The sequence below is a fragment of the Cavia porcellus genome, unplaced genomic scaffold (assembly GCF_034190915.1).
Source record: "Cavia porcellus strain 051 isolate PalLab524CR breed Dunkin Hartley unplaced genomic scaffold, mCavPor4.1 scaffold_31, whole genome shotgun sequence".
Classification (NCBI taxonomy): domain Eukaryota; kingdom Metazoa; phylum Chordata; class Mammalia; order Rodentia; family Caviidae; genus Cavia; species Cavia porcellus.
The window spans coordinates 39,703,689-39,847,867 of NW_026947514.1; the positions used below are offsets into that span (position 1 = coordinate 39,703,689).

Consider the following 144,179-nt stretch of genomic DNA (forward strand, 5'->3'; position numbering starts at 1 on the left):
CGCCACAGATAAGTTGCATAGAGGTCAGGAAAATGACCTGAAGGTAAACGTCCCTTGGTCCCGCCTCCCACTGCTGTAATGTCCTATCTAGGGCAAAATCCTTTCAGAGGGACAAGGTACCCCCTTCCAGGATCCATCCCCATTAAGCTACTTCCGCTGATGAGCCTCACTTCACATTCCCACTGCGTCCCAACAGTGCTACCAGCTAGAGACAACGCCTTGGACAGAAGGAGCTATGCCAGAGCCAAGTTGTCACAGTGACAACTCATTTGAACCAACCACTAACTGAACCATGTGGGGAACTTAAGTTGTCAATTAAAAAAAATTGAGTTCATGAATCTGTCACTGTAGTAAAAACTCCTTAAAAACAAGAAAGTTTCTCTTACTAGACTGGCCCTCGGGTAGTGTTTAGGAGCAGGGCTGGTACAGTTGCCTACGCTAATATAAAGCTGTCCCTAAAAAACTAAACCTGGCTACATGACACCATCTGGAACCGATGATGCACTATGCAAGGCAGAGCCAGCCAGCATTCAGACTCAACTCATTTAAAGTAAGATTTTCTTACTGTTTACAGAGATTTTCGCATTTTATTGCTTACAGTCGAAAGTACCCCCTCCATTTCTGTTTCTATTGGCTGATCTTAGAAGACTCTGAAATTATAGGCTGAATTTGGGGTTTACATCCCACACACTTTTTCATTGTGACTGAGGCCACTCAGCACCCCATGAAGTTTCTTCTGTGCACAAATGATATGACATCATGCATTCTGTGATTTTATGGAAATCAGACTTTTACTTCAGTTAGCCATGTAATATTCGTCAGAGCTACTGATCAGCCAAGTTCTAGTCAGTAACCTGGTATATGAGAGGCCACCAGCAGATCCACACCTCAGTGCCCATCCTAGAATGCTTTAATTCCAGAAATCCCACCCATTGTCCACATTATGCAAACTGCCCCTTCTCATACCAGACACACAGGAAGTAAATTAAGGGAAACTGCTTTTAGTAGCCAATGTGATAATGTGAACTTTAGTAAATCAAAGTTTATGTAGGTCACCATTAGTATTTTGATCTGAAAAGATTATATATGTAAGCCAGAATACACTTTACTCCTAGGGCATTTGCAGATTTTCTTATTACTCAGGGGTTGTGAGAACATTAAAGTCAGGACATGGAGTTTATATTTTATGATGGTCACCCAGAGTTAACACAGGAAAGTGCAGGAAATCTATCCACAACACTAAAGACATAGAATATTTAGCCAAGGGCCCGATCCTACAGCAATGTCCTGCATGAGTCCAGATGAAGACCCAGAGCTCATGACAATGCCTTCCAGGAGTCCCAAGTGGAGGTCTAGAGCCCACAAGACGGACTCACGCCAGTCTGTTTTATGGATCCATGCTGGGCAGGCCCAAAGGTCAGTGGCAGAAGCTAGAAAGTCTATGCCAGCAGGGTGAAGGAGCTATGCTGGTAGGTTGAGAGTTCTACACTGAAGCCAAGAAGTCATTCTCATAATGAAGACCAGGACTGTCCTGAAAAGCACCACAGCCATCCTCAGCAGCACAGAGGCTGCAAGCTCCTCCAATGACAAGTACAGTCAAATACATGCCAGGAAGCCAGCATGACAAGTTCATACTGGAGACCAAGCGGCACACGTCTTCCCCTCCAGAGCCAGGGAGCAATGCTCGATGTGAAGATCAGAGCTTCTCCAGGAGAACCAATGGCTCAAACAGCAACATACAGGAGAACCTACAATGCCTCAACACCTCAATACAATAGCTTCTACTTCTCCATGTCTCCATGCTGGCACCTTTCCTCAGGTGGAACATCTATGTTCAGCACGCCGCTGATGTAATCCAGCTGGCACTGTTGACCATCATTCTTAATCTGTAACACTCAGCCCACACTTTAAATGTTGGGAAAGCACAAAAAGTGTAACCAACTATAAGACAGGGCTATGGTTAAGATCAATAATGACCCCCAAACTCTTCCACACTCAGGAGGCTTCAGGAGGTGACTGGATCATGGGCCGCCTGCAGCTCACTTGTTAGGGGGTGGGTCACTGGGCCATGACCTGGAAGGGCGCATCTTCTTCCCCCAACTCCCCTGTCCTCAGTCTGCTCTTGGGCTGCTGTGATGTCGGCAGCTTTTCCTCTGCCCAGGCCCTGCCACTGTGAACTGTAACTGTGAGCCAAGATAAACCTCCTTCCTCCAACTGCAGGGGTCGGGTACTGCGGCTCGGTAACGAGAAGCGGCTAGGACAGGCTGAGCCATGCACACGCCATGCAGACAGTACGCCACAAAGTTCCTGACAATGCAAGTTTCACATATTTAAAAAACAAATCAGGCAGAATTTTTATTGCACTTAACCAACCAATGCACAAAATAGTAAATATTCATGATATGCAAATCCATTACCAGATTATAGATACAAAGCCATTTACATGCAATAAATATTACTTTCAAGAAAAGATTTTAAATAGAAGCACCAATATTATCAGCACTGTATTTAGACAATATCACAAAAAAGTATGGAAAACAGTAATAATCTGCAAATAGCAAGATTATTTCTATCACATTTTAAGTGTAATTATCTCCATTTATGAAGACTTTACAAAAGAAAATTTTAAAAATTAAACTTCACAGTAAATTCTTCCTCTCCTTAATTGTACTAAAGTATTCTCATTTCAAAGAAATAACTTTCAGTCTTTCTGAAGAACTATTTTTAATACTGGCAGTCTTCCTGTTCAGTTCGCAAAACAGAAATCTTTTCTTCTGTCAGCTTGAAGTTTAAAGCTCCACATCAAGATCTTTGTTCAGCATTTTCTTTTCCTTTTGGGTTCAGTGAACTCTGAATTAAACATAAAATTAAGAAGTTAGTGCTAAAAAATATTGACTCTTAAATGATTATACCGAGTTGATAATATGCATTAAACCATACATTCAACCTGCTATATAACACAAGAAGCTCTCTCAATGAAAATCCAAAACTCCTAGACTTGACATGCACATTATTTTTTCCTACAAAATGATACTGTGTTGGAGACCACTACCCAGCAGCTCTGAGCCGGAATAAAAATTAACTAATTGGCTATGTGTATCTGTAAGTCTGTCTTAAGCCTAGGCCCCTTGCCTGGTAACAGAAGCTGATTCATAGTAAGTGAACCTCTATGCATCACTAGTCCTGGCTGAGGCCTGTAGTGACCTGTGAGGTCAGAGAACCTCAAAGGGGATCCTAAGGCCACACCTGCGGACACTCTGGCTCCAACCCCAATTAACAAGCTAGAGCCTGAGCTGCAGAAATTACTTCTACAGTCTTACTTCTATCATGTCTTCATGATAAGACAGGGCTACTAAACTGCCAATTCATTACTTGGAGATGTCCTTGAAGTGACTCCCAAGGTCCTGCTCATTGCCTACACTTTCCTCAGTCCCCCCGCCCCGAACCACTCCCCCCACCCCTTGTTGTTGGACCTATTAAAAGTGGGTGGTTCAGAGAAGTCTTTGTCTTAATCCTTGGAGTCTCGGGCTCAGCTAAAGGGTTTTGACCCTCCTGGAGCCCTAAAATCATTATCACTTGTCTCATTTTATTTAAACCTCTGCCGTACACTCATTTAGGAGATTGGGGATCTAAGGCAGGACCCAATAATACTGCACTTTAGAACTATCTCCATGGAAAGAGTAGGCTCTAAATCACATTGAGGTAACAATCAACTGATGTAGTAGCCCTTCGTCCCCCTACACCCCACAATGATTGTAAGTTACTCTTAAGTGGTTTCACGGGACAGCCCTCCTCGTGATTGGCATGGTCCCAGTGTGCCGGATCTGAAAGCTGTCTAGGCCAGTGCCAGGGGAGGTGGTGACCAATAGTTCAACTCCACTCCAAGGAAACCTGAAGCGCAGCCCCAAACACTAGCCCCATCCACCCGTTTGTTCCACCCACCCAGCCTACCACTGGCGCTAAGCACCACTGAAGTATCCACCTTTAACAGAAGACACAAAAACATGAAAAGTAGGAAAAGTAGGAGATGAAAACAAATATTCCCCATCAAAGAATAACACAAAGGGGATGCAAAGGAGAGAAAAAAGAAAGATAGAAAGCAAGCAAGCAAGCAGATTCTCAGAAGAAAGGCAGCCAGCGAGAGAGCACAGCAGGCCGAGAGAAGCCCATCCAGGGGACAGCGAGTCAGAGGTTCCAGGAGAGGTCGGTGGCAGAGCACCCGGGGACCCGCAGTGCCGTGACATCATCTTCAGCTTAGGCGCTGGGGTTAGCCGTACACTCCTAAAACTCAGCAGAGCCAGCGGCAAAGGATCAGAGGAAGAACATGCAGTGGACCATAGTGCTTTCAAGGGCTGTAACTCCAGGCTCTAAGAGCACCCTTTCTCTCATTGGCCTGAGGACATTTCACCTGTACCTGTGTCATTAAAATTGTCATTTCCTTCTTCCTCTTCTGTAATTACAGGCATACTCAAACTTAAAGGTTTTTCTTCCTTCTGGATTTTCCGTACATTACCTGGAAATATTTGAAAAACAATTTTAAATGAAATGAAAATATTAATCATTTAAGAACTTTATATGTCATATGAACAACATAAAAACTTTAAAAACTGAAATAACACAGCAAATAAAAGTATGCATTATAAATATCTATTTTGAAGTACTAACATATTTGTGCCAATGGTGTGAATAGTCTCAAAAGTTTTCCACAAAAAAAAAAATGAAGAAAAAGAGAAACAAAATTAACCAAACATGGGAGCCTTATTCTGTATTTACCACACACAATATAGAGTGTATCTGAAGACATCGGGGAATAATTATGTGGGTTACGTCAACTTTAGCAAATTAACTACAAATGTAATTTTCAAGTTGATTCCACATTGAAGACTTGGCTATAATACAATCCTTGATGTGTTTTTCTAGCATTAATAATGGTTAACTCAACACATTCTTTAGTCACCAACCAAAACAGACCTTTAGCCAGGTATGGTGGTATGTGCCTATAATCCCAGCACTCAGGAGGCTGAGGCAGGCCGGCCTGGGCTACCGTGAGTTCAAGGACAGCCTGAACTACATGGCTGTCTCAAAACAAACTGGACCTCTCTATACCTTGCAGAGTCCTTATCTTTTCTCATGACAGTCCTGGATTTTTTCTAGTTTTTTAATAATGGCAATGTATTCCTTTGTATGTATGAATAATTTTACTTATACAATTTGTTGTACATTTGAATTGCTACAAGTTTACCATTTAGAATAACCCTGCAATAGATATGCTTATGCTTTCTGTCATTTGGACAAAAAAATTTCTAGAAATGGGACTATTAATGAGTGCACAGATTTACACTGCTTTACTTATTTTTGCTTTTTTGAGACAGAGTCCCGCTACGTAGTTCAGACTGGTCTTGAACTCATTATTATAGTCCAGGCTGCCTTCAAACTCGTGGAAATCCTTCTGCCTCAGTCTCTGGAGTACTGGGATTATAGGTGTGCAATATCACGCCCAGTTCAGATTTAAATTTTAGTGGATTAATTCCAAATTCCTTTTGAAAGAGGACTGCCAATTTACTCTCCTACTTAAATTCAAAGATGTTTACCTCCTCACACTTTCCCTATCAGTGACGAGTCAGTTACCTATGATCTTTGTTGATCTAGTAAATGTTAAAATTGTGTTTTTAAGCCAGGCATGGTGGCACACACCTGAAAGCCCTGCACTCAGGAAGCTGGGGCCAGAGGATTGTGGAGTTTGAGATGAGCCTGAACTACAAAGTGACACCCTGTCTCAAAACAAAACAAAAAACTTTTAATTTGTAGTTCTTTATTATTAATAAAGTTAAATTTTTCTTCATATATGCAAGAGTTTTTTGCATTTTGTTTGTGAACTGCCTATCTACAACTTAAGCATTTTTCTCCTGGGTTATGCCTTTTTCTTATGGATCTTAAAAGCAGTTCTAAAAGAAATTTTCACAGTATCAGATGTGCTGCAAGTGATTTTTCAAGATCTTCTGCCTTTTAAGGAACATAAGGTTCCTCTCTTTGAAGAAACCATGAAATAAAAACTATTTTTTCCGCTTTAAGGAAGTGAGCTTTTGACAACAGAAACCATGAAGTACAGTGATGCCTCAGTTCATGAACTTAATTGGTTTCACTACTCTGTAAAAGACAGCCATGTTCGTGCTGGTATGGAAAGATGGCTGTGGCTGTCTGTCACTCAGTGTAGAGTTTACAAACAAAAAACAAAAGTTTGCCAGACACTTCTGCTTGTGATCCAAACTGCAAACAAAAGCATTCATGAATAACCGTATTTGATGTTTTTTTTTTCTTTTTTTCCGGTACTGGGGATTGAACTCACAACCGCCTGCTTGCAGGGCAGGTGCTTATGCTGCTGAGCCCCCTATTTGATCTTTATTTAGGTAATTGCTGCTCTATGTCACAGTATTTATAGTACTTGATGAGCTACAAGGCTACTTGATGAGTTAGAACAGTTACGATGGAAGATATGAATTCAGATCATATTTAATTATAATCTTTCATGTGGGTTAAATTTTCCCTAACTCCCTAGGTAAATTTACTATATTATGTAATATGATATGGCCAGTTCAGGAAGTAGTGTTTGTAAATTATACCTGTCAGACATTTAAGAGAGAACAAATTTTCATTTAACTCCTTTCCTTTCCTATCTTGTTCCTCAACCTCAAACACCTTGTTCCTAGGTGTTTGAAAAAACACTTTTACCAGCTTGCCTCCCTACTGTGCTTGTACTAAGGCTGATTCTAATCAAAACTGCTGGGGTGGGGGTGGGATATAGCTCAGCAGTGCAGCACCTGCCTGGCAAGCGAGACGTCATGAGTCCAATTCCCCGCCCCAAGCCCCCCCCAAAACTGCTGTGTAGGTTTCCACAAGGGGTGATAAAAATACAGTGAATGCCTGATTATTTTTATTTTTATTACTACAGTAAAAGACATATTACCCACAATACCTCCCTTTGCTTCAAACATACTTGCCCTATCGTTCTGGCCACTTTCTGGAGCAGCACTGGGCATCCTCTCTTATGGAGGTGAGATTAAAAATACACTGAGGGCCACTGCCCTGCTTCCCAACAGAAAAGCAGGCTGGTGAAAACGCTAACTGTGCCTCCATCCGCCTTATTCACCAGATCCAGCACCCAGTGAATTCCGTTCTTCTCCAAGGCCAAAGTGACCATGAAAGGCAAACACTCTGAATCAATGCAGGACATCGACACAAAAGTGCCACAAAAGTGCAACTAAAAACACAAGCAAGGACTGACTGCCAGAGCTGCTTCAGAAAGTGGGAAGAATCACAGGGTTTGAATTGAAAAGTGTTTTGGAGGGATTCATGGCAGTGTGTCTTTAGTTATAATTTTTATTTAAACACATGCAGTATTTTTTATCGCACCTTATACATTTCAGTATCTTTAGAAAAATTATTTTAACCACCAGATGTTCATTTTTCAAATACAATGAAGTACAAAACTCTTTTCCTCCCCTCTGGCTTTGTTTTCATTGTTGATCAAGTTTACCAAAGTATTACCATACAGTAAAATACACTTCTAGGGGCCTGCATAAATGTATAGCTGTGTAAGCACTAGGGCAATCAAAACACACACATCATCTCTCCAACGGTTTTCCTGGGCTCTTCTGTCACCACCACCTTCCCCAGTCTCCTCAGTCTCTGGCAACCACTGCTCTATTTTTTGTCCTCTAAGATCTACCTTTTCCAGAGTATCACATAAATAGAATTGTCACAGGTAGACTGTTTGTTGGGGAGTCATGGCTTAGCTTTTACTCAGCAAATGCCTGCATGGCCCATCTATGTTGTAACATGTTTCAGTGGACCCTGTGCTGCTGGATAGTATCTCACTGTACAGTCATACCACAGTTTATCCAATCACCAGCTAATAGGCAGTTTTTACAATTATAAATAGAACCACTTCTACATACCAATTTTTGTATAAATGTTCATTCCAATTGGGTAAGTACCAAAGAACAGGACTTCTGGGTCTTTCAGCAAGTATAGGTTTATATCTCTATTAAAAACTACCAGTTTTCCAAAGTCACTATCCCATTCTGGCTTCTTACCAGGAACATACACAGGTTACATTTATTCAGAATCCTAACCCGTTCTTGTTATTGCAATTTTTGGTTTTATGTTTTGGTTGTTTTTTAGGTCATTCAGAGTTAAAAGAATGTTGCTGTGCTCTAGGTTTATGTTTTTCCAATAACTAAAGACGCTGAGCATCTTTTCATATACTTATGTATCACTCATATTTTCTTTGGCAAAATATTTCATCCACTTTTCAGTTGGGTTAGTTGTTATTATTGAACTGTTAAGAAGTCTCTATGTATTCCGTATACAAGATCTTTATCAGAGTTCCGTATGACAAACACAGTATTTTCCCCTAGCTAATAATGGCTTTTTAAATTTTCTTTTTTTTTTTTTTATTTAAAGAAAAGGAAACGAAAAAAAAAATACATGGAGATTAAAGAAAAAAAGGGTAGAAAAATAATACTAAATTACAGACAAACAAAAGGTAAGAAATTGCCAGTTGATAAGTTACAAATTGTCTTCTTCGAAATGGCTGTTTAGGTTATAGAATTAAAGTATTTAGAATGACATTCAAAAAAGTGACCCTACAAACCATTCTGCTCTATGGCCGAACAAAAGCTCCGTAATATGATTATCAGTCCCACCTATTTGTTTTACATCTCTAAGAGGATAAGGTTAACCATATCAAAACAGAACAGAACATTTAAAAAAAAATAAAAAACAATTTAAAGAAATACAGATTTCAAAGCAAGTCCACTGGAGATCTACCTTATCTAACTGTCTCTAGCTTCTTACAGATAGTTGTCCCTAACTTCACCCACTTTCTATACTTATTACATATTATAGAACTAATCAAATCATTACAGGATGATGGAGTCTTTTTAGGTCCTCAAGTTCCAAATTAGGGAAGACATTTCCAACTACCATCGCATCTCTCATTCTCTTTGTGATAGCCGTCCCCATCTCTGCATATGCTGAAGTTGAGCTGAAGAAACCAGTCCAGAGTCATTTTAATCAGCAAGCAATAGATTGCTAGAATTTATATTATAATGCTACAAAATAAGCCTCGGGTTTTTCAGGTCTCTTCCTCAGAGTATTTGTTCCTATCCTCTCTGTATTATAGGGAAAACCAAGTCATAACAAGACAGCGAAACAATTTCCTAGATAAACATGCAATGGATAAGACTTACAAAACTATAATATAAATGATCTTCCGTAGCTACTATGTTTTCTCTTGTTATTTTCAATAGATTTGTTGACAACACTGGCTTATTATAGTTAAATATACTATCACCTATTTTTATAAAAACTTATCTTTGACTGCATTGTAGTATTTGAGAGCTGTTACTGATTCATACCAGTATGGATATCCTTTACATCCTGTCATGCTCAGAGTAGTTTCCTCTACTTTTAGGGTTGATTCTAACAAGCATACGGATTTCAAATAGGATCAGTCAAGGCCAACCAATAGTCTTATGATTCAGATACAATTAAGATCAGTCATAGTAAGACAATGTAAGTAATACAGGATTTCAGCTTAAGTCAATAGGAAAGTAAGGATGGTTACCATGGTATAACCTGCTATTTTTGGTTCTAGAGGTCTGTGTCCTCAAATCTGATATGAGTGGACAGACCAGAACAAATTTAATTCAATCTAAATATGGCACTAGGACTACTGTGTCTTTTAAATCGTTATACACCATTAGCAATGACCTCTGCTTTTTTTTTTTTTTTTTAAAATATAGTTTCAGAGCTGTCTCTACCAAAGACTAGCTTACCGTCTCTGCCTCCTGTCTGCTACTCCACTTTTCTGCTATAATTTGTCCACCTTATTCCCTCATTCCATGGTCTGCCCCGTACACTGAGGCCTCTCTGCCACTGTAGCTGTAATCCTGATATTTCTTCCTCTCTTTCTCTGTAATGTCCTTCAGCGCTCTCTGTAGGGTTGGATTGGTGGCCACGAACTCCCACAGTTCCTCCTTGTCTTGAAAGTATCTTATTTCTTCATTAATTTTTAGAGAGAGTTTTGATGGATATATGAACTTAGGTTGCATATTTTTTTCCTTCAGGACTTGGAATATTTCTCCCCACTCCCTTCTTGACTTAAGAGTTTGTGTTGATAAGTCTGCCGTTATTTTGATAGATTTCCCGTTATAGGTAACCTGCATCTTTTCTCTGGCTGCTTTTAATATTCTGTTTTTTTGGTGGATTTCTGGGATCTCGATTATTATATGCCTAGGCGTAGATCTGTTTTGGTTGTAGGTAGCTGGCGTTCTGTATGCTTCTTTTATCGGGATATCATTTCTTTTTGCTATACATGGGAAATTTTGCTTTAATATCTCTGTGAATATTTTTTGTATTTCATTTTTGGATGTTCCTGCTTCCTCACTCACATTCTTTATTCTTAGGTTATGCATCTTTTTATCATCTTCCAGTTTTAGAATTGCTTCTTTCTGGTTCCTTGTTATTTTTAAGAGGCTTTTTCTTTCACGTTCATAAGCCCTAAATCTCTCTTCAAGTTTCAGAAGGTTGTCTTTAGTTTCTGTCAAGGCATTTTGCCAATATTCAATGGAGTTTTTAGTTTCCTGATTTTCTCTTTGGATCTGTTTCATGTATTCTAAGTTATGCTTAAATTCTTCAGATGCTTCTCTTTCTTTTCTGATTTCCTCAGTTCTTCCATCTGTGTTCTCTTGGGCAGGGCTTGTCATTTCTTTAATTAATCTCTTTATATCTTGCCTCACTTGGATCAGGAGTACATCTTTAAATTCCTCTATGAGATCATGTAAATATTTTTTAATTTCGGCTGATGCTGAGTCGAGCAATGGATGGTTACTGTGCTTGTTCTCTTCAGTGTTTAGTTCTCTTGGGTTTAATTTCTCCTGTTGAACAGCTGGAGATTTTTTTTAATTTTTATCTCTTGTCATGTTTCTGGTTTCTTTCAGACTGTCCTGGAGTTCTCTGGCCCTCTCCAAATTGCTTAGGGCCTTTCAGAAGCGTGCTGGCTTGAGTTTTTGCTGTCCTCCCCAATTTGCTGTTATCTGGGGTAGGCTGGGATGCAGGGGCGGTACAGTCTAGTCTCTAGCCTCTGTGTCAGTTAGTTCATAAATTAGGCTGTACTTTCTAGTTGTCACTGAGTTGTGACCATTCTGCATCCGCCCATTGGGCCCCAAGCAGAGGCCTGATCTAGCCCCAACAGCTCCTGCCAGTTCTCCCTGAATCAGAAGCAGCTGGGTAATGGCACAGGATTCTGCCCAGGTCCCAGCCGTTCTCTTCCAAACCTCTCTGTGATAGGAGCTCTAGAAAAGCAGATCTGCCCAAAACCAAGATGGCTCCCACTAAGTTCTCCGTGCGGAGCTGAAGCCAGCAAGCAATCAGACTCTGCCAGGACTCAAGATGTCTTCCACCAGCCCTCCCTACAGGGGGTCCTGGTGATGTCACCAAGCTGCGATTTCTGCCGCCAGGCTAATATGTCTGCACCAGATTCTGTGTTATTGATTTCCCCGTGGTGGCGGGCCAGCTGTTCTCTGGCCAAACCCAGCCGCCGCGGGGTTTTCTATACTCACCAGAGTCCGGTGCAAGTCCCCGCTCCGGGACCGCCACACACCAAGCCGTCCACTTTTCCCCACCTCGCGGCTCAGCGCTGACTGGTCAGATTTCTGTGCACCGTTTAGATTCGAAACGCCAGAGCTCTGTACATCTGCGCTGGTGCAGCGGTGCAGAACTGGCTGCCGCCTGGAGTCTCAATCTGGGTCTCAGTTTCCGCAGTCCCCAAAAGCAACTCAGCTTTTCGTGTTGGGTCCACGAGTCTGTTCGTTGATTTAAGGGCGTGGGATTTGCAGCCTCCGGTCTCAGCACGACTTTAAATCCTCCAGCTGTACTGTCTTGGTTGATAAGGATCGCTATGGATTTGTCTGGTCCTCTCCATGCTGTCTTTTTTTTTTTTTTTTTTTAGCTTTGAGTTTGAATTCTCTGGAGAGATTCTTCGCTCGATCCCCTAGCACGCCGCCATTTTCTCTCCTCCAGTCTGTCGGCTTTTTAAATTTTCTTAACAGTGTCTTCCAAAGACAAGAATTTTAGTTTTGAGAAAGTCCAATTTATCAATATGTTATTTTTTGGTTTATGCTTATGTCATTATAAAAAAAAACTGAACCTTGGGGGCTGGGGATTTAGCTCAGTGGCATAAGCGCCTTCCTTGTAAGAAGGCAGTCGTGAGTTCGATCCCTGGTACCGATAAAAATGAAAAAGACAAAAAAAAAATCATAAAAAAAAAAAAAAAAAACTGAACCTAAAATGAGAACCCATTTTTCTCTTATGTTTTCTTCCATAAGTTTTATAATTTTAGGTTTTACATTTAGAATCACGATTCATTTTGAATTACCTTTGATACATGAGATATGGTCAAGAATTTTTTTGGATGAGTGTAAAACTGAATCAGCAACATTTATTGAAGATGATCCTTTCTCTATTGAACAACCTCTGGGCTACTGTTGAAAACAAAACTGATCAGACAACGCATGGAACCATTTTTCCATCTTGTCTGTCCCACTGATTTAACCATCCATCTCACAGATGGAAAGGAGCCCTGATTTCTGAAGACCATCTATTAGTTTTCAAAACTGTTCTGGCTAATCCAGTTTCTTTTCAATATAAACTTAAAATCAGCTTGTTAATTTATATAGAGTAAGTACACTGGAATTTTTTATTGAGACTTTACAGACTCAATAGAAGAATTTGGAATTAATAGACTCTTAATATCAGGACTTCTAACCCATGAAGACCATAATCTCTGCATTTTTTTAGGTCTTACTGACTTTTCACCATTATTTTGGAATTTTTAGCATACAGGTTCTGCATTTATTTCTGCACCTATGCAATTTATACTTCCAGTATTATTCTACTATGTCAAAATTTTGCATTTCCTAATTACTGGTTTTTAATAAAAAATATTAACACTGTACCTTGTAAAGTTGCTAAATTGAACTATTAGGGGCTAAGAGTATAGCTCAATGGCAGAACACGACTTTTTTTGTGAAAACGGGCCCAATATTTCTTTCTTTCTAGTCTAAATGTCCATTGTTTCATTTTCTTATCTTACTACACTAGCTAGGGCTTCGGTATTCTTGTTTTATGCTACACTTTAGGAAAAAAAGCATAGTTTTACCATTACATAAAATGGTGACCAGTTTTCCACAGAAGTCATTTATTAGAATAAGTAAATTTCCTTCTAATTCCAATTTCAAAGGACTTTATTTACTCATTTTGGTACTGGAGATGGAACTCAGGGATCCTCTATAAAGGGTTCCCAGCCCTTCATCCTGTCACAAGGTCTTGCTAGTCAGGCTGACCTTGAACTTGCAACTCTTCTGCCTCAGTCTCCCAAGTGGCTGGGATTACAGGTGTGCACTATCGCACCCAGCAGCTCAGAATTTCCATCATGGCTAAATACTGGATTTTGTCAAATAATTTGTGTACATCCACTGACATTATTACTCTCTTTTATCAGCTATTAGATGAATTCACTAACTTACCTCTTAATGTTAAACTAACCTTACATCCTGTGATAAACCCCAGTTGCTAATAACAGACTATCTTTTTAATTTATTTTTGGATTTGATTTGCTAATACTTGTTAGGGATTTTTGCATGTATGCTCACAAGGGATATCAATCTTTAGGGTTTCCTTTCTTGTAATGCCAGTAATCCCTTTTGTATTTTCTGAAAGACACTATATAGAATACTATTTCTTTTAACTTTAATTTTATTTGAATAAAATTAATAATATTGCTAGAGCCAGGGATTTAGCTCAGCAGCGTATGAGTTTGATCCCTGGTACACCCCCCCCCACCCCACAAAAATCTTTTTTTGCTTAACCTTTTCATTTCTGGGAGGTCTACAGAAATATTTCTTATCTTACTAAACTTTTTGCTTCTAATTTTTTTCACATAATTCTCTTTAGGGTAATATTAGGCATACCATCCATCATTTCACAGTCCTGGTCTTTAGTCTCAACATTTTATTGAGGAACCTCAAAAACTCAAATTTGCTCAGTTTTACTTGAGATCTTCATCCACAGCCTTTTAGTCCTTCAGGTTTTCAGCACCTTATGAAATCACACTGCTACCCACCCACTGGGTCACCCCAAGCCTGAAGTCCCATCAGTGAGCGTGAGACTGTTACAGCATTTCTCGTCCGCCTGTCTCTCCCGTCGCCCTCCTCCAGCCCAGACCCTAAACTGCTGGCAGAATGATCTTTCCAATCAACACACACCCCACGGCCCTTGCTGTGCTTGCTGCTAACAGAAGTGCAGCTGGAGGAAGGGCGCACGCAGGGCTTCCTTGTCACATCTCCAAACATTTAAGAGGAACAGGTAGAACAAACAATTGAATAAAACTAATTATATCCTCCTATCTTAAAAATACTTTATAATGAGGCAAAATATTGCAAAACTTTGTTTTACATAATTGTTTGGCAAACTGTCAAAGATAACTGAGTGAATTACTACTGCTAAGCCTAAATTTTCTGATGTTTGCATATGAAATAAATGTATACATAATTTGGTAAAGAAAACATGAAATAAAATCTGTCATTCACAAGCCATGAAAATGTTAAGGCCTCTCCTGATATTAGGTCTCATTTCACTCTTTTGTCTATATCAATTAGCTCTTTAAGTACAATGACAAAACTGCTATTTCCAGCATATTACTATTAAATGTGAAGTGCCTTATGGTCTAACATATACACACAAACTTTAAAAATTATAGATTAAAGAAATAACTTTCTGTTTCTTTTATCTAGGACCAGAGTTGATGAGCAGTGGCCTCTGGACCAACTCCGGCCCATTACCTGCTTTTATAATACTTTTCCTGGAACACAGTCATACCCACTTGCTTTCCTTTGTTTTGTTTTTTGGTTTTTTGAAACAGGGACTTGCTATAAAGCGCAAGATGGCTTCTAACTTGCAGCAGTCCTCCTGCCTCAGCCTCCCAAGTGTTGGGATTATAGGGCTGCCCCACCACACTGGGCTCATCTGCTTTTGTATTGTCACAGCAGCTGAGTAGTTGTAACACAAACTATATGATTCACAAAGCCTAACATATTCACACATTTGTTTCTAGACCCTTTCAAAACCAGTCTGCAGAGGAACTAGAGGATCTTTTTGAACGAATCAAATGTCTTCATTAGTAACTATTAGAATGAACTCCATGCCCCTCTCTGTCTTTTTACGTAAGTTCTGTTACGAGATTCTGATGAATTGCACCATGCTTGCTCCCGAGATCAGTGCACGCAGGCACAGCTTTTTATATCCTAGATTCTCCTCACGATACATATAATTTAAGATTTTTTCCTAATATTTATAGTGACTTCAGTGTAACAATGTTCACACCATTGACTAGTTTTGTAAAAAGTAGAAATTTTTCCTATTGAGGTATTTTTTAATTACCCTTAACAAACGTGGTATCTCCTCTGAACTTTCAGTAAGCTTTATGCAACTACCACTGCACTTAATCATACCTAAAGTATATTAAAAGTAGATAACACTATCCATTTCTCTATCATCTCAGTACACAGGGGAAATATGTTAAAAGGCTGAAAATTATCTTTACACACTCCTGAGGTTTGTAAAGAATTCCTAATTTCACTAGGAAAGGGTTTGGTTTTAAACATTAAATGTTTACTAATGATTCTAATATTGTTTCTTCCCAAGCCTGGTAATTGAATCCTAATTTTATGTATGGTGAATATTATTCATGTAATTTTTTTAAAAAGCCAGAGTATTAAAATAGTCATCTGAGAACCAAACAGCAAAGCTAATTTTACCAATAGGTTGTTTCAAAGAAAAGCAGCAGCAGCCTAATTAATATAACCAAAGGGAAATATGGTTTATAGAATACTTTAACTTACCACTAGCTTATTCCACACAAAAAGTTTGATTCACACACAAAAATTACTAACAAAGTATCCACTGGATAGTCTAGAGTAATTCTAGATCTATCTATCTTATAATGCTTCTGACAAGTCATTTAATCTGTAGAGGCCTAAACTCATCTATGAAATGATAAATGTGATTTAACTCCTAGGGTCCCTTTAAGCAATAAGACCCCCCAAATTTAAGAAATTAACTTATTTTTAATATTAAATCTCACAATGTTCTCAGGTGAGCATAATCCTTCCCACTAGAGAAACCTGTAAATAAGCTCTGTTCTCCCTTGCCAGTCTTGGTAAGACCCTGAATACCTCTGCTCCTGGCAGACGCCTTTCTTCCTGCTGGCTTCGGGGCTGGCTTGGCTCTTTTCTTCCTGGCTGCTTTGGTCTGTCCATGACCGGATGCAGAGTCTGAGTCAGAAGAGTCAAGCTTGACTTGACGATGCCGTCTTGACTTGGATGCCTTAAGAGGTAGAAATCCAACTAATCACAAAGAATTACAAAGGAAATCCAACCAAAAGATAATGTAGAGAAAAAACACATGAAGATGGGGAAAGATTTATAAAAACAACTGTCATGCAAGACTTCTTCCATCAGCTTTCTTTATATCATTACTTGAGCCGTGTACATAGGCTTTTACCTTTCCTTTACAGCAGTTTCCTGAAGCTGTTATTACTACTGACCCACTCTGGGTGCAGGAGCTGGGATGGCTGGGACGTGAAAGGATACAGGCCTATATACTGTTGTAATTCTACTCCCATCAACCTATTACTCATTACTGTAAAGATAACTTTATTTTCCTCAGTATCGCCATGTGTTCTGAAAGGATCTATCGCACATGTGGGTCCAAGTCTAGGCAGGAGGCGCAGATGTGAACAAAGTCAGTTTCATGTCCCCCGACCCCTGATTTGTTCAGCGATGGGCACGAGATCTTTGCCATAGCTGATGGAACTCTATTTTAGAGCTGTTGAACCCTGAGGAAGGGGAAATGTGCTCTTTCCTTTGAACTAGAAGGTAGAAATACACAAGGATAAAACTGTCACAAACAGTGCTTAAAAACAGGAGAAAGACATCAAGAGTGACAAAGGGAGGGTGCAGCCTAACATCACCTGTGGCTGAAGCCACACAGGCAAGGGTTCTCCAGTTAGATCTGTCAAACAAGTCTTGTCTGCTTACGTGAAGGGTTTTCAGTTAATGTCACACATGCAGTAACAGGTACTAACAATTCTTACAAAGCAATCACATATTGTAGACCAAATGTACCTCAAAAAGGTGGAAAACCACAACCATGCAATCACACGTCCAAAAGTTTATGGGAAACATAATTTGTTTAATGATTAAAAGAGTATTTGATAAGTTTCTTCAGCTACAAATTAAACATCAATAAGCAATTATATAAAAGAGTTCATCTTAAAAAGAATTACAGATAATTTACTGTCCTCAGGACTATCATTCAGTAGTAGAGCAGTACTTCAATTCACAGACTCCGTTCTCTCCAAGATTCTAGTCACAAACTCAACTGGACAAGAACCAAATCAAATTTCCCCATAACGTCAACATTGAACTTAACCACTGAATTTGGTCCAGTTCTTGTCCAACTCAGTTTGCGACCACAATCATGGAAAGAATCAAGTTGGAGGAAAAAAAAAAAAAAAAGAATCAAGTTCATGAATCAAGGTACCACTGTATTCACCACTTAATTTAGGGCTGGAGATATAGCTCAGCAACACAAGTGCGGACATGGAAAGCACAAGGTCTGGAGTTCAATTCCCAGTACAAAATAAATAAATAAATAAACAAACGAACAAACAATTTATTGTGACATAGCAAATTTATAACACTTAACTAATCTAGACTCAATTTTTTATTACTTCTTTATTTCTAAAACTAAGGAATGGTAGTACTTTTCCATGAAGTAAACATATTCTTAGATTCATGAAAAAAAGTCCAGACAAAAAAAAATCTGCAATTAAACAAATGAATTTCTCAATACTCTGTTCTGAAACTCCACTAAAATGTCAAGGAAAGAATAAAAATGCATTCTGCATATTTTCCCAGAAAAATGGATAATATTATGCCATAGCAATATACGTGCATCATTTGTAATAGCTAAATTGTAGTAGCACAATTTGTAATAGCTAAATCTTGGAAACAACCAAAATCCCCAACAATCACAGGATGGATGAAAAAGATGTGGTATTTTTATACAATGGAGTATTACTATAAAAAAGTATAGCTATAAAAAAAGGATGATTTTGAGGATGATTTTATAGTATAGCGATAAAAAAGGATGATTTTGAGGCTTTTATAGGTAAATGGAGGCAACTTGAGACTACCCTCATAAGTGAAACAAGTCAGACTCACATGTGTAAATACGATGTTGTCTCTCTAGTATAAAAAATAACAAAAACTGTTAAGAGTAATGAGTTCCAAAATGTACAATAGATATTGTAATAATGAAAGGGAAAGTGATCAAAAGAATAACTTGTAGGTATACACATATAACTGTATGTATGTTTGTGTTAAAGATAGATAACCATACTACTAATTGTTAGTTCATCAAAAAAGTTTGTGCTGCCATTGTTTGTTCATTTTTTATGCTTAGATTTTGTAACTTGAGCAACTATTTCTAAGATAACAATGTTTAATATATTAACTAATGTTGATTTCTTACTTTTTTTGAAATTCTGTATTATTTCTACCCTTTTTTCTGTTTTGCTTTTTAAAAATAAAAAACCAATTGCATTTGAGACAACAAGAAAGAATAAAAATTCATGAAAACAGAAGTAACAAGACATAAAACCGAGGAGATGGAAAACAGAAGAGCAAGCAAAGGCTGACTTGAAGAAATGAAAAAGACCTAACAACCCGCATGGGGCAGCCGGTGTAAAGCAGGCACCAGGAGCGGGAATCTGGAGAAGGCAGCGGAAACCATAGCCAGCATCACAAGTGTCCCACTTCCCACTCTCCAAGGAAGGTGACCGTCCCTCTGGGAGAAAAGAGGGCGTCTGCTCTGCAGAGAGATCAACCCAGCAGGCCACTGGCAAGGCTGCCGTGTCGCTGAGGGGAGGGAGGAGCCCGTGCAGAGCAGGAGGACGTGGAGGAGCAGAGAACGGGCTGCTGGGTGACGGGCCCACAGGCCCTGCTCATGTCTCACCCTCTCCCTACACAAGGGAGAACACTGTTCTTCATTAGAAGTAACTAGACACAGGAAAAAGAAAAGTAGGGGTCTCCTGTTGGCCACTCTTAAATATGTGCAGACATCGGAAGTTCTTCAGTTTTTTGGGGTACAGAAAGAAAAATAAGTAAAAATGAAAGAAAGATATCAAGATAAGCAGGAAATAATCAAAAACTATAGCTATACTTCAAGAGAAGAAGATATTTCATCCTATGAAGGAAAATAAATCTCTTAAAAGATTTAGAAAATAAGAAAAATCCTTCATATAAAAAAAGTCAGCAGAAATTTTTTAAAAATCAAGTTAAAAGCTGAGTGTAAAGGCACCACCTATAATCTCAGCACTCAGGAGGCTAAGGCAGGAGGATCACTGTGAGTTCAAGGCCAGCCTAAACCATAGTGAGACCCTACTTCACAAAACCCAAAAAAAGGACAGGGGATATAGTTCAGCAGCACAGCACCTGCCTGGCAAGTGCAAGGTTCTGAGTTTGATCCCAGTACCTCCCCCTGACCCCCAAAAAAAGAGTAATATCAAAGAAACAAAAAAATTCCTCAGAGCCAAAGGGTGGCAGACTGACAGGTTGGCCACCAGGAGCATCAAGAGCAGTATGTGAAAAGACCCACACCAAGACACATTATCACAGAATTACCAAACTCTGAGGACAAAGAGAAAACTCGAAAAGTTCCCAAGATCAGGACTATCGGAAACTGGAAGATGATTAAGAAAATGAAACAAAAAAGTCCAGGAAAAGGCCAGAAGAACCAGCTGACACAGAAGCAGCAGCTCAAAGAGAAAAGCTCCAGGCAGCCACCTCTCAGGAGCAGGAGCACAGAGGCGGGAATGCGGGGCCAGGACACACGGCTGGCTGCTGACACAAGGGCTGATATTCGGCTTTTAAACTGCATACAGTGTTTGTGTGACCTTGATGAGAAATTAAAGTGGGATTTAAAAAGCATCGCATTTCCACATTACCTTATGAAAAAAGTAACTTACCTGAACAACAACTGAAAAGGCTTTTGATTTTATTTTTGCTAATGATTCAGCTCTTTCACATCTCTGAGATAAAAATAAAGAAGGAAAAACAGAGTTAAAACTCACAGACACCAGGTGAAATCATCAACTGCATGTCTGTTACCATGAATAACAGACAGAAGGCTGCGTAGCAAAAGGAAACCCAACAGGGAGGAGGGAGCGCAGATCCCCCCGTGAGCAGACACAGCTGAGGCCCTGCTGCCTAAAGCCCAAGCGACCAGACCGGGGCGGAAGCCCTGCTGACAGACTAGGCCTTGAGCACCATGACTTCCTTGGCCACTCTGGCCCAAAGACAGCGTAAGTCTCACCCTCGAGGATGAATAAAAACTCTGCAGGCAGCAAACAGTGGATTGTAGCCTGGGCCGCACCCTGGCTGAAAGGCTGGCACCTAAGAACCGTGGGCCCTCTCCACCAGCTTTCTTTCCCCATTAAACCTGGTCACAGCTCACGCCCACTCATGCCTCACACGGCCCTGCACAAGGCTCCAGGACTGATCGGACCAGTGTCACAAGCACTCGGGATTCAAAACTTTTTCTCATAGTTATTCTGCTGCAGACTAACGATCATGATGCTCTATATACACAAACATGGCCACAAAAAGATGCAAAGAACCTAAGTGAACTGCTGCCCCGCAAGGGATCACAGAGCTGTGGTCTGACCTGTGATTCTCGTGTATCTCCTTCTCTCTGTTCTTCTTCATCTTTAAGATTTGATTTTAAGGATGGATTCTGAAACAGAGACTTTATTTAGGTACACTATTATGCATGCATTTATAATTCCACCAAATAGAATCAATTTTACAACACTGAGAATCAAGTTATCATTTCATATAATTATAGCATGATCCACCATCTGAGAATAAGATCACATTTTGGTTTCAGAATACTTGTAAAGTTCATCAACAGAATATCTAAAGCCTTCTAAGTAATGAAAGATAGCATACACTTCCTGTATCATTAAGAAAACTAGTATATTCTCCCTCCCTTCCTTCAGGTTTCCTGAGGTCTTATTATGGACCTTTAGGTCCCCCCAGCAGGAGTGCAGAGACTGAACCCATAGACTTTGCACCTAGCCACATTACCAGCCCTTTTTATTCTGAGACAGGGTCTTGCTAAATTGTCTAGGCTGGACATAAATTTGCAATCCTTCCGCCTCGGTCCCCCACAATGCTAAGATTACATGACACCTGGCTTAGTATTGCTCATTTAAGTGAGTTTATCTTTTAAAAGAATACAAAGCCGGGTGTGGGGGTGCCTGCCTGTAATTCTAGCACTCGGGAGAGGCAAGAAGATCGTTGCAAATTCGAGACCATCTTGAGCTACAAAGTGAGCTCAAGGCCAGCTTCAATTGCTCAGTGAGACCATGTCTCAAAAAATCCAAATAATAATAATAATATTACTAAAAGGACACAGACTGATTTATTAAATTCATGTAGGCTATTTGTGACTTAAAGTATTCAAATATTCTAAAACTAGCTAACCTCTTTAAAATAAATAATTAATGTCTTCCTCCCAAAACTAGCATCTCATCTCTGTCCTTGTTTATCTTTTCTGTAACTCAGTTTTGAGTCCATTTACTTTGTATTGTGGAAATCCAAAATCAGCTACAAACCTTTCTAGGAGACAGTCTATGGATCAATATACCTACCTAGCACATGTGAATACACTGATGCAGGACCAGATCTACAGTAATTAACCAGAAATGGCTTATTTTAAACTTTTTCCTAGATACATTTACTAAAATGAAATGAGATAGTAGTTTAAAAGATAAATTTAGCAATAGTGGCATTCAGATTTCCAGAGAAAAAAACCAGTTTCTCTAGCTGAAAGGTTAATGTGACCAGTTCTAATATCAATACCTTTGGGTCAGAAAACTAAATTGGAAATCTGTGCTGACAAAATGTGCAGATAGACAAGCCATATCAGGTACAGTATACAGTAGACAGAAAGACATACCCTATGTACTGTAGGTAATTAATTCAAAATTTAAAAACAATGTTGGGATCAATGCTTTGGCAAAGAGACATCTTTGAGCCAGATCTGGTCTAAAGATTTAGCAATCTACACTCTATGGAAATGCCAAGTATGAAGATTATAAATCAATTTACGATATAAAATATACATATATACACACACGTTACATTAAAAAATCCATTTGAGAAGTTAACAACATGACATAGCTACTGAATAACAAAGCTAAAACCAGAGAGGTAAAACCCTTCAAATCTCAGCGCCACAGGAAGGCAGCCACAAGCCAGGCGCCTCAGCACTCTCAACTCTCTCACACAGTGGAAGGCAGAGGAGCCAGCCCACGGCTTACCTGTCTGTCTCTGTGCCACTGCTGATGTTCCAAAACTATGTTCTTAATGTTATCAAAAAAGTCATCCTTTATCAAGCTGAGCGTTTTGTCTGGTTTGGACTTATCAGTCGAAATTATACGTTTCATGTTCTGATAATGCTCATGAACATTCAGCATTTCCTGAAAGTAAAAAAGTGTGTTTGATTTTCATTTTTGAGAAGAAACTAAAGGCAAAATTAACATAACATAAAATCACCTTCTAAGTGATTGTCAGTTAACAGGAAATAATGTGCAGCAGAACCATGAAAATAATCATGCAAAATACGACAGCTTTATTAACAAAGCAATTACTTTTGGAGGTACAAATTAATTGAATTCATCACAGCAAACAAAGACTAAGACACTGTAATAGGGAAACAACAGGAAAAGACTAATTCAGAAATACAGAATTGCATCCCCAAGCATAGCAAAATTATTGCATTATAACATATCATTAAATTTTTCTGCTGAAAACTAAGAACATATTTTTATATCATATTGTCACATCAAGGACATTTACAGGGCTGAATATGTGGCTCAGTAGAATGCTCGTTTAATAGATACAAGGCCCCACGTTTCATTACCACAGTCAAAAAAGTAAAATAAAACAAAATAAAATAATGCTTCTATAGTTATTTATGCTTTTCTTGAAATTCCCACGTAACACCTTTTAGTCGACCCTCTACAGGATCTCAAAACCTATGTGCCCTTTATTATACCACTGTGACATTGTTAACCAGCTTCCTACCCTGAAACTTTCATTCAAATGGGCAGGTCTGTGGGCTAAGAAGAGAAGCTACACATCTGACGTAAAAAAAACTGTGTATCTCCTGGCACAGGGACTAGTGTCTCAGATCATCAGAGAACTAGTGACATGTCCGTTACAAGCAGCTACTGTGAGATATCTGAGCAGCCCCAAGTCTGCCGATTCAGTCATTTCTGGTAAATTCTGGTACAACTGACGACTGGCCAAGAAATCAGAAACTGCTTGGCAGCAGTGAATGCACACATACATAGAACTGACAAAGAGATAACAGTCTCCAGATACTAAATCTAACTACTAAAACTTTCAGTGAGTCCCTCTTCTCCAAAAAAACAGGAAACATAAACTCCTCCCCACAGACAGAGTACTTTTCTCTCATGTACTTTCATGCATCTCTTTCTCACTTGCCTCTTGTTACACTTCAGACTGCCAGATTTGCTCAAAGATAAATCTGTGACCCCACTCCCAACTCGGGTCCAACACACAGGTGCTGCAGCCATTCAGAAACACGAGTGAACTCAACTCCACTGTGCCCTGTTGTCTCTGTTCCTGGGTTAACTTCACTTACTTTCTTATCTAACTCTACTTTAACACAGGGATGAGAATGTCTACTATAAAATACAATTTCAAACCATTACAAACATCTGTTTTGCAGGAACACGGCAGAAGATGGTCTGCTATGCATTCTGCATAGCTCCTGTGTTATACTATATCTTCAGATATCTGGTAAACATGTCATTGTGTTAACTTTTTTAGAGGCATAAATACCTTAGAGAAGCTGAAGATACTAACTTAGACCTCACTCTAAGTATCCAGACATACAACATCGATTTTTCATACATTTTAATGAGGGGTGGCCCAGATTAAAATTATCTTCAAAAATAAAGTCACCATATGGCATAAAGCTAGAGTGCTTTCAAATCAATTTTCTCCCAGAATTAGAAACACAGCTGCAACCCAGCTGACAGATGTCTCAGAGTATCTGAACACGTAAGCAAATCAAAGGTCTGATCCCCCTTCTCACTGAGGATTTAGACAGAGTGAACAGAGCTGGGAAAAACAGAAGCAACACTTATTCCAGGACCATTAGGTGCTATAAGCTGCACTCAGCACTGTTTGGACTTCACCTCATTATAAGTCTCACAACTGGACAGAACACAGATTGCGGTTACAGTCAGGCTCAGTGGAGATGCCTGTATTTCCAACCACCCAGAAGGCTGAGGCAGGACAATCCTTTGAGACCAGCAGTGAGAAGCCTCTAGGAAAACACAGCAAGACTTTGTCTTAAAAAAAAAAAAAAGACTGAGATCCTAGCATTAATGAGAAGGAACCTAAGGTTCCAAGAGATGATAAATACGTGCCCAAGGAATCCCCATCAACTGTCTCCTGTCTATATTCTTTTGAAACGTCATGGATTAGAAGGTTGCATGTAACCTAGTACTGGTTAAGATATTTTTCTATGCAGGTAGAAGTCTGTAAGTACCACTGCTCAGCCATGACAAAAAAACAAAACATTTTTCTTCAATGATGCCCATCCAATCACCCTCCAATTACACAAATGTTGTTAAAGGGAATTTAAGAAAGTAAGAAAGTACTATAAAAAAAGGAACTTAGGAAATAAATGCCTATTGTTAATAGATCAATAAAGTCACTCTAAACTCTTTATAATCTATGTAAAGTCAAACACATGTGGTAGTTTTAAGCTATATAAACTTAGAAATGTTCAATCTAAGTTTTCTACATCTATTTCTCTTTATGTTTCAACATTTATGTTGGGTGTTTTATTTTTGTTGCTTTACAGAAAGCAGAGCATTTTGATTTGCTAAAATCACTAAAAATATTGTCCATAACTCACTAGAATTATAACCACGATATCTAATCAACAATAATTTTTGTTGTTGTTTTTACATTTTAATGCATAAAAGCTAATTTACCTCTAATACATCAGAAGTGATAAGCTTCATTACACGATCACTTGTGTCCTTAAATTCTTCTGTAACTTCGGCTCGCTGAATTTTTTTCTTCATTCTATATGAAAGCTACATTATAAAATGTCTTTAAAAGGGATGTCTATTAAAAGATATTTGGAAAGTACTTGACAAGTCAGCAATAAAAATTATCAATAAATATGAATAAAACAAAAACAATTTTACATTTGTATTTATTAAATATCTATTTTCCAAAGACCATAAACTTGGACTATCCCCTTAGATGCCAAGCCACATTCTTACAAATTCAAATGAGATTCAGAAGTCAGTAATTTGCCAGATAACGGCACAATCAGAATCTCTTTGATTTCTTATCTGAATTGTCACAAAACTGAACAAATTAATAGTTTAATAGAAATTCTACCTTTTCACCAACTGACATATTAAAATTCCTTGGTCCTCTTTGAGTAACTCCTCTGACATTCATATTAAAGAATGTACAAGCACAGGAAGTTGCTAAATTTCATTTCCTCTCCCAAAAATTTGCTTATATAAGGCCTCCAGAAACATACTGCATTCAAAAGAAGAGGCTGAACTTTGTTGCAAGACAAAAGTAAACAGAAAACATTTTCTATTTTAAGAAAGCTACACCTCTTGAAAACTACTATTAGTATTTCCATTTTTCTGGAGATTGAGGTGCTTTCTGAAAAATAAAGTATAACTGCTCATTTTGAAAAAGACAATTACTTAAGGCAACATACCAATTTAGGCATTGCTGTGAAGTGAAATGCTCTGTCGAGTCGTAGCTTCCTAAAAATATAAGCTGCATCAAAATGCTGTGCATTTATCAAATCTTGCTGAAATTTTAGAACTTCATCCCAATCCTTCAGTGCAACTCTGATCTGCAACAAAGAGTAAACAAATTATACAAAATGCAAACCTTTATTATACATGTGCTACAATTTTAAAACACCCTAATTATTTAAGTCAGAATAGGGTAGAATAGGGTACCTGTTTCACATTGCTACTGGAGGGAAACCACTCACAGATATTACCTTTTGCTTCGGTTGGCACAACTGGGTGTTATACAATCCATATAACAGATACAAAGCACCAACTCTGATCTGGAAAGTGTACGGAGGCAAAAAATATCTCCAAGCCAAAGCTAAGGCTTCTTTTGTAAATGTGTTTTTTTCTAAATTTCTCATTTTGCCACTGTAAAACAAAAAAAAAATATAGATTATGATTCATTAACTAAAGAAACAACAAAGAAAGGCAGAACAAGTATATACTTATTTAAAAGCAGCTGCCAATAATGGTATGAGGATTTCCAGCAGGATCTTTTCCCAGATGCAAGCACAGAAAGCTACTTTTCTGCTGTGTTTCTGACACAGCCACACAAGCTTAGGCAAGCACAACTTACAGCCTTCAAAACCATCAACTTTACTTGCTAAACTGATCAGAGAGTATCTGAAACTGCCAAATTAATCAAAACTTTTTTTAAAAAGCACCAAGATCATAATAAATAAAAAAACCAAAAAGATCATAATAAAGTCAATATTCTCCTTTTTACAACTTCAGACCCAATTTGAGCACATTACAGATCATTTTTTACATGACACCTGAAGAGTATTTTTAATACACACAGCTAAAATAAATGTCTCAAAGTGTATTATTTAATAGATACAAGTAATTGATACACTTTACTATAGAAGCTGTTTTAATGCAGAGAAAATTTTAAAACTTAAATTTGTAATACTAAATATATTTCTAACACTGTACAAAAGATGAGATTGGGAGATACAGCTGTTCCCATAGTTAGAAAACCACAAACTTGATGAGTCTTCACACTCCAGGTGCCAACTGCAAGTGTAGCTCAGCCAGAAAGAAATGTTTCTCTCACTTCCAAGTCCCAGAGAGTTATCACTGCAAGGACATCTCTGCCTAGTCTCAGATAATGACGGTTTCTTCTCTACTTTGGAGGACAGCAGCCTCATTTTGGTGCTGTTTCTATAAGAGTAAATTCTGCCTAACAATCAATGACAAAGTCATGTGTAACCATATAATATTATGTTATGTGTTTTCTGTACTTCCTTTTAGAAACACAGACAAACGATTGAAAAACTCCAGTCGGTGCTGATGACATGGAACTAAGCCCACTAGCATGTAACAAAGCCGTCTTCCAAAGTCCCTCTGGCGCTGTGTCTCCATTTGTTCTGGTCCTGAATCATTACAAATTTAAATATGTTGACATTTTCACTTAATAACAATTCTGCAGCTAGGAAGCAGCAACTTTTTTGACTGTGTCTGATTACAAGGAAGGAGAGGAACATGATGCCCCTTTCAAAATTATTTCCCTATTATGTAAAAATTAGGGTAACCCTACAACCTGAAAGAGCTTGAGTTTTACAAACTGGCAATAAAAGCTCCAACATGTGCTCTACCACTTTCTAAGTACAATCTGGGAAAAATCAACCTCCTTAAGCTTCAATTTCTCTTATCAACAACGACAATTACATCCATTTTTCATAGTTGTTCTATGGATTGAACAAATTAAGCTATGAGTGCATTATTAGTAGCTGGTTCTCCTTTCATTAGCTGTACAATAAATAGCTTCTCAGGCTCCATCCCCTGTAATTTACAAACTATGAAATTAGTTTATATTAGCACAGAGAAAAAAAGAAAACTTTTAGATTTTATTCAGCAAAAACAGTTTTAACCCTAAGATCTCAATTTACACTTTTCAATGTTGTCAATCATGATTCTTAAGCTTAGTTTTGTGGAAGACAAATTAAAAGGGAATAATATACACAAACATGCACTGGTACTTGAAACACTTAAGGCATACATCAGCTTACTTAATCCTCACAGCCACTGTACCAGGTATTATCCTCTCTACAATATTTTACAGTTAAGAAAGCTCAAGCAAGTATCTTGCCCCAAATCCTAGTCAGGGAACCTGCATTCATCTGGGCACAGAGGTGGGTGAAAACTTAAGTGGGCAAAGAGCAGAGACGAGGCTCCAGGCTTCGCAAAAGCCTGTGAAGGTTCCAAAGGCAACTGCTGGAGCAATAGGAGGAGGCTGGAAGATAGGTAGAGACGTCACAAGGGGGTGCCAGCCATGTTAGAGAATTTGAGTTTTATCCCAAACGCAACGGGAACTATTGAAGGGAGGCGAGAAGGTAAGTGATACCGAATTTGAACTTCAGAAAGCCAATGTTGGTTGCTGCACGGAAAAACTAACGCAATCGCACAGGACGTTGCTTTTGCTCGGATACTGGTCTGTTTTTAAACCTGGGATTCTAGGAGGACGAGACAGTCACAGCCGGGAGGATTAACCGCATAGTGACAGTGCGGTGCGCGCCCAGGCCTCCCCACACTCCACGGCCGCGAGCACGGGAAGTGGCAGACGCTCACCAGAAGATGGTTCCAAATTTCATCTTCCTCCAGAGCTCCGTGAAGTCTTCGAAGCGCACACTGTCCATCTCCTGAAAGCGGCTAAGCAGCAACTCGCAGTCGGTCTGCAAGCCGGAAGAAGTCTCCATGCCTACGCCTTCTAACTGATAAGAATCAGCCGCGGGAACTGCCGCCGTCGCCGAGGGAACCAACCAGACGACCCGCCCCGTGCGTCGTGACGCGCGCGCTGTGACGTACAGTCCGGCACCTTTAGCTCCGCCCTCATCCGGTCCGAGCCTGCTGTCCTGGTGCTTTCTGCAAGTAACCCTCAGTGCTATGGCGTTTGCAAGCCAAAATTTGTTTTCTTTTGTCTTTTTTTTCCCTTCTTTTTTGGTAACGGGAATCGAAGAGCTGGAATTTCTTTAAAGGCAAAAGGTTAGTCCTTTTAATTGCCGAGGAGAGGTTTGTATACAAGACTACTATTAAGCACCAAAAGGGTTTCAGGTCATTTTCCCCTAACGTGTTTAAGTTGGCTTTACGGCTACTAGGACTCTTTTAAAGAGAACCTTACAGGGAGTGGAGTCAGCGACCACCAACCCTGCCTCACCTCGAAGGATCGAAAAAGAGAGCTTCCTGCAAAATGGACTCGACTCATTCACCTTCTGGTCCCCAGACCCTTTGCGGTTTATGCCTTCTTAATGCAGTCCTTAAAATGTGGCTGTCGCCTGTACTCCTAGTGGTCTGGAGACCTTGAGAAGGCGAGCTGTATTTTGGACCCTGTTGCAAACTGACCTCCTATGCTACAAGCAAGCACAGTGCTTGGTAGAGATTGCCTACTTGATGAGTCTTTATTTGGCTAAATTGACTCTCAGTAGCCTACTTCTTAGCTTCTAGGAGCTAGCAGGGGAGTACTTTAGACCATTTTTGTGACTGCGAGGCATCTATTGCAGTGCTGTATTTTAGATGTGTCCTAATATATTAGAAAAGTATTGGGCTGCCTACAGATGGAAGGGCAACACATTTAACCTTGCTGATTACTGTTCTTTTTTAATAATTTTATATAAACAAAAAACTTACATGATGTGTGAGATTAGAAGCACAACAGTGAAATGAACACCTGTCTTCCTGTTTAGGAATCAGCCTATTTCCAACCTGTCATATCAATCTAAATCATCCCAATTTTGCCCTACCTTAGTAACACCCACCTTGACTTTTACTTATTTTGCTTGTACCGCTTTATCACATCTGCATATTCAAGCATATCTTACTTGTAGTTTTTGAGTTTTGTAGAAATGGTATTGCAGTTTATAATATATATGTTTGAATTTGTTATGGTTTATGTCTAGGTATACTCCCAAAGTCTCATCTAGATGAGCTCATGGAAATGGGCTTCTAGAGTTTGTCATGGTATAATGCTGGGATTATGGGTGTGAATGCTACACCTGCCTTAGGATGGGTAGCTTGCATACAATATAAGGGACTAAAAAAGGCTTGTCTCTCTCTCTCTCTCTCTGTATCTCGATCTCTCTTCCTTCTGCCTCTCCCCTGCCTCTACCCCTCCGTCTCTTGTTGCTTTTGGTGTCTTCTGCTGCTGTGAAGGTTGCCCCTCTGCCATATCACCCTGCCTTTGTGACAGCTAATTATGGACTGAAACCTCTACAAACTGTGAGCTAAATAAACTTTTCCTTCCTTTAACTTTGGATGTTGAGTATTTTGTCTCAGCAGTGAGAGAAGAGTAAAATAGAATTGCTTGTTAAACTTAACATTTCTTAAGAGTTACTGTTATTCATAGCTGTAATTCATTTTCAATATGGCCTAATATTCTGTTGCTAACTTACAGTTTATCAATTGTTTCCTCTGAAAATCTAGGTGGATTCCAGACTTTGCTATTATAAACAGTGCTGCTTGACAGGCCTGGTGACACACACCTGTAATCACAGCACTGGGAGGGTTGAGGCAGGAGGGTCACCATGAGTTTGAGGCCAACCTGGGCTACACAGTGATTTCAAGGCCAACTTAAACTATATATAAGACTCTGTCTCAAAAACTCAAAATAAAATAAACAAACAGTGCTACTGTTTGCTGCTACTGTTTTGTATCTTATTTGTAGGAATAAAGTAGAAGAGAATCAATTAAATTTGAATTTCAGATCAATTAAAGACAAAAGGTATACCTGTTTTCCTTAATTTCAATTTGGGCATATGTAGTAGCTTTACTTCTCTGTAACAAAATACATGAGATAGTCAACTTGAACAGTGAGAGGATTTTTCAGCCCACAGTTAGTTGGCTCTTGGTTTTGGGCGTGTGGCAAGGCAGTACATGATGGTGGGAACATGGTAGACAGCCATGCACCTCATGGCAGCAAAGAAACAAAAGGAAAAGAAAGTGGAAGAGAGCCCAGTGTCTGCTTCAAATGCATGTTTCCAATCACCTAATTTCTTCTGGGCCCCACCTCCAAAAGGTCTACCTACCTTCTAATAGCACCATGGTGTGGGGACCAGGCTTTTAACACCTGAGCCGTTAGATATAAGGACATAGATATTTCTGGGATTGGAGATATAAACCATAGTCTCATACTGTGTTTGTTTGCTAATTATATCAACTCTATATGTTGCAGGAGTCTAGAATATATATTTCTATGTTCAAGGAATTTTTGGGTGACAAGAGTTACAAATGTTCAACTTTACTAGATATTTTCAAATTGTATGAGAGTTCTTGCTTAAGCCCTATCAGAAACTTAGTGTCTAAATATCTTATTAATATCCATTTATCTGATTACGAAGGTGGTATGCGGTTTTTGAAATTCTATTTTCTATTAATATTTCCTGTGCTGTGAAATGCCCACGTTTATATTTTGTTTATTTCTCAATTGGATTATATGACTTTTTCATATTAAGTTTTAGGAATTCTGAATATTCTGAATAATAATTTGATGTTTTATGTGTATGATAACTTATTCAATGTGATACTTTCTTTCTTTACTGTCTTTAATTTGTTTTGTTTTGTTGGTGCTGGAGAGTATATCCTAAACCTTATACATGCTGGGCAAGTGCTGTAATTTATTGTGCTTCTAATTTATAAAAAAATGTTAATTTTGTCATTGTCCATCTTCATCTTTTCTGATAGGGACTTTTGTGTCTTAAGGTTAATATATTTTCCCTGTATTTCATCATAAGTCAAGCTAATACTAGTATATAACTGTAAACCTTTAGTAATTTGTGGCTTAAAACTACTGAAGTTTATTCTTGCATATGAAGTTCAATTCGCAATAGGATACAGTGGAAGAATTCTGCAAGCAATCCCTTGGTGCCCCAGAACATGAAGCCTCTGTCATTTTCACCCATTGGTGTCTAAGGACACTCTGTTCCAGACATGTGCCCTGTAAAAAACAGGGAAAGAGAATGTGCAAGATTATGTGAGCGATTTTTCATGGGCCAGGCCTGGAAGTGGAGTGCATTCAAAGGGAGATCTGCAGGTCCCTGCCAGTGTGCAAGTGGCTGATGAGCTGTCTGTCTCATGTATAGAAGTGAGAAGAGAGTGGTAGGGCCCCTCCCAACGTATCAGGGTGGGAACTTTTTACAAAATAGTGATGTCAACCTGGACTGGTGTTGTTCTGATGTAACACTCTGTAACATAAATCATACCCAATCAGACTGTAGAATGTTTTTGTTGTTGTTTTATTGGTACAAGGGATCAAACTCACGACTCTGCACTTGCAAGGTAGGCGCTTATGCCACTGAGCTAAATCCCCAGCCCCTGTAGAATGTTAATGTATGCCCATATAAGAGAAATAAGGACCCAAAAATTATATAAAAGGGTGCAGTTGTGCCATGTTTGGCACTCGGGTTTTGGATAGAAATCCACAGAATCCATGCCAGCATGAATGAAGCTGCTTCCAGCTTGTGGCAGTATTCAGAGATGGTATATTTCCATCTCCTTTGTCACTGGAGTCTGAACCTCATAGCTCTGGAAGATGGGACCTTGCCTGGCACCAGCAGACCATTTGACCTCTAAGGAAGGTTGGGTCCTTTCAATGTGCAAGGGTGAGATCTCCAGATGCACAAAAGAATGGGAAGTCCAGGAACCAGTTCAGGGATCAGTGCCCACCAGATTTTATAAAAACCAGGTTCCATTTAAAGAGGCAGAAGGGGAGACTGATCACCTCCCAGAGTTGCCCAAGTAAGTTTCACTGAACTGAAACCACAACTCTCAGGAACTGGGCTGGGAGCTGGAATACCAGGGTTGTCTAAGCAGTTCCGAAAGAAATTAAACAGCCTCAAAGCAGTGGGCACTGAACAGCAGGTTAGAATCCTTGTGTGTTCATGTGTGAAGGAGATGGACAGCAGAAAGGTGATCTGACCATAGAGCCTAAGGGAGTGTTAAGTCCTGATCCATGGTTCCATGTTGACTTTCATATGGCTAAGGATGAGGATAGGCCCTGGAAGCTCCACAGATGCTAGGAGGAGCCTGAAGTGTCTCCACAAGGAGAGCGGCCAGAGACAGGCACAGTGAGCATGTGCCCCTTCCAATAAAACTGTTTCCCGTTGCTTTGCCTTTTCTCATGTGTGAAAATTGTCTGTGGGGGAAATCAGTGGAAAGCAGAGTAAACCAAATCCCCTAGAGTGTATGTTAAAGTATTTTTTAAAAGGATATTTTGGTGACTCTGGTGTTAAGCTGACTCCAGAAAGCTCTGAACTTTCTGTGAAATTGGTTGGCTGTTGTTTGGGGTGGGATGGTCTATTGAGGACTCACTTGATAAGGAGATAATTAACCAAGTGTTCAAGGTTAAAGGGACCCAGCCACTCTCAATTTCCTTACATTAACTGTTGGCACCAACTTGGCTGAAATTTTGTATTGAGGAGAACTGTAGAGTGATGATGGCTAGGATAACAATGTCAGCCAAATGTCAGCCAAAGTCAAACCAATTCTATCCAGGGAATCAGAAGTCCCACCTCCATATGTCTTACAGTATCCATCACTGCCACCACCACCTGTGACCCCCAGTACAGAGGCTGAGCCAGAGCCAGCCAGCCCCCAGGGTTGCCTCTCTCCCACCATTATCTGAGACCTCTCTGATGATGGTCTCTGCTGAGTCACCCATTCTGACTCCCCACATGACTGTGGGAACCCATTGAGAAAACCCCTCTAGCAGCCTAACTCTCAGGCCCTGTTGAGGTATCATACAGATGCCACTTAGAGACACTTAAGGACCCATTTACTATTACCCACAGGGCCAGAATCAAGGGGGGGGAATGAGTGTTAGTGTATCAATCCTACACCTGGTTGTTGCAAACCCTTTCTCTCTCTCGGTCCTCATCCCTGCCAAAGCAACCTTCTTTACACATCTAGAACTCAAACATGCTGTCTTAGTTACTTTTCTCTTGTTGCTGAGACAAAATATCTGATGTCCAAAGTTAAAGGAGAAAAGGTTTCTTAGCTCACAGTTTGTAAAGGTTTCAGTTCATAATCAGCTGGTTCCAAGGCAGGGTAGCTTGGCAGAAAGGCAACAGTTCATGGCAGATAATGTATATGATCAAATATGAGGGGATACTATGTGAGAACCCACACACAGAAGTAGCTTGGATCCTGAATCTAGCAATTCTGCCTGTTAGGCCGGCCAGACCATAACTGCATTGAGGTCATAAATGAGGTATTTACCAATCAACCTGACTTGAGGGATTATCCCCTCAAGGACCCTGACACTAAGTATTTTACTGATGATGGCAGTTTTATGAAAAGAAGGAGCACATCTTACAGGGTCCTCTGTGGAAACCGTGAATTCCATTATTAAGGAAAAGTCTCTGTCAAAAGGGACCTCAGCACTGAAAGTGGAACCTTTTGCACTAACCCGAGTGCTTTATTGGCAGCAGGAACATGTGGCAACAAACACACAGACTCTTAAGTATGCCTTCACCACCTTTCACGTTCATGGGGCTCTATACAAAGAAAAAGGCCTGATAAACTTAGAGGTAAATAACAAAATATGGCAGGGAAACCCTTGAACTCTTGAATGGTGTATGGGGCCCTAAGAGGGTGGCAGATGTGTACAATTGGGGACATTAAAGGAGAGACACTACAGCTGCTCTGGGAAACTGTAAGCTAAGATGGCAGCCACCAGGGGAACAGCAGAGTCACCGACTCTGGCCACCTTGCCATTTTCCAGTCCATTAACAAAATGGAACCCTGATTCCTCAAAACATGAGATTGCTTAGTTTAAGTTACCTCCCAGGTGGATGGTGGACAGTTGGGTAGCAATCCTCCCAAGGCTCTGGGTCCAGTTTTTGTCAGGAAGTTTCATCAGGATACCCATAGGAGAGGGATAGCTCTTGAGATCACCGAGTTGAGATCTCTACGACTCAGCTCTGCAGCATAGCCTGGGTGGTGCATGAACAATGTGGCACGTGTGCCTGCGGTAACCCATGTCCAGGGCCTAGCGCTGCTCCTGGGGTATAAAGCATCAGAGATTTGAAAATGTGGTTGTGGATTTTACTGAGCTTCTCAACTCTGATCCAGGGATTTGCTAGTTTTTGTGTATGCCACCTCTACCACCACCACCACGACCACCTCACATGGGAAAGGTATCTGAGGTGGCCTGAACCCTACTGAGAGATATCATCCCATTTGGAATCCTCATTACCGTAAGGTCAGACAAGGGGCTGGCATTCATTGCTGACGTGGTACAGCTGGTGGCCAAGGGACTAAAGATTACTTGGAGACTGCATAAAGCGTGCTGTCCAAAGAGCTCAGAGAAAGCGGAGCAAAGAAATAGACTCTAAAGCTACAGCTGAGCAAATTGCGCCAGGAAACTCGCCTTCTAAACTTCTCCCAAGCTGATTAGAGACTTGTGTATTAGGGATGATCCCCTCATCTTTCATTTATTTATTTATTTTTATTTTTTGGTGGGCACCAGTAATTGAACTCAGGACCTCATGCTTGCCAGACAGGTGCTATGCCACTGAATTATATCACGGGAGAACATCCGGGAGTTCAAGTGTATGGGGACAGTGGTGCCCATAGAAAAGGACATACCCTGCAAACTAGCAGCTGAAAAGATAACAAATAGCCCCTAAACACATAATTCAGTATTGTAGTCCTGTCACCTGGTACCAGCATGAATAAAGCTGGGAAAAAGGACTCAGGGTCCCATCTCTCTACAAGCAAATCCTGCAGCAATCTTTTTATATAGTACTTTGACAGAGTAATTTCTTGTTCATTGAGTCTCCTAATAAGGAAAGGTTTAAATTTGAAATTACATTTTAAATTTCTTTTTTCTAGTAATTTATTTATTTATTTATTATTTAATTTAATTTTTTTTTTTTTTGTTTGTTCCAGGATCAAACTCATGATCTTGCACTTACCAGGCAGATATTTATGCAACTGAGCTAAATCCCCGGCCCTTTAGTAATTTATTTTTATTGTAGTTCACAGGAGTGTCAGTCCATGATAGATTTGGGGAAATAGCCTATTACGCAGGGTAGTTTGAAAAGCACTGATATACACCATTTCAGTCCACATTCCATTGATGAAAACTTAATCACAAGGACCCATTCATGAAAAGGGGGATGAGAAATGTACTCCAAAACTGGGCCACCTTATCCCAGCAACGGCTCTGATTCATGGGAGAGATACACAAGCTTTGTTGGAGCACAATTTTTTTTTACCATAATTTTGTTCCAAAAGTCTTAAACTATTTAAAATATTTACTTTTAATCCACCATAATCAAGTCGTGCCAGCCACAGGGCTTCCTGGAAAAGTTATCACCTCCCAGAAACAGCCATGCTGGGACTGGGAAGATCAAGCAAGAAGCCAACCAGCCAGCCTTTCTGGTAAGCTGTGCAAGCCACGTGGCTTGCAGAAAGAGAAAAGTGAGTGCTTCCCATGAGTCTACTGGTGTGTGGGCTGAGAATCAAGCGACCCCCCCCCCTCTTTCCATAGCAACCCACTGGCTTGGAGGACAGGCTGTGTTGATAGCAACTAAGGTATATAAAGCAACTAAATGCTTGTATTGTCTGGTTGATTTTGCAGGCCTGGGGCCAGCAGTCTCAGTATCTCTTGGGAGGACAACAGTATGCAATATAGCAAATATGGGGGATTTCTTTCTATCTTGTCTTTGAAGTCCAAAATTGTTCTCACTGTTTTGCTTTGTTCTGATTGTTTTGCTTTATTCAGTATTCTGTTTTGATTGGTTTTATTTTGTTTTGTTTTTGGTTTGATTTTGCTATACCTGATGGAATGGACAACTTCGTGAAAATAACAAGATATACTATGGTAGCTATTGTTGTTTTCCTAGTATCTTGCTTTGAAGTTCTGTACCAACTTTGTGCTTTGTTTCGATTGGCTTTGTTCTGTTTTGTTTTGTTGGATTTTACTATCTTTAAAAGAAATCCACCATCATCTATCTAAAAATGATTCTTAAGTATAATATGGGTTAAGGATCCAATTTCATTTTTTTCATATACACAACTTTATGTAATATATAGCATATAATCACAAAATACAGTGAATATTTAATTTTTTAAAATGTTATTAATGTCAAAAATACTTTTTCATTATCCCCTTGTCCCTCAAAAAGGATTTCCCCTTGCTGCAAACACACCCCACTGTCCTTGGCTCTTTGTGAAGCAGTCTTGAAATCCTACGGTCTTCAGTTGCGCTGCTGTGACTGCCTCAATTCCCTGAATCAATTCAAAACATTTACCTTTCACGGTCATTTTGACTTCAGGGATAAGCCAGAAGCCGTACAGTGCTAGATCCAGTGAGTAAAGGTCACACCATCTTGACAGAAATTGCTATAAATGTTTTGAATTGATTTAGTGCATTGAGGCGGCCATGACCACACAACTAAAGACTCTGAAGAGGATTCCAGAACTGCTTCACAGACCAGCATGAACAACTGATTTAAGTGTGTTTGAAGCAAAGGGAAGTTGTACGAGGAGGTATATTGTCAATTTGTCTTTTACTGAATCATTTTTCAAATTTAAGTCACATTTAAAAATTTTTATTTTATCAAAAATAAAACTTCCATAACCAAATAAGGGAAACACAATAGTTATTATGCTGTATGAACAGTCTCTGTGTTGTTACACATTGTATATGTATTATTTGTGTGTTAAATATTCTAGCACCTGTTTCTGAATAGTCCCTGGAAGCCTCCCCAACTCTAAAGTAACTTGTGTCAAATATTAACTGTGAGTCTTTAATCACAACCAGTGTAAAGCTCAGTGGCTCTGTATCTGTTGTTATTGTAACCATTTCCATTACTGTAGAGCCTATCTAATACTCTGAGCCTCCTCACCACTATCTAATACCCTGAGCCTCCTCGCCTCCTGCACCCCACCACTTGGGCCACCAGTACCTCTACTTGAAATACTCCCCACAGTTCAAAAACCAATGGCTAAGCCTGGAAAGGAAGAGGTCCCTAATACCCCCAGAACTCAGCTTCTGGCTGATTCTAGGGCTTCTTATGTAACTCTAAGGCCCTATTTAAATTCCGTGCCAGTACCATACTCTTAACTGATACAGCTTTTTAAAAATGTATTTTTAAATACTTTTCAAGAGTCTCTTGATGGTTCTCAGACTTTTGCGTTTCATAGAAATCTTAAATATGCCTTGCAAGCTAAGCATAGTGGCACACACCTTTAATCCCAGTGCTTTGAAGGTGGGGGAGGAAAATTGCTGCAAGTTCGAGGCCAGCCTAGGCTACTTAGTGAATTCAAAGTCAGCCAGGAATAGTAAGACGTTGTCTCAGAAAACAAAAAAAAAAACAAAACAAAAAGTTGACTTATTAAATTTATTTAACGTTGCGTTATTTTGCAGTGGAATGGGCCAATGTAATCCAGGCTCTTGGTACAACAAGGGAAGAATTGCCATTATACATCTAGTAAGAAGTACATCTAGTAAGAAGCAAGCAACTGCATTTACTGAAGATCATAAAAAGTTCTCACAGCAAGTCTGTACCAACAAAAGATACAGCACAGACAAAGAAAGGTACCAGGGTGACAGAAAGCACTGCACAAAGGTCAAGGTACATAAAAGTAGAAAAGTAACAGAACAAATAAGAGCATGACTAAGTCAGGTTTACCCTGAGGGCAGCATGTTTGTTTATGAACTGACCATCCCAAGCACACAGAGGCAGGTGCCATTTCAACCAGTTGATTCTCATACTGAAAAAATTTGATAAAATTGCCACTTTTATGTTATATGCTATATTACCTTATAAAACCCCCCAAATATGCAACTTTTGGTCATCCTGTATTCAATTGATCTGCTAAGTGGTAAAAGGCCAGGAACCTCAATTTAGGTGCCTCTCCCTGACTCCAGATGTGATTGACAGGAATGCTTGCCAGGAATGATGACTCAAGGAGCTGTCCCAGAATTCACTTTGATCTTATTTATGACACGTAGTGCATATTTATGAACCTGTAATAAGGTAGGAGGAGGGTAAAGGTGACTGAAAGGCCAGGTAAGGAGATCCAACATGCATGTGCTCTTGCCTAGAGCATCAGAGACCTTGTGGGTTTTTATTTGCTACCCCTTTTAGGATAACGGAAGCGGAATAATTGTAGATTATTCTTTAGGACTTCCTCATCTCCATTGTTTCTAACTTTACTATTATGGTTTATATTTGGATGTCCCCTGAAGCCCCTTCCACTCATAGACGAAGCTTTTGGGAGTGACTGAACCATAGGTGTTTGGATTAAGGGTATGTGGTAAGTTATTTATTCTTCTGGGTGTGGGTAGAACCAACCAATACACTCATAGCCTGAATTGAATAAAAAGAAAGGAAAGGCTTGCTGCTCAGTGTTTCCTGCCTCCCTACCACAGACTTTGTCCTCTGCCATGCCTCCCACCTTGGAGCCAGCCAAATGTGCACTGAAACCGCTATAAACTGTGAGCTGTAATAAACCCTTCAACCTTTTAACTTGTAGGTACTGGGTATTTTGTCACAGCAATGAGAAAGCAACTAAGACAGATTTTGGAACCATAAGTGGAGTCATTTTTGTGATACTACCTGACTGAATGGATTCAGAAGCCTTTGGAACTGTTTGGAAATGCTGGCTGAAGAAGCAGTCCTGGAATGCTATATGCTGAGCTTGATAGGAGATTCTGCTGAGAGTTCAGAAGACCGTCATGCTGATAGAAATGCAGCCAGTAAAGACCAGGCTTTGGAGGTTTCAGTTGGAAACAAGGATGGTATTGGCAGCTGGACTCCAGCCCATGGGTGTTATGTTTGGGCAGAAATTCTGTCTGCATATCTGTTGTGTCTAGAGGTTTTGCAGGACACTACAATTAAGTGTAGTAGGAGAAAATCTGGCAGAAGAAACTTCAAGGCAGTCCAGTGTTGAGGCAGTGGCATCGCCACTGTTGGAGGCTGTTACCCAGATCTATTTTTGAATCAAGAGCAAAAAGCCGAACAGAATAGTATTAAAATTTTTTGAGTTTGGCCAAAAGAAAGCTCCAGTCAAGCTGCAGTCTGCAAAGTTGGAACAGAGGAGAACTTGGCTGCTGAAAAGATTAACAATAAAAAGCTAGTATTTCAAAATATGATAATAAAAAAGATGGCCTAATGCAACGTAAGAGTCAGAAGAACTCTACACTTTGCAGCCTCAAAATTTCAAAGGTAAAAAACTTGGTTTTGAGAAGACAGCCCCAGAGCAACATGTCCCAGAATGTGGCAACTTAGAGAATTTGTTCCTTGGTATTGGGTTCACAGTGCTTAGTCATCCAGGCACTTCGCCCCTATACACAAGAGAGAAGAAAGCCTGGCTATTGCTCATGCTGGTGGCAGATCTTGGCATTATCCATATGGTGCTGGTTTTATGAGTATTCAGATTATCAGAGTTGTTGAGTCAGGAAGGCTTCCACCCAAATTTCAGAAAATGGTCTGGGAGGACAGGTAGTGTGCCTCCTGAGAGGGTAGGGTGTGAAGCTATGAGTGTAAAGCCAGAAATGCAAGTGGAGGCCCCATAAAGTTGACACAGTCAGGAACAGGGATCATTTGAGGAAAGTTGCAAGGAGTGAGCAAAGCCAGCCCAAGAAAGAAGCCCTGAGGGCTGCAACCACCAGCAGCATCACAGAGGCAGAGCCACCTGCACCCCCTGGAGTTCTCATTTGTCATGAGTGCCCCAGGTGCTAGACACAGAACTATGTGATTTGATGCTGCCCGCCTGGATTTGGATCTTGTTTGTTTGGCCCCATTCCTTTCTATTTGTACCTTTTGGAATGGGATTGTATGTTGGAAGTGTTTTAATTTCTTTTCATCTTTATAGGAGTTTGAACTAAGAGTTTGGTCTGGCACTTTTCAGCAATGCTGAAATGGTTAGGAATTTGGCAACTCTTACTAAATGCATTTTGCATAAAAGGATGTGCATGAATCTTTTGGGGGCCAAGAATGGAATATTATGGTTTATATCATCTATGTTTCCTCAAGCCTCATGCATTCATAGGTGGGAAATGGGTAGATCATTGATACGTGATACTGGATTAAGGGTATGGTAATTTATTAGTCTATAGATCTAGCATAGTTCTGGGTGTGAATAATAGGAAGACCCACTTTGGGTGGGGGTGTCACCAACCAATAGGCTTGTAGCCTGAATAGAATAAAAGGAAAAGGAAGGCTTGCTGCTCAATGCTTTCTGCTTGCCCCTTCCTGGACTGTTTATCTTCTGCTAAGCCCCTGTGCATGCTTCCCTGTCATGGAGCCAACTGTGTATACACTGAAATATCTACAAACTGTGATCTGAAATAAACTTCTCTTCCTTGAACTTGTAGATGTCTGGTACTTTGTCCCAGCAATGAGAAATGAACTAAGATGCAGTGCTACTGGAATATTAGTAGGATTACATTAAATCAATAGATCAATTGGGAAATGAATAACATTTTTATTATACTAAGTCTTTTTATTTATAAACATTTCTTTAAGCCACTTTTACCATCTATAATATAACATTTTCCCCATGAGCTTGCCTTTGGTTGGATATTTTCATGTATCTTTGTTTTTGCTGGCTATTGTATTTGGTACTGTTCACACTTTCCAATTGCTTAATTCTACTATGTAAAACATAATTGAAGGGGTTTTTTTTGGTTGTTGTTGTTGTTGTTTTTTGTCTTTTTCCTTTTTATCGGTACCTGGGATTGAACTCACGACTGCCTGCTTGCAAGGCAGGCACTTAGGCCGCTGAGCTAAATCCCCAGCCCCATGTTAGTTTGAGACAGGGTCTCACTTTGTGGTACGGGTTGACCTTGAACTCACTATGTAGCCCAGTTGGGCTTGAGCTCCGGGCAATCCTCCTGCCTTAGCCTCTTGAGTGCTGGGATTACAGGTGTGTGCCACCATGCCCAGCTACAATTGAATTTTATACATTGGTCTAATATCCAGACTTCTTGTTAAACTCTTGCTAATTTTTCTAAGTCTTCTGCAGAGACAGTATCAGTAACTATGAAAAAATAATAGTTTTAGTTTTATTTAGTTTGTTTTTTTCTTTTCAAATATTCCACTATTAATTTCATTTTCTCCTCTTATTTCACTTATCTGCCTAATACCTCCTTCTATATTATGTTAAATATAAATATGGGAGCATGAGTGTGTGTCTGTTAGCTATTAAACCACTAACACTAAAAGTGGTTGGCACCTAGCAGTTGTTCAGTGAAGAGTCTAGTGACTTTGTAATTTAAATTATTTCATTTTCAATTGTAGGATTTCTTTCTGATTCTTTTAAAATAATTTCTATCTACTTTTATTTTGTATTTGATAAGTCATTGTCATCATACATACTTTTAGGTCTTTATGATATTCTTTTACATCTTTAAGTATGGTATTCTTTTAATATATGTTTGAAGTCTTTGTTAAGCATCTGACATGTAATTTCTACCTGTGTATGAATCAAAATTTTCTATTTCATGTCTCATAAGTATTAAATATTAAACATCTTAAAGATTAAAATGACAAATAACTATCCAGAATTCCCCCAGATTCCCCAAGCTTATATTGTATTGGTCAGCTTTCCCATTGCTAGGACAAACCATGACATCCACAACTTAAAGAAGGAGAATCTTATTTTGGTCATGATTTTAGAAGTTCATTCCACATGCACCTGGCTCCATAGAAAAAACATCATCATGGAAAGGCATGGTGTAGCAAAGGTGCTCAGTTCATGATGGCCAGGAAGCAAAGCAGAGGAACAGTGCCAGAGAAGAAAGCTCCAACTCCATGATCCATCCACACACATAAAGATTACTATATTAATCTCATAGGTGGCTCTTAAGCTAATCAAGTTGATAGTCCAGCTCAACTATCATATACCTTGGGCCAGCGATTTAGTTCAGTATAGTGCAGTACATGCCTGGCAAGTGTGAGGTCATGAGTTCAATTCCAACACTTGTCAACTTGACAGCAAAATACATCTCCTCAAAACATGCTTAATCTCCAAATAAAAACAAGTTCATAATTCCAACTAACATGATATAACTGTTCCATGTACAACAAAAAACACAATAATCCCTTTCCCAATGCCTCAATAGTTCCAAAATTATTCAAAAGTTCAAGTCTAAGGTCTCCTCTATAACCCAAGATAAACATATTAGCTGTAAGCCTTTGAATATTCAACCTGTGTAACCTCTGAAAAGCATGTTACATATTTCTGATATACACATTTACAGGATAGCTCCTTGCCCCCTGGACCTGGGATGGCCACAGATCAATGGCTGCCCCTCTGCCTTACTCCCTGGACTGGGACTGCCATGGATCACTGGCTGTCCCTCCCCCTCGTCTTGACCTAGGACAGCTGCAGATCGTTGGCTGCCCCTCCTACTGATGCCCGATCTAGGGCAGCCTTGATCCTTAGCTGCCTCTCCTCCTTGTGCCCTGGACCTGGAATGGCTATGGATCATCAGCTGGCCTGCTCCTTGCCCCTCGGACCTAGGACAGCAGCAGATTATATGTCACCCTCCCCCCAATCCAAAGGCTATAGCACCCCACTGACAATCAGTAACACTTTCCACCACTGCAGAACCTTGCTGGGCTGATGGGACACTTAGCAACCCCTCCTCCACACAAAGGACCTCAGTGGGCCTGTGGCAGTGTGGACAGTGTGGTGAGTTTTCCCCTAAACAGAGGACCTTAGTGGGTAAACAGGAGCAGTAGCAAAGTCCCTCCCCACAGTGTAGGACCCTGGCAAGATTGTGGGTGAGTCCTTCCCCCATACAGAGTGGGTTAAGGAGACTGCCGATAAAGCCTCCCCAAACCAGAGGAAATCAAAAGGGCTACAAGACACCTACTGACACAGTAGGGAACCAGCTGAAGTGAACACTATAGCCAAGTAGATCTGGCAGTCTGGAACAACCTGAAGACAATGGTAACAGAAACTAAGCATTGATTTACATCAATACTCCTAGACTAGTCAGCCTAGGAAGAACATAGGACACACCCAACAGGTCCTGTAGGATGAATTCAGGTAACTGGCCCCTCCCCTTCATTATGGGACCCAGCAATTGGATAAACATTAACTACACAGGAAGGCCCTAAGACACACACTACCAACATGGGACTCATGAGATTAAAAGAGCAAATATTAACTCAAGAGGTGAAAATGACAAAATGAAAAAGCAAAATGCAATCTCAAAACATCCAGTCCATCAGGAACAAGTACAGGAGATAATGAAATAAAGGACATTAAAAGTCATACACCTGAAATTTCTGAAAAGATAGCAAGTGAAATTAAAAAAAATAAATTCATGAGGCCATAGAGGAAGTCAGATTAGAAATAATTTCTCATATAAAGAAGGAAATGATAACCTTAATAAAGGAATTGCTCAGCATGGCTAGAGAAGACATAGATAAAGTCCAGGAGCATGGAAAAATGATGGAAACTCTGAATGAACAACATAGAAAAGAAGTAGAATACATGAAATAAATTCAAAGAAATATCCAAGAAATTAAAAATTCTATTGAAAGGTGGCAAAACAGTTTGAATGAAGCTGAGGATATAATTTCAGACCTTGAGGACAAGATCACAGCTCATCATCATGAAAGGAAAGAACTTCCAAAAATGACAAGGCAGCATGAAATGGCAATTCAACAGCTTCAGAATGATGTGACGAGAAACAATATAAGACACAGGCATCAATGAAGATGCATGGGTCAATGCAAATGACAGAAAAACTATTTGAAGATGTAATAGTGGAAAATTTCCCAAACATGGGAAAAGAATCTGACATACAAATAAGTGAGGCATAATAGAATGCCAAACAGTCATAACCAAAATAAATCTATACCCAGACATACAATAATTAAGATCCCAGACATAGCATGAAAACAGGATACTAAAAGCTGTCAGAGAAAAGACACAATTCACCTATCAAGGAAAGCCCTTTAGAATCAGGACAGACTTTTCACAGCACAAACTCTCAAGTTAAGATGAGTTTGGAGTGAAGTATTTCAAGCCCTGAAAGAAAACAGCTTTCAACCCAGATTGATACGCCCTGCAAAACTTTCTTTGAATTTAATGGACAAATCAGATACTTCACCATGACAAAGAACAGCTGAAGAAATTCATGTCCACCAAACTAACCCTAGAAAGAGTACTGAAAGACATATTAGAGAGAGATAAAAATGACTACAATTCCCAGGACAACAACAGAAAGAAACCATCAGATATGGCAAGCAATTAAACAAGGGGGAAAAGCAGAAAACCAACAACAGGAAAATAACATGACAAAGTTGAGCCAGTATATATCAGTTATATCCATCAATGTAAATGGCTTCAATTCACCTATTACAAGAAATAGGCTGGGCTGGGGATTTGGCTCAGCATTATAAACACCTACCTGACAAGTGTGAGATTAAGAATTCGATCCTTGGTACCTGTTATAAATTAAAAACTGGTGGTCAGATTAATGCCAGTGGAATTAAATCACCATGGTGCTGAGCTTAGATGTTTCACTTGAGGAAAGTTGCCAGCATAACTAGAGACAGTGGAGAAGGAGAAGGGAGGCACTGAGGTGGTGTTGTGGGTTTCAATGAGTGTTGCTGTTTGAGCTGTTGGTTCTCCAGGAGAAGCTCTGGTCTTCACATCAAGCATTGCTTCCTGGCTCTGGAGGGGAAGATGTGTGCCACCTAGTCTCCAGTATGAACTCGTCGTGCTGGCTTCCTGGCATGTACTTGACTGTGCTTGTCAGAGGAGCTCGGGGCCTCCATGTCAATGAGGATGGCTATGGTACTTTTCAGGACAGCCCTGGTCTTTGGTTTGAGCATGGCTTCTTGACTCCAACATAGACACAACCTATCAGCACAGCAACTTCACCCTGCTGGCATAGACTTTGTAACTTCCACCACTGACCTTTCAGCCTTCCCCGCGTGGATCTGTAAAACAGAGTGGCGTGAGTCCTTCTTGTGGGCTCTAGACCTCCAGTTGGACTCAGGGGAAGCACTGTCATTGGCTCTAGGTTTTTATCTGGACTAATGCAGGACAGTGCTGTGTAATCCAGGCCCTTGGCCAAATATTCTGGGTCTTCAGTGTGGTGCATAGATTTCCTGCACTTTGTTGTGTTTACTCTGGGTGACTATCATAAAATAGTAGTATAAATTCCATGTTCTGATTCTAACTGTTCTGTGTACAACCCCTGACTACAACAGTACCTAAAAGAAATAAGCTGATAGACTGGATAAAAAAAATACACCTGAGGATCAATGGAACAGATTAGTAGATACAAACACAACTACAAACACACTCAGCCACTTTATATTTAACAAAGGGGCAAAGCATGTTCACTGGAAGATACCTTTTTAATAAATGGTGCTGGAAAAATTGGCTTTCTACATGCTGAAGACTGAAATTAGGCCCATATATATCACCATGCACTAAACTAAAGTCAGAATGGATCAAAGATCTAAATATTAAAACAGAAACACTGAATCTACTGGAAGACAAGGTAGATAGAAATCTTGAAGACACAGGAATAGGAAAAGAATTCATGAACAAAATGCAAACTGCAAAGAATCAACAACTAGGATCTCGTCTTATTAAAAAAAAGTTTTGCACTTCAAAAGAAATCACCAACAAGGTAAAGAAAACGCACAGAATGGAAAAGAATGTTAGACAGCAGTCCCTCAGACAAAGAACTTATATCCGGAACATATTGAGAAGTGAAAAACATTAAGACCCCAAATTGAAAGACCCTCTCCAAAAATAGGCATCTGAGATGAACACACATTTCTCAGATAGAGATACACAAATAACAAATAAATACGTGAAGAAATGTTCCCCATCACTGGTCATTTGAGAAATGACAAATTAAAACATTGACATTCCATCTTACTCCAGAAAGAATGGCCGCTATCAAGAAATCAACTGATAACAAATGTTGGTGGGGCTGTGGGGAAAAATGAGCCCTTCTGCACTGTTGGTGGGTGTGGAGACTCCTGTTTATAGCAGCACAGTCTGTAATAGCTAAATCTTGGAAACAACCAAAATACCCATCAACTACAGAATGGATGAAAACGATGTAGTATTTTTATAAATGCAATATTACTGAGTTATAAAAAGCATGATATTGAACCTGTTATAGGTCAGTGGAGACAACTTGAGGCTATACTCATAAGTGAAATTAATCTGACATTTGTAACTATTGTCTCCCTTATGTAAAAAATAAATAATAAAAAACTGAAAGAGTAATAATATCCAAAATGTACAATGAATATTATAATAATGAATGTGGAAGTGCTCAAAAGAACAACCTGGAGGTATACACATATAACTGTATGTACGTTTAAGTGTATAAGATAGATAACCATACTACTAATTCTGTTAGTTCATCAAAAAAGAATAGTTTGTGCTGTCATTGTTTTTCTGTTCATTTATAAGTTTATATTTTGTAACTTGAACAACATTTAAGATAACAGTATGTAACAAATTAACTAGTGTTGATTTCTTACTATTAGTTTTTGGAATTCTCTTATTTCTACCTCTTTTTTTCTGCTCTGCTTTTCAAAAATTAAAAAAAAAATGTACAGGGTAAATATTCCCATTCCAAAAAGGAGGACTTGGGCAATAGCAGAGGACTGGATCAAAGCAAAACTGAAACCCAGTAGGACAAACATTACATCTTGTGTAACTCCATATTTGGCATCCAGAGTGCATGGCAGTAAGATGTGAGTTCTAAAGGGCGTACATAAACTGGGCATGGTGTGCACATGTGTAATCCCAGCACTCCGGAGGCTGAGTCAGGAGGATTGTTGTGAGTTCGAGACCAGCCTGGGTTTCAATATGAGCTCAAGGTCAGCCTGGACTGTATAGCGAGACTGTCTCAAAAAAGACAAAAATAAATAAATAAATAAATAAATAGCGAGCTTAGTTAGTCCCACATGTATGGCCTCTCTCTTGGGCTGGCTCCCCTCACTGCCTGTAGCTTTTCTTGCAGACATCCCATGCTTCTGGCATTTCTGACTTTTTAACGTCTCTGCTGCATCTTCAGTTTCATTCCCACAGCTTCACACCCCACTCTCCTGGTGGCACACCGTCTAGCCTTTTGGACCTTCCATTCAAATCTTGGTGGAAACCTGCCTCATCTCACAACTCCTAGATTCTGTATGCCTAAAAAAAAGCATCACATGGACAATGCCATCTGCTTCCACCATGAGCAGTAGCTGGACCTCCTTGGACCATGCTTCAGGTAATTTCTGGGTGCCTTGATGACTGTAAGTGGTAAAAGGAACTCCAGGCAATAAATCTGCTAGGCAGCTCTTTCTCGCTTAGGGCCCAGAGTCTATTTTTTCAAAGAAAAGGTTTATATTTTTGCATCATTGAACCTGGAATGTATGGAGTCTTGCTAATTTCTGAGATGCTTCAAGGCATCTTACTTCTAAGTTCAAACTATGTTGTTTCTTTTTAGTGACACTAATCTCTTCAGTGATCACTTTTTTGGCTCCAACTTTTCAAGTGATTCCTTTTGTGCCAAAATTGAAGTTTTTCAAATATTTCTATTCTCATTTTTTACTACCAATTGTCACTACTACACATCTGGCTAAAAGCAGCCAGCAGTAGTCTGCCACAGTCAATGCTGAGCTGCTCTGAGATTTCCTCCCTGTCTTTGTCACTTTCCTCACCACTGGGACAAGATGCCCAACAAATGCAACTTAAAGAAGAGGTTTATTTCGGCTTGGGCTTTAGAAGATTCAGTCCTTGTACAGGAGGTGGCGTGGTGGGAAGGCCTGGTAGAGGAAATCTGCTTGTCTAATGAAAGGCTGGAAGTATAGTGAAGCATGGAAGGGAGATCACTGAGCTAGGTCATAGCCCTGTGACCTACCTGTTCCGGCCCCATGTTCCCATTTGTCAGTACATGAAAGCCTTGGGAGACATCCCATTTCTTAGCTATAACATTCCCCAATCAGTTAGTCCACCACCTTTAAATTTAGCTTCACAGTCTTAGGCCATGGGCAAAATGTGTACCTTTTAAAAATTTTTTATAGAATGTAACATGCATGACCTATAATCTAATTCTCAGTACAGTCATCATTCCAAGCTGCAATCTTAGGGGGCTTTACCGTCCACATTCCTATCAGTATTCTGGTCCTGTGACCTCTCACCAGAACTGGTCATGCTTTACTAATCCCCTAGATGGCTCACGGTCCAATCCAACTGACAATCCAGTTTAACCAACACATTTGCTTTTATTTACCTTTGGTAGGATTATTCTGACGTTCATTTCCTTCAGTGTGGAAACTCCTCTGAGTGATGCTGTTGCTTCTCAGTGACAGCAGCCAGGCTGTCACCCTGGGGTGATAGTGGTTCTAACATGCTCATTATTTCTTTTTCTGATCTCTCCATTTAACTGCCTGCCTTCTTTGATAATCACACCCAGCTATTAGCGACTAATTGCTAGCTAATGGTTTTGTCATTTTGACAACACCTTGAGACACAAATTGCTGCACAGTCTCATCCTTTGCAGGGACAGTTTTTAGTTCAGTCTTCTGGGAAGTTCTGACTCCTCTATGGTTCTTACACACAACTTCCCTGTTTCTCACTGGGAGGCTTGTTGCTCTTAGGAAGCTACCAGCTTCTTATTTGCTCATCATCCAAGATGTCTACGGTGTTCAAGAGCACCTTTAGGTTTGGATTTTCCCAGTCTCTATCTCTCTGGAAACAGCTTCTGACTTCTTTGTTCTTATGGATCACCCTCTCTCCCCACAGAGAAAATGTGTGCACATTCCTTAGGGAGGATAGGCAGATATCCCAGCTGCAATGTGTACCCTCCAAGATTTATAATTACAGGGTTTCTGCCCCAAAGTACAAACCTTATTGTATTAACAGGTGAATATCTGGTCTTTTTGAATAGTGCGTGTATGTGTGGTGGGGGAGAACTAGTGCATGGGAAATTGGCATTAATACATGTGTTCTGTGAGAATTCCTTGAGAAATTTTTCACCTGTATTTTTAGCAGTAAAACGCCAGCAAGGGGGGGGGGGAGAAAGAAAAAAAAAAACCTGTAAATATACTATAGATCTTGTAAGACTCCTCAGTTTGTCCTCAGCATCAAATATAATCATTTGAACTCTCATCTGAAGATAATAGCTACTAAATGTAAACAGTCATTTTTCTGTTAACAAAAGTAATCGGACTTGTTTATAAACCATCATGAAGTGGGAATGAATTATGTAGGAAGTCGTCTGACATTTCACCCCTAAACGCAACCAGTTTTGCATTCAGTAGCCTCTTCCTCTTGAGGGGATGCTGAATGCAGAAATAACATTCTCACAGTTTTATTTTGGAATAGTTGGGCAACAGTGTAGTGTGGCAGGGACAGGCAGGTAACAGGGAAAGTGGAGGAAACCCAGGCAAGAACTGAGACAGCAGGATACGTGGGAGAAGGAAGAGATTACAGAAAGCTAAAAGCCAAACCAGCGACATCACTCTTCCTACTGCTTTGGCACCGAACCGTTCTTTCCTTAGTCCCCCACTTAATGAATGGTATCAGTCTCAGAGACTCCGGAGTCCTAGAGGGGCGGAGTAGCGTCGCGCGGGCACACAGCGGAAGCTAGGCCCTGCGTGGGCGAGGTTACCATTGCGAACAATGTGTGCCTGCCCTTTGTACCTAACAGTAAGCCAGGTGGTCTTAACATAGTACAGGAGATTTAATTTTTGGCCCCAAGCTTTTCTGTATTCTGAACACTTGTGACCTTTCTGTCCTACATGATTATCGCCTCCCAGAGTCTTAGTAGCTAGCAGACAATGAATTAGAAATCTAAGAAAAAAAAATTCGGACCAACAAATCACCTGGTAGTCTCCACATAATTAATTAGCATATCTCAAAGTGTATTATTTAAAATAAACTAAGTGGACATATAAATCAACGTTATTTTAACTGGATAAGGGATACATACATCTGCAGTATATATATATGTATGTATATGTATATGACCCTGTCTGTCTACAGTGTCCGTAGACCTCAGAATGCTTTTACCGAGGGCGGCTCACCGCGCAACATAAACTTGAGGACCGCGCCGGAAACAAAGCCGCGCAGCCCCGCCGGCCCGCGCCGACCCAGCGCCTCGCACATGCGCTCGCACACGTAGGCTGGGGCCGCAGGCCGCTCGGGTGCCGGGCACACGCGGCGGCCACGCGGGGCCGCAGCCCCGGGGCAGGGGTTGGGTGCGCGGGGCGTGGGCCGCGGGCGGGGCGGGCGCTGGGGAGCTGCGCCCGAGCACGTACCGGGGCGGGGCCGGGCGCGCGGGCGGGGTCGGGCGGGAGCTGCGGGCGCGCGGCTGGGGTCCGACGTCCTCTTTTAGCAGGCTGGCCGAGCAGCCGGGCAGACTGTGCTGCCCGCGGTTTGTGGGTCCGGCCGCAGCCGCTGCCAGGCACCTGTTTCTCTCTCCGTCCCGGAATGGAGCCAAGACAAGGAATAAAGGAAATTAAATAGTATATGGAGATCGGGTGTCTGGGCAGCGTCTTGGATAAAAATCATCCATTACAGGTAAGAACAAAACTTTTGTGCAGATCTCTGAAAGGTGTGCACACAACAGAGCTCCAGAAGGCGTTTACAGGACGGTTTGCGGAGAGGTGTAGCGTTTATCTCAGGGGGAGCGCATGTCCTATCAAACTCTACAGCACTGCACCGTTCTCTGTGAAATGATATGTGACAGCAGGTTCAGCGCTAAAGGGAAGAAATAAGCAAAGTGGTTAAAAGCGGAGTTAAAATAATGACCCCCCAAAAAAGACTTTTACTTTGTTGTTGTTTGGTGTCTAGCTAGCAAAGGTTTGCAATGCCTTTATTTAACCAGATTCTAGAATTTAAAAATCTGTATTCTTTCAAGTTGTTTTGGACACTGCTGCATTAAAACTTGAATTTTTAGACTTTGTTTCCTAAAAGTAACTTTATTTTTCAAACCTCTTCAGGTTTGTTGGAGAAAGTTAAGTTTTGAGGAGCCTGTGAAGTTATACAAACTGAAACATGTACTGTCCTCACAGAACCACAGGGACATTCAGGGTCTTTTATAGTTCGGGTCCCTGGCCTGCGCTCCCGCCTTTACTGGGAGTTAATACCTTCGTAATTTGCGATCTGAATCTAGTTCAGACTGAAAACCCACCAACTAGCCCTTCAAAATCCTTAATTCCTTGCCATTTATATCCTGCCACTTGTCTTAGGATGTCCTCTCAATGTCCTGTGGTCTCCCTACTTTTAGGTGACACTGGTCCTGTTTTGTCACCTCCATTGCTTTCTCTTCCTTGCGATGAAGAAACAATGGGGAAACAAGTTTTACTCAGTGCTGCATTACCGGACTGGACTCATTGATGGCCAACTCAAAAGCTCTTGAACCTTAGGCACCTCTCCAAGACTTTAAAGTGTACAAAATGAAACACAAAATTGATTCATGGGGAAGGGGTGATGACGTTGCGAGGTAATGTGCAAAATGCTTAGCACAAATTCTAGTATGTACTACTGATGTACTACACAGATGTCAGGGTTTTTTAGTATTTAATCTGTGAACACTGTAGCTCCCCCAGTATTTGTCTCTCTCAGTAACTGTTTTCAGTTCTAAGCTTAACAGTTGCTTTGAACAAATGAACAAAATATGCTAAGCATCTTTGCTATACTTCTGTAGGGTGAAAGTAATACTAGTCATTCATAGCAGCACCAGGGAAGAGGGAAGTTAAGCATACACTGGGAAGAAAGCAGTGTGAAGGAGAGCGCACAGCTGTTACACTCCTCGGCTAAAGGCATTATAGATTTGTGGTGGCGCTGAGAAGTTTAGAATAGCATTAAATACTCAGATAACTTGTTTTGAGTGATAGAGCAGTTGGTACTTGATTTTTCCCCGATGTTCTGTCCTGCAATATGGCTTTCTCTTCTAAATCACTGCTCTCAAGTCATTTACCAGACTCCTGTTACATAATCAGGTCTTTTACTAATATTTGAAAACTGTATACAAAGTTCAAGTTTTCAAGGGAAGCTAACTTGCTAATAAGCATTTTTATTTTGCAATCCAGTACTATTAAGCAACTACTTTATTCTGTAAATGTTACCTCTAGAAGTATATTACTAAATGTGGAAATACTTTTGATTCCTATTGTGCCCCTAAAATTTCAGATTGAAAATTTAATATTGTTTGGTTCTCAAATTTTCAGGTGATCACATATTCATCCTAACACACTCATCCTAAGAGATCTGTAACTTAGCTTATATTGTTCAAATATGTACCTCAACAAAACCTAATGCTGTGATACTGCCTACGTAATTTGTCACTAAAATTTGTCTGGGGCTGGAGGTGTGGCTCACTGGAACAGTGCTTGCTAGTACGTACAAGGCCCTGGGCTTGATTCCTAAGCAACACCACCACCACTGGAAAGAAAGCAAAATGTTTTTTTTTACCTATAAGTGCAGGGATCTACTATAGTTTTTCCATTTTTAACTTTTATATATTTATAGTATGTCAGTTTTTTTTAGTGTATGTGCTGCCAAAGCAAGCACCCATTTTTAAAAAAGAGAATGTAAAGGAAATACAGCTATCTTTTAAAAAAAAGAATAAAGCTAATTTCTTTAAAGAAAACAGTATCAAAACAAAAAGGAAAAAAGGCTCATTCTAAGTTTAATGTTAAATCAGAAGACCTAAATTAAATCTTTGCTCTGCCATTTTAGGGATTGGGCAAATCATTTCAAGCCTGTATCTGTTCATCTGTTAATGGAAATAAATCAGAAATTTTAAGAAAAAGTTCTGCCCTTAGGATATTATGTTTGTGATTTGCTTCATTCATTCCATTTATACTGAAAATAATCATTTTTGTTTTATGCTTTAATAAGCTCATAAATTTATAAATGACAAGTATCTTTTCTAAAAACATACTCTTTACAATGCATATCATGTTTTTATCATTTAACATGACATTTAGGAACAGCGTACATCAAGGGGATGGCAATAAGAGAAATGTAGAAATGTACAATGTGATTTTCATAAAGTACTTAAATTGTTGGGAAACAACTTTATAAGGTGACAGTATTTAAACTATAAAAGCTGATCAAAGGGGGCCTGGTCCACAGAAGATGTTTATTTGATGTAACAAAACAATACAGTTAGTGTTAGACCCAACCACAAAGAGAGCAAAGGAATGAAAAATTTGTACAATGTACACAGAAAAAACAAAATGTTTACTATGACAACTATATATTCCTAAAATAATGCTTCTAAATTACTCAATTATTGAAATCTATAGGAAAAAGGATGTTAATAGCGACAAAGTGCATAAAACCAAACATTGTATTTTGAGCAAATAAACACACTAGGCGATTTTACTAACAATGCATGATTTTTTGTTTATAATCTGCTCAAAATATATACCAACAGGGTGGGCAGAACAATGAGGTTTAATATCAAGTACACAATATTAGCATAAACTTCCACAACTACATAGGGTATTACTTTCTTTTTAAGCTGGCAAAGTAACTACAGAAACATCAAATGATTTCTCTAAATTGAGAATTTTATCCAAATAAATGCCATTTACCTTCGAGATATATGCATCTTTCTATATCCTGTAAATGGCTTTCCATTTAAATAAACCACACAGCATTTAAGAATCATTATTATAAGATTAACAATGTCATGTTCTAGGTTTAACAATTTCATAGGCCAAAAAAAATTTCCTCTTAAAAACTAGTTTTATAAATGCAGAATATATTGCATGAGTAACTGCTGGTACATATTTTTTAAGAAAATATATTGTGCAATTGTGGCTACCATATACTGCTGGCAAAGCATTATGTAAAATGTGAAAAAAAATGAGTAAAAATTTTTTTAACTGCCTATGATCATGATGAAAGGTTACTGTCTTCTTAAAAAATTATATTGGCTTCTTATTAAAAATAATTCAGTAAGGGACAAATTCCCTAGCCAAAAATAAATAAATAAAAAGGTGCATTTTTAAATGATGCTACTGCAATATAATGGTTTAAATACCAAAGAACTGCGAAAATGTGCTTTCTGTGATCTCTCATTAAAGAACATATTAAAAAAAGAGCATAAATGGAAATTAAGTAGAAAGGGGATCAAAACTGAACTATCCACATTGATGCAGTATTGTAGCCAGGCTTCTAAAATTAGATATAGAAAATATAAATAGACTGCTTTAGGTAATGAGCCACCAGTGTCCAAAGGGGAGGAAAAATAAAAACAAAAACCAAACAAATAAAAGGAATGAGATTATGAGAATGCTCAGTTAACTTGATCCAAAGCTCTGAGTAATTCTTCACCCTGCAGTAGGTTTCTGCTGCCTTGTATAGGAGCATTAACTTCACAATCGTAACTGGTCAGCTGTGGTAATCCACTTTCGTCCATTGACTGCCCCAGTAGTCTACAGGCTAAATCTGAAAAATAAAGAGACACCTAAATTTTCATTTACTAAACACCCACTCTCTGCTAGGTAATGGGAAAAATATGTGAACTTCACGGACGGTTTTTAGAATATGGGGCAAAAACCAGACAGCTATGTCAATAGTAGGCGCAATCAAATGTTACTGGTGCTGTATCAGAAATGTTTGGAGGAAACATGAAGGCACAATGTCATAAATCAACTTCAAATAAAGTTCTGGCTTTTATCAATACTGACAGCACATAATCATAGATGACAATAAAATTACCAGCAAATGAAAGTATCATTTTGACATACCAATTCCTCTATTATGCCCAGTAGGTGAAATGCTTTTATTTTTAGTCTTGCTAAGAACAAAAATCATTCTCACTTGGAGTAAAGCTCCTACATATAGAGGTATCACATTATCTGTCCTTACAATATTCAAACGAAAGAAAGAATAAACTAACCAGAGGGTATTAAAATAATTGTCTTTTGTTCCATTCCACTCTGTTCACTAGATTTGCATCCTTTCACACGTTTCCAAGAAAGTGATGTAGTAACTGCACGGTCATCTGGTTGCTGTAGTAATGTTCCCTAGAAAAAGTGAAATTATTTTAAGTTTAGTATGTTAAATTTTGTTAATTAAAAACTTTGCAATTAGTGTAAGCTTAAAGCCATACTGTCCTAGATTATTATTTTTTGAAATAGGATCTTTCTATGCAGTTCAGGCTGGCCTTGAACTCCCTATGTAGCCCAGGCTGGTGATCCCCCTGCCTCAGTCTTCTGAATGTTGGGATTATAGACATGTGCCACCATGCCTGCCTCCTAAATCTTTAATTCTTTCTCTTGCTATGCACTATTGGTACAAATACTTTGCAATTAATTCGGTCTGAAAATACCAGTGTGTATTATACCAGCCATTATTTAACCTAAAACAGTGTTTCCATTAAAATAAGAAAGTAACAGAGAAGAAATAAGACTGGTGGTGATTCTGAGAGTGGTGCAGCAGGCAATCTTCACTTTTCCTTCAAAATACTTACACACTACTTGGAATTTTTATACCAACAATCTATCCATTACATGTATTTTTAAGAACTAGTATATACAAAGTAAAAAATGTCCAATATATAATTGCTGAAAATATAACTTCAATATTTCAAAGAAATAACTTATACAAAACTTGGAAATAACACATTACATTAGAAAAGTGACACATTATTCTTAAAACTTACGATTCCTACTGCTTGAAAAAGTGAACCATCATGTTCCATTTTTCGCTTTCTCTGGGCATTCTGCAAAGCTTGTATCTTTGGATTTAGTTCTTCTTCAGGAATGGTATTTCTAGAAAAGAAAATAATTCTAGATTAAAATATGGTTGTTTACAATTTTAAAACATAACCAATGAACTCTTTTCAACAAAATGTATAATACTTTAGTTCAGCATTCAGGGTTGTAGCATTAAATACACAAAGAACTCTTCTGAGTACTAGTTTATCACTTTTAAGGCAAAAGATTTTTTAAAAATATTTTTTCACTACTTCATGAGATGAAACCTATGACCTCAGGTATGCTGGCCAAACATGTGACCCCTGAACTATATCCCTAGTCCCTATGCTGAATTTTTTTAAAGAGAAAATTTTCTCACGGTGCTTTTATCCCTATTTTATGAAACAGAAACAAATGGAATTGATATTACTAAGGTCAAAAAGAATTAATCAGCCTTTCATTCTACAATACAGTGATACTCATGGGACTGCTGAAATAGTTTCACATTTGTATACTGCTCTCAGTTCACAAAACATTTGTTTATTTCAATACCACTCCAGTTCCTGTGAGAGAGTTTTACAAACAAGGAGCCTGAGGCCTGGCAGCTAACTTGTTCAAACATTTCCTTCCCCATCATCTTTTCACTGTGCTAACTTTGCCCTTAATATTGCTCTCTATCAAAACTCAGCTGTTTGTATTTAAATTAACATTGAATAGTGAAGAACTGTGATAAATGGTCAAAGTACCTTACTTTTGTTATATATTCTGGCTTTTCAAAAACTCCTCATGCTAGAATGACCCCCTGCTGTATTTCAGATAGTTGAGAATATCAAATAAATGGTAATTACTTTTAATTCTTCTCCTACATATTCTTTTATGTGCATTTTTGTTTTTAAATATTTTTATAAAATTGTAGTCTACATGTAGGTATGTTTTTAGTTTATTTCTTTATTTTTGGTGGCATCAGAATTAAATCTGGATCTTGTGCACGCTAGGTAAATAGTCTAGTACTACGACAAGTACCCAGGCAAGCTAAATTCTATATATTATCTTTATGAGATGTAACTGTCATGTAAATATTATCTTAGTAGTTGTACTTTTAGTGGTTTATCTTTAATCCTTACTCTAAAGCTGTAAATCCTCTGGTTTAGGGTAACACTTTGATTTTGCAAATTACCTAGAAAGGCATGGGTTTGGGGTATGGGCTCAGTATATTTTTACAGCTCTCTTAAAAAAAGTGTCTAGTGCATGCTATATTCAAATTAATATTGCAAAAGTGCTAAAAGTAACCTGATATTAATTAGACACTGATTCTGACAAGTAAAAATTCAAGGAGACTGTTTAGTAAACTAAATTATCTCATCCTTTGCATTTAATACTAAACTGTAGATTATACGTCAGTCATTTGTATTATTATACCCATTTATCACTCCAGCAAGCATTTATTGAACAGATTAACTTCACATCAGATACTAAGCTAAATATTACTATCACCACGGTGGTCAAGACACTCTCATTGCCGTACTGGAGCTCAGGGTCTAAAGTCAGCTGATGACATAGTAATTTATAAAGCTCCAAAATTTATTTCCCAGGGCAAGGAAAAGGCACGCTGATTAAAACCTCAGCCTCAAATTTAAAATGTCAAATGTTATTATAATTTATAACTGTAACTTAAAAATTTATACAATTTATAACTGTGACTTAAAAATTTGGTCATATTCAAACCTTTATTCAGAAATTGCTTTATGACATAAAAGCAATATCCTAAGTATTGCTACAACTCTTGGTATAAGCCTAGGAAAGTCCAGCTAACCAATGATACAGCTAATGCTGTATAAATGTGTAATGATAAATAATAAAAAGCAACTTCACACAACAAAACTTAAAAGAAGGCTTGTAAATAAATATCCATATTCAATACTGAGAATTTAAAATTCATCAGGCTCATTTTAGAAAGAATCCCTAAGTTGGAAGACTTTCTTTTACAAGTAAGCTCAAGAAGAGCTCCCAGAGATGGGAGCATTATAGAGTACTGAAGAAAACTAGTTTCACTTAAAGAACTGTAGAAGTGTCATTTCTGGGCCAGTTCTTACACATTTACCAGAATTTATAAGCTGGATTTTACTCTTAAAGGTGTTAGAAGACTCTCCATATTCTTTCTATACTGAGATAGGTGATATGAGTATTTTAAAGAAAGTCAAATGCCAGGCGTGGTAGCACTTGCTTATAATCCCAGCACTTAGGAGGCTGAGGCAGGAGGATCATTGTGACCTCAAGGCTAGCCTGAACTATACAGTGAGACCCTGTCTCAAAAAGACTAAAAAAACAAACAACAAAAAAACAATAAAAAGATAATTTAGAGTAATTTTTGAATTACTGAATTTTTGAATTCAGATTTTGTGTATTAATTTCATGTTCCTTGAAGTATATAAGCAGAAAGACTGCTAATGTGTTTAGATTAGAAATCATGTACCATCACACATATTTACAAAAGCATAAGACAAGAACCATAAAATAGTATATAAATACCTTTGACTCAAAGTAACAGGAACCACATTAGGACTTCTTGGATGAGATTTTTCTGTCTGCTCTATGACTCCTTTTCCTGCTCTGTTGGGTGAGGCTGTCCGACTTTGAGTATCGCTGTATGGTGGTGATGTTGTGGCACGAGTAGTTTCTTTAAGTAGGTGGGTAGGAGATGGAGATACAATTAGTATTTGAATGTCTTCCATACTGTCTTTTGTCACTGTTTTTAATTCCTCAGTGGTGGTGGGTGTGGTGGTGTTGGCAGTGGAGGTGGTAATGGTAGGTTCCTGCATTTGAGTCTGCTGGAATGCTGTAGTTGTGCTCACACTTTGGGGGCTTGCAGAACTGCTTTCTAATGGTGACAGCTGATCAAAAGAGCGTAACTGGAAATCGTCATCCATTGGGATGTAGGGTGCCAACATCTCCAAGTCTAAGTCATTGTCCTGTAAGACAATGAATAGATGAATTTTTACAAAAATGTCCACATCTTGGTAAAGAAAAACAAATGAAACTCCCAGTCACTTCAGACTAAACATTAATCAAATTTAATACAAAATAAACAAGGTCATGTACCTGAGTTGAAAATGGATTTTTTGCTTCTGTATCTTCAGCAAAAAGTTTCTCTACCAATTCCAACTTGAATACATTAACCATATCACTATCCACATCAAAACAATATTCACTGGGACTGTTAGGCTGTAAAAAGAATTATATGTGTTTACTTTTACCTGAAGAAGCCTGCACTCCGTGTGTTTATGTTAGTTACTGTAATTTTCTTTTTTTGTGTGTGTTCTTTTTGAGAGAGGATCTCACTATGCAGTTCAGGCTGGCCTTGGGCTCACTTTGTAGCCCAGGCTGCTCTTGAATTTGCAATGATCTGCCAACCTCAGCCTCCCAAGTGCTGGGATTATAGGAGTGTGCCACCATGCCTGGTTAGTTGTTATAGCAAATTTTCAAACCGTGTATCACAAAACATACAAAGCCAACTCATTTACTGAACTTTGCCGAAATAATAAATATAAAATAATAAATAAATATAACTTTTTGTGTGTGGGAGAACAGAGGGTCTCACTATGTAGTTCACGCTGACCCTGAACTCAAAATCAATTCAGCTTCCCAAGGGCTGAGATTATAGGCATGCACACTATGACAAGCCAAGAATTTATATTTTTGAGCTTAGACTGGTGACTGATTTTGCCAGCATATATACTTTCCACTGTATATAATATAACACCACCTACAAAATTAGGATTAAAAGACAAGATTTATCTGCTTCTTAAGAATACAACTTATCTAATAATTCAAGTCCCACAATGGAACATAATTGGCTGACTGACTAGATGATATACTCACTGGAATCTACCCTTGTATGAAAAGAGTATTTACTGTGGCCTACCTAAATATCTCACAGCTGCTCTAGGGGATGAGGACAGAGACTTGAGTTCTTTCACCTGTATATACCCTGGTGGATATACTAATATTTTAGGAGTTCTGGGCAAGACTTCCAAACAAAAAACTATAGCTGTGTATTTTAAACAGAGAATTTTATTTCCTTACGCATCTTTTTTTGCTAGATTTACTTTTGTTAAAAACAAGTGAAACATTTTTGTGCTAGGCAAACTAAGCAAAACAAAGGATATATTTTCCAAAAGGTTATACTACATATACTCTCAGCACAGCAGTTTAAATAAATACATGTAGGATTACTTACCATTCATCTAGCCTGACTTATAACCTGTTTTATCGAGTTATAATGTTCAACCTAAATTACCCTGCTCTGAAGTAGTTTTACTGATAGAAAGCTCTTAAATTAAGCTCTTCTAGATTTAAAAATACGGCCATATGTACTGCCACTAGAACTGGATCAGCCTTTTGTTTTATTTTATTTTGTTTTTTTGAGACAAGGTCTCACTGTGTAGCCCAGGCTGGCCTCAAACTCATGATCCTCCTGCCTTAGCCTCTCAAATTCTGGGATTACAGGAACATACCACTAAGCTTGGCCTTATCTAATCTGTAAAATCATGTTGTGTTTATAGGACAGTATTAAAAGATCTAGAATATTAAAAAATTACTATTTGGTGTAATACTTGTATTTTCATGTTACATTTACTCACTATCTCAAAATAGTGATGAAATTGGACTAAAGTAAGTGAAGCATTTACAAGGTATTCACCCATTTAAACTTTGCTAATGATCAGCTTTTGCCACTGGACAATTCTCCCCAGTTCAAAGGAATAATAAGATATAGCTGATGTAATCCTGAGTATACAAAGGAATGTTTTCTGTGGATGTCATAATTTAAGTCTCTCTTGTTTTATGACATAAATATGCTGGAGAAATAACCCAAGTTTTAGCTTTGGGTTTTTATTAGACCAGTACCTTCCTACATTCCTGTCTTTGGGACTAAATCATAAGCTAAGTTCTATGTAAGGCTATTAGCTTTTACAATAATTTAAAGTATTATACAGAACTGAGTTTGGTGCTGCATGCCTATAATCTCAGCACTCAGGAGGTTGAAGCAGGTGGATTGTTCTAAGTTTGAGGCCAGCCTGAGCTACACAATGAGTTCAGTCCATCCTGATTTATAAAGTGAGACCCTGTCTTAGTACACCCCAAGTGTTAAAAAATTAGCACACATTAACACATAGTCCAAATTAAAGTTTGAATCAAATTTACAAATATATTCTGAATGTTAAAATCTGAAAGTTTCTTTTCTTCTCATTCCTTTTTTTTTTTTTTTTTTTTTGAAGTCCTGAGAATTGAATCTAGGACCTTGTCTCTAAGATAATATCCCTGGCCCTTTTTAATTTATTTTGAGATACAGTCTTGGTAAGTTGCCCAGACATGGCTTGAAATTCTAGTCTACCTGCCTTAGCCTTCCAGGTTGGTGGGATTATAGGTGAGTACCACCATGCCCAGCAAGTTGTTCTTCTTGTATGTCATGACACCTACCTCTGGTGAACTTTGTCTAGTGCTTCCATCAGAAGGACTGACTGGCTGATCTTGGATCTGGGGCATGGTAAAAGAAAGTTCCAGTGATTCTGGATTTGGTTCTAATTTTAATGCAACTTCTTGATTGAGTGCAGGGTCAGTACTACTCCGAAGTGGCTTTGGAGATTCTGAGGCAGGTAAAGGAGACATTGCCAAGTTTATATTTTGTAATTTTTCACTGGACGAGGGGAACATTACATCATTATACAGTGGAACTTCCTCAAGTTGTTGGTCATCAGTTTCTGTATCTGCAAGGAAAAGATCAGTCAATCTAACTAAAGATCGAAGTATTTTAACACAGAAGTTTATTCCTTAAAAATTTTGTCTAATTCACTCAAGCAATGAAGATGTTAACAACTTTTGTTAACCATAAACCTTATAGATATTATGGTATAATAATTCTCAATTACTGTTTGAATCCATTACTTACACATCTTGATTAATTTAAATGGCAGAAAAGACCTGCAGTTCCAACCTTTTTATACTTTAAGATATAACTAAGTTTTAGTTTTCATTTTCAATATCTGCTATTTTGCAGAAACATGACTGTAGGACATAGAAATTGCACAGTAGCTAGGGAAAATTAACTTCAGGAAGAAGAAATACATTAAGGATATTTTGAAGCAAGATTCCTAACTGTATGAAAAGAAAAAAAACAAAACAAAAAAACCAGAAGTGCTAAGAAATTACAGGGGCAAAAAATGTTTAAGGAAATGCTTCCAAACAAAAGAAGTCAGAGTACTCTAAGTTGAGCTGAAATGGTTTAAAAGATTAATAAAATAAAAACCCACCATTGCTGCTAAAGTCTAAAGATATGATTGTGTCTCCAGCAGCTGGGGCCAGCAATGTTAAAGCATCAGGTTCCTTCTTAAGCTTATCAAAGAGACTACTTGTATCTTCTGATTCAACTTTGGTGAACAGCTGAGTTATTTTCATATCTGAAGATTCAACTGGTTTAAGGACACATTCTGTTTGTTGAAGGGAGAAAATCAAGTCATGCTGAATAATACCACTGTCAAAAAAAAGAGATTAGTAATTCTTAAATGAGCTCTTTACACAGTGAGGGCAAGGGGCACTATGAAATGACCTTATCTCAAATTCTGCTTTATGAAAAGAACATTTTAGTATTTCTCGAGATGCCTTGATTTCTCATAGTCTGGCATGCTTAACATTTTCATATTAAATAAAACCAGTATTGAAGACCTAATAGAATTCACAACAATTGACTAATTCCAACTTAAAACTTCAAATACACTTTTGGATAGAGTGGTGGTGGCTCTCTCTTTTGTGCTGGCTCACATAGTGAAATTTGCCCAAAAGAACTCTGGTATGGGTATATGAGACACGGTCTAAAGATGATCACACAATACAAAGATATATAGATAAAATGATCATATCCTTCCTAAAAAGGATGCTATATTTTCTTTGCTGGTATGAAAATAATATAGTGATGTCACTTATAGGGCACAAGAATGATGAACAGCTCCAGCCTCATGCAAATCCACTATGTGACATGAATTGAGGATGCAAAGATTAAAATAACCCCTTATCTTCAAGAAGCTTGAAACTCTTGTGAAAATGGAAGGGCAAAGAAAATGCACTGTGATCCTTGCTAAAATGAAGAAGGCTTGCTTCACAAAAAGGTATACAAGCAGAAACTTGGGCTCAGTAGCATTTGTTTGAAAGACTAGGACAGAGGAAGAAAAGAACTTTCTAAGAATGATGTCAGAAGTGGCAAGAGTAAAAGCAAATAACCAGTCTTCCTAAGAGAGGTGACCACAAATTTTGAGGGAAAATATATGCAAGCAAGGGCATATGATGACAAGAAATGATACCCCCTAGGTAGGCAATGATTACCATGGGCATAATAAAGGAACCTTTGAAAACATTCTAAGCAAAATGAGATAAGCTATCCGTATTAGAAAACTGAACCTGATAAATGAACTAGAATGCTATAATATGTAGAAGATATACAAGTGGTGGTGGCACCTATGGAAATAATAGCAAATTAAAGATCTGAAAGTCACAAATCAATGAGTAAGAGAAGAGTTCATGAATATAACAAAAGCCTGTGCTCTCATTTATTTTCATTTACAAGTATTCTCAGATTTTTTATTTAATCATCATTATAATCTTTTAGATTATAATATCACCTACACAGATGAAATTAGGAGACTTTTCCACAGTCACGGAGCTAAGAAGTGACAGAATTATAACATACAACTACTCCAAGGTTAATATTTTTCCTACAAAGCTAACACACTGCCTCAAAACAACAAATCCCTAGGGCTGTATTAGTAAAGCAAACTAATCTGTGAAGCAAGTATTTTTTTCAAAGTTATTTTAAAAATAGAAGTGAAACTGTATGAATGGACAGCTACTGATAATTTTTTAAAGGAATTACTGTGGGACAGCTGACTTGGAAACCTAAGCCACAGTGGTGAAAACCATAATTTAGTAGGAAAAAAAAATTTAGTTAATGTCCATAATTTGCTCTGCTCCTTCAAGACTATACCAAAAAAGTTATTACTGTACTTGCTCCCAAAATATTTATTTTCTGAACTTACCTCACAACATAATTTACACACACAATGCACTGTGGCTGAGAGTTCTTCGTGTTATATATGACAGTTGCTTGAGTTTCAACCCAGACATATCCACCTCTTTTGGCAAGCATCCTATACTGTCCTGTGGTCACCTGTCCTTTAGTAAACACTAGGAGTGAAAATGAAAAGGAAACAGAGAAAATAATTGAATTTTCAATCATGAATAGATTAAATGTAGATCACCGTTTCAGAAAAATGAAATATTTAATAGAATCAGTCGTAATTATTTAAGAAAGGCCTAGCATAACTGAAAAGAAATTTCTCAAATCTTTTTCCTCTCAGTTCTCACTTGAAATAAAATGAAAGTTAGGAAAGAGAGACAGCAGTAACTAAAGTTCCTTTACCGATTTATGAGAAAGTGTTACACTAGAGAATGATTAATGCTTGATGCCACAGGGGCATTCAAGAAAATAGTACTATTATTTATTAAATTCCTACTGTAATTTGGAGAGAACCAAAAAGACCTTAACAGTTGTAAAAAGCAATATAAATTGATGCCATATTGCAGTCTTTCAGCAACTTAGGCAACCTAAATTAATTTTTAATTTAGGAGAAAGTACTAAATAAATTGAAATTACGTTGTTATCATTAGTATTAAGGACTGGACTATAGACTCATGCTAACTCTGCAGCTAACGGCTAATTATATTAATTCAGCAACATCCCGGTATCCTTAATTACATCTGGAAATCATATTCTGGAATAGATTAGAAAGGCAAGTACAGAATTCCAAAATTTAACTTACATTGAGATCTTAAATAACATTCAATTGAATAAACTCCAGAATCGTATCTTATGTCAAGGATACTATATGTACAAGATGTTGATCAACTTCACATTCGTTGACTCACTGAACAAATTACTTTCTAATGTCTTCTATGTAGTTATGGATTCTGAAAATGATGCTATTAGTATCTGTCATTCTGCTTATATTGATATTTAACAAATACAGAACAAAGATGGAACGATCAAGATCCCTTATAAAGAGGTTTATTGACATACTTAGTGTAGAAAGACTTATTAATTTTAGCCAGTAAGTTAAATGTACAAATAGTAGAGATTTTAAGAGTTATATCACTACAATACCTATGATTTCTTCTTATACTTACTGTCATGGTGAGTTTTGGTCAGATGATCAGAGTCCAAAGCATGGTAATATTCATAAATTGATCGGCCCAGAAGCTCTTCTGGCTCATACCCCATCAATTCAGTAATTCTGTTAGTGGGGGGGGGGGGGAATATATATATATATATATATATATATATCCATATATCCACACATACCCAAGTAAGTTTTAAAAAAGAATAAAAGATAAAGTAAAATTTTGTTTCTCCAGAGTAGCTGATATACATTAATGTAATGGACCAATAAATTTTCAAATGTAGACTGTCTTTCTTTGCTCAAAATACATTCCACTTTAACTCTACAGTTAACACTATGCATTTCTAGTTTGCCCCTGTAACTTCACCCTTCTCCTTTAACCCAAACTTGTTACCCAAGTTTTATGACATTTCATAGAATACACTGTTATACAAGGCAGAGTATTTATAAATAGGTATGAAGCACTGCAGTTAAATGATAGAAGTTATAAAGGAAAGCAACTTTTATGTTTATTTTATAATGAAGATTACCATTATTTCCCATAAAACCAAATTCTTCATAGGACAATTTTATGGCCTCATTTTAGGGAAACAGTATCTATTTACAAAATTTCAATCATCATCAACCAAAGAACATCTACACTAAAAGGAAAGTAAAGGAATAGCTCTTCTGATGGCTTAGAAATGCACTTTTCCTGAAATTTTTAAACTTTGTTATGCGAAATTATAGAAATTTTAGTTGCAAATAATGTAAAATTGAAAGTGGGCTAAAAAACGTCCCATTTAACCTGCCTAGTTTCCTGGCAGCTCTTTTAGGACAGAGACTAGACTTACTCTGTATCCAGTCTGGAACATTTCATGAGAAAGACATGAAGGAGGAAGAAGGTTATGTTTTAGCACCATGTTAAACAGAAATATTTTCTTTAGATATTTTGTTCTGAAGCCTTTCTGGTAACAAAATACAAATTAAATTTTTGGATTTCTTAGCTATTAGGTTTTAAAGGTTAATCTACTGAGGTGTAAGTAGAGGTTACATATTGTACTGTGTCTAACAAACAAAATATCTAATTACTGAAGGGACATAAGCAGGATATTATTAATAAAGGCATAAAAGTAATATTGCTTGTGTTGATACATTTTAAGGCCCAAATATGTTATAGTAGTTTATTCTAAAATAAATAAATACAAATCTAACATTAAAAAACCAAATCCCTCAATTCTGTCCCACACTAGGTGGCAGCATTACAGAGAAAAACACTGCTACCTACTTTTTAAACAATTCTGTACCTGTTTGAGGGTGTGTGTATGTGTATTGTTTCTGGAGATCAAATCTAGAACCTTATACATGCCAGGCATATGTTCTACTACTGAGTTATATCCTTAGCCCTAAAAAGATTTGTAGTTGCTCTTCTACTCCTATCCATGAAAAAGGTTAGTAGGGTGAGGGCCATGCTATAGGTGATATAAGTTTAATATAAAAGACAGCCAAAGAGAAGGAAAAACCACTTCAGGAAAATGTTATTGTATAAACAAAGGTAAGACAAATGGCTTAATATGGTGTAATATGATGTAGGTAATAAAGAGTCTGATATGATCAGTGAGGTCAAACAGAGATGATACTAGAGAAGTAGGCAGGAAGATCTGATTAATGAAGGTTATGTACATTGTCTTAAATTTAATCAGCTCTATCAGTGTTTCTCAATTTGAGGGAGAAGGGCTGGGGATTTAGCTCAGCAGCATAAGCGCCTCCCTTGTGAATGCACAGTTGTGAGTTCAATCCCCAGTACCAAAAGATAAAAATAAAAAAATTGAGGGAGGTTAAGAGGCTCTAAGAAGTCAAAATATAAGCAGCAAATAGCTTTCCTAGGTTAGGTTTTTTCATAATGGAGGAAGCAAGGTAAAATAAATTTAACTTTGGAGAATTATATAATATATTTTGTACCAATTGGGAAAAAGGACCCAAAAAATTCAATCAAGACATATTTTTAATGCACTAGGAAAGCTAAAAAAAAAAATGAGGCTTATCATTCATTCACCGCATACATGCTGTGGAGAGGAACCACTGATCTTTATTTCGTTAAATGTGGTGAATAATAAGTGGACATAACCCAGTAAATGCCTATTTAGGGGGTATTCTGAATGTTAGACATTTGGTATGTTAAGATTTTTATTAAAACTGAATACATTCTTTTCCTGTATCTTGGTTCCCAGGGGATGCTCTTAGTCCTTGTGCTAAACGTCTGACAGAACCAGAGGGGGTGCCATTCCCTTTCTCATCTTTGCTCTATCACTTTCCTTCCCTAGCCCTCAATGCTTTGTTTTCAAAGCAAAAGCTCAAGTTTTCAAAAAATAATTCCTTAAAATAGGATAGGCATCTCTGTTCCATCATATGCTCACATGAATACTGGTAATAAATACCATAAAATACTTGTTTTTTCTGTCTTACAGTTGACACCAGTGGTGAGGTTAGTTCCTGTAATGAATTGCTCACCACAATTCACCATGGGTACTAAGTATTCAACAAATTCCTTCAGTTCTCACAATCGCTTTAGAAGTATCACCCTTATTCTATAGATAAGGAATGTGAGTTTTACAACAGGCACCAGAGCTGCGAAGACTGGAAAATAAGATTATGATTTCAAAGTCAGTGCTCTGTCACCATTTCTTTGTCCAAAGGGTGAAGAAATATAGCCAAGTGCTTATCACTGTTTTCCAAGTCTTTTGTCAACTCCATTAGGTAGGTATTTTTTAATATAAAAAGAATTCATGTGTCAAAGATCATTTGACTACTGGTAACAGACACAGAATTTAGATAGTCTGGAGAGAGAGAATCTATGTCTATTTATACAGCCTTCCAGTAAATAAAAAAGGAACAAGCAATATAATAATAAATACGATGACAGAGTATATGCAAGGAATAGTACAGTTTCTTGTTGAAGGAACAAAGCTGCAGAAAGGAGTAGATGCTCCTTAAAGGTGAGCATGTTAGAAGTGGGGAAAAAACAATCAATGCAGATTGCTAAGTATGTGCAAATACATCGGACACTAAAACACCACACATGTGGAGCTGTATGGCTAAGGATATTGGGTGTCACATCCGAATGGTCTCTTCTCCCACTTAACTTGGTGAACTAGGCTGAACCAGATGGTAAACATCCATATCGATCCTAATAGGAAGTTCAATATTTATTGTGTAGGTCTGTTTTTCTTTCAGCCATTTAAAATATATATCTTTTGATACATAAAAATTGCTTCCCAGGGTAGGTAAAATGATTAAATGCATATATACCAATTCCCAAGATACATGTAATTATTATGTATCATAAACATATACCAGTGAAAAAACTACTGTCCTAACTCTAATATTTTTACAATCAAAAGCTTTATGCATAGAAGCAACTGAGCCATTTTCAACATACTCTGATCTGAACATGAAGCAATCTACTTTTGGGCACTTTAAATGAAATAGTTTAAGGATTCATGTCCGCTAATAGAAATGCAGGTGAACTATGGCAGTAGTTCAGGACAAGGCAACCATGGCAGGAGTGCAAGAATAGAAAAGAAGAAATGCGTCAAGAGATAAATGCAGTGAATCTATAAGATCTAGAGACCAACTGAGTAGATGGAGGTGTCAACAGTGGAATATCAATCGTGACAGACATTACAGGAAGAAAAGAACAGTGATGTAGTTCAGTAAAGAAATATTACAGTATACCATACAAAAGAAGTAACTGTCCAGACAAAAGTATCAGTTAACAATTACAGAAAAGTTATTACAAAAGTGAATTTGGGAAATGGTATAGAAATTACGGGTAAGGCGGAGGGTGCTTCATGAAGAAAATGTAACATGAAGATAGAAGCAGCAAAACCTGTAATGTCTGGTCTATAAAGAGAAGCAGTCTTTTTTTTGTTTGTTTGTCTTCACTTTACATAAGTAAAAGTCTAAATAAAAACTTAATTTACTTTGTCTAAAGCATCATGGAAAGTGTTCATAGTATACAGTTAGTGTTCAATAAATATGTCTAATTAATTTAAAATATTTAACATTTTTTTGGCTTCAGGAGATACCATTCTTAGTAAAAACATAGAATTTACCATTGAATCTTTACTACAGTTAAACTAATTAAGAATTCCAAATTGTATTTTATAACCAATTTACCTTTCATCACAATAAGAAAATTTCATATCCAGGCTGTGTCTACTGAGAAAAGTCTTGCTATCTAGAGGAATCTCAATATTGGATGGATGAGGAATAGGTTCACAAATCAGCACCAAGCATGTCATGGGTGGTTTCTTATATCCACACTGAGGCTGATTACTGTTGGTATCATATACATGAATATGACCTGTGCAGTGAAGTACCTGTATGTGAATAAGAAATCAGCAATTATTAAAATTACACTGTTACAAAAAATGAAAATGCAGAGCTAGCTGAGCCAACTTGGCAAGTAAGCTTTAATAAATTTACTGTCATTAGGGAATTAAGTATATTTTTGAAAATCAACAGTATTTTTCCCCCAAGACTACCTTAGATTACTCTTTCATATGGTGACTGCAATTGGAAGGTTGTCTTGCTCTAATGACCATTTAACACTGCACAAAGAAATGTTACAGTGATGAGTAAGTTCAATTGGGTCAGGGACATAGCTCAGCAGCACCACACCTGCCTGGCAGACGTTAAGGTTGTGAGTTTGATTCCTGGTACCAGAAAACAAAGGGTTCCAAACCCTGGAAGGCAGCAAGCCCACTGATTAATTTAGCCTGGTACCCCAATCTCACTATTCATATCAATCTAAGTTTGTGTCTCAAACTAGAAAAATACTATGAATTTGTAAGGGTATACATAAATCAGTTAAAAGTGCAAATATTAAATCTGCAAACAAGGGAGGAACTATACATGTATTTTCTGCTCATAATTCTAAAGATATTTTTATATTAATAACATCTAAAGCAGTGATGGTGAACCTTTAGAGCTTTCAATGATACAAATGGTACACTGTAGAATGCATGCCATAGGTTCACTGCCACTAGTCTAAAATGTATGAATTTATCTATAAATTAAGTGCATCATCATAAATTGTCATTACCTTCCATGTTGCAGACTTTATGTTCATAGTTCGCCCTCGGCTAGTTAAGGTACACTTCATTCTGAGAAAAAAACTTCGCTGTGTGTTTTGTTCTTTACCCTTTTTCACAGGGCCTAATGAAAGCAGGAAATATAATTTAAAACGTAACTAAGTTTTGTTACAGTAAGAGTAGCAAAGTACCCAGCACCATACACTATTCAATTAACTCTCAGCATCAACACAGAAATTCAGATACCTTTCACTTACTCCAGCACATCCATCCAAAAGAACTGAGACTCTCCCCTCAGTAATGGTGTTTCTAAGAATACAGTGATTCCCTGAGTTGGTGGGAGGAAACTCCATATTTGGGTTGATAATCAATGGTTTCAAAATAGTAAGCTACTTTGTCTGACTACTTTGTAGTCAAACTACAAGGAAATGTGAAAATGGTGCGTTTGACCTGCGCCTGTCAGTGTATACAGATGCTCCTTAAAATAACTTTGACAAATCCTTTCTGTCCTTAACAGATGTGATTAAGTTTATCTCAAGTAACAATGTGTATATAGAGACTTTTAAAAAAGCAACATTGTTTTAATGGCAAATAGCATTCTTATATATCTGATTTTTCCTTGAATCAAGAAGCAGGCTGCTTTGCTACTATGAAAGAAAAAAGCAGAAAGAATGACTTATCAAAGGTATCGAAAGAGGGGCTGGGAACATAGCAGAGTGTATAAGCGCTGGGTAGTACACTTGCTTAGTATGCATTAAGATCTTGGGTTCAATCTCTAGGGTTGAGGGGAATAAGTATTACAGAAAACAAAGTCAAATCTAGACATTCCCATTCCTCTTAATTAAAAAAATGAGACTTTAGCAAATCTTGATTTTTTTTTCTTCATTGGCCAGTCTGATTCAAAACAAATATAAAAATATTCAATATTCAAGACCTGAATAGAAAGAGGAATATTCAGACATACTGCCTTTCTTAAAGAAGTTAAACGTGTGATAGATATGACGTAACTCAGAGCAAGTACTCAAGATCTGTAAGACTACTTAAGAAAGATTAGCAGACAACTTCTAGTCAGGGAGAATCAAGATGGCCTTCTCAGAAAAAATTAGACATTAGAATTTCAGTAGGTAGAGATGGATTACAAGGGTATTCTAGAAGAAGGAAAAGAACAATAACAAAAAGCAGTAGGGGAAAAAAGTAGGATGTGTTTGGGAAATAGTAGATAGCACAGTTTATCTGCAATATAAAGTGCACGCAGAAGACTGATAAGACAATTTTTTTTTTAAAAAAAGCTAGGGTCATTACTGTGGAGGGCCTCAGATGCCCAAGTGAAGAGTTCAGCCTAAATAAATAACATGGGACTTTTTAAGATGGTCTGAGTTGGGAAGCACAACTGGGAATTTAAACATTAACTTGGCAGCAATATATATTATGTATGTTAGAATTTGAATACAAGATAGTAATTGAGAGACTGAGGCATTTTAAATGGTAGAAGTAGAAACAAAGGTGGTCCAACAAATGAACCCATATATGGTTGATTAAAATGCTACAATCTTGAGGAAGATGAGCTGTAACTCATACTCATATTTAATAAACAACTAGGAAGGTTGACTGTGGTATAGAGGTGGCACTGGAGACCCACATGCAAACTACTTGAGGTACTTTCAGACCTTCATAATCTAAGCTTGAACTGAATGATCTTTGGAATCCCAGGGCCCTTCGATGAAGAGCAGGCAAATAAATTAAAAACTAAGATCACTGAAAAACACTACCATTTTCTTCATAGAAAAATACTTTAACTGTATTTTCAGTGTCCCAAAATAGGCTATATTTTGTAATTTATGAAAAAGCATCTTTTTAGGTGTTAAATAAAAGAACAGAGTATAAACACATCACTGGCTCTTTGTATATCATTAAAATGTGAAGCTTTACAACCCCCACCCTATTTCTAAAACTGAAAATCTATGTTTTGAAAAACAAAACATCAAAAATTCATTAACTACATTAGGAATGATTTAAAAAATATTCCTTCTGTGCTTCATAAAAGTACATTTAGTTCAAAACATACATTTAAATCATAGTAAGTAGATTGTATCTGATTTAGAAAAACACATTAATCTCATTACCAAATCAAAACAAGACGTTCTGATATTCATCTATTTATAGTCCAGCTTCAAGGAAGCACTCAACAGTTAATACAAACTTCAGGTCTGAAGGCCAGAACCCATATACTGTATTGAGCAACATGTGTTAACGATCTACTTAGGTCACTGTTCAGAGCATATTTACCTGTATTTTTTAGCATAGAATTCCAAAAAGTATGTATGCATTTTTTCCAACTTCATAGTAAAAACAATACATGAAATTAAAAAGCAAGAATGGGCTCCTACTAATGTAATGGTTTTTTAAACGCAGTAGAATACAGCAAGAGTTCAAGAATATAAGAAGAGATTTGAAATACCAAGTGTGGATGCTGAAGCCAGTTTACATGAGTTCAGACCAATCTGCCATTTGCTAACCAAGTAATACAGAACAAGTTTCTCAGTGACTCAGTAAACAGAAACTGTAACAGTAACTTTACAGGGTTGTTGTGAGCAGCACAGAACTTGAAGATACAAAATGAAGAAAGAGGTATTCTGACACTCTGTATTCCCTCAATAGAGGTTACCTGTTACTATAAGTGAGATAAACAGGGAAACTTAAAAAATATTTCTGTCGTGATTTCGATCCCCGGTACCGATAAAAAGGAAAAAGACAAAAAAAAAAAAAAAATTTCTGAAGCAAATGTACACACTTAAATGGCAGGTGGCAAAGATACTGCAAAGTATAGTAACAAATTTTCATTTGGTAACTTTTAGGATTATGATCAGTATATTCAACATAAGAAGGTGCAACTATGAAAAGCTTTAATGGTTCAGTTACTGTAATTCAAAAGGTATTTGTCAAAAATTTTGGAATATTTTATCATTTGTAGTTAACTATTTCTCAGTTATAACTTTTACCGTCTTTGTTAATTTACAACTCTTCACCTTTTTATTTTTCCATTTATTTTATCTTTTTGTGTGTAGACGATTATTTATGAAATGAGGTAGGTTCTAAGACATTTTTCAGTGCTTTTCTGAAATTCCTGGAAAGTAGAATAGTCTTAAAATTAAATGTAAAATGACATTTTGCCTTACATAAGTACAGCAACAAAAGTTTTAAAATTATTAATAGTATCTGATTAAGTAAAACTCCATCACATTAAATAAAATAGACTTCTCACCATTTCTGTGTGTAAGCATTTCTTTCATTTCCTCATGGTCACACGGATGAGTAAAATCAAACACACTGTGTCCAGTTAGTTCAAACTGTAAATATATTTTTAAAAATTAGATCTATATCATAAAATTATAAAGGTATCCAAAAGGGCTCTTAATATGTGGATGTGTTACCTGAGTTAACCCCATGTATTTGTTCACATTATCAGAAATGTAAATCATGTCACCATCATCAGTAAGCACCATAACAAAGCCATCCAGGGCCTTCAAATAAAAGCAGTTCATCTGTGCCTTCATTTCATCTTCAATATCCAGATCACCTGAAAAGGCACAAGAGGAAGGTAATTAAGATGTTATGCTTAAGTGAGGTAATATTTAGATTTGTTTGTATAGTTTTCTCTCATATACTTTAATCTGCAGCATCTACTTTTTCTTTATATTTTACTTTTCCCCAGTCACTTATGTTAACACAGAATAGTTAAAGCCAGAGCTGGGAAGACTAAAATTAGATTTTTCTAGCTAGTTGCTTTCCATAATTATTACAACAATGCAGGCAAATTACTGAGAAATAAAAGGATTGTGTTTTGACTGAAAGATAGGTAAAGAAGGAGTGGGGGAATTTCTGAATGAAACTTTCAAAACAGGTAATAAAAGAATGTCATCTAAAACAAAAACCAAAGTATGGTGACCACTGCTAAAAGTAATTTTTAATCATCTTCAATTTCTAATTTTCAGGCCTATTATTCTTACATAAAACAACTTACCAGCATCCAGAAGTTTTCTTACACGCAGATAACTGATGGTGAGCCTCATAACAGAAGCCTTATCAAGATGTGAGCTCACATTGTGGGGAAGTGGCAACTGATGAGCAAGCTCATAAAAAACTTCAGACTCTTTGCTTCGCCGAGATCTGGCAGCATCTCTAGACTTTTCTTTTCGACGTTCAGAACTTATCCTACTTAACAAAAAAAAAAAAAAAAAAAAGAGGAAGAAAGAGACCAAAAGATGTGTTAATTGGTTGAATAAAATTAATTTTACATTTTTCTGCTTACCACACAATTAAAAGAGGTCATATAATTAATTATGAGACTTATCTATAGTCAGTAAACACTGTTATACAAGGTGGCTATACAAATTTTGAATTACTGCAAAACAAGTCTAAGATCAAGCTTTAAACCTATTCAGTTAGGTGGTTGGGCTGCTTTCTGTGACCTCTACAAGCTACAGGCTACATGGGAAAGATCCTAGGAGACCCTCAAGCTATGCAATGGTCTTCTTGGAGTTGGAAGATGGCAGATCAATAAGCAGCAAAGTAAAAAGCCTCTCTGAGAGAAACAGCTCAGATGGTGGAATATAGCAGCCTGGAGAAGACCAGATGAAAGGAGATGAATCCTTTCAATCCAGGAACAAACTAAAATGAAGAAAAAAAAAAAAAAAAACATGGACGAAAAGCTGTAGCCAGACGCACTCTCACTGGACCCCACTATGTAGGAAACGCCACTGGAATCTGAAGACTCATGGTCATGGTGAAGATGGAGTTTGGCAGGCTTAAGGGTCTGCGGGGTGGGGGGGGGGGCAGGAATGGTCACGGAGGGGAGTGGCACACTGGAGATCTGCACCACCTTGTGCTGAGTGTGGGGAATTCAGTTCTCCTGTAGGAGTGAGCAATTGGGCAACATTTTGGAGTCGGGTAGGATAAGCCCAGAATCAGAACTGCAGCGGCTTTAGACAGCTATGCCTAGTGTAGAGCAGATTGTTAAGAATTGCTTGGATTGAGTTCTGCCCCTGTCCGTGATCCAGTAGCCAAGGATGAGGTTTCCCTGAAGCTATCCCTAACTGGCCCCATCTGTGAGGCACACATTAATGTGGTGAAGGCTCCCAGTGGTTGACCAACTCAGCAGACTGGCAAGGGCAGCAGTCCCTAGCCAGAAGCTTCAGAGTAATTGTAACCAAAATAGGAAGTGCTTGGGATCCAACTATCTACTTGTCTGGAAGAAACCAGAAACATGACAAGAGGAAGAAACAAAAGGAAGTCTCCAGCCTCCAACCCAAACAGTACTGGCCCAGGAGGGGTAAACACAGAAGAGACGGGGGGTTGCACACCTGCAAGAAGCAGCATCTGACAAAAAGAAATATCTTCATGACATTATAAGAAAACTAAAAATAGAGATTCTAATACAAGTAAAGGAAGATACAAGAAAAATAAATGCTAAGCACCTCTCAAGAAGACACAGATGGAAGAATGGAGGAGCACAGAAAAAGGAGGGAAACTCCTTTTTTCCTCCTTTTAAAATGAAGAATATTAAAAAATATATAGAATACATGAAACAGATTCAAAGACTTTACCAGGAAATTAAAAACTCCATTGAAAGCTGGCAAAACTGCTTGAAAGAAACTAAAGATAGACTATCAAACCTTGAAGACAGGTTTGCAACGTGTGATCATGAAAGATCTCAAATAAGGAACTAGGAAGTAACAATACAAAGACTAGAAGATGACGAGATCTATAATTTAAGAATAAAAAATGTGAGTGAAGAAGCATGGGTAAACAAAAATGAAATACAAAGGCTATTTACAGAAATAATTAAGACTTCCCAAGCTTAGGAAAAGGAAATGATATTCAGATATATGAGGCATACAGAACTCCAGCCAGCTATAACCAAAATAGATCTACACTCAGACTAATTTCTCAACACAAACCATCAAGAGCTTACAGTGAAGTATTCCAAGCCCTGAAAGAAAACCTCCAACCCAGATTGATGTATCCTGAAAAACTATCAGAATTAATGGAGAAACCAAGATGCTTCCATGACAAAGAGGAATTAATAGGGCGAGTTCGTGATCACCAATTCAACCCTACAAAAAATACTGAGTGAAGTCTAGAGAGACCATGCAAACTCAGAAAAAGAAAAAAAAAAAAACTGACCAGAAAAAAAGACCATGGCTTCAGAAACAGTAGCAGAGGGGGGCTCACTGAATGGGGTAGACACTGGAATGAAGGGGGGAAAGTAGACAGACAATGGCAGAAAAATAGGATGGCAGAGGTAAGGCAGAGAAGGTGGGTTAAAATCGCTATCATGAATGGTCTTGATATATTAATAAAAACAGGTAGAGTGGATCAGGAGATAGGTTCCATCAAGATGCTCAATATAATTAACGTGAAAAAGGGTTTATGGACTGAAAGTCAAAGATGAGAAAATAAAGCTCTGTGTGACAGAACCAGAAAAAAATGGGGTAGCTCACCTTTCAGCTGCAGATTGGTTGGAAAGACGTAACACCTTTATACAATGGAGAACTACTTAGCTATAAGGAAGGAAAACCTTGAGGCTGTTATAGTAAATGAGATCAAGCTCAGGGGTAAGAAGGTTCAGAACTACCTAGGTAAATAGCAGGTTGCCTCCCTAATCTTAAAAACTAAAGGGGTTAGTGGGATACCAAATGTACAGTGTACCCTGTGAAAGTTGAAAGGGAAAGAAACTGTCTAAAAAGTGAAGGCAGAAGACACTGTTAATCTTATATCACAATTCGAAACCCATACTGTTTTCACGGCTCTGTTTAGTTTGGTCATATTCTGTTCCAGTTTGTCTACTTGTACTAGATTGGGGCATAGACAGCTATTCCAAAGATAGCAGGATATACTACGGTAACCATTTTTAATTTCCTTTTAACTTAAGCTGAAGCCCTGCATTGCTTTCATGTCTTGTCTTGACTGATTTTATTTGAATGTGTTACGTTTGATAGTATCAAGTCTGAGAGTATAGGTAACTACTCTGAAGACAGTAAGATTCACTATGATACGCATTCTGGTTTGACTGTTACCCTCTTTTGAAGTCCTATAATGTCTCCAATGTTTTTTTATTGATTTTGTTCTGTACTATGTTCAATTTTATTGCATGTGATGATATGGGCAATTCTATTGAAGATAACAAGAGACATCATGGTAACCATTATAGATCACCTTGTATTGTTTTAAGTCATGTACTATTGTCCATCCTTTTGTTTTGAATGACCCCATTTTTCTTCTCATTTGGTTTTATTCTTTTCAAAATAAAATTTTTTTAAAAACCTGTTCAGTTAGTTAACATTCAAGTTGCAAACTTTCACAGATATGAATGGACCTCCTGTTACAAACATTCAGTTTGCAACATGCAAGTTACAGAAGTAGCTCACATCAATGCCAGACACTGTCACAGTTGTGCTGCTGTGTGCTTACTGTACACTGCGATAGTATAGAGTAGTACAGTGCTCACAGCCCAGGATGTCTAGAAGCAAGAGAAAAAGCAGTGATGATATAGAGGGGGCCACTAGGAAGTGCAAGGCAATTTGTCTCAAAGGAGTGTAAGACTCACTTTTGGCATGGGACTTGTTCATAAGTTAGAGACTTACTGTATTTAGGAAACTGAAGCAAGATCCCAAGTTCCATGCCATCTGAGCAACTTGGTGAAACCCTGCCTTAAAATTTTAAGGGCAGGGGTCATAACTAGCTCAGTGGCAACGCACTGGCCTAACATATCCAATACCCTGGCCAACTATCACGAACACAAAAACCTCTCCAAAGCATATGTGTCTTATTACCTGGTATATCAAACTGGAGAGGATGTTTACATTTTTCTAACCTTAAAGTAACCTGCATACCAAGAGTGTCACTCAAAAGTAGTCTCAACAAGAAAAGCCATGATTAGAGACTACCTAAAATGGTAAACATAGTAACTTGAAAATAGGAGCAATTAAACAGATAGAATAGTAATTGTTGAATAGTAATATTTATAACTGATTTGTGATACAGTGTTCTTTTTGACCCTACTATTGCCTCAAAGAACAATATTGACCACAAGCTATAGGAATTTGTGTTAGCTGTAACAAACTACTGTTTTGAGGACCTCATCTAATAATGGTAAAATGTAATTACCAAATAAATGCAGGAATAATGGAAGGAAGAAAGATGTGGCACAATACCAAGAATTTCAAAGGACAAGTTAGCAAATAAACATGTCAATATAATGATACACCTTTAAAGAACTCTTTCAACAATAATATCAGTCAGATTTTCATCAGTGGTACCAGGCAAAACAGTCTTGTTTGCCTAACTACCCAGCAACATCTGGTCCTTTGACCCAGTTCAAGGTAAAGCTAAATCTGGCTGTCCTTAGCTGCTTCCTAACTAACTACTGTTTATTAAAGCCTCTAGTGAACCAAACACTATCCTGTATAAGTGTTTAGTTCTCTCATGACAAACAGTTTCACTGTTTTTAAGAATGTGAATCCTAGGATTCTGCCAGTTAAAAACAGCAATTTGCACGCAGGTGTTCTAGGTCTTCTTCTTCCACCGTTCTATTTCTTAATGGAGAATGCTCCCTCTACTCAACTGATCTCTGGTGCCAACTCAATCCTGTTAATCAGTTATTTAATAAATGGTGAAAAAAGCCCTTACAATTTATTGAGCATTAGCAGTATAACAGGGAGTTATTTCACATCCTCCTTGTATTCTGCATCTCTGCCTCAACATGCTCCTCCCTTTTAAGGGATCTGCAAAGCTGAAAGGTACAATCACAAAAGCAACTTTCTTTAGTAACAGTTTTCTGAGTACATGCTTTTGCTATGTTGTATAAAAACATGAAAATACCTAACTACATTTTGACAACAGCAATATTACATTTAAGCACTTAATAACATAAATGTTTGCTATGTAAAAATGAAACAGTCAATAATCTGCATTTGTACTTCTTAGGTGCCTTAGAATTGCCTCATTGTTCTCACTGATTAAATATTTTCCATTTGAATTTAAACATAACAAAACAGTGTTCAAAAACTATTTTAATATATATTGGAGTTTGACATAACATTCCTGGGGCCCACAGCAAGTGGAAATGCAGCAAATCCCCTTGGGCCCTACTATGTGCTGTTTCCTTCACCTATCCCCCTTCTTAAATTGGGAAGTAAGAGGCAATATGCCCATAACACAACTCTATCTGGTTCAAGTAAAACCATCAAAAATAAAAATTAAAAAAGGGGGGAATGATCAATGACCTTGTGATAAATCTAAGAATTTGTCAAGTGCTCCAATTAGTATGGGCATTCAGAATTTTATATGTGACTTGAATCAGGCTGTCTTTTGTCTAAACTACTCAACCAGTCTAGGTTACTGAAAAATGACACTATAATCTTCATAATACCTGTTATGTATTTTTAAGCAACTGATCCAACTAACCATGTCCTACCTTTCAAAATACTTGAATTGTTTAGAACTTTGAAGCTAACAATGATTGTCCAAGATGTGGCAATAAGATTTAAAATAAATCCATTAGAAATGTGATGATGTCAGATAAAATGTTTCAAGGTGAATACTATATGTTTAAACTGGTGTAGACTGAGAATGAGAATTTGACCATGAGTATGAAGTTTTGAAAGGAACAGATTAAACCTGTATTAGACAAAGGAGCTGAAAATCATTATGTCTGTAACTACATAATCAATCTAGACAAAAGGCAAACATGGAACCTTAGACAAAAGTTCTGCCCCCCCCAACCTTCCAGTGCTGAATATTGGTCCCTAGGGCCTCACAATTCCAAGCACTCTTTTTTACCATCTAGTTACAACCCAACACTGAAATACAAGTTCTGGAAAAGACATTTGTATGAAGTCCTTCACATGACTTTATAAACGTTTCCAAATTTAAAGAGAATGTGGCAGGACCCTTCCCTGGAAGAGAAAGTGTGGGGCCGGCTGGACCCTCCCAAAGGAAAGTGGTGGAGAGCCTTCTCAAAATCAAAAACAATGACATGGCTCAGTTAGTTACTAGATACATATGTATAGTTGTAGAACTGCTCTGTTATGTAGATTGTACCCAATCAGGCTATGGTATGTTAGTGTGGTACCACTTATGGAAAGACAAAGACACAAAAAATATATAAAAGGCAAAACCGTGCCATGCTCAGGGCTCAGTCTTTTGGGCATGAACCCAATAAGCCTTGCACCAGGATAAATAAAAACTACTTTTTGGAATAAGCCTCGATGTCCATCTGCTACATTTCTGAGAGGCCAGGATTTGGAGAGTCAGTCTTGTGTTTCCCCTCCTTTGTTGTGGGGGTGCAAACCTTCGTGTAATGGGGGATAAGAACTTGCCTGGCACCACTGGACCATTTGATCTGTAAGGAGATTGGCCCCTCCCAGAATGCTGGGGCAAAAACTCTGCACAATAAAACCGGTGATGCTTGGAAAATAGCACACAGAGCACTGCCTATCAGAGTGGTAGGAGCCTCTGTTCAGTCTGGTAAACCTGCCTCTGAGAGGCAAAAGGTATCACCTCCTAGGGTTAGGGTTACCTAAGGTTCACCGAAACTACAACTGCAATTCTAAGGTGTTGGGCCCTGGACACTGAGTGGCAAGATGGAGTCCCTGTGTTTGGGTATGAGTGAGACTGGCAGTGGCTAATAATTGCCTGAAATATCTCCGAAAGCAGAACTGCTGAAGACAGAAGAAATGTGTTCCTTCCTCTTCCCCAGCTTTACCTTTCTGTGCAGAGTCCAATAGAAGGAGATAAATGGAAAACAGAAAACAAAGTAAACCTAGTAAACCAACTCCCCAAGAGCATATGTTGAAGAATTTTCAAAATGGATATTCAATGATTACAGTGCTAAATTAACTCTGGATGTCTGAGTAACTGGCTGTTGTTTGTGGGGAAGGGATGGTGTCCAGAGGACTCACTTGATAAGGAAATAATCAGCCAAGCATGGGTCACTGTAGGGGATTCTAGCCTCCTTAACCAATATCCTTACACTGACTTTTGGCAAGACTTTGCTCTATTCTATCCACCTTGGATGAAAGCCTACATTGAGAATTGAGAAGTGATGATGGCCAGAGTAACAGCCACCTCCAAATGTCAGCCACAGTCAAATGTAAACTGGTCTCTGGTGAGCCAGAGGAGGTCCCACCTCCTCATGTGCCACTGTATCCACCACCGCCACTGCCACCTGCTACCCCTGTGGCAGATGACCCTGGTGGGCCTTAGCAGCTCAGTGCCTAGCCCAGCTTAGCCCAGAGGCAGCCTCTTCCTCAATATTATCTGAGGTTCACCAGTGATTCCTTCAATGGCAGTGTTCTAACTTCATATGTGCCTCTGGGCACTCACTGAGAGGACCTCTCCAGCTGCCTGACCCTCTGGCCCAGCCAAAGCACCATACAGATGCCACTTCAAGAGAAGCAGGGACCCCATACTCACCCCACTATGACCAACAGGGACAGAGCCAAGTAGGCAAACAAATGTTAATGTACCAACCCTTCATTCGAAGAATCACACCCCATCATGTACAGAGAAGCCTGGGGTGACATTTGACTTGATGCAATCTATTGTCCAGATCCACAGGCCCACGTGGCATGACTGCTGAAGACTCCTTCTGACCTTATTCAACAATAAGGAGCATCACCAGGTCACTCAGGCTGCCACATCCTGGTTGGAAGAAAATGCCCCAGACAGAACACTGGACCCCACACTTACACCTGTGAACATTTCTCAGAAAAAGACTCCTGATGGGACCCGAATGGAGAGGGGTCTCACCCAGATCAAATATACCAGAAGGCCAGAAGAAAGAGGGCCATGAACATGGGCAAGACATCAGAGGTACTCCAGAAACTCCAAGCCAATTCTACAAAGGTAGAATTATGTGGGGCATTCCGCTTGTATAAAATCCCACAAGTAGCTGAGAACCAACAGACAGTAACTATGGTGCCCATCTGCTAAGCTCAGGGAGATACAAGCTAAGAAGCAGGATAGTTTAACTAAAATGAACACAGCCAACTGTTGGGAAATTGCAAGATAAAAAGATGGACTTGCTGGTAGCTGTCTTGGTCAGCAAGGTTGGGACACCCCTATAAGGACACATTGAGGGGTAAGGATGGGACCAATGAGTTGGTTAACCTGGAAGCCAACAAAAAGGGGCACCCTGCCCACAAAGCTGGATTGGAACCAATGTGCCCACTGTCACAGGTCCACACACTGGAAGCATGAATGCCCTTACTAGATGGAGAAAGCTTCCCTTTCCCTGAACCAGAAAACAAAGTTCTGGCAGTCCAGAGCTGACACTAGCTGGTCAAAACCCATCTGGGTTGCCAGAAGATGGTTTTGTAGGGGCTAGCTGCCACAGGAAATTATGAGGAAAAAGATGGTAGTCTAAGCTCTATTTTGTTGGGCCCCAAAGAGCCTATGGTTTGAATAAATATGGGGGGCCAGCCAACTGATTTCATGGTGGACACAAGAGCAGAGCATTCAATGGTGATTCAACCTTCTCAGAGACAAGTCACTATCATGGGGGCCACAGACAATCAGACACTTCCCTTTCTTGCTGTCCCAAAATCACTCATGAGTTCCTGTACCTCCCTGACTGTCCCATAGCTTTAATGCAGCAAGATCCATTACGAAAGCTACAAGTTCAAATAACATTAAACTCTTAAGGACAGACTGCTCTGACTGCATAAACCAGAGTCAAAACCATAACCCTTATGATACCCCAAGAAGAAGAATTGTACCTCCACAGTATCATAGTGAGGCTACAACAAGGACCTGAGCTACCCTTCAAAATACTTGGGAGTATAGGCTGAAAACAGTCTACTCAGACTGGCCTAAACATACCTCTAATACTTGAAGAACTAAAGCTAGTTGCAAATCCAATTCACCAGACAGTATTTCATTCCTGAAAGGCACAGATTGGGATCCTAAACCAACAGAACCTCTGACCTTGCCAGTCACCTTAGAACACACCTCTATTACCAGTCCAGAAGCTAGGCACAGACTACTGGCTGGTTCAGAATCTGCAAGCCCCACAAAGACAGTCAATCTTCCCCTTTCCAGTGAGAAAACCCAGAAAATGGTGACAAAGGCCAGCTGCCTTGGACAAGACTGTCCCAAGGGTTCAAAAGTTCTCAGACCACCATGATGCTAGTTACTGACCTGAGAACTTTTCCAGTGGAAAAGTATGTAGATGACTTGTTGCTGGCCAGGTTTTGGGGAGGACTGCATGCAAGGAATCTGTAGATCTTTACTCTCCAGTGGGAGGTTGGCTACCAGGTCTCCACAAAAAGGCCAAGATTTGCCAAGAGAGGGTCAAATATCTTGGTTTCCATTTGCCACAGGATAGTGTCAACTCAGGTCTAAGAGAAAACAGGCAGTTTGCTCAATCCCTGTATCAACAAACTGACAACATGTCTAGGAGTTCCTTGGGGCAGTAGGTATTTGTCCAATTTGAAAACCTAACTTCTTGTTTTTGGCAAAACCCCTTTATGAAGCCACAAGGAGAACCTCTATTATGGGAACAAGTACAACAAAAGGCCTTTGAAAGAGCTCAAACAAGCCTTCACCAAAGCACCAGGCTTGGGACTTTCAGACACAACTAAGCCTTTGTTGTATGTCTACAAGTGGAACCACCATGGGACTGTGTGTCTTAACCCAGATGTTGGAGACTTCAGTCGGTGGCATAAATCTCCAAACAACTTGACTCTGGTCACCCTGTTTGTGAGCACTTGCAGCTGATGCCTTCTTAGTAGCAGAAGCTGACCATGAACAAAAACTGACTGTCCAAGTGCCACACTCAGTGCTGACATTAGTGAAGTATAAGGGACAATAGTGGGTAACACCTAGACAATTAGTTATCAGGATACTGAATATTCATGCATCCACTGTTGGGGACACCAGAAGGGACACCATGTGGCCCACTTAGGAACACTGGAAAGCAGACCAGTAAGCAAAGTGTGCAGCTCCTAGGGGAATAACAGAACCAACTGCTGTGGCTACCACACTGCCCCCTAGTCTGCTGGCAGAATGGGATTCTAACTTGAGGATGCTTGGTTTAAAATGGGGAATGGAAGCTATCTCCTAGTGGATGGTGGAAATTTGAAGACAATAGGACGGCAATCCTCAAGTTATTAGCTCTAACATTTAAAAAAAATTTTTACCAGGACACTCATATGGGCTGGGTGGCTCTCGTAACACCATCATGGGTTAGCACGACAGCATTTCTATGTCCCATAGTTTTCCAGGATAGCCTATGTAGTGTGTGAACAATGTCAAATATGTGCCTACAGTACTCCAAGTCAAGGACCCAAGACACCTGGGGTGCAGTGTCAGAGAAGCCACATTTAAAAATGTTGTGGACTTCACTGAACTTCTTCGAATCTATGGTTACAGCTATTTGTTAGTCTTTGTGTGTACTTTCTCAGGTTGCATAAAGGTTTCCGCCAACAGTTTGAAAAAGGCATCTGAGGTGGCCCAGTTCCTTTTGGGAGAGATCATTCTCCATTTTGGCCCATTACCTACGATCAGACAACAGGCTGGCATTCATGGAGGAGATGACATAGCTTGTGGCCAAAAAACTAAAGATTACATGACGATTGCATAAAATACACTGTCCCCTGAGCTTCGGGAAAGTAGAAAGAATGAACTGGACTCTAAAGTTCTAGCTGAACAAAACTGTGTTAGGAAACTCACCTACAGTGGGACCAGCTCTTGCCAACAGCACTGCTAAGGATTAGCTCTAGTCTCTCTAAACAGGGTTTTCCCCCTATGAAAATTCTCTATGGGCAACACTCTCTTCTTAACACCAATACAGGAGGATTTATAGGAGTTTGAGAACCTCATTCTGAGACAACAGATATAGGCCTTGGACTCAGATACCCTACACCAATGGGTTAGGTAATGATGGCCTGTTAAGTTTGAACACAGATGCTTACACCTTTAAACCAGGAAATGCTGTGGGTAATGGAATGCCCAATCTCTAAAACCCCTTTGGAGAGCCCCATGAACTGTTATCACATCCACTCCCACTGCAAAAGAGGTGGCTAAGATAGCCCCCTGGATTCACCACAATAGGGCGACTTCCATCTCAGAATTGGGAATGGTTCCTGACCCACACAGTGTAAACTAACAATGTGAAAAAGGCTGACTGTGATCTCACAGACACTATTGGGAAACAGCAGTCCTATTCTAGTCAATCCAGAGGCTGACTAGTCTGCACAGAATCCTGAGAATGCTTCCAACTGGCAATAAATCTGATTTGCATCGTTTTTGTGACTTCCCATCGATCATGCACTGCCATTCCTGGTTCCTGACTATAGGTGAGTCTAGCTCTGACTCTTGCCATAGCCCTTGCCGAGACCACCCTGTTCAACAGGAAATGGGGCAAAAAGTGCCTGCTAGCCCTCATTTTCCTCTTAACGGTTTTGCCAGTATTACCTATTTTTACTGAGGGCCCCACTGGCAGACCTGATCCTCCAATCATGTGACCCATGTAGTCATGTAACAAGGCCAGGCCAAGGAGTTAGCTGGACTATTTCACACCTTCTCATACTAGGAAATGGTCCAGGGAACCTGCACACATAACAAGTCACAAGTCAACCTATTCTAACCGCCAATGGGGGAATCAATAGATTTGTTTTGACCCACAGTACTTCCCCAATGAAGACTGGTTAGAAGTTAGATTCTACCCAAGGACAAGGGTACAGCTGCACAACAATTACCAACCCAAAACAACTAGTGTCAATATAATTTTCTGTGTGTTCAATTATAGGTATTGGTCCTGAGACACATATCATATGAAAGAAATAGGCACCTGCCAAACAGGGCTCAAGGCCTTTTGAAATACTTTGTGGAAGACTCGACTGGGAACAACAACACCAACTCAATGAAAGTAAATGTATAGGAAAGTGGTTTATGTATCTATACTCCTGAGTTTTTATTCATCAGCTGGAGATGTTTCAGCTAAGACATCTGGAAAAAAGAAGGCACAATAGCATACCTTCAGAAGGAAGCTGCTTATCAGGTTATCAATCAAAGGCCTGTAACCTTCTAGATTTTATCATCATACTCAATGGGGAATCAGAGTTAACATCTAAACCCATGGGCAGAGAAAAGTTCCAGGGACTGTGTTTTACTTCAAGAAAGTCAATACTGCTCACTCCCATCATTCCTTTTATGAGGAAGTAAAAACTAGCCCCTCTCCTATTTCAGTAATAGTCAGAAACTTGTTCCTAGTCTTACCAGAAACTGCTAGTCCAGACTCTAAAATCTCTTCTTGCTATGTATGTGGAGGAACCAAAATGGGGGTAATCAATGACTGTGGGAGGCTAGAGAATTAGGTACCTGTGAATCTTATAGTGAAACAGTATTCTACCTACCTATGGGATTCAGCTTCTCAAGACCTCAATCATTGGAAAGAACTGCCTTGTCTGGCAAGAAAAACATTCACTATTCATGTCAGAAACCTAACACACCCAGGCTACATATTTTGTAAGTATCTGGGAAACCCAATGGTTTCAGAATTATCTTGAACCATATCTTCACCCCTGTCTAACTTCTTCCATCTCTGAGAAGCTGGGAACAATGTTAATGCCACCATTGAATGGTGAGCCAAGTGGCCTATTCTTGATATGAGAACAACCTATATTGTAAGCACCCCAACTGGTCAGGGTCATGTGTTTTAGGAAGAATCCATCCATTTTTTTTCCTCCCCCCACTTATGGGGACAGAAAAACTCAAGAGAAACTGGCATGTTTTACCAATTGGCAATTGGAAGGCTGGTAAATGGGCTCCCAAGCATATAACCCAGTTATCATGGCCTTGCCTCCTGGGTAGAAGATGGGTCATGGTGTTACTGCATTCCCATTTTCATGCTAAACTGCATAATCAGACTAAAAACTGTTGTAGAAATTATAATTAAACTGCCTGTTGGCAAAGCAGCAAACCAAAAAGTACAGTTTTATCAAAACCACTTAGCCTGAGGCTGTTTGCTTCAGAGGGAAGATTGTGTGAAAAGTTTGACTTGAACAACTGCAGAGATGTTGAGGTAAAAGAAGATACGTCCTGGTCCAGACATGGAAAGGCTAGAACCCTAGAGAAGTTTGAAGGATGTTTTTCAACCTCAGGGGATTCAAACTCTCATAGGTGTTGTGCTCCTAAATTTTGAGCTTGTGTAATCCTATCCCACCTAGCTCCTTTGGTTACATCCTCTCTCTGCTGTCTCTGGACTTACTGAGGCATTGGTCAGGAGGAAAAAAAGGGCCCCTGCATGAGATGCTGCCATGGAAGTATAAACTTTTAGATCAAGATGATGCCCTTTGACCCAAAATTAAGGAGGTTCAAGCAGGGGTAATGTGGCAGTACGCTTCTGTGAAGGAGTGTGGCCAGCGGGACCTTCCCAAAGGAATGTGGTGGAGGGGAGCCTTCTCAAAATCAAGAAAGATGGTTCCTAGATACATATGTGTAGTTGTGGAACTGCTCTGTAACACAGATTGTACCCAATCAGGCTACGGTACATTAGTGTTATCACTTAAGGGAAGACAAAGACACAAAAATTGTATAAATGCACCATGCTCAGGGCCCAGTCTTTTGGGTACAAACCCAATAAGCCCTGTACCAGCACAAAGAAACATTACTTTTTAGAAAAAGCCTCAATATTGATCCTCTCTCTGTGAGAATCCTGCCACACTAAAACTTCCAAAATCCTTCGAGTTTCAGCATCTGAAATGCTCAGCTTCTTGTATGCTCACAGGAATGGTCTTTTTGTTAGTCCTATTTCACAGAATTAAAGCATTAAGAATCATTTTTCAGAGATGAATCCTATAAGACTGCATAATAAAAGGTATATAGACCAACAGGGCAGATTTTCAGCATGCAAATAAGGCCACTGTATTTCTTTAAATTGTCTGTGTTGAAGTACAGATCAACTGTTCTGCTGCTGCTATGTCCATGTGAAGTGCTATTTCAGTTGAGTACAATTAAAGTTCTATCTTTTTAATAGTTTATGCTCCTAAAAATTTTAATAGTTTATGCTCCTAAAAATTTCCACAACTGTTCTAAAACTGTGAGTAAAACAATGCCATTGTCATATTATAGTTTTTGCAACATTTTATCATGCAATATTAGGCTCAAAACTAATGATTAAACCTTGAAATTATTTTGTTCAGAAAAATATTTAGAAAAATCATTTTGAGTTACTGTCTTATGAAGCTTGTATTCAAAGTTTGTAAATAGGCAATAATTGTCTTTAAAAGGATGCCTATTATTCCTTAGGTTAAGAACATAAAATAGTTGAACGTGGTGATACAAGCCTATATCCCAGTACTTGGGAAACTGAGCCAGGAGTATTGCCGTAAGTTCAAGACCAGTCTGGACTACACGGTGAGACGAAGGCCAGCAAGATCCCTGTCTCAAGGAAAAAAAAAAAAAAGAGAGAGAGACAGAGAGAAAGAAAAAAGAAAAGGAAAAAAAGAAAATAACTGCAAATATTTTAAGCCATCTATTCATGCTAATTGTACCAAAAAGCCACATTCCTGATATGTGGCTCTGAGACCTGTAACAATGATATGATCAGATTTATTTCTAAGAAAGTTAATGTAGAAATTTTTTTAAAAATCTCTCATTTCTATCATTATTTTTAAAAAAGCTTTCTGGCTTTGAAAGTACCATATTTCGGTTTTGTTTTTGTCAGAGAATAACTAAAATCCAAGACATAAATAATGTTTAAATATTTTGTAAATAGTATCTCACCAAAAAGGTCTGCACTCATTTTTTTCTCTGCCAATCTATGAATGTATATCTCCATCTCCCCAGGCAATATTACACATTTGAATCTTTTTATTTTACTAATTTTTCCCAAGTTGACAGAGAGAAATGTGAGGCTTCTTAAAGTTTCAGGCCCATAAAAAACACACAAAAAGAAAAAAAATATTCATGTTTCCTCTCTAGTAAGCACTTTTAAATCAACACCTACTATCATGCATACTATGTACACAGGGGTTTCCAAAACATTTTTGAACTACAGTATTAATTTATATATGTTTATTGTCACATTACAGATAACTTCTTCAGAGAAATAGCCAATTAACTCAAGGTTATACAGTTAGTAAGTGGTAGGATGCATATTCCAACTTAGGCAGTCTGGCTCTCGAGTTCATAGTACTAATATTGGACTATGCTGCCTGCTCCTCAGAAACTTATTCTGATTACCAACTACTCGTAAGTCTAGACCGTTATTATAATGTTCAAAGTATCTCGACTTCACAAATCCAAATACATAAAGGAGAAAATAAAGATTGGCCCTGGAATTTAAGACTTGATTCTAAACTACTCTGAGGGATTCATAATCAGGCTCTTTTTTGGAACTGGCTTCTAAATCCAAAATCCTAGTTGAAAGGCATCTGTTGCCATGGCAATCAATACTCTTCTTCACTGTCCATCTCTTCAGTCAGACAAGCTTTAAATAGGTAATGGCCAACCACTATAGCAGAGAATCAGAGCACAGTAATTCAGTTTATTCTTTTTGTTTGTTTTTGGAGACAGGGTTTTGCCATGCAGTCTAAGCAGGCCTTGAATTCACTATGTAACCAACTCTATACTTGAACCCATAGCAATCCTCCTGCCACAGCCTCCGAAGTTCTAGGATTACAGACCCAGCATTCTATATACTTCTGTTGGACTTCTATCTGCAGAGTAACTCTCTAAACATTTGTGTTCACTAGTTTTCATTTGCTCATCATCAGTCTGGCAACTATAGCAACTTAACTTTGTGCTCATTTTTACAATGTTCTTCTAACTTGAATTGGACTACATTAAAGAAAAAGACACAATTTTTTATATTAAAAGTATTTTAGACTGACACTTGAAACTACTACATATAATAACTCTCTCTGGTGAGGTGATTTCTGAGACTGGTTTTTTAAGTGAAAAGGGATCTGTCTTCTAGAATGCTGTATGATGCTGACAGTAACACTACAAAGGTAACACTGAAGAACTAATCCTAAGGTTTTTAATTCCACTGTTTTCCAAGAAAACAGAAGAATTTACCAAGTTTTTGGCTCCTATTTTGAAGCACATTTGAAAGGATTTGAAAAAAACAAAAACATTTCTTAAACGTATCAGCAAATTGTGATATTACCATTACTTAGCATAACAACATCTCACATCTCCATGAGAATCTAGTATACTGTTCTTTTCTCTTAACTAAATGTTCTGATGCTGTTTTTGCATAGACTGCTTATTAACCAGACCCAGTTTTCTTACATTTTTGTGAAGCTAGATTTTTTTGGCATGTGCCATTAAACATTCAAGGTGGTTCCAGTCTGACATAGTTCTTATATATGGATTTCGTTGTCTATTCAATTTACTGACAGAGTTTCCTATTTTTATGTCTCTTCTACATTAAAAACCATTTATCTTATTGGAGGTTTTTCCCCAGAATGATTTTTTCTTTATCTTATAGGAGTTTACTTTTCTCTAAATACTGTGCACTTATATCCTTTAAAAAAATTAATCCTTTTCCCACAGCTTATTCATGTCTAACTTCACCATATTACTTTCCTACTGGATTAGAAAATTTTGTTCAACTAATTTTTGTATCATTTTGTGCATATAAAATACTTAACTTATGTACTAAGATACATCACTTATTTGCTACTCTTCTTTAACAGAATATCCTTTTAATATAAAGCCACTTTGCATACTCACCTCAGAAGATTTGGTCAGCATAAGCCAATTTTCATGACGAGGAAAACCCTGAGTAAAGACAAAAATGTTCTCCAACATATACTGAGTGCTCACTATCATCCAGCACTGTGTTAAATGCTTTCCAAGTCTAAGTTCATTTACAAAACCAAAAACTAGATGGGTGGCCTTCTAGAGCCTTAGAATCCATGAATCTCTCCTTCATTCAAGAAATACTTATTAAGCATGTATTACATACCATGCATTACTATTCCCAGATACTAGGAATGTAGTGAGAAGCTAAGAGCCCTGGGGGAACTAGTCTACAAAAACATCCAGTCATCTAAAACATTATTCTCAAATACTGATTTAGCTGCATGGCAATTACTGAGGGGTATTTCATATTTCAAGTACCCAGGCTCCACTTTTGTAAATTCTGATTAGTAGACTCGAGGCAGAGGTTCCAAATTTGGACTCTGAAAAAATTTCGAAGATGCATGATACAAGCCAGCAAGGTTTCCTTTTTCTTTTTCCTTTTGGTACGGGGAATCAAACAATCTCTTGCTTACCAGGCAGATGCTGTGACCTTGAAGCTAAATCCCTTGCCCAGCCAGAAAGGTTTCAGAACCATTGATTGATCCCTTGTTACTAACCATCTTACTTCACTTTCTGTAATTACCATCACAAACATCCTCTAAAAATAAAAAATCTGGTATTACTTGAAATCTGACCAAATTTACACAATAACAAAGTCCAATTACTTTTAAATTATACAAGTACCTTGCCCATCGGTTTTTCCTCACCATTTACCACATTCTTCAGCCACACGGTAGCTATCCAAAAGCACAATAATATTTCATTAAATTCTGGATGGCTCACTCTACTTTACCCTTTCCAATATGTATGTGGCTTGGTAAATTTAGGTGGAGACAATTTCAAAATTCGACAGAAGCTCTGTTTATTCTTCTGTCTTCTAAAATGGCATCTTTTCCATAAGATTGACACTCTATAGTTATTTAACTATATTGATCTTCATGGACAACTCAAAGTTTCTTAATGACAGGAAACTGCCTCATTCATCCATGTATTTGCAGTGGAATGAAAATTTGATTTTGGTATTTGGCCTAGATATGCTAGTTGACTTGAATTCAGGCAAAGGAAGTTGATTGCCACTATAGCATTTCTTTTCTCAGCAATTCCAGAATTTGTGTTTTTCTAGAGCCCCTACAATCCTATAGCCTATGATCATAATTAACCACCATAACTATGTTAGTTTTATAAACAAGGGAGACTATTTGGACTTACTGTGATTATCTGAATATATACTTTATATACAAGTAAAGCTCACCTGCTACAAGTTAGGGTGAAAATCTTATATTCCTTAATTACTCTATTTCTTTGCTTACTTTGTAGTCTCTTCCTATGCAGTTACCAGGATAATCCAACAATCTTGTGTCTTAACAATTCTAGAGAACTGCGGTGTAAGCTAAAATTTGGTATCTTCATCTTAAAAATTTCACATGTATGTTTGCTTATCTAGCATACCTTATATCTATTTGGGGATTAGAGATCTATTATCAGGAGAAATTTATGTCATGTTAGTAATCTAAAACAAAAATTAATTTTTGCAAACAAAACTTTATTTACACATTAAACTTAGCACTCAGACGAACCTTAAGCCACAGCAACAGGAGATTCATTAGTAAGTCCTATACCAGAAATTTAATAGAGGCCAGAAAATTTTGAAATGTAAAAAAATTTTATTTTTAAGTACAACTAAACACTTAAACATATAGCATACTATGCCAGGCAAAACAATGAACTGACAATTAAGCAACAATGTGTTAAGTGAAGAACAACTGCTGGAAATGAGCTAGTGGTAGAACACAATGACAAAAACAGTAAGAGTGTACTTAATGAAACATGACAACTGTGCCTCAAAAATGTGTGTGCGAATGCAGTAAAAACATGATCAAATGAAGACTGTGACAATTGTGGAATATTTTCCAATTTTCTGAAACAGTATTTTAAAATTCACCTTTTAATGTCTTTATGAATGTCACAAACATCAAACAGTAAGGAATCACCATCACACCTGTGTTACTGGTTTCCCTCAAATCACACTGCCTACTCTTCATTATTCTTCCTTACCTTTCTTGGCAACTTCATGAAATTGATTCAAAACAGCCTCAGAGATTGCAAAATCCATTAATATTCAAATCTCTTACATAAAGTGGCATAAAATTTCCATGTAACTTGCTACTTAAATTACCTGTATTTTTAGTACCTAATACCATGCTGAGTAATTTGTTGTTTGATTGTATTAGGGAATAATGACAAGAACAAAAAGTCTGTACATGTTTAATACAGATGTAGATCCTGAATATTTTTGATCCATGACTGGTTAAACCCATGAATAATCCAAGGACACAGAAGGTCAATGGTACTTCCTGCTCAGCTTATAAATTCTTTTCTATTTCCCTTGTGATATGCTCAGAAAGTAATAAATCAGAGACCAGAACTTAGGTCAGTGACACTAAATACCATGTGTATTCAGAAGAACATGTTCTTGAAATAATCATTTGCTTGAATACGATGGAAGATGTATAAATTAACAATAGTCAAGAACTTACATAATAGAAAAAAAAAACCCGTATGTATTGGAATCAAGTTGTACACATAGGAATCATACTTGAAAGACTTTTCTACTTAGTTTTAAATCTTGACCTTGATAAAGATTCTGGAAATGATGAAGGAGAAGTTCTCTTGGAGCAAGAATCTCTGTCCATCGACTACATTAATCCTTCTATGTTACCAAACAAATACTTCCAAGTAATCTGATCCTGTTTCCCTGTCTGTATAAAGGTAACATAATCAGTAAGTGATAGAGTCCAACTGAAAATATGAAGTACCCCCATTTTTAATATGATCCATTCTTTTCTACAATTAGTTAATTAATTTTGAGACAAGGTCTTACTATAATTCAGGTTGGCCTAAACTCATGGTAATTCTCCTCTCTCGCCCTTCCAAGTGCTGGGATTGTAAGTATGCAACACCATGCATGGTCACAAATCATATATTTAATATATAATTTTTTTTTTTTTTTTTTTGTATTTTTACCGGTACCAGGGATCGAACTCCTGACTGCCTGCTTGCAAGGCAGGCGCTTATGCCGCTGAGCTAAATCCCCAGCCCCTTAATATATAATTTTTAAATTAAAAAAATTAAAGAAATCTGGAAACATATTGCCTTAAGAATGGAAAGAAATCAGATAATATCTACCTTCAAGCATTTAAAAAGATGTCATTCAGAAGACAAACTTGGTACTTTATGCAACTCCAGAAGTAGGTGAAGTTACAAGATGAAAGGGCTTTATTCAGAAAGTTAAAGCACAGATGAATATATAATTTGAGAGTTTCAAAGCTGCACTTCCATTCTGATATTCTGTATCTACATGACAGGTACTTATTCTACATTCTCATTACAAGTGTTTGATAATGCTTCTGATCAAGCTGGTATCAAATGAATGCTGACAGGAACAGGATTATATTTTTAAATACAGCCTATTAGACTGAGGTCACTGGGTATATACCAGAGGTCTGTAAACATTTTGCTCCAAAAGACATTTAAACAATAGTCAGAAAATTGAGAATTACTAGAATAAAGAATTTCCTAACATTCACAATTGCCAAAAATGAATACGCTCTCTTGTGAGAATGCCTTATGCTCATCTCTAAAAACAACTGTAAAAATAGATGGACAAACGAGTAAATACACGCTGTTGGTGATATATCTTAAAATGGTTGATATTTAACAAAACTTAAATCCCCAACTAAGTATTTTCCAAGAACTAAAAGTTGCAATCACATTTTTAAAAATTAAAAAACGGAACAAGCTATAGAAAATGACTCATCACTGAAATCTGAATATTGAACTGTCATATTTGAAAAATCAAACATACAAATATCTGTTGAATGAATGTGCAACCATCTGGTACAGGCTATACTGGTTAGATACTTAGAATCATGACCAACAATTCAAGAAAAGTTTTAGAGCTACATATAGTCAATTTATTCACACCAGATAGAGAAATATCCCTCCCTCCAGTCACAGCAAAGGTAACCAACTTACATATATATTTTAAATATCTACAAAAGCAGGCGTTTCCCAATTCTTCTGTGAACAAGTTAAAAGGCATTTAGTAAGTTGTTTGACACCAAAAGTATTTAAAAGTATGCTTTGTTTTTTCTGTCTTTTGTGGTACTAAGAGATTGAAACCAGGCCCATCATATACCCCTAATCTGTCTCCGTCTGTCCATTCATCCATTCATCCATCCACCCAAGACAGGTTCTTGCTAACTGTCCATACTGAACTGCAACTTACAAGTCTCTTGCTTCAGTTTCCCAGAGTGCTGGGATTACATGTGCCACTATGTCTAGCTAAAAGTAGGCTTTCTTAACTTCCCATTCTCTGCCAGTTAATATGTCCTTTGGATATATATTTTTCTTTTTGTAATTATCACTGAGGAAAATAATTATTTTTAATGGAACATGACTATATTAAAAACCAGTAACTTCATTTAATCTACAAAGATCAGATATTCATAGCAAAAAAATCTAAGTGAAAGAAAAGAAACATTAATTATTTTATCGCCATTACTGGTTTGCTAGTGACTTGGTTCAAAGGACAAAAGTTTATAAGAAGACTTGAGGGATTCCAAACATACTAATGTCAAGGAGTGAAACTCGTCAGAAAACAATTTAATAATTACTGTAACACTATAAATATCAATATACTTTTTAATTAAGCCCTTATTCTGTACCAAGAACTATTAAGGATTTCAGAGGGCTAATATCTCATTTTATCTTTATCACAATCTTTTAAAGCAACTCTGTTTTTTCTTTGAGAAAAAACAGGCTAGCTTCAAATTCATGGCAATCTTCCTGCTTCGGCCTTCTGAGAGCTGGGATCACAGCTATTTAAGTGATACAGATAATAAAGTTCAAGTTTAAGCTATTATCATTATTTTCTTAGAGATATGAAATGAAAACCCTACTTCATCGAAGAGATTTGAAACTTTCCAAGTTATGGCAGGAATAGTTAGGCAGGAATAATAGAAGGTCTACACTTCATAGAAAGCTCTACAGAATATGATCTGCAACAAAACCAGTAGCTCATTATCTCAACACCAGCATTAAGAATCTGTGTGTGAAGTGATAATAATCTACAGGAAGATAGACAAATGATCTGACTTACATAGTCAGGATCCCCACTCATGGTTTATAGTAACTAGTCCAACCAAGGTAAACTAGCAGTCTTTTTTTCTTTCTCTCTCTCTCTTTTTTTTTTAGACAGAGTTTCACTGTGTAGTTCAGGATGGCTTCAAACTCACAATGATGCTCCTGCCTCAGCCTCCCAAATGCTGAGATCAGAGGTGTGCAACACTATGCCTAGCTAATTTAGCATTCTTTCAAAAACCTGATGCACAAACGCTGGAAGAGAGAGGAAGTTTCTTTTTATTTTCTTTTCACAAACCATATGGATCATTATTTTTCATAACTGTGAGCAGCAGTACAGTGCTACTAGGACTGCAGACAGTGCAACATACATAAATTGGCACAAAGTCAGGGATTACACTCATAGGACATCAGCTGAGATTCTGGACTTAAGTGTTCCTTAAACCTGCATGTGTTCCTCCAAAGCCAGCCCGCATGAGCCAGTAACTCATTTTGGCCCCTTAAACTAGCTTAAGTTGTGTTTTGTCACTTGCAATAAAAACACCATCCTACTCCAACTGTCAGGGTTCAAATAAAAAGCAAACATTAATGATGGTGATGTTTAACAAAGTGGCACTCCAATGCTGCTAGAAAGTATAAATTAGCTCAAACTTTCTAAAAGATAAACAGCCCATAGTACTGAAAGCTTTAAAATTCATACATTTTTGACCCATAATTCTGCTTCTTATAATTTATTGAGAAAAAAAACACAAATTAAAGGCTGAAGTTGTGAATCACAACTTCATTAATAGGGGAGCTTTAGTCTAAATGCCCCAAACACAAGAATGACTGGAGTGTGAGTGTGTGTGTGCATGTACATGTATGAGCATGTGCACTACTGGAAACTGAACCCAGTAATGCACTAAATTGAATGGTGGGGAAGATCCCCTATGTGATCCAAGAATTCTGGAAACGCAGTGCAGCTCACAGATTTTGTCCAGGTGGTTAAGAGTCAATCAAAAGAGGAGAAATGCATGACAGCAGCAGTTACTGAGGCCTTTATCAAGGTCTGAAAATCTGCACTCATCTTGAGTTTTCAAGCAGTCATGTCGCCTTCATGGCATTCGAAATAGTATTTATTATTATAGTATACATTTAATAGGTTTTTCACATTAGAGAGTTTTAAGTTTATTATCATTTTGGATTACATTCACTAACTTACAATCACTGTCAGCAAAGAATTTGGTCCTTAGCTAAAAACCATCAATTATGCTTCAAATTATAACTTCAACATTAAATGAAACTAAGACTGGCAAGCTCAAAATTGAGAGGAATTGTAATTTCATATCACTAAATGATATTCATTACTACCATTACTACTTAAATGTACTCACATTTTGGAAGAGATACTCTCAAAACTGCCCAGTACTTATTTAAGAGAAGGAAAAAAGTTAGTGGGTCAAAATAATGAATGTTAACAATGATCTCTTAAAAATTTCTTAAAGGCCACATAAACTTCAGAATGATGACGATGTTAGTTTCCATTAAATGGCTCTTATAATTTCAAATCTCTCATATTCTTAAAGTCTTAGAATCCCTTGATTAACATTCACAGTAAAATTCTAAAATTAATGAAAGCATTAATAAGCATTCATCTAAAATGAGTTACCAAAAGTCTATTTTCATCTTTGTATTCCTGACAATGAACTAAAATTTCATAGTAGTTTACAGTTTCAAAAAATGTAGAAATATTGCTGTCTAACACAAGGTATTGTTCTAAATATGTCATCCTGTTAACTATTAGGCAGTCACAGCAAAGAAAATGAAAGCACAGAGAAGTTACATCACAGAGAAGTTAGGTCACACTTGCTAGTTAGAAACAGAACTAATACTCAAACTCAGGCAACATACTAATTCCAGTGCTTCTTTCTTTCCTTTGGTGCTACTTGGAATTGAACTCAAAGGCCTCTCTCATGATGGGCAAGCACTATATCTGAGCTACAACCCCATGCTTTTCCACTTTTTCATTTTGAGAAAAGTCTTCTCTAAGTTGCCCAAGTTGGCCTCAAAATTGGAATCCTCCTGCCTGCTTCCAGAGGAACTGGGATCACAGTCATTAAATGCACTTCATACTTTTAATGAAGAAATACTGCCACAATAGTAACTACAATACTATTGTAAACATTTAAAGCAGAAAAAGATCAGAGAAAGTGAAAAAAAAGTATGCTAACCTATACAATTTTGGCTTATGAAAACATATGCACATATAAAAGACATGAAAAGAAATACATTAATATGTTAACAGTAGTTATCTCTTAGTGGAAGAATTACATGCACATTTTTCTATGTACTTACAATTAAATAAATTATGATGTAGCCAATGCTAAGGAATATTTAGTAGTTAAGAAAAATAAAGTAGCTTTTACACCACTAACAAAACACATCCAATAATGAAAAAGGATTAAATGAGATAGTATATGTAAACAGAGCTAGGCAGAACAAATATATTCTAAATTATGTAAATAATAAATTAGGTATGTGAAAAGGCTCTTTGAAAGACACAGTAAGTTCTTAAGAGTAGTAACGTGATCAAGCAAGTAAGAGTGACTCTGATGGTAATGGTCAAAGGGTCTTTGGAATTTTCACTCAATACTTATTTTATAGTTTAACAATTTTTACAATGAGAAGATGTATGTGTTATTTATGTAATTTTTTAAAATATCAGTAAAGAAATATAAAACTTTTAAAAATAACACTACGAACGGGAATGTGTGTATATGTATAAATCACATTCTCTGGGAAGAGTCAGACTGCAGTCAACTAATAGGAAACCTAAAGGCCAGGTCTGAAGTATATCCAAATTTTCCAAGAATTTTAGAATATTCTTATTTTAGTACAACAGAGTTGAACCAAATACATTCCTTAAGGATTTGACAGTTTGATAACTTATGGCCTCTAATACTAAAGTTGTATTCAAACTCACCTGTCCCATGGCTGAGTCTTAAGACTGAATTTTTGAAGAACATTTATAACCTAGGCTTGTTACACTACCTAAGCCAACTACCTATATATCAACAAATATCATTTATACTGTATTTATTGTGTGTAACATTGTTTTAAGGAATACATACACATTCAGTCTTCACAACATAAGAAATGGATGCACAGAGAAGTTAATTATCGTACTCAAGAGTACACAGTGGAACCTGACAGTCAGGCTCCAGAGGGTGTGCTCTTAACTACTATGAGCCAGACAGCTATATCACACATACTTAATAAAAGTTTACTGAAGATGAAACAAGAGTAAAGGTACTTCCACACATTTACCTAGCAAATTTTCCAGTCTGATCTATCTATCTATATATATATATATATTTTTTTAGCTCAGTGAATACACAGACTTGAAAGAAACTTTCAACATACCTTAAAAGGTGCTGCCTTACTTTCAAAGCTATGTATATGTTACATAGTTATATATTTGTTAACAAAATATATTCCATAGCTTGGTTCTGATACTGTAAATTTCAAAAAGGCACCAATTAATGAAAACACAAGATTGATGAAAGTTCTAAAGTAAAGAGAAGGATTCCAAATCATAAGAAAAATTCCTATGAAAAGTTGGTCAGGGGCAAAAGCACAATGTAGACTTAAAATGGAAGGAAAGATCACTTTAAAGAAATATGCTTAGTATCTGAATTTAAAAGATTTATTAAGAACAGATATACAGCCCAATCCTTAAAGACATTAATTATGCCTTTCCGCATTGTTTACTTTGTACCATAAAACTTGCATTTTTTTTAAGTTGGAAAAATACCTTCAAAAACTATTCCAAAAAAGAAACAAGCAGCACTTGTCTCTAATGAGTGAAAATTGCAATATTGAGTACTTTTAATTTGCTTAAATATATTGTGATTTTCAAACCAAGTGAAGAATTAAAATTATGTAAGGCTTCCTCACTAGATTTCCCACCCACAAGACTGTAAATTTTCAAAATCATAACCTTGAGATCATCTAGATGTTCAGTATTATAATCAAATGAAATTCTAAAATGAAAAAACACTCAAGTGACAAAATCATCAGAACAACGAAAAGATAACATCTTGGGGGTGGTTTCTAATAAAGTTTCTAAAAACAAAGTTACTAAGTAAATGGGGCTTTATCAACAACAGAACAGGCATACACTTTCATGCTAAGTATTTTTTTTTCTGAAAATGTAAATGGTAGATTATATCTTTTTAAATCACTAGAAAAATTCCCAATTTAAAGACACTTAATAAAAATAAAGGTATTTAATGTAATTTCTATTGAAGCTTCCATTAGCAAATTGATTCCCCCTCCCCTTCTTTTTATTTTCCTATAGCTAACATGAAGTTTGTATATTATCCACAAAACTTTAAAAATACAATCACTTGGAGATATCCATATAAGATGTCTATCACCAACCCCCCCATCCAAGAAAATAAACCAACACACACCAAACAAACAAACAAAGAAACCAACCCAGAAAATAAGTGTTAGGTAGAACACGGATACAGAATGCTTCTGCATTATGGGAAGAACGTGAAATGGTGCAACTGCTATGGAAAACAGTATGGTATTACCTAAAAAAATTAAGAGTTGCCATATAGTAATCCAGCATGCATGTAATCCTAGTATGTATATGCAAAAAAAATTGAAAGGAGAACCCTGAAGGATTTGCACACCCACAACAGTACAATGTTTGAGGTAGAACCAACCCAACTGTCTAATAATGTTAATGAAATGTGGTTTGCACATACAATGGAATATTATCAAGTCTTTAAAAGAAGGAAAACGTGACAGTTGCTATAGCATGGGTGTACCCTGAGGATATTACACTATGTGAATAAGCCAGTCACAAAAGCAGAGAAAAATTGCATGATTCTACTTTTGTGAAGTACCTAGGACAGTCAAATTTGTAGAAATAGTAGTAGAATGGTGGTCACAGGGGGTTCCACGTAGGAGGGTTGCCAGGTAAAGGAGGAAAGAAAGGGAGTTGGCCAGGCATGGTGTCACACACCTGTAATCCCACCATTTGGGAGGATGAGGCAGGAGGATCGTTACAAGTTCAAGACCAGCCTGGGTTACAAAGTGAGTCCAAGGCCAACTTGAATGCATAGCAAGACTCTGTCTCAAAAAACCAAAAAGATAAAGCACAGCAGCAAGCAAGCAAGCAAGCAAGTTGTTCACTGAGTAAAGTATCAGTTTTGCACAGTAAATTTTAGAGACTGGTCACACAACTGTGAATATACTTGCCAGTACTGAATTGTACACTTAGAACATGTTTAGGATGGGGATTTTTACACTACTGCCTTTCTTTAGTCACAATTTAAAAATAAAATCACTTCAAAAGTTACAGAGTAAAAAAGTCATGGGATAATTTTATGATTCAAAATTTACAATTTTGAATTTTATAAACCAGATTTTTCTATGTCTGGCAAACAGATACAAGCTTATTTGTTTTTTATTATGGAAAACATGAATTTTAATATCAAATTCAAATGCATGTACAAAATAGTTTTGTTTGTTTGGGACAGTATTAGAGACATAACCTTGAGTCTTGTACATGGTAGGCAAGTGCTCTAGTGCATAGCTACATCCCCAGCCCTTTTATTTTATGTTATTTTGAGACAGGGTCTCTCTAAATTGTCTAAGTTGGCCTCGAAATTGCAATCCTCATCCCTCAGTCTCCTGAGCTGAGAAGTTATAGTTGAAATTATAGTTGTGAGCCACCATACCAAACCAACATAAGTTAAACTTTTATCAAAAATGCTAAGCAACAAAAAAACTGGCTTGTCTTGGTATAATTTCTGCTAAACTCTCAGAATGAAGTAGAAAACATATGCAACACATCCAAATGAGCAAGCAGCCAAAGCCAGGGTAAAATCCAGCAACTGGATAACTAGTTCCAAAGTACACTAAAATCAATTTCTTGACACAAAACTAATCCAACAACACATTTAAATCTAGATTATTTTCCCCAGGTTGTGAAACAAACCTATATTAACAATCTCAGATAAGAGACAGTATTTCAAATACCTAAATTTTCAAATATTACATTTAAGAGAAGTAATTTATGAACAGCATAGCAATTTAATCCAATCCTTAATATCATGTGTAACAATATTTTACTTCAGCACAGAACATCATAAACTATTTAAAGTTCTTTAAAAAGCAAGAGACTTATTTGTCCCCCTCAGATTCCTACACAACATTCCTGACATACAACAATAGAATGTAACTAAAAAATCTAGTATGAGTCTAGACACCATTAGAACCGCAAAGATAACTGAAGTTAATAGGTACGAAAATCAAATATTCTCCTAACTGCACAAAGTGCTTTGTCCTGAACAATAGGAGTGAGCTCCAACAATTTAAAACAACTTGATAGTTCAGGAAACACATATTTATAGAAGAACACAGTGTTTCACACAGATTGTGCCATAAAAATCAGACCAAAAATACAAGCTTGAAGACGGTTGAGATGAAACCCAACAGTCTTGACTCAAAAAGTCATAAGCAAGGGACAGTTTTTCTACCAGTGTAGGTGCTTCAATCACAGTATTTAATCAACTCACGCTCAATAATAAAACTGCCTAAATTTTGGAATCATTAAAAAAGATGTTTAAATTACTGCAACTCCTAAAATTGCAATGCCTTACACCTATCTTGCTGAAATGAACTGTGTGACTGGTGTATGTGTTTGGGACTCTAGAATCCAGAGTGAATTTAAAGTAATCCATTTGTTTATGTTAAATCTATTACACACTGGGTGAGGAACTGTAAAGAGGGGGCCCAGAGTAGATAAGATGCTCAAAAATATAACTATGCTAGAAGCCAAGGTGACCCAGGGATGTACTGCTCTACAAACAAAAAGCCCCTTTTCAAGTTCTGAATCCACTGTTAGTCTCTTCACCTCTTTAGGATATCTTGGACAGATACCTAAGACAGAAGAGAAACTGAAGTATCTGGGAGAATTTGCAAAACAAGAGTTTTTAAGTGTGGAATCTAAAGTAGAACTTCAACAAAACCCACCTATCTTTAAAACCACAGTGTTACCAGGCTTCTTGGGCACTGGCCAAAGTGATTTAAATACATTATCTTAACTAACCTTCATAGTAACTGCTAAGGTGGTTATTACTAACATTATTTCAAATGGATGGAATACACTACTGAGACATTAGTGTAAAGACTGGTACTCCTAACTCAGAGGTGTCTGCCTCCACATCCTATGCTCTAAATCACCAAACAAGTTAATTTTTCACACACGGGGATAAAGCAAAGTGCAAGAAGCAAAAAATTCTAATAAATGAAACAGGTTCTTTCAGTGGACCAAGTTAAAGACATTAAGAACGCATCTATTCTAAGAGATTTTTTACTTTAATCACCTGCTTAGGAAAAACTGAAGGATTTTAGCTGGAAGCCTTGAAACAGAACAATGAACCACTTCACAATCCTTCAAAATATAAAAATGTACACACATGTGCTACTAAATAAGTCCTGCCCCAAGTACTTAAGAATCAACAGGAAATGCCTTATGTTAAAACTATTACACATTCTAAACTGTCATTGTACAAAAGAAAAGAAAAAAAAAAGAAAGTGCTCTAAAGGTTATAACTGCATATATGTTTAAGTGTATAAGATAGATAACCATATTACTGAGTTTTTTTTGGACCATTGAACAAAACTGTCTGCACTCTGTCTGAAAGTCCACTTTATATGCTTCAATTTTGTAACTTGAACAACTATTTCTAAGATGAGAATATGTAATCTATTAACTAGTGATTTCTTACTATTTATTTAAATTTTATATTACTTGTACCCTTTTTTTTCTTTTTCTCCTTAAATAAAAAAAAAAACTATTACACATTCTGTTCTGATTCTTTCCAATTTTTTATTTTAAGTTTTCTAGCCCTTCTTTTAAAAAGACAAAATTGTTTCCCTTGTTCTCACGTTGAGAGCACTTACAATGGAAAAATTATAAGAAAATTATTCCTTTTTTATCTTTCAAAAAACCTTTAATAATTGTCAACAGCATCTAAGGATTGTTGAATAACCACTGGGTGTTTATATTATTTTTAACTTATATTAGAACGCCTATGGTAAGAAACATAATCCCAGCTGATCTAAGCAATGCTAAACTTTCAAATGAGAAAAGTTTAAATAACATGGAACTGACGAAAATCCAAAAACTCATTTAGCACTTGGGCTGATGCAATATAGCTAATTCATTCATTGTAATGCTGCTTTTCATATTTTTAAGTGATGAGCAAAGAAATGAATATAATATTGTATATAAAAATGGTCGTCGTGTAAAAACGCTTTGCATTAAACACAGTTCAGTATGTAAGGATAAAAATTGTCACTCCACAGCGGTAAATTGCTTTAGGTTTACAAGGTATCAGGCTCATTTCATGGACAGCATTGTAATCACTTTTACAAAATTAACTGCAACTAACTCTGTTAACTCTTGAAATTAGGTCTAGACCTGTCTGCTCATTTTTTAAGTTTTTCTTCAGTGCACAGAAATTGAAAACTTAACCTACTGAACAGGTACCCAGACAAGGGATTGACAAAACAGTGGATACTGATAAGAAAAATTAATCTCTCCCAGAAGAATGCAAGGTCTTGACAGTAAACCCGGTCTACTAACCACAACCCTTACTAGAAACCTTCAATCTCTTAAAATTTCCTCAAGGTTAGAGTATTAGATAACACTGTGTGTTGGAGACTGGTAGGTGTCACTCTAAATACCACAGACTCAATAAATCCATAACCCTTAATCTGATCCTTAGGCTCAAACTTTAAAGTGTTTCATAAACTTGCATTAAGTTCTAATAGAATGATTTTTAATTCGAATATATGTTAAAGGTTCTCTTTCAATACTTAAATTCAGGAAAAGGAGACAGCTCTGAACACTCTTGCTGCATCACTTTACTACTGTATTTCGATTGCCCTAATCACATACTTTCTTCCCAATCTCATTAAAATTGGTTGCCTAAGCCTAACCAACCACTACATTTTCAAGATTTTTGAAGGGATGAATGAGGCATATACTCTTTTACAGCGTCTGGGCCCTCGTGACAGGTGATAAAAACCCAAGTATCCAATTCTGAAGTTCTGTTTTAAATGTTGCTATTTTCCTAAGGCTAAGTTGGGCAAGTTTTTAAAAAATTTTTTTCAAGACGATTAAAACAAAATGACACAAAATTCGCACGCGAAAACTGAAAAGTTAGCATGGTAAGGCCATCGCAGGCAATCCCCAGGCACAAAGGCAGGGACGCAGCGGCCCGGCCGACCGAGATCGCCCCCGACAGCGCGCGCCCCAGGTCGGAGCCGAGGCCGAGCCCACCAAGAAGCCCGCCGCCGCGTTTGCATGATCATGAGGACCGGGCGGGAAAGAGCGGAAGCGGGGTGCCCACGGCGGCGGCACAGGCGAGGCTGACCCGGGGATCCCCTCCGGACGGGGAACTGAGGAGGCCAGGTCGGGAGGCGGCGGCCCGGTGCGCGGCGGGGCTCGGACCCGGCTGGAAGGCACCGTGCAGGCGTCTCCCACCCCCCACGACAAGATGGCGACGTGGACAGTAGGGGAGCCGGCCCGCGAGGCTGGGGGAGGCGAGGGAGGGCGAGGCGCGGAGACAAAAAGGCCCGGGGCGGGGGCGCCGGCGGGAGGAAGGGGCGGCGGAGGAGGGCCCGCTTACTTTTTCTTGTCGCTCGCGACCCCGGCGCCCTCCATGGCGAATCGGTGCCTGCGACGCCTCCCCGGCCGGCGGCCCCCAGGCTCGCTTGGGCCTAGCGCTGCAGCCTCCCCACGCGGAGCGACGAGGAGCGCGAGGCCGGCGGCGGCGGGCGAGGCGGGAAAGCCCTCCAAGAGCCGAGGTTCGGGGCCGACGGCGCGGTGGACAGTAGGGGCCCGGGGGCGGCGCAGCCTCTCCCCGGGGATGCCTGTCAGGGTCCGGACCGACGGTGCCCGAAGCGGCGGCAGCGGCGAGGACGGTCCTCCCGTCCCCTCAGACGAGGCTGCTCTGCGCTCTGAGGAGCCGAGGCAGCGGCAGGGGGCGGGCAAGGGCGGAGGCGCGCTCCGGCGCTCGGGCGCGCGGGGCTGGAGGAAGACGGGGAACGCGCCGGCCCGCCGAGCCCAGCGCGCGCCCGCAGGCCCGCCTCACCTGAGGGGGAGGCGGGTGCCCCGACAGCGAATGGCGAGCCACGCAGGCGGCCAGGCCCCACCCCAGCCCACGTTCCTCTCAACCAATAAGGAAGCGCTCAGCTGAGGCACAGCTGGGACGCGCTGCGGCGCTCACGTGCTCGTCTGTGTGCGCCCGGGGAGGGCCGGGACAAGGGCGAGGGGCGCGGCCGTGCCGTGGATGGATCTCGGGCCGCCTCCCCTCTCCTCCTAGGGGGCGCAGGGCCGTCTTTGGGGGGCGCTGCTGAGAAGGTATTCGGCGGGCGAATGCCACGCCGGCCTCCCGTCTTCCTCTTCTTGTGGTTGCAGGAGTCGCGAGGCTCTGCAGCGTGCCCGGCACAAAGCGGACTTGCTCGCAGCTCCTCGCCGCCTTTCGGTCTTCCGACCGGGCCGCCCGGTGCCCAGGCCGGGCCCTCGCCTCGTCCCTCCCTCCTGTCCGCCAAGATGCGATGAAAAGTGTAAAACACGCTCCTCTTGCCATAAACTTTTCGCGGCAACTAGTTGAAATTGCAGGGAAGTGTTCAAATCGGAAACTGTCTTAACCTTTTAACATAGATACAAATGGCTTTAATAAATTGAGGACATAAGCCCGAGGTTCAGGGCAAGAATAGGAAAAGTGGCTGCAGAGACACTTTTGCTACTTTTGAAAGCGCTAAAGAAAATCTTAAATGAATTAAGAAAAGGGGCAAGACTGGCTTTAGCTTATCGCTTCAAGGGTGTAAACTGGAGAGAGATTTTCCAAACCTTACCCAGACCAGGGCCGGGGTTGGCCCCCCTCCCCCCCCCCCCCGAGTGAACTGGATGTGGCAGCCAGTAATGCTGATTTAGGAAGCTACTAAATAAAATTTACTTATTGCCTGCGGAGCCATAAATTTTAGGTCCATTAGTCTTTTTTTTTTTTAAAACTTATTTTAAGCTAAGCCCAGCTTGACAGTAGATTCTTTGGGGGAAAGTTACTATTCTTTTGTTGTTGAAAGGGTGAGGAAGTGGAATTCCAACTTTGTGGTTTTATTCTGGGACAATTTGAGAAACTGCCAATCAATTTTAGTTATGTTCATGTAGTGCTCTCTACATTTCAAGCTAGGAAACAAGAAAATGTTACTTCAATTAAATTCCCATTTCAGTTTACAGAAATTAATACACATTTGAGGGAGTGTGTGTGAGTATATATGAGTGTGTGTTGCTTATGTCTAGAGGTCCCCCAAAGCCTTATGCAGCCATAGGTGAGTCTTTTTTCAGAGGTGGCTGGATCTAGACTGTTCAATGCTGGGATGGACTCGTGCTGCAGTGCTGGGCTCAAGAGCACTAGGATTAAGGCTGTGAGTGCTACCTGCACTACTGTAGTCTGGATAAGATATAAGCCATAGAAACAGCAGTGGTTGCTTTGCCACCTTCTGCCTGCCATGAACTGTTTCTCCTCTGCAATGCCTGTCTGCCATCCCAATCTGTCTTGGAGCCAGTTCTGAAACCTTTACAAACTGTAAGCTAAACAAGCCTTCCCTCCTGGAACTTTACATGTCAAGTATTTTGTCTCAGTAACAAGGAAAGTGACTAAAACAATTTGATACTGCGAGTAGGGCCACTGATGTGACTGTACCTGACCATGCGGTTCAGGGGCCTTTAGGATTGGCTTGTGGGAAGAGTTTGGAAAGATTCAGAAGTGCTGTCTGAAAAAGCAGAGCTAAAACACATTAGGCTTTACTTGATGGAAGCTTCTGGTCAGAGGTCAGAAGACCAGATAGGAATCCTGCCATAAAATCTCTGTTCAGGAGGTTTCTCCTGGGAAGAAGGACTGCATTGGTTGTTGGAGTCCAGATGATGTGCACCATGGCTCTGCACAGTTTGTCTTCATTTTGCTCATGTCTGGAGACTTTGACTGAGATTGAGATTAAGGGCAGGGGACTAATTCATCTCACAGAAGAAATTTCAAGACAGTCTCATGTTGAAGCAGTGGCATGGTTACTGTTGGGGGCTTTTAGCCAGATTTATTTGAGAAGAGCAGAGTCCAGCAGAATGATTTAAAATGCTATGAGTCTGGCAAGAAAGGAAGCTCAAGTAGTGTTGCAGGCAGCGAAGACTGAACAGAGGAGAAATTGGAGAAATACTAATAAATGCCATAGTCGAAGGCATATCAGAGCAAAGCTGTTCTCCTAATGGCATCTGGGAAATAGTGCAGGGAACATCCAGAAAGGCAGAGAGGAAGGACTAAGGGACAGGATGCTCCCTTCGAGAGTATATCCCCAGTTTCCTATTCCCTCCAACCAGGTCCCTCAACCTAACAGCACGTTCATTTACAAAGTCATCCAAGGATTAATCCTCTGATGAGGTTAGTGCTTACATAAGCTAATCATCAACCCCACTGCTAAACACATGAGCTTTATGGGGACTGTTTTTATTTAAACCATAGTGTTCTTCCCCAGACACCAAAATGCTCATGTTCATCTCATTATACATCTCTAAGAATCTCAAAAGTCTCAGCTCCAGAATTGCTCAAAGTGCAAGGCCACATTCCCTTTAGAGATTCAAGGATACTCTTAATTGTGTGCTCCTGTAAAAACATACAAATAACAACAACAACAAAAATTTTAAAATTCCAAGCCACATAGGTGCAGAACAGATACTCCCATTCCAAAAGGGAGAAATAGGGAAATAGAAAGGAATCAACCTGAAGGAAGACCAAAACTCAGCAGAGTAAATACTAAATCCTGTAGACTCATGCATAGCATCGGATCACATGGTGGTACGGTGTGAGCTCCAAAAGGCTTGTGCCGTCCCACCCATGTGACATTGCTTGTTGCCATTCACGTAGGCTCTCTCTTGGGCTGACTTTGCTTACTGCCTACAGCTTTCACTGACATCTTCTTTGTTCCTGGCATCTACAACTTCCTAGAAACTCTGTAGCTTTGACTTCATTCTCACAGATTCACGCATTGCCCTTTTAGGGGCTCCCAGCAGCCCTCTGATCCAGTCCCATGGTGCCTAACTGCCCAGATTTTCCTTTGAAATACAGGTGGAAGCCCCTATGACTTCACAATTTTTGCACTGTGCCTGTCTGCAAAATCACCGTAAGATAAACAACATTAGAATTTGATACTAACTTAAGAAGTAGCTGGGCTTTCTTGAACCATGGCTGTAGTGGCATCTGACCACCAAGATGCCTACTGTGGGGGGAAACCTCCCTAGGCGGCCCTCAGTGAGCAAAGCAACCTGGAACTCTCTTCTAAAATACCCTTCTATATTTACATCTGTACGTCTATGATAGGTAAGTGTACCCAATTCCTAAGGTGCATTCAAGGTATCTTTCCTCTTATACCAGTGCAAAGTACTTGCCTTCATTTTAATGACACTAATTTCTTCAGCAACTCTAACTTCTTCAGCCCTAGGTTTACATGTATATCTTTTCTGGCCAAACTGTTGTTATTTTTAAAACCTTTTCTCTGTTTATTGTTCCTGATTCTCTCTGTAGATCTGGCTAAAAACAGTCAGTAATACCTATGCCACTTCCTGAACATTGTGCTGCTTTGAAATTTCTTCCATCAGATCAGTCAGTCAGTCTTAGGCAAAGTTTGAGGGCATGGACAAAATGTAGATAAGTTCTTTGCCAGAATTTCACGTGAATGGCCTCTGATGCAATTCCCAATAAATTCATTACTTCCATCTAAAATCTCATGAACACATACATTATTGATGGCCCACATTTTTATATTCTGAGCTCCCACCAGAACTGCCCATCAAGCTCTTCCTGTAGCCTTCTAGGCTTTTTTTAAACTCAATTCTCCAAAATTTTTAAAATTTTCCAGAAAAATCATTTCTAAAGACTTCTGAGCTGTATGGTCAGGTATAGTCAGAGCAATGATACCACTTCTGGTTTAATTTTCTGTATTAGTCGCTTTTCTGTAGCTGGGGTAAAATACCTACCATACACAGTTTAAAGGAGAAGGGGTTTATTTTGGCTTCTGATTTCAGAGGTCCATGGTCAGCTGGTTCTGAGGCCGAAACTCATAGCAGAAGAACATATCAAAGGAAAACTGCTCACCTCATGTCAGCCAGGAAGCAGAGTGAAAATGGAAGAGCCGGAGAGAAAAGGCCTGGGAAAAGGAGGTATAGCCTTCAAGGTTACATCCCAAGTGAGCCACTCTCTCCAACCAGGCCTTACCTGTTCACGGCACAGTCAGCTGTGAACACTTCAATGGACTAATCCCCATGATCCAGTCACCTTCTGAAAGCTCCACCTCTGAACCACTGAGTATTTTGGGAGACATTTTTGATCAACACCATAATGATCCCCAATTTTATGCCTCTGCTAGCAGTAATTACTTGGGCTTCTGTTATAGTTTAGCCAATTTTAACTATTCAAGACTTCCAATTATATTAGAATAAGTCCATTTATATTCTCTATTTTTCACATTGGAACTGGCCAGGGTGTTTCCACCTTCATGTGTGAGAATAGTTGCAGAGATCTTTAATCATTTCCTGTTTCATAGTATTTATAAGTATTTCTCTTTGGCCAGTGATTATAGCCATAACATAAAAGGTTTATCATTTCAAAAGATGAGCATTTTGTAATAGCAAATCTAAATCACTTAAATTTTTTTAACATTTTGGGCTGGGGATTTAGCTCAGTGGCATAAGCGCCTGCCTTGCAAGCAGGCAGTCGTGAGTTCGATCCCCGGTACCGATAAAAAAGAAAAAGACAAAAAAAAAATTTTTTTTTAACATTTCAAAAAGCCTAAATAGAATAATTTAAATTTACTTCTCAAAAAAGTGTAAAATATAGTTTATGATTGCATAACTTGGCACACAACCCACTGGTTTTTATGTAATTACAAAGGAATCAGATAATATCCCACAATTGAAGCAATCATGTTAAATACTAAAATCCTAAAAAGCAAGATTTCCCATATGATAAATTGTAAGTCACTTTCTTTACCACCTTCTACTAATAAATGCATTTAGGTTACTACTACATTAGTATGTCTTGATGAGCACTCTTATTTAATCACATTTTAATCTTTATAAATGTCCAAGGTTCATTCCAACTCACTTTGCTGAACTTACTTTTTTTTCTTTTTCTTTTTCTTTTGTGTGTGTGTGTGTGTGTGTGTGTGTGTTTTGAGACAAGGTCTTACTATGTAGTTCAGATTGGCCTTTAACTCAGTATGTAGCTCAAGCTGGTCTCAAACCCACAGAAATCCTCTTGCCTCCATCTCCTAAATGCTGGGATTAATGCATGTACTACCATCCCTGGGTCTTGCAGAACTTCCTAAGTAGTCTAGAAGATTATAGTAAAATCTTGGATTGCAATAACGTGTCCTAAAAATTATGAGCCAACATTTCTAATAATTTTTAACTGATAAAGAAGCAATGTCTTCAGGGAGAACTAAGAAGAAAACTAAGTCCCCGCCTGTGAGCCAGCCGTCTTGGGCTAGGGAAAAAAGAACAGTATCCGCCCCCATGAACAACCAGCTAAACTGGAGGAACTATATTGTTTGATTGACTTTGCAAGCCGAAAGCCAGTGATCTGAGCAACTATTTGGAGGACAATATGCAATATAGTAACCATTGTAGATTTCCTACTGACTGTCTTATAACTGTTTCAATTCATTTTATTGTTCTGTTTTATTCCCTTTTAAATTAAATTTTTTTTTAAAAAGCCGTGTGTCAGGCATGGTGGCTCATGCTTGTAATCCCAGCACTCAGGAGGCTGAGGCAGGAGGATCATTGCAAGTTCAAGATCAGCGTGGGCTACAAAGTGAGCTCAAGGCCAGTCTGAACTGCACAGTGAGACCCTGTCTCAAAAAGACAAAAAAAAAAAAAAAAAGTGTCTTGCAGTGTGAGTAGTATGTGAGATGCCCCCTGATTAAAGACTACAGCAATGTGAGCAATGAATCTGTGCAATGACAATACAATGTCACATTTCTGTGAAATGATCAAATGAGGCAAAAGCCAGTGTCACTGGAAAGATTCCTTTTTAAAGTTGCACAAAAAGAAAGATTCCACTGAGCCTATAAGTAGCAGTGATTCTGCTAGTGATAGGGAAAGTCGTTCTACACAGTATCCCTCCTTTCTCTTGTGTCCCTCATACCAGCCATGAAAGTGTTTAAAGATAGGTACAGGTTAATTATTTTTTTATATAGTGTGTTTTCTTTATTATTTTGTATTATATTACAGTATTATGATCATTTTTATGTGAGTATTTTGGGGTTGTGGATCAAAACAGCTTAGTTTCCATTTCTTTTTCTTGCTTTCTTCTTTTTTTTTTTTTTTTTTTTTTTTTTTTTTTTTTTTTTTTGGCTTTTTGAGACAGGGTCTCACTGTGCAGTTGAAGCTGGTCTTGGACTCACTTTGTCTCCCAGGCTGGTCTCAAACTTGCAACAATCCTCCTGACACAGCCTCTTGAGTGCTGGAATCATAGGAATAGACCACCATGTCCAGCTGCATTATTTCTTATGGGGAAACCCACTTTGATATACAAGTTTTTTGCATTACAAGCTTGTTTCTGGAATAAATTATGTTCACAAACCAAGATTTTATTGTGCTTTCAAATGAATTATTAACCCCTAATCCATAATTAGTTGGATAATGAGCTGTGATTGAGAAAGAGGCAAGATAAAACTTGAATTTTGGATTACTACTAAAAATATGGAATAGTGTATCTTTTACAACAAAACATGAACTAGTGCTCCTTGGATCATGGTGAGGACTGCTAATGTTGCCCCTGCTCTCATGATGGCTTGGGGCTGGGCTGTGCCCCAAGACATGTGTTGTTGGAGCCCCTTCAGTGTCAGTTTGGGGCTGCAAGTATCTTGGCAATTGTGGGAATACAGAGTCTCTGGATGGACTCTTCCTGGAAAACTTTGCTAATTTGCAGTAGCTGAACAACATTCCTTATCAACATTTGTCTGTCAACATAGTTGTGACATCATTTCAATGTGGTGACAGGGACTCATCTCTGAATGCTTTATAGTAAAAACACTTTGGATCCTAGTTTTTCAGTGGCTTCAACATGACCAGAAGTGCCCACTCTTGGGCCTAGTGGGCCTCTAGGCAAGTTGTCCCTGCCCCCTGAGATGTGCCACTGGGCATTCAACTGTGATGATGCCCTACAAGATCTTGTGCTCATGACTCCTCCTCTGGTGGACATGGCAGCTTCTAGTAGAAGCCTGTGATTCTAGAGCACAAGTATCATTTCCTTGCGAAGGTGGAGGAAGAAAAGGCCAGTGTATCCATGACTCTGGTCATGGCTACTGACAGTATAGACAAGGTTCTGGTGGTGAAGGCTAAAGCTACCATGTCATCATGAGTTCTCTGATCACAAAACAAACCAAGGAGAGCATTCACCATTTTGAACAGCAGGCAGGGTTGAGAGATGCTGGCCACACGCCACAGAAGATCACCACCAAGGAGACCAAGTACCTTCGAGTGGTAGACGCACTCTACAAACTAAAGCTGCAAAGTGAAAAGATAATAAAGGAAAGAGAAGCAGCCTGCATTAGACCAGTCGTACCCAAGGAGCATCCCTCACTCTTCCCTGACACAGGAGTCCAGAGGCTGATTCACTTCTGGTTCCTCCACAGCCTTAACTGGCCCAAATCCTAGCACCATGGATCCTGCAGGTGAGGACAAGGATAGAATCTCATTAGATAAATGGAACATGTTTGGACTGAGAGCTCTCCAGAAGTCTCACTTTGAGGTTTTGCTGTCCAGGCCTACAAAGGAGTCCAAAAGCCCTCACTATTAAAGTGGCCTGGGCCTGGATCCAGCATCCTTCAAGCTACTCAAGATGGACATCCCAGTGATAGAAACGAAGAAACCACCACCACAGACCCATAATCTCAAGCTGCATGACTTCAATATGCTCTCACCCACTGGGTTCTAGAGTATTTTCTGCCCTAGGGCTCTGGGTAAAGAGTTTCTTGTGTCCCACTTCCCTTGGCTCTGACATAGGAATAATACATTTTTAGATCTCTGAAAAAGGGGATACCCAAGTGCATGGTCATGAGTTCGATCCCAGTACAGCTAAAAAAAAGAAAAAGGTCGGGGGCTACCGCTGGAGACAAAATTACTTTTGATAAACATTATTGCAGATCTTATACTTCTGTAGAAGAAAGCATTCTGTACCGCTTTAGACTAAAAGAATCTGTGCAGTGATTTGGGAGAAATTTGTGACCTATTTTTGTATCATGTATCCTAGACTGGAACTTCAATCATTGCTTATTAGGTAAATAATGTTTATTCTGTTCCACGATTAAGACCTCTTGATTGTTTTATAATGATCAACATGCGTATTGACAAATCATGGCATGGAGGCACCTGCTAACTCATTTAGGCAAATTTGGTTAGGTTAACTGTCTGGTGCTGAGCTCCAGCCTCATCATTCAGGACTTGAGATCTATTTGAGATCTGGGTTCAGTCAACATCCAGGCCAAGGAGGGATCTCACTTGGAGTCACGTTGCTTTTTAGTCATCTTAATGGGTCATTCTGTCCTACAGCCATTCCTTCATGCCTCTTGATACTTCCTGGACCACTGACACAGGAGACATGCTTCCCTTTATCATAGAACAAAGAGTGTTGCACTTTAAAATGAGTTTAGTCTAATTGGATTGAAAACTAGGGGAGAAAATTCAGTCTCCTGCTTTCATACGAAGAGGTGGGGAGACAGAAAATGCTTTTTTCCTGAGGCCTCCTGCTTTCATTATATATATATATATATATATATATATATATATATATATATTGCTTTTTTGTTTTCCTGGATGCAGTGTTAGGCAGGCACTGTACTACTGAGCTATATCCCCAACCCCTAAATACTTAATTTTTTTTAGTGTAAAGATAGTACAGTTTTAGACTTCAGGTTCCTATAAAGTTAGTGTCATCTTGTTTTGAGCTTTGTCCAGATCAGAGCCTAAAATTTTGTGGAGTAGGAGTGGTGGAAGTGGAAGAATTTTTCACTAAGACGAAGCTCTTGTCTTTTTCCAACACATATCTTACTGAAGAAAGGAAGGAGAAATTGCCTTTGTGTTTCGCCTCACTGTGTGCATGTTTATTGTCATGAATGCTGTCTCAAATGTTTGCAGTTTTTTGTTTTAGGTGGCATTTTGTTCACATAAGGAACTGGCCTTCCACAGAGAAGCCCTGGAGTCTAAAATTGTCATAATTAATTTTCTGGTGTTTCTTTTTCTTGCTTTGATGATAAAAAATCCTTACTACTTTCTCAAAAAAAAAAAAACAATAAATAAGTAAAAGTGAAACACAAGCAGCTGGGTCAGTGCACACCTGAAATCCCAGCATTCGGGGAGGCCGAGGCAGGAGAATTGCAAATTCAAACTCACCTTGGGCAATGTAGTGACTTAGGAAGACCCTGTCTCAACTGTAAAGATCCTGAATTCAATCCACAGTTTTAGGAAAAAAATTTGAGGGAAACACATCAGATGCACACAATTTAAATATGTCAGACTACAGAAAATCTAGCTTTCAATAAATAATTCTTGGCTTTTTGTTTTTTGCACTTAGCCCTTTTCTTTATCCTCTGTAATGTACTCATAACAAGAACAATTTTTTTTTGAAAAAGTACTTAGAAAAGAAGGTGCTTAGGTAGTGATACATATGGCAAACATTTGTTTTCCTTGCAAGAATTAAAACAAAATGAATGTATATATTTGTTTGAGTTTATAGAGAATGGTAGTAAACTGAAAAATTGACACCAGCGCATTTCAATGATGATAGGTATTTTCAGCATGAAATTATAAAGAAATTCCAAGAGGTTTTCGGTTTTTTTCTTTTCTTTCTTTTTTATTTTTCTTCAGTACACATAGTTGAATCCAGGGCCTCAGCACTGAGCCACACCCCCAGCCCTCTTTTGATTTTGAGGCAGGGTCTCACTAAATTTCCCAGACTGATCTCTAATTTGCAGTCTTTTTTTTTTTTTTTTTTAATTTAAGGAGAAAAGAAAAGAAAGAAAAAAAAACAGTGAAGGGGTACAAGTTATACAGATTTACAGAATAAAAAAATGCGCAGTAGGAAATCACTAGTTAATGGATTACATATTGCCATCTTAGAAATAATTGTTTAAGTCACAAAATTAAAGCTTGTAGAGTGGACATTCCAACAATGATACTGCAAACAGTTCTGTTCAATGATCCCATAAAACTCTGTGCTATCATTTTCTATCTTATACATTTAAGTATACATGCAGTTATATAGTTTAGAGCACTTTCTTTTCCTCTCTTTTGTACAGTGACTATTACACATTTTGGGTTTCATTGCTCCCACGGTTCTTGTTGCTTTTTTGGAAGAGAGTAAAACCAAATGTGACATAACAGAACAGAATCGGTCAAGTCAAAAGGGTGGACATAATAGATAATATAAAAACATAATACAAGGTGATCAACAATGGTTACCATAATGCCTCCCGCTATTTCTAATAGAATTGCCTATATCATTAGTTGTAATACAATTGAACAAAACCGTAAAGAATAAAACCGACAAAACCAAAACATTGGAGATATTGTAGGTCTTCAAAAGTAGATAAAAGTCAACGAGAATGGGCGTTATAATGAATCTCATTATCTTCTCAGCTGATGCCTAAACTTTCGAACCTGATACTATCCAGCAAAACAGAATATAGGAACCTCAGTCAAAAACAAGATGGTGAGAGTAATACAGGGCTTCAAATCGAGATAATAGAAAGTCAAAGTGGGTTACTATATTATATCCTGCTGTATTTTTCCCTTTAATTAAATGGATAAAAATAAAAAAGTAAATAATGGAGTGGAGATTGAGAAAAAGGAGGGCATAACAGCGAAACAGGGCAGATCAAAACATAACCATTTAAGCAGAATAGTGTTTCACCACCAGCTAATCCTGACCCAAAAATAGTTACCATATTGACTCCCTCCCTGAAGTCCTTGAGTACAACTTCATATACTGTAGCATTAAGTATATCAAAACAATGTAAATCCATTTAAGAGAATGACAGCATTATAGAGTATTTAGAATCGACTAACAGAAAATGAACAATGGTCTCTGTATAATCTCCTTGTCTTTAAAAGGTTTTTTCTTATACTATCGTACATAACAAAATCCAATAAGATACAACCTGTTTAGACCATTGGAGACAGAAGAACAAAAGCTAGATGAGACTTCAAAACAAGATGGTACTAAATCAGCATTACCTATTAAGATGTCATTTTCTCCAAAAAAAGCTGTTCCTATCATCCAATCTTCTGTCTCATTTCTGTTGAGCTCTTTTTCTGTCAGTAGCTGTCAGTTTGTCTTCTTCATTTTGTTCTCTGCTCCATTCATTGTGGCCTCCCCGCCCCTATTTCTGGGTTCTTTGTATTTTTCTTTTTTTAGAATATCCTGCAATACTTTCTGTAGGGTTGAATTGGTGGTTGCAAATTCCCCCAGTTCCTCTTTATCCTGGAAGCACCTCGTTTTTCCATCAATTTCCAGGGACAGTTGTGCAGGATATCTCAATCTTGGCTGTAGATTATTATCTTTCAAAGCTTGAATTATTTCTCCCCATGCTCTTCGTGATTTGATGGTTTGTGAAGAGAAATCTGCTGTAATTCTGATGGGTCTTCCCTTGTAAGTGATCTGTTTCTTGTCTCTTACAGCTTTTAATATTCTGTTCTTGTATTGAATTTCTGGAATTTTTATTATTATATGCCTGGGTGTTTCTCTGTTAGGGTTGTAGGTAGCTGGGGTCCTGTATGCCTCATACATTTGAGTATCTTTACCTTTTGCTAAATTAGGAAAATTCTCCTGGATTATTTCTGTGAGTAGCTTTTGTAGTTCACTTGTTTGTGTCCCTACTTCTTCTTTTATGTTCTTAATCCTTAAGTTATGGCTCCTCTTATCATCTTCTTGTCTTTGTATTATTGCTGTGTGTTTCTTTGTTATTTTTAAGAAGTTTTTCATTTCATTCTCCCATGTTTCAAGTCTGCCCTCCAATTCAGATAGTCTGTCCTTAGTTTCTTTCAAGCTGTTATGCCAGTCTTGGGTAGACTTCTTAATTTCTTGATAGTCCCTTTGCACCTGCTTCACATACTCAATGCTTTCTCTGTTTTCTCCATCAAGCAATTCTCCCCTCTTTTTCTGTTCTTCCATTCCACCATCTGCTTTTTCCTGGGTGGTGCTTAGCATTTCTCTAACTATTCTGCATACTTCTAGCTTCAGGTCATTGATAACTTCATTCCTGAATTGGTCTATGAGGCTCTCTAAATGGCGCTTAATGTATATTGGTGCAGTGTCCACTATTGCCTGATTCTCAGGATTGGGGGTCGAGGAGCCTTTTTTGTTGCTTCCCTTCCCCATATTTTCTGTTCCTTATAAAATGTAATCTTACACAGGAGGCCCGGCTTCCCTGCCTGTCAGCCACAGCTTGATCAAATTGCGCTGGCTAGTTGTTCCCGCCCACCGCTGCGTACCAGGGAGTTGCGGAGGAGGCAGCCTACGCGGGAGTCGGTCGCTCCTCCGGGCCACCGTCAGGCTCTGGGATCTGGGTTAGGCCAGCCTAGGGAGTCCGCCAGTAGCGTCACTCTGGCCAGGCACCTTTCACCAATCCCGTCCGAGAGGGAAATGTGCGGCTGCAGTTGCCACCGCGCCCTGCTCTTACAGGACTGCCCGCGCCCAGAAAAACCTCCGCTGGAGTCAAACTGCGATAGGGAGTCAGTTCCTCGCTCACCTCGCCACCAGTCAGCCTTCCTCCCTGTCCGTCGCGTTTCCGACTCCGTTCGGAGACTCCCGTTCCCAGAGCTCGGCAGTCGCGTCTCTCCTTGCCGAGCCGCTGTGGAGGCGCCGGCCGCCGGGCGGCGGGAAATCCAAACCGCGGTTTCCGATGGCGCGGGAACTACTCCCGTTCCCAGAGCTCGGTGGTCGCGTCTCTCCTTGCCGAGCCGCTGGCCGCCGGGCGGCGGGCAATCCAGACCGCGGTTTCCGATGGCGCGGGAACTACTCCCGTTCCCAGAGCTCGGCGGTCGCGTCTCTCCTTGCCGAGCCGCTGTGGAGGTAGCCGGCCGCCCGGCGGCGGAAAATCCAAACCGCGGTTTCCAATGGCGCGGAGTCGAGCCTCCACACCGAGATTTTTCTGTTCCTATTTTAGCGCCAGGACTGTATTCCAAGTTGGATTCTCTCAGCCCAGTTCGTTCCTGAGTCAGCAGAGCATATCTCTACTGGTTCGTATCTCCTTAGTCCGCATCATTCCTGGCCTCTGAGCCGAGCCTTTAGAGAGCGTTCAGTAGTTGCTGTTGTCTGTCCGCCATGTTCTCTCAGTCCTCTAATTTGCAGTCTTCCTGCCTTGCCCTCCAGTGCTGGGATTACAGACATGATCCACTGCTGAGACCTCCAAGTTTCTGTCCAGATGTTAAAAGGCTTGGAATTGTCACTCCTGCATTTTCATAGCAAACTAAACAAAGCTAAGCAAACTGAAAATCTACAAATTTCCTTAGTTCTATCAGAGAAATGAAGTCACAGTGGAAACTGTTGACCCAAAAAACTGGAGAGATACAGAAGCAGGAGGAGGGACAAAGGGACTAGAGGGAGAAGGAAGGGGGAGAGAGAGAGAGAAAGTTCACTTTACCACTGCCATGGCCTGAGCCACTGTCAGCAGGAATACACCATACTGTAACTGAGGAACTGCTGGAATCTCAGTGTAGACAAAGTCGTGGGACCTCAACCCTTTCCTTGAGTTTTTTTTTTTTTTTTTTTTTTTTTTACAATTTTCTTTAGTTTTCCTCTTGGAATGGCTACTGCATTTTTACTCTGAAGGTCAGGAAACAATCCTCTTTTGCGTTTGAAATACAGTTGCCTTTAATAGGTTCATCAACAGACTGGTCATAGCCCAGGAAAGAAAGAGTAGCCTTTGAATTGACATGTGTCAGTTCAACTTCTAAAACCAAAATACAAAGAAAAACAACTGAAAAAGACAAAATACCCAAGACAGAAACAGTTACAAAAAAAAAAAAAAAGTGTAACTAACTGTAAGGGCACTGCTGCAGGAGACAGTATAGAGGAAAGAAAAAAATATTTCAAAAAGCAGTGGCTGAGAATTGTCCAAAATTAATGATAAATACCAAGCACAGATCCAGAATTCTCAGAGAAAGCAAGTAGGATAAATAGCAAAAAAATCTAAACCAACACAGGGCATAATTAACAGCTGAAAAATCAAAGACAGGCAAAATCTTGAAAGAAAAAGCTGGCCATTAATAAGAGAGTATGGGAGGAAATCCTTAATTATTGAGAAGGCAGGACAAGAATTACATGAAACATCTTTTCAGAAACCATCCAGGCAAGAAGAGAGTGGAGGAAAATATCTAAAACACTGAAAAAAAGAAATACTAAAAGTCTGTCCTCAGCAAAGTTATCTTTCAAAAGGGTAAAAATATGTTTCTTTCTTCAAAAGGAAACCTGAAAGACTTTCTGAGACAAATAAAGTATAAAATCTATTGCCAGTAGACCTACCTTACAAGAAATGTTAGCTGTTCTCTGGAAAATAATATAGATCAAAAACTTGAAAATATGTAAAGAAAGAAAACAAAAGAACAAATTAATCTAGTATCAAACATTTTTTTACTCTTATTCTAACATGTAACAGTTTGTTCAGAAAAAAGAAAACTAGCAGAAAAATGTTTCCTGGATTCTAGCTTATGGGGAATTCGAAAGGGAAATTATGGTGGTAATTATGGTGGTAATATTACATGGATGGAAAGAAGAAGGAAGTGGAGACACCGGTGTAAGTGCTTGCGTCCCCTGTGAGGCAGTGTAAGATTATTTGAAAGTGGGCTTAGGTTCGCCATAGATGTATCCTGCAAATGCTAAGGCAACAACTAAATTTTTAAAAATAGAATTGCTATGCTGCAGAAGATAGAAAATGGACTGATGTAAACTGTTCAAGTAAAACCAAAGTAACATGCATAGTAATATGCAATCTTCCCTTCTGTCTAGGGGTACCTTCTATTTCTAGTCAGTTAATCACTGGGCAATCCAGGCGACCTTAACACCCACACTATTCAGACCCCAGGCAAAAATTCACGTATAAATTTTGACTCTCCTAAAACTTATTTGCCTCGTCTGTTGACTGAAAGCCTTGCTGGTAACATAGGTCACAGATTATCTGATAAGAGAGACCATTTTCTATATATATCTTATGCATTCATAAGTAATTTTTTCTTAAATTTTAATAGTTGTAGTGTATGTACTCTGCAAAGTTTTTCAAATGTCACACTTTTTTTTTAAAAAAAACCCACATATAAATAAATCTGCACTGTTCCTATCCATGATGTTTGAAGGTCAACTATATTTGCATGTAAGCCTGGAGATATCCAATCAGTATACTGAACTATCTATGCTTCTGATGTACAACAATACAATACAATAGCATACAGTTTGTCTTCCTGCTGAATTTATTACATGTAGCAAACATTGTTGAGTCTCTCTGTAAGTTCATATACTACATACTGCATCGTAAACATCTTGTGGTAAAAAAATATATATGTGATGAATTATAGAATGCAAAATCACAAGAATTTGAAAATTAATGCAGCAGCTTAATGTTTACAAACAATGATAATTCAAATTTAACTGCAAATTAAATTAGTTTTTCTTTGGCAGGTTATACAGGCACATTTAGCAGTTGAAGAACAAATTTGTACAAAAGCGCAACTTTGATATAATCTGCTTTCAGCAAACTACATCATATCAATTTCCACATATGTTTGTAGAAGTTATTAACCTTACATGAATTACAAATAGGACAAATTTCTTTCTACGAAGTTAAAAACGTGTTTTTTTCTTTCCTTCATCCTTGCTATCTTTAGAGTGACCATTCCAATTTTACACATTTTATATTATTTTTTAGTGGCAAGGTCACTAAGTCTCTTCATTGAAAATAACTAACAATTGGGGCTGGGGATTTAGCTCAGCGGCATAAGCGCCTGCCTTGCAAGCAGGCAGTCGTGGGTTTGGTCCCCGGTACCTATAAAAAGGAAAAAGACAAAAAAAAAAAAAAAAAAAAAAAAAAAGAAAGAAAGAAAGAAGAAAATAACTAACAATTGCAGAATCCAGCTGGGATAAGCTTAGAATTATCTGATTTTTATGAAAGTGAAGGGTAAAAAGTATACTGTCAATCTTGGAATCCTATAAATGTAGGAGTTTTAAGAACTCATTTGCTAGGATTTGAGTTTGTTATGGTTATGATACAAATCACTGTTCCATTATTATTCTTTATTTGGGACCAAAATTTGTTCCTGCCTCATAAAGAGAAACATCTTCGAATTCTGCATGCAGCCTGGTGCACTTTCGCCCAAACACTGCTATGCAAGAAGCTCTTGCCAGATGGTGACTCTTCTAGAACTGCTGTGCCTCTCCATCCAAGTTTGTTTCAGTCTCTGAAAAACACTTTCTTTTTTGCATGTCATAATATACACAATCAGGTGAGGGAATCAGGTGAAAAGATTGTAAAATAAATCTTAGGACAGAAATGCCTACTTTTATAAGCTATGTGTGTAACACACATTTCCTCCAAAACAATTTTGGTTTCTAGCAGGAAGAAAACCCTTATACCAAAAAATTCCAAAATATTAAAATGCCAGTAAACAAAACATCTAGACAATATTTCCCCCTAGATGTTAATTTCCACTACAAGTTGTAATTTTTTAGTCAGAAGATTTAAAGATAAACATTTTTAATGAAAAACTATAATAACATAATTAAAGCTCAAACCAAAGAACAACCTCACATTGCTTAATATTTATCTTATCTTGGTTTTCTTCCCATGTGCCCTCAGCACTAACAATTCACATTTTCCAAATTTTGGGTGGATAATGTATTCCATTTGATTTTTTGGGTGGATAATACAGAAACATTAACTCTTTGGCTTTTATGTTAGAAATCTTACAATGTTTCTTTTGGTTAAGTGTGTCAGAACTTGCCTGTGAAGAATCAGAGTCAATCACAAGAAGTTAATTTTATATCTGGGCTTGCAACAACAGGTTAGTTCCATTCCTATGTAAGTATAAATTACATGGCAGCAGCAACTAAGCCAAAACTTCGTGGATCATATCAGGGATTATAAAATTAAACTTGTACTATTTGCCAAGTTTTGAGGTGGGTCTTGGGAACTGACAGTCTATCATTACTTTCCTTAGTACTTTCCAAGTCGTGACTTCATCTCTGCCTCTGAATTTGGTTCATGCTTCTTATTTTGTAAGAGACAAAAGAAAGACTGTCAGTGAGCTGTCAAAAGTTTTTTGTATTTTTCAAGTAGCTGTCTGGACCCTTGATCTGACTATTCCTTACACACACACACACACACACACACACACACACACACACTCATACGTACACACACTATGACCAGTCAGCAGGACACCTCTGGTTCTTGCTGCATGTAAATTCTCCAAGTCTTATTTCAGATCCTGTTAGTAAGCTCTGTGACAACTAGATTCAGGTATAAGAGTTTGCCTTGAAGTGTCACCGATAATAGTACTTAACTGATACTTTTGGAGCAAAAACAAATAACAGAGTTTGGCTATCCTATAATGTGCAGGAAAAAATAGAGAAGAAAATATGGTGGGGAAATTGGAGGCTACCCTAAAACACTATCACCTTGGTTAAGTGGTAGATACAAGGTGTATGTACATCTCAAGACATCAAAACATATCAAAATCACATGAAGTGAAATTTTTTATTGTTTGTAAATTAAACTGATTAGAAGTGACACTATAAGGAGCCTTACCACCTGTACTAGTCTTCGAATTTCTGTTCTTCTTTTTGGTGGCCTTACCCAGCTGCATTTTAACCCTTAATTTTTTTTATCTTGGTTCTGACTATGGGCTGTTGACTCCTAATCTCAGCTCTAGTTTCCAGACCTTTACACACCTGCTACCATTACTACAGTCAGAAGGACAATATTGTTGAACGTCAGCAACCAAAAAGAGGAAGAATGAGGAGGAAGAGGAAGAGGAGAAGAAAGAGGAAGAAGAAAAAGAAGAAGAAGAAGATGAAGAAGAAGAAGAAGAAGAAGAAGAAGAAGAAGAAGAAGAAGAAGAAGAAGAAGAAGAAGAAGAAGAAGGGGGAGAGGAGGAAGAGGAAAAAGGGGGAGGAGGGGGAGGAGGGGGGAAGGGGAGAGGAGGAAGAGAGAATTGGGAGAATAAAGTAGCTGAATGAATGTTCACTGCTCCAAAATGTGGAGGGAAAATGAAGCAGTCAGGCGCAGATGTTTGAAGCTTGCTCCTTGCTTCTCCCTGCTCAAGTGAGGGGTGCTCCATGTTTAGGGAATAGATGCCATGAGACATACAGATGATTCTCTTGTGACATGTGGGCATTCATAGGTAACAGACTTTTAAATGACTCAAGAACTTGGAAACTGCCTTTAGGAAACCTGAAGCGTGAATACTGTTCAAGATGGAGAATAAATATTCCAACAGAGCCTTCCAACTAAAGAAAGAATATTCATTGTGTGTCCTATATGTTCCTGAGAATAGGTTAGTTTTAACACACATATTGTAGTACTTTTATGTCAGGCAATGCAATAGATTGTACACTCTGTGCAGTGTTTTGCCTGCCTAGTTGAAAGCTATATTCTCAATGTCCCCAGTAATGCTTAGCACAGAAAAGGAGCTCAAGAAATACCATTTTGTTGGTGTTCTAAAAACGGGGCTCCATGAGCACTGCTGTGTGGAAGCTCTGGAAGTGAGAGATGGTGTGAATAAATATCACCATAGAGCACTTGGAAGCACCACAGATAAGTAGGTCGAACAACTATATGGACTTAGTCTCTTAAAAGGGAGAAACAGTGTCCTTGACAATACTCTTCCGTGACATGCTGGACTGAGTGTTGTACACTGATTGAGATTCAGGGCCCCTGATCTGTTTTACCAGCCACAGTGCTGATAAACCTTTCTCCTTTGCACTGGGTTTCCTCATCTGAAACAAAGGATTTGAGCTTCTTCATCTGTAAGTCCTTTATAATAAAACTCCTCTAAAATCACTTACCTCATACAGCCCTTAAGGGAATAAGATTTAGAAACACACAATAAATGTCATAATTAAATAAGTAGATATTAAAGTTAACTAATAACCAATTTTATTTTAGAAAATAAAAGAATCCCTCAAGGTGAATAGAATAGTGTCAAAGCACTTTCACATCTATCACTGTATTTCATTTCAAATCCACCTTGTAACTATTTAATATACTTCACCAAGAAACTGTCAACAACCTCAGATTACTCAGAAAATTAGTGGGATATGTAAGACTAGGATCTAGTCTGAAATGTAAGTTTTAGTTTTTTCTCTTCTAGATCTACATTTTTTCCAGTAAAAAAATCTTTTACAATTACTATGAGACTATAATAACATATCCTAACATGGCCAACACTGAGACTCTAATGTAGCTGTGGACAGATACAGACCACTTTCTTTTCACCTCAGTTTACTTATATGTTTTTCACTTGATTATGTAGATGTTGATAAACTTTATCAAAAAACAATTGGAATCAAGTTATTTTGGGAATTTTAGGCAACTATAGATATTAAGAACCCAGTGGGACAAATGATAATACAATGACAGCTGAATCTCAACAGCAGCTTTTCATAAAGGGAAAAAGTCTGATGTGAACTGGATCCTGCTAAAAACACTAAGGGTTAGAGAGTAGTTCCGTTGTTTGACTTTTGCTATAAAAATACATCCAAGTTTAAGAAATGTTACTGTGGGACCCTCCAACACAGTATAATACAAAGGACCATCAGCAGGTCCTATGTGGCTGTGTGGTCACTGCTGCTCAACCATCCCATGCGGTCCATGTCACACGAGTTGAGAGCAGCAGTTGTCAAGGATTTGTGCCTGGTGCAGAAATCAGTAACAAGTAACTGGGTGGCATTCAGCTGAGCAGAGCCACAGCACAGTTTGGGGCCAGACACAGCAAGTGAATGATCAGACCAATGAATTAGTGCACATGAGTTATGCCTCTGGGACTCTCAGAAATATCATGGGGACTTGGAGTTCCTGTCTAAAGGAGTGGGAACTTCTACTCATGAAGCCTCATGCTGACTACAAGACAATGAGTATTGTTTTTCTAGATTTTAGTTTTTATGAAACCATGCTGCTCCAAGTGCTTTCTGATTGGAAGTCTGACTTAAACTATCTAAATAATTCCTAAGCCCATTTATGGGGAGTGATCCATTGATTTCAGCTAACTCCTGGATACTAAAGAATCATTTTCCTTTGAATTGCTCTCAAGTACTTCCAATGAAGTCTGCTAATTTGTATTTTTATTATCATTAATTTCATTGAAGTGGCACTTCATCAAGTTTATGAAAAATGCAAATGATAAATTGTATTTTGTGTTCACTAATCTCCATTAATCTACTTTCTAAAAATTGAATTGTACCAACAAAGCTTTACAAATCTTGCTGACAGTTTCCTTCAGAAAACCATTTAAATTCTATACATAGAAGAAGCATCATATGCTGTTCCTTATCAACATTAAACTTTCTAAAAAGGATGTGACTTTATTCATCGTTTTAATTAGCACAGTACAAACTGGTAAAAGGCTTAGGTAACATTTTTTGCAACTAGTTATTGTTGATGAAACAATGTAGTTTATCCCTAAGAACTGTAGGACATAGTTCCTAGGTAAGCAGAAACTTGTGTCTTCCAACTATAGAATTTATTCCTTTGGAGGCATTTAATTCTCTAGTTGTACTTACGCTTCATCAAATAAAAATTTCACAACAGCAAAAATAGTTGTTATCATTTGGTTAGCACTTAAATAACTTATAAATATCCTTTCAACTCAGTTATCACTGAGCTAACAAAAAATTATAGTTGTTGAGTCGGTGCCTGTTGAATCAACCTGAACAGAAATATCTTCATTTTTAATGAGCCAATTAATTGCTTTTCAATGTTATTTGACAACTCAGGAACATCTTACGACTGAGTCATTGCTCAACAGTAGCTCTTAAAATAGTGGATTGTGATTTATCACATTGAAATTGCTGACTAAATTCAAACGACAGTTTCAGTAAGTGTATGAGCATGACCATGTTTTGCAATGATTTCTGAAATTTTGTCAGACTCAACTAGCCCATCATCATTTGTTGCATTATCTCCTTTTTTTTCCTCCAGTACTTATAAACTTATAATTGAACTCAGGGCCTTTGCACTGAGATACATCTCCAACCCTTTATATATATATATATATGTATAATTTTATTTATATATTTTGAGGCAGGGCCTCACAAAATTGCTAGGCCTGGACTTAGACTTGCAATCCTCTTTTTTCAGTTTCTCAGAGTGCTCAAATTACAGCATGTGCACCACCATGCCCAGCTTGTTTCTTCTTAACTAATAGCTGTGTTAAACTGCTTAAAATTCTGTTATAAGTTTTTGAAAAAAATTTTCATGATTCCTACTTTATGACAATATTTCTATTTTAAACAGAATCCAAAATTCCTAATAATTTAATAGCCTCAGTTAAAAAAGAACTATACAAAGCATGGACTATCTCGAATGGGACTTTAACAAAAGTATAGACTGATATTTAGTATTTTCAATAGTTCTTTTCTGTACTTTTTATAATGGTGAGTTAGATAACTTCTGTAGAATTAAGTAATATTGTAAAAACTATTTTTACTTAATCCCTTAAATCCAAAGACACAGGAGTTAAACACAAACAACACCTATTTAGTAGCCAGTAGTAGCCAATAGGCACAAGAAGTCTACCTCTTACAACTGAAATTACAGTCATTTATGTTCATAAGTTTGCAGCACTGATCTTACTCACCTTTTGCATATTTTCTATAAAGTCAGTGCCAGTGTCACTCATGCAATGCTCAACCCATCATGAACTGGCTTCTTTCACACTCACCTAGAGACCCACTCACAGCAAAGCAGTGGATACCCATGATACACAGTTTTGGGGTCCACTTGTTTTGGTTCTATGATATGTTGTGTCACCCAGACCAAAGAAGACCGACAGAATGATGGAACAGACTCAAAAGATGAAGCTAATGCGCCATCCTGGAGATGACACCCTGTGAGGTTTGTGCTATTGGCCAAGAAAACATTGTGTGGTCTTCTATACTCTTTTAAAATTTTCCTAGTGCTAGCGTACACAGAGCTTCACACATGTTAAGTAAGTGCTCTACCATTGAACTACATCCCCAACCACTTCTCTATTCCTATGAAATACAAGGGCTTGAGAAGCATAGAATGGAAATGAGCCTTTGTAGCATCACTCGCAGTGATCCATTCAAGAAATGTGCGCCTTCCATCCCTACTTTGAATTCTTGGGGCTGGAGGCTGGCTCTGCTATCCAACAGTGTAATAAAGGCCCAGCTGCATTTTAAGCTTCAGCTGCCACCCAGTTATTTTGAACCCCATTTGCCAAGAGATTAAGAAAGAAGAGGAATCACTATCCTGGTAAGAGTAATTGTCCCTCATCAACAGAAGGAGGTAGGGCTACTTCTTCATAGTAGGGACAGGGAGGTGAATGTTGAGGGCATCCAGGTGATCCACAGAGGCTTCTTTGGGTGTTTCCACACCCTCTTGTTCCAGGACGCCAGCCATAGCCACCACACAAGGAGGATAATGAGGATTGGTTATAACCCAAAAATCAATGGTGGCATCTGGGGCTGGGCTTCATTCCAGTAACCTTTCTAAATTGCCATGAGGTGTTCCAGCCGAACTCCTGGAAAAGCTGCTCCTAGATAGAGCAAACCTGTGAGAAACAAGTGAGCCTGCATACAGTGGCAGACTGCTGAACTCCACGGTGTACTGCTCAGCCTTGTTCAAGGTTGGCACAGCAACCCGACCTGCTGAGAATATCAACTGACAGCTTTACGTTAGTGTCTTCTTCTGGACATTGCTCTCAGCCACAGGAAATGGGCTTACCAAATTCTATACCCTCTCTGCTGAAGTGCCCTGAAAGCACTACCTAACTGATGTGTAGGGAAGGTGGCACATTTCAATTCAAATTGACAGCATGACGAGGTCATCCTAGCTCCAGGGCCCTGTTGCATTAACTGAGGTCTCCGTTGCAAATTCATTGTGTCCTAGCTTCTCTCTCTGCCTAATACTGTCTTCCTTTTTTTTGGAAGCTTATCTCCTTAGATCTCTCCTAACACGTCTTCTGTGTATAACTTTGGGTCTCAAATTGTTTTCAGGAAAGCCAATTTTAGACACTGTCCTAGAATATAGTAAAAAATTCCAAACTTAGCAACTTGATGGTTGAAATTATACACTTTGATCATCCACAATTTTATTGTTGGCTCAGGGGAAACAACATTGTTTATTGACTCATTCGTATTTTAGATGTAGTTAACCTGAACTAGTGTAACAAACATTTATAAAATACTAGCAAAACTGCAGAAAAGAACCAATGTTTATTTCTGAGTAGCAAGTTGATTGATTTTTAGGGAAAAATAGGGTGAGAAGGCAGTGATAGAAGGGTAGAGATGATCTATTCTCCTTATTTATTTCATATTATATTGTTTTTAAAGTAGACATTAAAAAATAAAGACAGTGGTTATTTATGTCTGAAAGAAAACAGTTCCTGAATTAAATCTCATAAGTGATTTTGCCTGTACTTATATTAGTCTTAAGACAATGTGATCATTAAGTACTTTTGTTTTCTTTACTTTTTAATAGAAGTTTTTATTACATATTATTTTACAAAATATTGGGTTTCAGTGTGTCATTTGATCAGATTTTTCCCTCATTATGCTTCTTCATACTTCCCTCTACCTTCCTACTTTGCTGTTAACAGGAGTCTCCTCTTTATTTTTGTGTCATCTTTTTATTTTTTTTAAAGATTCTACACATTAAATAAAGCATACTTGTCTTTCTGATTCTAGCTTATTTTGCTTTTTCTTAACATGATCTCCACTTCCATTAACTTTCCTGCTAATGACAAAATTTTGTTCTTTATGGCTGAATAATACTCCATTGTTATGTACCCCACATTTTATTTATCTGTTCATCCATGCATGGATAGCTAGGCTCATTCCATGTCTTAGTTACTGTGAAATGTGTCACAATAAACATGAGTATGTACTTAATCACCATAGTATACTGACTTTATTTGCTCGGAGTATATCTTGAAGAGTGGTATAGTTGAGTTGCACGGTAGGTCTCTTTCCAGTTTGAGAAATTTCCATACTGATTTTCATAGTGGCTATAGTAATTTACATTTCCACCAGCAGTGTAGAAGTGTTCCTCCCTAGTGTAGAAGTGTCTCTCCTCAGTGGAGCTGTGCTGATTCAAGACATTCTTTGACTGCTTTTTAAGAAAACATTCTCAAAAGCGATTCTCTGGAGCCAGAATTTCCAGCTCATTGCATAGGTGCATGTAGACCCTTCTTATGTATTGATCATAAGACTTAAAGCCCAGCTGCTTATGGCCCAGTGCTTGGTTTACAAATGAGCATTAAGAGACATAAGGAGACAGGAAACAGTACAAAATATGTATTTGGTCTCTGCTCTGGTTCCTGGCACAGAGCTCACTTGTAATTTCCTGAGTGATTAAGGTACTTGCTGCATCTTTTGTTCTAATATTTGATCTTTGGCCCCAGTTTCTGATACGAACCTACTACTCTTTTGGAATTTCCTGGATGATTGGATCATCTTTTGTTCTAAAAAATAATAATAGTTCTTGGCAAGTTATGCAATGGGGTCTGGTTACCAGAAACATCAAGTTATGATCAGAAACTTAGAACTTTCATCCCCACCTCTGCCCTTTCCCCTGGGAATGGGAAAGGACCTGGAGACTGAGTTAGTAATGGAGCATCTCTATGTTGTGAAGCCTCTGTAAAATTTCCTAACTACAGAGATCACAGAGCTTCCTTATTGGTGAGCATGTCTGTGTCCTGGGAGAGTGGCACCCTACCACACATACACACCATGGAGAAATTCCAGAGCTTGCCTTATGCACCTTCATCTGGATGTTCAAATGTATGCGTTATAGTAGTCTTTGTAACAAATAGACAACAGTAAATCATTTCCTGGGACCAGTGAATCTAACAAATTATCAAACCTGAAAAGGGATTCTAGAAACTCCAGGATATAGCCAGTCAGATAGAAGTTGTGGAAATCTGTAGGCCTGTCTTCTTCCTGTGATTGAAGTGGGATGCAGTCTTGTAAGACTGAGCCCTTTAGCTGTGGAATCTGATGCTACTTCCAGGTAGACAGTGTCAGAACTGAATTAAATTGTAGGGCAATGAATTGTCCAAAAATTAGGTGGTATAGGAAACCCTGCACATTTTTGGTCACAGACGTGTTTGATGTGAAATGTGAGTGTAGAGGAAAAGCAGTTGGTTTTTCCCTACATGTCTGGAGTTAGAAATGCAGTGTTGAGAGTATAGTAGGGGAAATTCATTTGTTTTTTTCCTGGTATACAGGAGATTATCTACATATAATAAAATGATATGAACTTGTCAGCCAGTATTTTCCACAACCAGCACTTCCTCTCTTCCACATTTCTCCAAGCATATTATACTATAATTATGATTGATATTTTTAAAAACACAGACAGTTCCTGAGTCCCAATAGCTCAACTCACAAGTTCTGACTTTCCGGTGATGTGAAAGTGTACCCATTCAGCAGAAACCACATGTACTTTGCATTTTGATCTTTCGCAGGCTAGAGATATGTGCTATAATCCTCTCTCATGATGCTGAGCAGCAACAGTGAGTCACGCCTCCCAGTCAGCCACACGATCATGAGGGATAACAACCAACATTATCCAGTGTACTGTGGTACTAAGGATGATATTTGGCAGGTTAGGTATATTGAGTGCATTTACAACATAAGATATTTTCGGTTTATGGTGTATCAGGACATAGCTTTATCACAAATTCAGGAACATCTTTAATCCTTAGGCAATGAAAGTGCAAAAGGAAAATTAAACTATGTTGTGTAATTTATCACAGTATTGTATTTTGCCCTTGAATTCTCATACATTTACAGTGTATTTAGAAATACTTGAAACCGGTAGGTTCCATCTTCTCAAACTGCTGTTAGGACTGTCCTTTCCCTACCTCTCCCAGCAACTGTCCTGGTCAATATTTCCCCCAAAAATTACAAGCATTTGGATAAGAATAGACTTGACTTCCTGCATCCTCTTTGACAAATTTACCTGCATCTGCTTCCATTCTTAGCTCTTTCTCCCTCCTACTTGTGTTTGAATTTTATTACTTTCCCTCTCTTCAGGGATCTGGGCTATTACTTTCCTTTCTCGCTTGGATCATCAAGCTTCAGGCTGAATCTTTCCTGCTTAGTGTTCAGAGAGGCCCTGGTGACTCCCGTGTTAACAGACCTTCAGGGATGCAGCATCCTCCACTGGCCATTTGCTACTGCTCTTTCCTCACAGCCAAGATTGTCTAAGAGTAATCTGTACTCACCACCTCTCCATTCGCACAGTCTTCTTTCCCACTACATTAAGAAATTACCTTTCCCTAGCTTTTAAAATGCTCCATCCCACAGATACTTAGAGTTCTTGTCTCACTCTCCTGCTTTGCAGAATTAGACATTATTAATTTCATTCTCCTCAAAACCTCTCCCTTAATTTCTAGGATGCCACCTTTGGTTGGTTTTCTATCTGCTTCTTGAGTTGCTTCTTCTGTATGTTCTCATACAGAACTGGTTTGGGTTAAAGTTTTATCTTCAGCATCTTCTCACTTTTTCCCCCTGGATATTTGTTATGAAAAAGTTTGAGTCAAGAAAAGTTGGAAGATTTGTGCACCGAGCACGCATTCATTTGCTTCTTTCTAATTTTGCCTTCTTATTTTGTAACCATTCCTCTTGCCTACACCCAGTTTAGGTCATTTCTGAACTCAAATCTATCTAGTCCAAATGGGCTTTTCTATTTTGACGGCCCAGAGATGTCTCAACCCAACATGGTAAAATTAAATTTAGCATTCTAAATTCACCTTTTATTATTCTCTAACTTATCAATCTGTCACCAAGTCAGGTCAATTTTACTTTTTCCTATTGCTTGTTTTTTGCAAAAATTAGAGTTGAACTCTGTGGTATTTTGCCACTAAGATATATTGTGAGACCTTTTCTTAAATTTTTACTTTGACATAGGGTCTCACTAAGTTGCTCAAACTGTCTTGAATTTGTAATCTTCCTGCTTCTGCCTGAGATTACAGATATATGCCACCACATCTGGCTTTAATTCTTCTTAGTATCTATTCACTCAGTCCAAATTCAGGCCCTGAGCATTTCTTGTCTGACTGCATGTCATGCAAGCAGCTTTGCTTACCTCCTGTTCCTTTACCACACAGCTCCTGGGGCACCATTTGTAAATTCCAGTGTGATTATTTCAATTCTTTGTGTAATATCTTTCAGGAATTCTGGTGGAAGATTTTAACTGCTTAGTACGGTGCCTCATGCCTGCTTGTTAGTCTCATCTTTCACCATCTTGCTTGCCTCTTAAACTTTATGAGCCAGGCTCTATTAATGGGACTTAAATCTCCTGGAAAATATCTCTGAGTTCGCACCATATTAATACTTCTTGCTGAATGTTTTTCCTGACTTTTCAACCAATTTTCCTCTTTGTTTCCAATAATTTTTCTAAGTTTCCCTTCAAAATACGATTTAGGTACTACTTCCTTAGAGAAGTCATCCCTAGCCTTCTGTTCTTGTATTCCTCTACCCCTGAGCCAGGTAAACCATCCCTCATAAGACATCTTCCCAAAGCACCTCATGCCTGTTCTTTAATTAATTAATTAATTTAGTAAATATTTGAAACCTACATATGCCCAGAACTGAGTTAAGGGATGGTAATACAACAATGAATAAAACAGAGCTCCTGCTATCAGGAAATCTATATATACTATGTTGAAAGTTAGACAGTAAAAGGAATAATTATAATAAAATGCAGTGAATGCATGAAAGAAGTATGCAGAAGGTGCTCTGGGGTCACTAAGAAAAGGCACAAGTCCAGACTTGAAGAATAAGGAATGGCTGCTTGGAGGAAGATTTGTCTAAGTTATAAAAGGAAGAACAAGATAAAGCTGGAAACAGGGAATAGGTGAGGGAAGACTGGTGGGGAAGAGAGAGGAGGGAAGGAATGTGAGTCAGGCTGCTAGGTGGCGAGACACTGGGTCGTTCAGGGAAGGGAACGTCCACAGTGATTGTCCCAGAACCTGGCACAGGACAGGCATTCAGTGAACATTTATTATGAAGAAATAAATAAGTGAGCAAATGACCAAGGCTGAAGAAGAAGGGGCTCAGTTAGAAGGGCTTTATAATAAAAGGAGTCTGAATTTCACCTTGAGGACTCTACATTTGTACTTCATGGGAGAAACAGGAAGCAAGAGGTGGACATGATCAGATTTGTACTTCGTGAAGATCATGCTGGGTAAAACGAATTGGAAGAGGAGTAAGAGATAGGCTGGTGTCAGAAATGGAGGTGGCCTGAAAGGGGACATGAATGGAGGACAGCACACTGTGTCAGGAAATGAAGGAAGCAGAGGCCCAAGGACTTAGTAATTAGCTGTCAGAACAGCAGCAGAAGGGGTTTCAGGATGATAGCCACACTTCTGACCTGCACAATTGTTTGCACCCAGGGAGGCAGATGACATGGTCCCTGGTGACACGTATGTAGTGAGGAACATGAGAGGTGCAGTATGGAATGTTTGGTGTGCATTTGTGGTTTACAGTCCTTACAGATACATTTTCCTGCTCTGTGGGTGTCACCGGAAGCTGACCTTCTAGTCTTGGATTGGGCAATATGGGGCCCTGGCATAGGATTAGAGGACGAGGGGAGGGAAAATTCAGATCTCACTCCTTCAGTTTTCTCCCTCAGACGGCATGTGTAGCAGCAGCTGTCTCTCCTCTGCAGTCCCAGCTCCCTTGAGACAGGCAGCTCCAGCCTCCTCCAGCAACCTTGTGCTCCAGTGACGCAGCCGTCTTCCTTGGTCCCTGCATTGGTGGCAGCTTCCTGCTGCAGGACTAGAGTTTCTATCACAGGACTTCCCTCCCCAAAGGGGAAATGGGGATATACTTTTATAATACTACTGACCTCAATCAACCTGAGGAGTGCCCAATCCAAATCACCAAATTGTCATTAACATATTTGATTACCTTTGAAATTGCCACAAGGCAAAGCAATGGACAGTAATGCAGTTGTTGCCCTACTTGCTAAGTCATCTATGAAATAGATAAGAATAATTTAAAAAATCATTGTTGCTGTGTATATAACTGTGTACATGAAGAACACTGCCAAGGAAATAGAGGCAGCAGTTTGTTTACTTGGGTTAAACATTGTCCTGACTCCCTAATCTTAGATACACAATGAATTTCCCTGCTAGTGATCTGTGGAGAGAGCCTCAGCTAGGGCCATATTAGCAACTCTGAGCTGTGGCTGAGTCAACCGGATGTTATAAACAGGGCATTGTGAGGTATAGATCTTGGCCTTGGCCCAGAGGAGAGTCATGTCTGACCCTAAAAGTGATGGATCTTGTGCTGTGCTTCTGTCACCAGGGAAAGGAGCCATGTCTAGATCCAGGGATACATTTACCTTGGATGCTGTGAAATCTGTGGTGGGGAGGAAAACAAGGAGGCCAGCAATGACATGTCTGTCTTTCGTTTTCTGACTAAGAACCCATCAGATGAATTTCCTTCAGCAGCTGGGCTGTATCTCGTGATGGCAGCTTGCGTGGCATGAATGAGCAAGGCCCTGGGTTCAATCCTCAACTCTGTGAGAAACAAAGGGTGGGGGGGGGCAATAATGAGAACACAGGGAAAGTGGATCCTTACAACTGTCTTTGGGTAGCAGTGACAAATCTTATAGTTTAGAAATATTTCAACTTCACAATACATACATGCATTGATTGGTCATCAAATCAATGCAGATAAAAACACATAAACACAAATTAAAATAATTGCTAATCTTACCATGTAGAGATAATGCCTTGTAATAATTTGGAATAAATTCTTCCAAAACAGTTACAATGCAAGTTTGAGCATTTACAAGTGTCTCTCTATTAAACATACTGCTTGGTAAGTGCTTTTTCCAGGTAAAGATATGTTACATAGCCTTCCATGGCAATGAACAGATGTATGGTCATGTAGATTCCAGTTTGTGAATTCACTACAACTTATTTAACCAAACTCCCATGAGAAACATTTGGATCAGCTCCAATTTTTATTATTGCGTATGTATGATAAAGTATTAGCAACAGACTTCTAAGGCAAATCTTTGAACACTTGTAAGAAGATGTTTTGGGGCAGATCATAGGAAAAACAAAATACTGATAGGAAAGAGCTCAAGGAAAATATTTTAAGGTTCAATATTTTCTTGGTACATAAAGTACATCAGTTAATGGAGATTGAGGAGGGATAGTGCTTCGTGGGAGAAAGTAAGAGAGGATGAAATGAAAGATATGGGAGATCAGACAGAAAGTCAGACAGCAGTTTTAGAGACTGACAAAGGCAGGAAAAAATAAGACTAGAGCAAATAAAAACAATCAAATAGCCAAAGCCACTCTAAATGATCTTAATAACTACTTTTATGATAATTGCTAAAAAAGACAATAGCATATTCTACCATTAAATGCATCAAAAAGGGATTCTTTTGTGAAAAAAATTGCCCTAAACCTGAGAGAGGGTTTTTTTGGGTGATCAGGGTGGATGAGAAGTAAATTCCATTTGCATATCATGTGTTGAAATTGTCATTTCAAAAAGCTTAGAAAAGTTTTAACTCTGATACTTTTTAGGGGGTTGAAACAGGGTCTTGATATATATTCTAGGCTGGCCTTGAACTCACTATATAGTCCAGGAACCAGGCTGGTGATCTTCCAGTGATCTTCCTATCTCAATTTCCCAAGTGTTGGGGTTATAGGCATATGCCACCACCCTCACCTTCTGATAATTTTTGTGTTTTTTTTCCTATCGGTACCAGGGATCGAACTCACGACCGCACACTTGCAAGGCAGGCGCTTATGCTGCTGAGCTAAATCCCCAGCCCCAGCCTCTGATAATTTTAATTACATATTCTCTTAAGGCACTTGCACAGGATTGAACTATTTGGCATACTTGCTTTTCTTCATAGCTTCAGATCAAAAGAGGAAGGAGTCAGCTTCCCTTTACCTTTCTATTCTGCCTACTTCCTATTTCAGAAAAGTTAAAGTTTCAACACCCACTTTCTCTTGCATATCATTCCTCCCTGCATTTGGGGGTTGGGTGGGATGTGCAATTTTGAGAGCTAGAGGATGGTCTCTGTTACAAAAGTTTCTATGTAGGTTTCCTACATACACTAGTGAGGAGCAAAAAAATTACTTGTGCAATGAATACAACTTACATACATGTTATAATCCAGGTCAATAGACATCAACACACGAAGAGAAGAACAATCCTGACTCAACTCAGGGGATACTGTGAGGTGAATATAAAATTGCTGATGTGAAAATGTTTGGTCAGCTCTAAAATTCTGTTTAAATTCAAGATCTTAATCACTAGAATTTACACTCTGGCACCTGTAGAAACTATTCTAAGAAACCAAATGTCTTGGAGGCGGGTGGTGGGGGGAGGGGGCGGTATGATTCTTGTCTTATCCTTTGTTCTTGCCTAATATGCTGTTTTGCAATGACAGAAAAATTGGAAAATGCCTTTCCTCTATTAGATCTATAAGAAGTGTTCAGATTTTCCTTCTTTTAGCTGAAAACAAACCAAGCAAAAACAAAAAGCCAGAAAATCAAAACCTACCCAGGACTGGTTCATATCACCTTCATCTGGTGTAGAACTTTGTCTTGTGTCACTGACACACACAGCACAGAAACAGGAGGGTGTCCCTGCTTCTCTGTGCTCCTAAGGGCACTTTAATTAAAGCACTACTGTTACATGCCTAACAAGTTTGGCATGCCTTGGCAGGGTGAGTCAACATCTTCTACCCCAGAAGCACAGAGCTTGTGCAGTCACCATGTGACCCAGGAGAGGGGTTGGCAAATTACACTGGTTTACCAGAACTGCATGTTCCAGCCACTGCATTATGAAGCAGAGCAAGAAAGGCACAGGTCACTGGGGTCCACTTCATATCGTGGCTCTAGCATGTCACAGCGTATCTCATTGAGTATGTGCCAACTACCCTTATAGAGGGATCTGGGGCAAACGTCCTTGAAGAGTCTGATTCATGCCTTCCACCAGACAGGACAATTATTCTGTTCAGATTCATGACCTTTCCTCTTTGTACTGATGCCTTGGCTATTGATGCTTTGTGCATCAATGACCCAAAGTAAGTGAAAAAATCTCCACCCCTCACCATTACTAACTATAATCTTCCTCTCCATGTTTTTGGTCTAATATCTATATGTAATTTAGAACTTGCCAAGCATTTTGTTCTTTCTGAAACCATAAGCACTCTGTGTAATTTGCTTTCTTTGTCGTTTTGAAATCTTTTGTGCATATGTTCAGACAACCTGCTTTGTTCAGTATGGTCAGTGCCAAATTTTACTGTAATAAATGTACTTCTTTATTCTTCTGAGAAAAGAGGACAAAATACAAAAAAAAAAACCCCAAAAAACAAAACTTTTAAGCTGAGGGAGAGTAGTCTCTGTTCCAGAGGATGTTGCTGAAATATTTTAACACAGTTACAGGGAATTCCATAATGTTTTCTTGTCTTTTGATTATATGCATTTCTAGCACTGCTACAGGAAGGACATTTTAGAGCCTGATTAATGCATCCTCACTCACTTAGAAAGGTTTAAACTGGCCAATTCCAACAGTGCGAGGGTTTAAAAAAATCTGTAACAACTATATGATTGACTATACTTTAATGACTTACCTTTGTGTTTCAGAGATGTTATACAGTCACATTTTAAAAATAACATCAGCGAGTGCCCTGGAAATTCTGGTAAATACATTTATTGTGAATTTTGTGTGAGGCTTCATAATGTTCCTAATACTGGAATTGCTTGAATATTTTTAAGCTTAGCTTAGATGTGGAAAGCATCCAGTTTTCAAAAATATCTTCTCTTTCCTTTCAGAGCTTTTGTGTGTAAGTAAAAAATCACTAATGTGTGTTTCCTCGGGTTTAGGTACTCTCTGCCCCTGGAATCTACACTTGTATTTCTACACTTTTGAAAATCAGATTTCATGAATGTTTCTCCATGTCCTCTGCACAAACTTACTCCCCTACACGCCATGAGATTTTGCTTCCTTCTAGCCTCTTCTGCTTGATTTTTCTTAAACAAATAGCCTAATAGCCTGTCCTGTGACAAGTGTAGGTCTCAGAGAACAGCCACCGAGAAAGACAGCACATGAAATTCTGTTGCATATTGGTTTCTGATCCCTTCAAAAATATAATTCTTGAAAATTCCACATGGGCTTTCAAATGCATGATCGTACCAGGTTCAATTTTTTTTTTTTTGAGGTTGTTACTAGGAAATTATTTGAGCAATGAATTTAGTCATCACTATATCCTGATACCCCACCAGAAAGATAAATTACTTCCTGTAAGTTATGACATTTCACCCCACCCATGGCAGTTCATTCTATTACCCAGTTGATTGTAAAGATATGTAGTTGAAAGGAGTCCAATTTTAAATATTCTCACAATTATTCACCAAAAAACAAAGACATGTGGCCTTTAAAAATAAAAAGTTCAGCCTTTTCTCTTCTTAAATGTGTTGATTACTAAAGCTTTCTGAACCATCTTAATCTTAAAAGGAACCAGAAAGCCATTTAATCTATCTGCAGACAGCTGTACAAACTAGCACTCTGGTGATCTTCAACAGCTGGGGCCAAGGCTTCTTTCCTATGGTTTTGCCTTCTTAGGACTCTGCCTCCTGCAGTTAAATGCATATGCTTCAGAATAATGAGTCAATGACTTAGTGCTACCTAAACAATACAATTTTGTCAGTATAAACTCAATGGGAGTCATCATGAAAAATATTTTAACTTGGATGTTGTTCTTAGATTACATAACACACAAGCAAAAAATGGCATGCAAGTTGTTCTGAAACAGTAAAAATGGGGCCCAAGAAATCACTTCTAAAAGTTCCATGTACTGGAGGTGGTTCATCATCCACCTTCCTAGCCTAGAAATAAATGGAGCTTTCCCAATTTCTGTCAAATAGCTGTGCATTGATTCCAGCTAAGGAATAACCTAACATTAAGTTCATGTCATGATGACCCAGACAGAATGCATATTTTAGGAATGGAAACAACAAGTCATTTAATATATAGCATTTTTTTTCTTCCTCTGGTCCAACAAGTTGGGCGTGTTAATGGCTATATTACAACTATTCGAGCTTCTTAACTTGTGTGATTTTTTTTTTCACCTGCAGGAATCTTTTCATGGATTTCCCATGCTCAAATCTCTAGTCTCCTTCAAGATGAATAGCTATGGGGATCATTGGCAGTGCTGAGACTACAATCCAGCTCTTTCTTATACCTAATTGAGGAGTTTCATTTTTCTGTGTCTGGAGGTAGAACTTTTTTTCTTTTATCGGTACCAGGGATGGAACTCACGACTGCCTGCTTGCAAAGCAGATGCTTATGCCGCTGAGCTAAATCCCCAGCCCCGGTAGAATTTTTTGTAACCTTTGTTGTCCAAGGCTTTCAAAAATCACACAAGTAATTTGATTACTAATTATTATTTTTTTGTTAATTTTAGTTTATTTTATTGTCTAAAAAGAAAATGAGTTTATTAATTTATGGAGCAAAACTATGGTTGGAACATGGAAAGAATTTGGCAAAACAGAACTTGCTGAGATTTTGAGAGTGGCGAGACAGTATAAGTCTCTGCTGAAGAACACTGAACCCACAGTGTACTTTCTAAGAGTTCTTGTGTGACTTATCTAATCTCACTAAGACCGTGAAACACACATTTTGATAATAGCTGTAGAATGGCACTTTAAGAGTTCTTTATCTCATCTCATTTATTTTTTGTTAGTTCATGTTTACAGTTCCTAATGATTACCTTCAGCATAGGGAGTTGGTACTATGCATCTTATTAGTTTTGTTCCCTTCCCCTCCCATCTGTCCCTGCTCCCTCCAACTCTTAGCCGTCTTGCCATTTATAAAAGCTCTGGTTATTCTTTAATTCTTTTTTCCATCCCTTTTCTCTCCCCTCCTTTCCTGCCCACTGTCTCTTATTCCTCTACTTGTTTGAAAAAGACTATTTTTATCTATTATTGTATTTTGATCTTTATTTATATTTTGAGTTTCCCTTATAAGAGAAACCATGTGACATTTAAGCTTATGAATCTGATTTACTTCATTTAACACTATAGTCTGATTTTACTACAAATACCTTAAGTTCATCATTCTTTATGACTAAGTAGTACTCCACTCTCATAAATCTTATATTTTCTTCATCTACTTATCTGCTGATGGACATACAGGCTATTTTTAAGGCCTATCTTTTATAAATTGTGCTGCTCTAAACATGGATATCTATGTATCCCTGTAACATGATGTCTTTAACTCTTTTGGAAAGATGCTTAGAAGGGAAATAGCTATGTCAAACCATGTTTCTATCTCTAGGTTTTGGAGGAATCTCCATACAGGTTTTCATAATGGTTTTCCTAGTTTACATTCTCACCAACAATAAAGAAAGGTTCCCTGTTTGCCAGCAGTCTCGGCCATATTTGTTATCTAATATCTTGACGACAGCCATTCTTTCTGGAGTAAGATGGTATCTCAGTGTCTTTTTAGTTTGCATTTCTTTAACCACCATTGATGTTGAATATTTTTTTCACGTGTTTACTGGCCATTTGTACTTCTTCTGAGAAGTGTATATTCATGTCTGTTGCCCATTTCTTGATTGGATGTTGTATAGGGTTTTAATTTTTTTGAGTTCTTTATATATTCTAGATGTTAGTCTTCAATTCAAGCATAGCTGGAATGTTTTTTTACATTCTGTAGGTTCTGTCTTCCATCTATTGTTTGTTTCCTTTGTGATCAGAAGCTTTTTAGTTTGATATGATTTCATCTGTTAATTCTCGGTATTATTTCTTGTGCAGTTTAGATTCTGTTCAGAAAGTTTTTCCTTAAATTTATGTCTTCAAGAGTTTTACCTATTTTATTTTCCAGCAGTGTAAGTGTTTCTGGCTTAATATTTAGATCTTTGATCCATTTTGATTTTAGTTTAGTACATGGGTGGATATATGTCTCTAGACTCAGTCTTCTGCATCTATGTATCTAATTTTTCCAGGACCATTTATTAAAGAGGCTATCTTTCTTCCAGTGTAACTTTCTGGGCCCTTTTGTCAAAGATCAAATAGCTGAATGTGTCTGAGGCTGTTTCTGCTTCCTCTATTCTGGCTCACCCATTCACATATCTTTGTGCCAGTACCATGCTGTTCTTAGCATTGTAGCTCTCGGACATAACTTCGAATCTAGATTGCCTCTGGCTTTGTTTTTGTAACTCAGAACTGCCATGGCTATTTTGAGTCTCTTCTGGTTCCATATGAATTCTAGGATTGTTTTCTCTAGATCTATGAGGAACACTGTTGGCATTTTGATTGGGATTTTCTTAAATCTATATATCAGTTTTAGAGATTTAGATTTTGACTGTATTGCCTCTGCCTTTCCAGGAACAAGGACTATTTTCCATTTTCTGATGTCCTGTACAATCTCTTTTTAGAATGGTGTAATTTTTGTTGTAGAGGTCTTTCATTAGTTAGGTTAATTTCTAAGTATTTAATTTTATTGAAATTATTGTGAGTAGTTTGATTTTCCTACTTTCTCAGTGAATTACTAGTGTATAGAAATGCTACTGATTTTTGTATGTTGATTTTGTATCGTGCAATGTTACTGAATTTGATTATTAATTCTAGGAGAATTTTGGCAGAAGTTTTTGGATCTTAAAAGTATAGGATCACATCATCTGCAAATAAAGACAATTTGACCTCTTCCTCCTGTATATATTCCTTTCACTTCTCTTGCCTGATTACTGTGGCTCACATTTTAAGAACTATGTTTTTGGGGTCAGGGATTTAACTCAGAGACATAAGCGCCTGCCTGGCAAGTGCAAGTCCATGAGTTTAATCCTCAGTACCAAAAAAAAGAGAACT

The 144,179-nt window shown here is 38.4% G+C and overlaps 2 protein-coding genes, 2 long non-coding RNA genes and 1 pseudogene across 6 annotated transcripts; 3 read left to right on the forward strand and 2 right to left on the reverse strand.

The window, feature by feature from the left end:
- Positions 1-2,329: 2,329 nt before the first annotated feature.
- Positions 2,330-28,840, reverse strand: Snapc1 (small nuclear RNA activating complex polypeptide 1). Its single transcript, XM_003472502.5, has 10 exons — positions 28,637-28,840; positions 26,275-26,434; positions 25,981-26,121; positions 25,226-25,330; positions 22,511-22,669; positions 20,851-20,919; positions 20,153-20,215; positions 16,296-16,446; positions 4,415-4,513; positions 2,330-2,850 (listed from the first exon to the last, which is right to left on the reverse strand). The coding sequence occupies exons 1-10, from the start codon at positions 28,762-28,764 to the stop codon at positions 2,816-2,818; spliced, it is 1,110 nt and encodes a 369-aa protein (XP_003472550.2). The 5' UTR covers positions 28,765-28,840; the 3' UTR covers positions 2,330-2,815.
- LOC134474183 (uncharacterized) lies at positions 28,826-30,310 on the forward strand. Its single transcript, XR_010044843.1, has 2 exons — positions 28,826-29,050; positions 30,215-30,310. It is a non-coding gene; the product is annotated as an uncharacterized LOC134474183 (long non-coding RNA).
- A 21,027-nt stretch (positions 30,311-51,337) lies between these two features.
- Positions 51,338-78,343, forward strand: LOC134474184 (uncharacterized). Its single transcript, XR_010044844.1, has 2 exons — positions 51,338-51,580; positions 75,010-78,343. It is a non-coding gene; the product is annotated as an uncharacterized LOC134474184 (long non-coding RNA).
- On the reverse strand, positions 54,131-107,122 carry Hif1a (hypoxia inducible factor 1 subunit alpha). Of its 3 annotated transcripts, none has more exons than XM_003472501.5 (15): positions 106,675-107,122; positions 75,039-75,232; positions 74,449-74,594; positions 74,280-74,364; positions 71,029-71,141; positions 70,101-70,303; positions 65,950-66,056; positions 64,803-64,950; positions 63,027-63,247; positions 62,197-62,483; positions 59,818-59,940; positions 59,248-59,687; positions 56,685-56,793; positions 55,920-56,046; positions 54,131-55,465 (listed from the first exon to the last, which is right to left on the reverse strand). In XM_003472501.5, the coding sequence occupies exons 1-15, from the start codon at positions 106,707-106,709 to the stop codon at positions 55,314-55,316; spliced, it is 2,490 nt and encodes an 829-aa protein (XP_003472549.2). In that variant the 5' UTR covers positions 106,710-107,122; the 3' UTR covers positions 54,131-55,313. The 3 variants fall into 3 exon arrangements, with proteins under 3 accessions (XP_003472549.2, XP_013010660.1, XP_063097095.1); XM_013155206.3 differs by having other exon boundaries at positions 75,039-75,229; positions 106,675-107,085; XM_063241025.1 differs by lacking the exon at positions 106,675-107,122 and adding an exon at positions 79,706-79,734 and having other exon boundaries at positions 75,039-75,229.
- A 6,323-nt stretch (positions 107,123-113,445) lies between these two features.
- Positions 113,446-115,728, forward strand: LOC100712843 (putative monooxygenase p33MONOX; annotated as a pseudogene).
- Positions 115,729-144,179: the final 28,451 nt, after the last annotated feature.

What these genes read in the sequence shown, in the direction of transcription:
- Snapc1 (XM_003472502.5), bottom strand. Translation starts at nt 28,764, where the DNA reads ATGGAGACTTCTTCCGGCTTGCAGACCGACTGCGAGTTGCTGCTTAGC. An exon ending in TCACTTCTGATGTATTAGAG is followed by an intron (nt 22,670 to 25,225) that starts GTAAATTAGCTT and finishes TTTTACTTTCAG; the next exon opens with GAAATGCTGAATGTTCATGA. An exon ending in AGTGGCACAGAGACAGACAG is followed by an intron (nt 20,920 to 22,510) that starts GTAAGCCGTGGG and finishes TCTCTGTTTCAG; the next exon opens with AATCCATCCTTAAAATCAAA.
- Hif1a (XM_003472501.5), bottom strand. Translation starts at nt 106,709, where the DNA reads ATGGAGGGCGCCGGGGTCGCGAGCGACAAGAAAAA. An exon ending in AAGAAAACTTCTGGATGCTG is followed by an intron (nt 74,595 to 75,038) that starts GTAAGTTGTTTT and finishes GTGCCTTTTCAG; the next exon opens with GTGATCTGGATATTGAAGAT. An exon ending in TGTGTAAATTATGTTGTGAG is followed by an intron (nt 63,248 to 64,802) that starts GTAAGTTCAGAA and finishes TTTTTTTGACAG; the next exon opens with TGGTATTATTCAGCATGACT.